This window comes from Coregonus lavaretus, assembly GCF_964263955.1.
Source record: "Coregonus lavaretus genome assembly, chromosome: 5".
NCBI classification, from domain to species: Eukaryota; Metazoa; Chordata; class Actinopteri; order Salmoniformes; family Salmonidae; genus Coregonus; species Coregonus lavaretus.
In genome coordinates, this window is record NC_139992.1 from 9,455,950 (window position 1) to 9,600,128 (window position 144,179).

At 44.5% G+C, this 144,179-nt stretch overlaps 1 protein-coding gene across 5 annotated transcripts; it reads right to left on the reverse strand.

The window, feature by feature from the left end:
* Positions 1-7,756: 7,756 nt before the first annotated feature.
* On the reverse strand, positions 7,757-85,112 carry LOC311129993 (R3H domain-containing protein 1-like). Of its 5 annotated transcripts, XM_084162571.1 has the most exons (23): positions 85,001-85,112; positions 84,169-84,235; positions 53,072-53,337; positions 51,942-52,148; positions 46,642-46,783; positions 46,190-46,268; positions 45,883-45,942; positions 45,332-45,472; positions 44,713-44,821; positions 43,415-43,510; positions 43,219-43,301; positions 42,850-43,067; positions 35,735-35,916; positions 32,090-32,335; positions 31,592-31,715; positions 28,651-28,940; positions 28,297-28,442; positions 27,048-27,157; positions 21,700-21,869; positions 11,179-11,332; positions 10,836-10,933; positions 10,433-10,526; positions 7,757-9,277 (listed from the first exon to the last, which is right to left on the reverse strand). In XM_084162571.1, the coding sequence occupies exons 3-23, from the start codon at positions 53,261-53,263 to the stop codon at positions 9,174-9,176; spliced, it is 3,045 nt and encodes a 1,014-aa protein (XP_084018697.1). In that variant the 5' UTR covers positions 53,264-53,337; positions 84,169-84,235; positions 85,001-85,112; the 3' UTR covers positions 7,757-9,173. The 5 variants fall into 5 exon arrangements, with proteins under 5 accessions (XP_084018697.1, XP_084018699.1, XP_084018696.1 ...); XM_084162573.1 differs by lacking the exon at positions 84,169-84,235 and having other exon boundaries at positions 10,446-10,526; XM_084162570.1 differs by lacking the exon at positions 84,169-84,235.
* Between the last annotated feature and the right edge of the window lie 59,067 nt (positions 85,113-144,179).

Below are 144,179 nucleotides of genomic sequence, written 5' to 3' on the forward strand. Positions count from 1 at the left end.
TCTCAATTGATTGGACAAGATTTATAAAGGCACACACCTGTCTATATAATAATAATAATATGCCATTTAGCAGACGCTTTTATCCAAAGCGACTTACAGTCGTGCGTGCATACATTTTTGTGTATGGGTGGTCCCGGGAATCGAACCCACTACCTTGGCGTTACAAGCGCCGTGCTCTACCAGCTGAGCTACAGAGGTCCCACAGTTGACAGTGCATGTCAGAGCAAAAACCAAGCCATGAGGTCAAATTAATTGTCTGTAGAGCTCCGAGACAGGATTGTATCTAGGCACAGATCTGGGGAAGGGTACCAAAACATTTCTGCAGCATTGAAGGTCGCCAAGAGCACAGTGGCCTCCATCATTCTTAAATAGAAATAGTTTGGAACCACCAAGACTCTTTCTAGAGCTGGCTGCCCGGCCAAACTGAGCAATCGGGGGAGAAGGGCCTTGGACAGGGAGGTGACCAAGAACATGATGGTCACTCAGAGAGCTCCAGCGTTCCTCTGTGGAGATGGGAGAACCTTCCAGAAGGACAACCATCTCTGCAGCACTCCACCAATCAGTCCTTTAAGGTAGAGTGGTCAGACGGAAGCCACTCCTCAGTAAAAGGCAGGACAGCCCGCTTGGAGTTTGCCAAAAGGCACCTAAAGGACTCACAGACCATGAGAAACAAGATTCTCTGGTCTGATGAAACCTAGATTGAACTCTTTGGACTAGTACTGGACTTAACCATCTAGAGCAGGGGTTACTAAACTTTTTCACTCAGGGCCCTCCTCCCCTCCTCTCCTCTCCTCCCCTCCTCCCCTCCCACTGTTCATGACACAAACTGTTCACACCCCTCTTATTGGTGGAGAGAATTGTGCAGGTTTAAAGCTTATTTCCTGCAATTCTATAGATTTTGTCATGGGGTGCAAAGAACATTTTGCAGTTTTAAAGCAAATGTTCTTGCAATTCTATACATTTTGCCATGTTTAAAGTGTATTAATGTGATATTTGAGTGACAAAAAAATTACAACAATATCTATGGGCCAAAAAACCTAAATATGCATTCTATTATTACAACTTTCAAGAGTAAGTTTAAAGCCGGACTGAGGTCCTTTAAAAAGACCCCCACGCCCCCCTTAGGGAGCGTGCCCCACAGTTTGGGAACCAACCGGTGTGCCACGGCAGACAGATTTTGATGGGGATTATCTATTATGCTAATTAGATTCCATGCTTTGCCAGAAGAATGAGTTCCCTAATAATCCTGTTTACATGGACACATCTGAAATCAGGCTACCTGATGGGACTATGATAAATGCAGAAAATCGCCAATCAAAATAAACGTTCTACCACAGCAACCATTTAATTTTTGGGAAGCTTATTTGCTCAGCTGGTGCTAGCACATGCGCAGATCAAATACACAGCTGGAATGCCGATTGAGGCATTTATATGTCCTAATAATTCTAAAGATTGCTCAGAAAACCGTGTTTTAATCAATAAACAGAGTAAGGTGTTTACATGACTATTGCGTAATCTGCCTACTGCCATAACACTGGCGACCCGTCATTCAGGGCAGGTGGGGCAGAGCACTACCTGTTTTGAGCCCTACATTTTTAGCAAAAAAATTATAATAATATACTCTGCAGCAGAGGTAACTCTGGGTCTTTTTTTCCTGTGGCAGTCCCCATGAGAGCCAGTTTCATCATAGCGCTTGATGGTTTTTGCGACTGCACTTGAAGAAACTTTCTTGATTGACTGACGTTCATGTCTTAAAGTAATGACAAGTTCATTAGAGTTACCAGCCTCAGAAATTGCAGCCCAAATAAATGCTTCACAGAGTTCAAGTAACAGACACATCTCAACATCAACTGTTCAGAGGAGACTGTGTGAATCAGGCCTTCATGGTCAAATTGCTGCAAAGAAACCACTACTAAAGGACACCAATAATAAGAAGAGACTTGCTTGGGCCAAGAAACATGAGCAACGGACATTAGACCGGTGGAAATGTGTCCTTTGGTCTGGAGCCCAAATTGGAGATTTTTGGTTCCATTTATTTAGAATTCAAGGCACACTTAACCAGCATGGCTACCACAGCATTCTGCAGCGATATTCCATCATCTGGTTTGCACTTTTGTGGGACTATCATTTGTTTTTCAACAAGACAATGACCCAAAACACACCTCCAGGCTGTGTAAGGGATATTTGACCAAGGAGAGTGATGGAGTGCTGCATCAGATGACCTGGCCTCCACAATCACCCAACCTCAACCCAATTGAGATGGTTTGGGATGAGTTGGACTGCAGAGTGAAGGAAAAGCAGCCAACAAGTGCTCAACATATGTGGGAACTCCTTCAAGACTGTTGGAAAAGCATTCCAGGTGAAGCTGATTGAGAGAATGCCAAGAGTGTGCAAAGCTGTCATAAAGGCAAAGGGTGGCTATTTGAAGAATCTCAAATATATTTTGATTTGTTTACCACTTTTTTGGTTGCTACATGATTCCATGTGTTATTTCATTGTTTTGATGTCTTCACTATTATTCTGAAATGTAGAAAATAGTACAAATAAAGAAAAACCCTGGAATTAGTAGGTGTCCAAACTTTTGACTGGTACTGTATATAAGCATATATCCTTATAAGTAATTTACAGTGCCTTCAGAAAGTATTCACACCGATTTACTTCTTACACATTTTGTTGTGTTACAGCCTGAATTTATAATAGATTAAATTGAGATTTTATGTCACTGGCCTACACACAATACCCCATAATGACAAAGTGGAATTATGTTTTTAGAAAGTTTTACAAATTCATAAAAAATGGAAAGCTGAAATGTCTTGAGTCAGTAAGTATTCAACCCGTTTGTTATGGCAAGCCTAAATAAGTTACCCCAAAAGACTCACAGCTGTAATCGCCGTCAAAGGTGCTTCTACAAAGTATTGACTCAGGGGTGTGAATACTTATGTAAATGAGATATTACTGTATTTCAATTTCAATACATTCACAAACATTTCTAAAAACATGTTTTCACTTTGTCATTATTGTGTGTAGATGGGTGAGCTAAAAAAATATATTTAATCCATTTTAAAGTCAGGCTGTACCACAAAATGGGTGTACGAATACTTCCTGAAGGCTCTGTACATACACTGCCATATACTTATTTTCTGTATGGGTCTCCCTTGTGTGGCAGCTTTCGTTCCATGATTTATGCATTTCTAGGATTATAGTGGGGGTGATAGTGAGTGCAACTTTGTTTATTCAATTGGTTTAGTACTTACCATCAAACCTCCATGGTCTTCGGTGTCGATAAATTATAGAGCAAGATTCATTAAAAATATTACATTTGCTGCTTAAAACCTGACAACGCATAAATATGCTTAATACCACCCCTTGTGCGAAAACAGCTATTTAGACATTTTTGCAAATGTATTAAAAATAAAAAACACATAAGTACTTTACATAAGTAATCAGACCCTTTGCTATGAGACTTGAAATTAAGCTCACCTGCATCCTGTTTCCATTGATCAGCCTTGAGATGTTTTTACAACTTGATTGGAGTCCACCTGTGGTAATCTCAATTGATTGGACAAGATTTATAAAGGCACACACCTGTCTATATAAGGTCCCACAGTTGACAGTGCATGTCAGAGCAAAAACCAAGCCATGAGGTCAAATTAATTGTCTGTAGAGCTCCGAGACAGGATTGTATCTAGGCACAGATCTGGGGAAGGGTACCAAAACATTTCTGCAGCATTGAAGGTCGCCAAGAGCACAGTGGCCTCCATCATTCTTAAATAGAAATAGTTTGGAACCACCAAGACTCTTTCTAGAGCTGGCTGCCCGGCCAAACTGAGCAATCGGGGGAGAAGGGCCATGGTCAGGGAGGTGACCAAGAACACAATGGTCACTCAGAGAGCTCCAGCGTTCCTCTGTGGAGATGGGAGAACCTTCCAGAAGGACAACCATCTCTGCAGCACTCCACCAATCAGTCCTTTATGGTAGAGTGGCCAGATGGACGCCACTCCTCAGTAAAAGGCACATGACAGCCCGCTTGGAGTTTGCCAAAAGGCACCTAAAGGACTCAGACCATGAGAAACAAGATTCTCTGGTCTGATGAAACCTAGATTGAACTCTTTGGACTTAACCATCTAGAGCAGGGGTTACTAAACTTTTTCACTCAGGGCCCTCCTCCCCTCCTCTCCTCTCCTCCCCTCCTCCCCTCCCACTGTTCATGACACAAACTGTTCACACCCCTCTTATTGGTGGAGAGAATTGTGCAGGTTTAAAGCTTATTTCCTGCAATTCTACACATTTTGTCATGGGGTGCAAAGAACATTTTTGCAGTTTTAAAGCAAATGTTCTTGCAATTCTATACATTTTGCCATGTTTAAAGTGTATTAATGTGATATTTGAGTGACAAAAAAATTACAACAATATCTATGGGCCAAAAAACCTAAATATGCATTCTATTATTACAACTTTCAAGAGTAAGTTTAAAGCCGGACTGAGGTCCTTTAAAAAGACCCCCACGCCCCCCTTAGGGAGCGTGCCCCACAGTTTGGGAACCAACCGGTGTGCCACGGCAGACGGATTTTGATGGGGATTATCTATTATGCTAATTAGATTCCATGCTTTGCCAGAAGAATGAGTTCCCTAATAATCCTGTTTACATGGACACATCTGAAATCAGGCTACCTGATGGGACTATGATAAATGCAGAAAATCGCCAATCAAAATAAACGTTCTACCACAGCAACCATTTAATTTTTGGGAAGCTTATTTGCTCAGCTGGTGCTAGCACATGCGCAGATCAAATACACAGCTGGAATGCCGATTGAGGCATTTATATGTCCTAATAATTCTAAAGATTGCTCAGAAAACCGTGTTTTAATCGGCATATGCTTACTTCGATTTTGACATTATGCTGATTAAGATAAACAGAGTAAGGTGTTTACATGACTATTGCGTAATCTGCCTACTGCCATAACACTGGCGACCCGTCATTCAGGGCAGGTGGGGCAGAGCACTACCTGTTTTGAGCCCTACATTTTTAGCTAAAAAATTATAATAATATACTCTGCAGCAGAGGTAACTCTGGGTCTTTTTTTCCTGTGGCAGTCCCCATGAGAGCCAGTTTCATCATAGCGCTTGATGGTTTTTGCGACTGCACTTGAAGAAACTTTCTTGATTGACTGACGTTCATGTCTTAAAGTAATGACAAGTTCATTAGAGTTACCAGCCTCAGAAATTGCAGCCCAAATAAATGCTTCACAGAGTTCATGTAACAGACACATCTCAACATCAACTGTTCAGAGGAGACTGTGTGAATCAGGCCTTCATGGTCAAATTGCTGCAAAGAAACCACTACTAAAGGACACCAATAATAAGAAGAGACTTGCTTGGGCCAAGAAACATGAGCAACGGACATTAGACCGGTGGAAATGTGTCCTTTGGTCTGGAGCCCAAATTGGAGATTTTTGGTTCCATTTATTTAGAATTCAAGGCACACTTAACCAGCATGGCTACCACAGCATTCTGCAGCGATATTCCATCATCTGGTTTGCACTTTTGTGGGACTATCATTTGTTTTTCAACAAGACAATGACCCAAAACACACCTCCAGGCTGTGTAAGGGATATTTGACCAAGGAGAGTGATGGAGTGCTGCATCAGATGACCTGGCCTCCACAATCACCCAACCTCAACCCAATTGAGATGGTTTGGGATGAGTTGGACTGCAGAGTGAAGGAAAAGCAGCCAACAAGTGTTCAGCATATGTGGGAACTCCTTCAAGACTGTTGGAAAAGCATTCCAGGTGAAGCTGGTTGAGAGAATGCCAAGAGTGTGCAAAGCTGTCATAAAGGCAAAGGGTGGCTATTTGAAGAATCTCAAATATATTTTGATTTGTTTACCACTTTTTTGGTTGCTACATGATTCCATGTGTTATTTCATTGTTTTGATGTCTTCACTATTATTCTGAAATGTAGAAAATAGTACAAATAAAGAAAAACCCTGGAATTAGTAGGTGTCCAAACTTTTGACTGGTACTGTATATAAGCATATATCCTTATAAGTAATTTACAGTGCCTTCAGAAAGTATTCACACCGATTTACTTCTTACACATTTTGTTGTGTTACAGCCTGAATTTATAATAGATTAAATTGAGATTTTATGTCACTGGCCTACACACAATACCCCATAATGACAAAGTGGAATTATGTTTTTAGAAAGTTTTACAAATTCATAAAAAATGGAAAGCTGAAATGTCTTGAGTCAGTAAGTATTCAACCCGTTTGTTATGGCAAGCCTAAATAAGTTACCCAAAAAGACTCACAGCTGTAATCGCCGTCAAAGGTGCTTCTACAAAGTATTGACTCAGGGGTGTGAATACTTATGTAAATGAGATATTACTGTATTTCAATTTCAATACATTCACAAACATTTCTAAAAACATGTTTTCACTTTGTCATTATTGTGTGTAGATGGGTGAGCTAAAAAAATATATTTAATCCATTTTAAAGTCAGGCTGTACCACAAAATGGGTGTACGAATACTTCCTGAAGGCTCTGTACATACACTGCCATATACTTATTTTCTGTATGGGTCTCCCTTGTGTGGCAGCTTTCGTTCCATGATTTATGCATTTCTAGGATTATAGTGGGGGTGATAGTGAGTGCAACTTTGTTTATTCAATTGGTTTAGTACTTACCATCAAACCTCCATGGTCTTCGGTGTCGATAAATTATAGAGCAAGATTCATTAAAAATATTACATTTGCTGCTTAAAACCTGACAACGCATAAATATGCTTAATACCACCCCCTTGTGCTAGACAGGGCCCATGGGGGGGGGGGGGGGGATATAACAAGACTAAAAAAAACATTGCAAATGATAATCATAACAAAACAACCCAAGGGTAATTTATTGCTGAGAGAGAATTTCCTCAATTACTTAAGCGCCATTTCATCAACCTTGACTGCAACACAGAGCTAGGTACTCTATATGTTAGTTTAATTATCAGTTAATAATCTCAAAATCAGAATGGAGATCCTTAATGACGCGACCGTGGACACCAAACTGACTTCTTCACTTGACGGATAAGACAGTGATGAATGGTGTGTTCAAGACAACTGGGAACTCGAAAAAATACGAGGTCAAATCCTGATGTCAGTGATCTTCAGGTCAGAAAGTTGGAGCTCTGGAAAGAGTCCCGAGTTCCTGAATTTCCGAGTTGGATGACCGGTTCAAAAAGTTCTATCAGAATTTTTCCTAGTTCCCAGTTGTCTTGAACGCGGCAGAAGCCGTCCATTTTAAACTGTTTCTGGCAACACTAACTCCCCCAGGCTAGATGAGACGTGGGGCAGGTTCGATTTTTCTTGCAGTAAATTGCTTTGATGTTATTAGAAAGAAAGTCAAATATGACAGTGGAAGAGATGTGAGGCATTGGAAGATATGAGGTTGGTGGGGAGGTTAATGTAGCAGACAAATTACCCTATAAAACCTGGATTGAGATGAATAGCACCAACCAAAAAACTAATTAGATAAGACCAACTATAAAACCCACATCCCCACCTTCCGCCCATTGCAAAACAAACCACTCTCTATGCTTACACTGACATCTGAGGTAGGACTATACTTAGTGTTGATAAAAAAATACATGTTAATCGTCAGTTTAAACATCATGAGAGGACATCCAAAGCTGTTTGGTGATGGACAGAGATAGAAAGAAACCCAGAGTACTCATCCATGTCAAAGAACTTCCTGTGATCTGAAAAAGCACATATTTTGGTGTAAACATTTATTGGTTTCAAAATGAAATAAAAATGACTTGCACCAGCATTGAACAGCCTTTCAGAATCCACACGTTTGCTTATCTTTAATTTCTCTCAAAGAAAAAAAAAAAATGATATATATATATTCAGTTGTATAAATGTGCAAACTGTTTTTTCTTCCAGTGACCCAGGAAGTATATAATTTAAAAAAGACCTAATGAAAGATTTGACACTGTAGGCCTTGTAGAAGGAGGAGAGGAAGGACAGTGTGGTGGAGAGAGAGATGAGGCCATCCAAGCAGATGATTGCTAAAATATGCCGGTGTCATTTTAATCTTTTTAAATGAAGTTAAAAACCAGGGGTGTCAAACAAAAGCCTTTCGTCGCTGCTCTCATCTGTGCCTGCCTGTGACCAACACACATACAGAACGTTCACTGTGAATAGAGAACTGATTGAATTATTTAGCTACTATATAAATTATTTACAAGGTGCAGGTCTTTTCATTTAACAACAGAATCTGACTGGGGTCTTTATTTTGTGTTTCTTGGTGAATAAAGTGGTAGACGTGAGAGAAAGGCACAACTAGAGACCCATTGTTGTATCCGAGGGCAACTTCATCATGTACTGGCCACAATATGGGGCAAGTGGTTGGTGGCAGGCTGGCCGATAGTCAGCTACCCTGGGGATGTGGGGAGGCCAGGCCAGACACTGCAACTGGGCTGGGGGAGTAATAATGAGAGAGCTGAGCTTTGGGTCTGACTCCAGATTTCAACTATAAAACAAATGAACAAATAAAACAAAACAAAAATACAGGCTTTTGATATGTTCCGGCATGTTCTCAAAACAGAGAGCAGACAGGTTATTAATATTTGGAACTTCAATAATCGTGGTTTTTGGATATTCGTTCACGTCAGTTCAGTGTTACGTTTTGTTATTTTTCGTCAAACCACTAGTAAGAACATTACAAAGTACAACACATTCCCCCCAACCAAGTCTCTACAAATCAAGTGGAAAACAACCCTTTACATCAAGACAACTTAGTGAGTGAGGAGGGAGGGGGGAAGGAGGGGCTGGGGGGAGTGATGGCAACAGGAAGTGACTGGCGGTGCTGGTGAGGGGTCAGGGGTGAAAGGTCAAGCCAGGGGTCCACAGCGCCCTCTACTGGGAGCTGGCCCTCTCAGGGGATGTCTGTGGCCGTCACCTCGGCCGTAGCACCTGCCCGTGGCACGTCTGATGGAGCCTCGGGGGGCCGTTGTGGCGGAGGAGGGTGCCCTGCACAGAATATCTGGAGGGGAACGTGGCCAGGATGGTTTAGGTGGAGGCTGTGTTGGCAGGGGCTTGACTGTGGGTGTGGGTGGGGGGTTTTGCATGGTGGTGGTCACCATTAGCCCTGCCAGTCCCGGTGGCAGTGGTGCTCTGGGAGACATCAGACCATGGCCCCGGCTCTGGAGAGCTCACCCAGCAGAGAGTCCGCCTCGGTCCGGCTGATCCCCTCCGGCAGCTCAGTCACCTCCAGGACCCGCCCACTCACTGCCTCCGAGAGAGGAGAGAGAAAACTGTCAGACCCCAACTTGGAGACACCCTTAGGCCTATGACCTAATTAGTTAAAGTAGTACGGACTAACCCTATGCTTCCTTTGCCATAAGACTACTACTAAATAATTATTATTAACCAAATAGCTACCCAGACTATCTGCATTGACCCTCTTTGCACAAACTCTTGACTCATCACATACGCTGCTGCTACTGTTTATTATCTATCCTGTTGCCTAGTCACTTTATGCATTCGGAAAGTATTCTTCCCTTTTTCCATATTTTGTTACGTTACAGCCTTATTCTAAAATGTATACAATTACATGACAAAGCGAAAACAAATCTGGAAACCAGAAAATAGTTGTGCAGCGACGCTCCCCATCCAACCTGACAGAGCTTGAGAGGATCTGCAGAGCAGAATGGGAGAAACTCCCCAAATACAGGTGAGCCAACCTTGTAGCGTCATACCCAAGAACACTCAAGGCTGTAATTGCTGCCAAAGGTGCTTCAACAAAGTACTGAGTAAAGGGTCTGAATTCTTATGTAAATGTTATATTTCAGTTTTTTTACTTTTAATACATTTGCAAAAATATTTTAAAAAACTGTTTTTGCTTTGTCTTTATGGGGTATTGTGTGTAGATTGAGAAAATAAACTAACAATTTAATCAATTTTAGAATAAGGCTGTAATCTAACAAAATGTGAAAAAAGTCAAGGGGTCTGAATACTTTCCGAAGGCACTGTATCTATCTCAATTACCTCGTACCCCTGCACATCGACTCGGTACTAGTACTTCATAGCCAAGTTATCGTTACTCATTGTGGATTTATTCATCATGTTATAATTGTTTCTATATTGTTCTCTCTGCATTGTTGGGAAGGGCCGTAAGTAAGCATTTCACTGTTGTTTACGAAGCATGTTACAACTAACATTAGATTTGATTTTCCTTTGTGATCAGTTCTGTTCTATGTACAAATCTGTGCGAATTGAAATCAAATACATTAATAAAAACTAAATATATAATCAATACATGTTATATTTAAGATATATCTAAGAGTGAGATATGGATTTTTTTTTTTTTTAATGTATTTATTTGTTGATTGGAGGTTCACATCTCTGTCCTCTTAACAGACAAGAGGTGTTCCCTACCATTACCTGGTTCACCTACACGGAGATCTGTAGACAGAGCTTTCCTCGGCTGCTTCCTCCCTCTGCCGCCTCCACCGCTGTGACGCATCCCCATGTGTACCTGGGAGCAGACAGAAGGTCAAGAGCATGTTCAGACTACCAGCTCGTGGTCTGCTGTTACTTTGTGTGGACTCCAGCTCAAGGTATCCAAATGCTTGATATTGATTACATTGGAAGAGAAAGTAGGAACAAAAGAACCAGAGATCAGTGTTTGACTTGATCTTTTGTTTTATTTGCACAGTCCTAAAAGAGAAGATGTTGCTGCCAAGCATTTCAAAAATGGTACATAGATATCCCCCCCACAGATATTTCCTCCTGTAACGATAGGTGGTGTCGACTGAAGTGGATGATGTGTCTTGTGTAGACTCACCTGATGGTTGGGGGCCATGTGGGGAACGTGGAGGAGAGGAGGACGGATCTGGGGGTTGTACTGGAGGGGTTGCCCTAGCAATGGGTACCGAGCATCTCCTGGGAAACACAGATGACGACACACTAAATTGGTCTCCATTTCTTTAGGGTTACCATTTGCCATTCCTCAGGGACCCTCAGCGTTCCACATATTTGTTGAATTTAGTATTAGCACACCTTATTCAACTAATCAGCAAGCCATTGGAATATCATATTCCTATATAATTGGAATAGATTAAATATGTGAAATGGCTGGTTGAAGTTCCCCTAGGACTGGGTAAAGAAACGCTGGGTGTCTCCCTCACCTTGCCCCGGCACGAAGGGTCTGGAGAACTGCGGCATCATGGGTACGGGGGCGATGCCTGGATGGATGCTCTTCACATTGGTCAGGTGGTGTGGTAGGGAGGGGGTTGGCGACTGGGCGGGGGAGGTGGAAGGACTGCCCAGCTGGGGACTGCTCTGTATGGCCAGATAGAGGACAGGGGAGGGTTAGTGTTAGATAGAGGACAGGGGAGGGTTAGTGTTAGAGAGAGGAGGGTTAGTGTTAGATAGAGGACAGGGGAGGGTTAGTGTTAGATAGAGGACAGGGGAGGGTTAGTGTTAGAGAGAGGAGGGTTAGTGTTAGATAGAGGACAGGGGAGGGTTAGTGTTAGATAGAGGACAGGGGAGGGTTAGTGTTAGATAGAGGACAGGGGAGGGTTAGTGTTAGATAGAGGAGGGTTAGTATTAGATAGAGGACAGGGGAGGGTTAGTGTTAGATAGAGGACAGGGGAGGGTTAGTGTTAGATAGAGGACAGGGGAGGGTTAGTGTTAGATAGAGGACAGGGGAGGGTTAGTGTTAGATAGAGGAGGGTTAGTATTAGATAGAGGACAGGGGAGGGTTAGTGTTAGATAGAGGACAGGGGAGGGTTAGTGTTAGATAGAGGACAGGGGAGGGTTAGTGTTAGATAGAGGAGGGTTAGTATTAGATAGAGGACAGGGGAGGGTTAGTGTTAGATAGAGGACAGGGGAGGGTTAGTGTTAGATAGAGGACAGGGGAGGGTTAGTGTTAGATAGAGGACAGGGGAGGGTTAGTGTTAGAGAGAGGAGGGTTAGTATTAGAGAGAGGACAGGGGAGGGTTAGTGTTAGATAGAGGACATGGGAGGGTTAGTGTTAGATAGAGGAGGGTTAGTATTACATAGAGGACAGGGGAGGGTTAGTGTTAGATAGAGGAGGGTTAGTGTTAGATAGAGGACATGGGAGGGTTAGTGTTAGATAGGGGAGGGTTAGTGTTAGATAGGGGAGGGTTAGTGTTAGATAGAGGACATGGGAGGGTTAGTGTTAGATAGGGGAGGGTTAGTGTTAGATAGGGGACATGGGAGGGTTAGTGTTAGAGAGAGGAGGGTTAGTGTTAGATAGGGGAGGGTTAGTGTTAGATAGAGGACATGGGAGGGTTAGTGTTAGATAGGGGAGGGTTAGTGTTAGATAGGGGACATGGGAGGGTTAGTGTTAGAGAGAGGAGGGTTAGTGTTAGAGAGAGGACAGGGGAGGGTTAGTGTTAGATAGAGGAGGGTTAGTGTTAGAGAGAGGAGGGTTAGTGTTAGAGAGAGGACAGGGGAGGGTTAGTTTTAGATAGAGGAGGGTTAGTGTTAGAGAGAGGAGGACAGGGGAGGGTTAGTGTTAGATAGAGGACAGGGGAGGGTTAGTGTTAGATAGAGAAGCGTTAGTGTTAGAGGACAGGGGAGGGTTAGTGTTAGATAGAGGACATGGGAGGGTTAGTGTTAGAGAGAGGAGGGTTAGTATTAGAGAGAGGACAGGGGAGGGTTAGTGTTAGATAGAGGACATGGGAGGGTTAGTGTTAGAGAGAGGAGGGTTAGTATTACATAGAGGACAGGGGAGGGTTAGTGTTAGATAGAGGAGGGTTAGTGTTAGATAGAGGACATGGGAGGGTTAGTGTTAGATAGGGGAGGGTTAGTGTTAGATAGGGGAGGGTTAGTGTTAGATAGAGGACATGGGAGGGTTAGTGTTAGATAGGGGAGGGTTAGTGTTAGATAGGGGAGGGTTAGTGTTAGATAGAGGACATGGGAGGGTTAGTGTTAGATAGGGGAGGGTTAGTGTTAGATAGGGGACATGGGAGGGTTAGTGTTAGAGAGAGGAGGGTTAGTGTTAGAGAGAGGAGGGTTAGTGTTAGATAGAGGAGGGTTAGTGTTAGATAGAGGAGGGTTAGTGTTAGAGAGAGGAGGGTTAGTGTTTGATAGAGGAGGACAGGGGAGGGTTAGTGTTAGATAGAGGACAGGGGAGGGTTAGTGTTAGATAGAGAAGCGTTAGTGTTAGAGGACAGGGGAGGGTTAGTGTTAGATAGAGGAGGGTTAGTGTTAGATAGAGGAGGGTTAGTGTTAGATAGAGGAGGGTTAGTGTTAGATAGAGGAGGGTTAGTGTTAGATAGAGGAGGGTTAATGTTAGATAGAGGAGGGTTAGTGTTAGATAGAGGAGGGTTAGTGTTAGATAGAGGAGGGTTAGTGTTAGAGAGAGGAGGGTTAGTGTTAGATAGGGGAGGGTTAGTGTTAGATAGAGGACATGGGAGGGTTAGTGTTAGATAGGGGAGGGTTAGTGTTAGATAGGGGACATGGGAGGGTTAGTGTTAGAGAGAGGAGGGTTAGTGTTAGAGAGAGGACAGGGGAGGGTTAGTGTTAGATAGAGGAGGGTTAGTGTTAGATAGAGGAGGGTTAGTGTTAGATAGAGGAGGGTTAGTGTTAGAGAGAGGAGGACAGGGGAGGGTTAGTGTTAGAGGACAGGGGAGGGTTAGATAGAGGACAGAGGAGGGTTAGTGTTAGATAGAGGAGGGTTAGTGTTAGAGAGAGGAGGGTTAGTGTTAGATAGAGGAGGGTTAGTGTTAGATAGAGGAGGGTTAGTGTTAGATAGGGGAGGGTTAGTGTTAGATAGAGAAGGGTTAGTGTTAGATAGAGAAGGGTTAGTGTTAGAGAGAGGAGGGTTAGTGTTAGAGAGAGGAGGGTTAGTGTTAGATAGAGGACAGAGGAGGGTTAGTGTTAGAGAGAGGAGGGTTAGTGTTAGATAGAGGACATGGGAGGGTTAGTGTTAGATAGAGGACATGGGAGGGTTAGTGTTAGATAGAGGGGGGTTAGTGTTAGACAGAGGGGGGTTAGTGTTAGATAGAGGAGGGTTAGTGTTAGATAGAGGAGGGTTAGTGTTAGATAGAGGAGGGTTAGTGTTAGATAGAGGAGGGTTAGTGTTAGATAGAGGAGGGTTAGTGTTAGATAGAGGAGGGTTAGTGTTAGATAGAGGAGGGTTAGTGTTAGATAGAGGAGGGTTAGTGTTAGATAGGGGAGGGTTAGTGTTAGATAGAGGAGGGTTAGTGTTAGATAGAGGACAGGGGAGGATTAGTGTTAGATAGGGGACAGGGGAGGGTTAGTGTTAGATAGAGGACATGGGAGGGTTAGTGTTAGATAGAGGGGGGTTAGTGTTAGACAGAGGGGGGTTAGTGTTAGATAGAGGAGGGTTAGTGTTAGATAGAGGAGGGTTAGTGTTAGATAGAGGAGGGTTAGTGTTAGATAGAGGAGGGTTAGTGTTAGATAGAGGAGGGTTAGTGTTAGAGAGAGGAGGGTTAGTGTTAGATAGAGGAGGGTTAGTGTTAGATAGAGGAGGGTTAGTGTTAGATAGAGGACAGGGGAGGGTTAGTGTTAGATAGAGGACAGGGGAGGGTTAGTGTTAGATAGAGGACATGGGAGGGTTAGTGTTAGATAGAGGACATGGAAGGGTTAGTGTTAGATAGAGGACATGGAAGGGTTAGTGTTAGATAGGGGACATGGGAGGGTTAGTGTTAGATAGAGGACATGGGAGGGTTAGTGTTAGATAGAGGACATGGGAGGGTTAGTGTTAGATAGAGGACATGGGAGGGTTAGTGTTAGATAGGGGACATGGGAGGGTTAGTGTTAGATAGAGGACAGGGGAGGGTTAGTGTTAGATAGAGGACATGGGAGGGTTAGTGTTAGATAGGGGACATGGGAGGGTTAGTGTTAGATAGAGGAGGGTTAGTGTTAGATAGGGGACAGGGGAGGGTTAGTGTTAGATAGAGGACATGGGAGGGTTAGTGTTAGAGGAGGGTTAGTGTTAGAGAGAGGAGGGTTAGTGTTAGATAGAGGAGGGTTAGTGTTAGATAGAGGAGGGTTAGTGTTAGATAGGGGAGGGTTAGTGTTAGAGAGAAGAGGGTTAATGTTAGATAGAGGACAGGGGAGGGTTAGTGTTAGATAGAGGACAGGGGAGGGTTAGTGTTAGATAAAGGAGGGTTAGTGTTTGATAGAGGAGGGTTAGTGTTAGATAGAGGAGGGTTAGTGTTAGATAGAGGAGGGTTAGTGTTAGATAGAGGAGGGTTAGTGTTAGATAGAGGAGGGTTAGTGTTAGATAGAGGAGGGTTAGTGTTTGATAGAGGAGGGTTAGTGTTAGATAGAGGAGGGTTAGTGTTTGATAGAGGAGGGTTAGTGTTTGATAGAGGAGGGTTAGTGTTTGATAGAGGAGGGTTAGTGTTTGATAGAGGAGGGTTAGTGTTAGAGAGAGGAGGGTTAGTGTTTGATAGAGGAGGGTTAGTGTTTGATAGAGGAGGGTTAGTGTTAGAGAGAGGAGGGTTAGTGTTAGAGGACAGGGGAGGGTTAGTGTTAGATAGGGGACAGGGGAGGGTTAGTGTTAGATAGAGGGGGGTTAGTGTTAGACAGAGGGGGGTTAGTGTTAGATAGAGGAGGGTTAGTGTTAGATAGAGGAGGGTTAGTGTTAGAGAGAGGACAGGGGAGGGTTAGTGTTAGATAGAGGACAGGGGAGGGTTAGTGTTAGATAGAGGACATGGGAGGGTTAGTGTTAGATAGAGGACATGGGAGGGTTAGTGTTAGATAGAGGACATGGGAGGGTTAGTGTTAGATAGAGGACATGGGAGGGTTAGTGTTAGATAGGGGACATGGGAGGGTTAGTGTTAGAAAGAGGACATGGGAGGGTTAGTGTTAGATAGAGGACAGGGGAGGGTTAGTGTTAGATAGAGGACATGGGAGGGTTAGTGTTAGATAGAGGACATGGGAGGGTTAGTGTTAGATAGAGGACATGGGAGGGTTAGTGTTAGATAGAGGACATGGGAGGGTTAGTGTTAGATAGAGGACATGGGAGGGTTAGTGTTAGATAGAGGACAGGACAGGGTTAGTGTTAGATAGAGGACAGGGGAGGGTTAGTGTTAGATAGAGGACATGGGAGGGTTAGTGTTAGATAGAGGACATGGGAGGGTTAGTGTTAGATAGAGGACATGGGAGGGTTAGTGTTAGATAGAGGACATGGGAGGGTTAGTGTTAGAAAGAGGACATGGGAGGGTTAGTGTTAGATAGAGGACAGGGGAGGGTTAGTGTTAGATAGAGGACATGGGAGGGTTAGTGTTAGATAGAGGACATGGGAGGGTTAGTGTTAGATAGAGGACATGGGAGGGTTAGTGTTAGATAGAGGACAGGGGAGGGTTAGTGTTAGATAGGGGACATTGGAGGGTTAGTGTTAGATAGAGGACAGGGGAGGGTTAGTGTTAGATAGAGGACATGGGAGGGTTAGTGTTAGATAGAGGACAGGGGAGGGTTAGTGCTAGATAGAGGACAGGGGAGGGTTAGTGTTAGATAGAGGACAGGGGAGGGTTAATGTTAGAGGAGGGTTAGTGTTAGATAGGGGAGGGTTAGTGTTAGATAGAGGAGGGTTAGTGTTAGATAGGGGAGGGTTAGTGTTAGAGAGAAGAGGGTTAATGTTAGATAGAGGACAGGGGAGGGTTAATGTTAGATAGAGGACAGGGGAGGGTTAGTGTTAGATAGAGGACAGGGGAGGGTTAGTGTTAGATAGAGGAGGGTTAGTGTTTGATAGAGGAGGGTTAGTGTTTGATAGAGGAGGGTTAGTGTTAGATAGAGGAGGGTTAGTGTTTGATAGAGGAGGGTTAGTGTTAGATAGAGGAGGGTTAGTGTTAGATAGAGGGTTAGTGTTTGATAGAGGAGGGTTAGTGTTAGATAGAGGAGGGTTAGTGTTAGATAGAGGAGGGTTAGTGTTAGTTAGTGTTAGATAGAGGAGGGTTAGTGTTAGATAGAGGAGGGTTAGTGTTAGATAGAGGAGGGTTAGTGTTAGATAGAGGAGGGTTAGTGTTTGATAGAGGAGGGTTAGTGTTAGATAGAGGAGGGTTAGTGTTAGATAGAGGAGGGTTAGTGTTTGATAGAGGAGGGTTAGTGTTAGATAGAGGACATGGGAGGGTTAGTGTTAGATAGAGGAGGGTTAGTGTTAGATAGAGGAGGGTTAGTGTTTGATAGAGGAGGGTTAGTGTTAGATAGAGGAGGGTTAGTGTTTGATAGAGGAGGGTTAGTGTTAGATAGAGGAGGGTTAGTGTTTGATAGAGGAGGGTTAGTGTTAGATAGAGGACAGGGGAGGGTTAGTGTTAGATAGAGGACAGGGGAGGGTTAGTGTTAGATAGAGGAGGGTTAGTGTTAGATAGAGGAGGGTTAGAGTTAGATAGAGGAGGGTTAGTGTTAGATAGAGGAGGGTTAGTGTTAGATAGAGGAGGGTTAGTGTTAGAGAGAGGAGGGTTAGTGTTAGATAGAGGAGGGTTAGTGTTAGATAGAGGAGGGTTAGTGTTAGATAGAGGAGGGTTAGTGTTAGATAGAGGACAGGGGAGGGTTAGTGTTAGATAGAGGAGGGTTAGTGTTAGAGAGAGGAGGGTTAGTGTTAGATAGAGGAGGGTTAGTGTTAGATAGAGGAGGGTTAGTGTTAGATAGAGGAGGGTTAGTGTTAGATAGAGGACAGGGGAGGGTTAGTGTTAGATAGAGGAGGGTTAGTGTTAGAGAGAGGAGGGTTAGTGTTTGATAGAGGAGGGTTAGTGTTAGATAGAGGAGGGTTAGTGTTTGATAGAGGAGGGTTAGTGTTAGAGAGAGGAGGGTTAGTGTTAGATAGAGGACAGGGGAGGGTTAGTGTTTGATAGAGGAGGGTTAGTGTTTGATAGAGGAGGGTTAGTGTTTGATAGAGGAGGGTTAGTGTTAGAGAGAGGAGGGTTAGTGTTAGATAGAGGACAGGGGAGGGTTAGTGTTTGATAGAGGAGGGTTAGTGTTTGATAGAGGAGGGTTAGTGTTTGATAGAGGAGGGTTAGTGTTTGATAGAGGAGGGTTAGTGTTTGATAGAGGAGGGTTAGTGTTTGATAGAGGAGGGTTAGTGTTAGAGAGAGGAGGGTTAGTGTTAGATAGAGGACAGGGGAGGGTTAGTGTTAGAGAGAGGAGGGTTAGTGTTAGATAGAGGACAGGGGAGGGTTAGTGTTAGATAGAGGAGGGTTAGTGTTAGAGAGAGGAGGGTTCGTGTTAGAGAGAGGAGGGTTCGTGTTAGAGAGAGGAGGGTTCGTGTTAGAGAGAGGAGGGTTCGTGTTAGAGAGAGGAGGGTTAGTGTTAGATAGAGGAGGGTTAGTGTTAGAGAGAGGAGGGTTAGTGTTAGAGAGAGGAGGGTTAGTGTTAGATAGAGAAGGGTTAGTGTTAGATAGAGGAGGGTTAGTGTTTGATAGGGGAGGGTTAGTGTTAGATAGAGGAGGGTTAGTGTTAGATAGGGGAGGGTTAGTGTTAGAGAGAAGAGGGTTAATGTTAGATAGAGGACAGGGGAGGGTTAATGTTAGATAGAGGACAGGGGAGGGTTAGTGTTAGATAGAGGACAGGGGAGGGTTAGTGTTAGATAGAGGAGGGTTAGTGTTTGATAGAGGAGGGTTAGTGTTTGATAGAGGAGGGTTAGTGTTAGATAGGGGAGGGTTAGTGTTAGAGAGAAGAGGGTTAATGTTAGATAGAGGACAGGGGAGGGTTAATGTTAGATAGAGGACAGGGGAGGGTTAGTGTTAGATAGAGGACAGGGGAGGGTTAGTGTTAGATAGAGGAGGGTTAGTGTTTGATAGAGGAGGGTTAGTGTTTGATAGAGGAGGGTTAGTGTTTGATAGAGGAGGGTTAGTGTTAGATAGAGGAGGGTTAGTGTTAGATAGAGGAGGGTTAGTGTTAGATAGAGGACAGGGGAGGGTTAGTGTTAGATAGAGGAGGGTTAGTGTTAGAGAGAGGAGGGTTAGTGTTAGATAGAGGAGGGTTAGTGTTAGATAGAGGAGGGTTAGTGTTAGATAGAGGAGGGTTAGTGTTAGATAGAGGACAGGGGAGGGTTAGTGTTAGATAGAGGAGGGTTAGTGTTAGAGAGAGGAGGGTTAGTGTTTGATAGAGGAGGGTTAGTGTTAGATAGAGGAGGGTTAGTGTTTGATAGAGGAGGGTTAGTGTTAGAGAGAGGAGGGTTAGTGTTAGATAGAGGACAGGGGAGGGTTAGTGTTTGATAGAGGAGGGTTAGTGTTTGATAGAGGAGGGTTAGTGTTTGATAGAGGAGGGTTAGTGTTAGAGAGAGGAGGGTTAGTGTTAGATAGAGGACAGGGGAGGGTTAGTGTTTGATAGAGGAGGGTTAGTGTTTGATAGAGGAGGGTTAGTGTTTGATAGAGGAGGGTTAGTGTTTGATAGAGGAGGGTTAGTGTTTGATAGAGGAGGGTTAGTGTTTGATAGAGGAGGGTTAGTGTTAGAGAGAGGAGGGTTAGTGTTAGATAGAGGACAGGGGAGGGTTAGTGTTAGAGAGAGGAGGGTTAGTGTTAGATAGAGGACAGGGGAGGGTTAGTGTTAGATAGAGGAGGGTTAGTGTTAGAGAGAGGAGGGTTCGTGTTAGAGAGAGGAGGGTTCGTGTTAGAGAGAGGAGGGTTCGTGTTAGAGAGAGGAGGGTTCGTGTTAGAGAGAGGAGGGTTAGTGTTAGATAGAGGAGGGTTAGTGTTAGAGAGAGGAGGGTTAGTGTTAGAGAGAGGAGGGTTAGTGTTAGATAGAGAAGGGTTAGTGTTAGATAGAGGAGGGTTAGTGTTTGATAGAGGAGGGTTAGTGTTAGATAGAGGAGGGTTAGTGTTAGATAGGGGAGGGTTAGTGTTAGAGAGAAGAGGGTTAATGTTAGATAGAGGACAGGGGAGGGTTAATGTTAGATAGAGGACAGGGGAGGGTTAGTGTTAGATAGAGGACAGGGGAGGGTTAGTGTTAGATAGAGGAGGGTTAGTGTTTGATAGAGGAGGGTTAGTGTTTGATAGAGGAGGGTTAGTGTTAGATAGGGGAGGGTTAGTGTTAGAGAGAAGAGGGTTAATGTTAGATAGAGGACAGGGGAGGGTTAATGTTAGATAGAGGACAGGGGAGGGTTAGTGTTAGATAGAGGACAGGGGAGGGTTAGTGTTAGATAGAGGAGGGTTAGTGTTTGATAGAGGAGGGTTAGTGTTTGATAGAGGAGGGTTAGTGTTTGATAGAGGAGGGTTAGTGTTAGATAGAGGAGGGTTAGTGTTAGATAGAGGAGGGTTAGTGTTAGATAGAGGAGGGTTAGTGTTAGATAGAGGGTTAGTGTTTGATAGAGGAGGGTTAGTGTTAGATAGAGGAGGGTTAGTGTTAGATAGAGGAGGGTTAGTGTTAGTTAGTGTTAGATAGAGGAGGGTTAGTGTTAGATAGAGGAGGGTTAGTGTTAGATAGAGGAGGGTTAGTGTTAGATAGAGGAGGGTTAGTGTTTGATAGAGGAGGGTTAGTGTTTGATAGAGGAGGGTTAGTGTTAGATAGAGGAGGGTTAGTGTTAGATAGAGGAGGGTTAGTGTTAGATAGAGGAGGGTTAGTGTTAGATAGAGGAGGGTTAGTGTTAGATAGAGGAGGGTTAGTGTTAGATAGAGGAGGGTTAGTGTTAGATAGAGGAGGGTTAGTGTTAGATAGAGGAGGGTTAGTGTTTGATAGAGGAGGGTTAGTGTTAGAGAGAGGAGGGTTAGTGTTTGATAGAGGAGGGTTAGTGTTAGATAGAGGACAGGGGAGGGTTAGTGTTAGATAGAGGACAGGGGAGGGTTAGTGTTAGATAGAGGAGGGTTAGTGTTAGAGAGAGGAGGGTTAGTGTTTGATAGAGGAGGGTTAGTGTTTGATAGAGGAGGGTTAGTGTTAGAGAGAGGAGGGTTAGATAGAGGACAGGGGAGGGTTAGTGTTAGAGAGAGGAGGGTTAGTGTTAGATAGAGGACAGGGGAGGGTTAGTGTTAGATAGAGGAGGGTTAGTGTTAGAGAGAGGAGGGTTCGTGTTAGAGAGAGGAGGGTTCGTGTTAGAGGAGGGTTCGTGTTAGAGAGAGGAGGGTTCGTGTTAGAGAGAGGAGGGTTAGTGTTAGATAGAGGAGGGTTAGTGTTAGATAGAGGAGGGTTAGTGTTAGATAGAGGAGGGTTAGTGTTAGAGAGAGAAGGGTTAGTGTTAGATAGAGGAGGGTTAGTGTTAGAGAGAGGAGGGTTAGTGTTAGATAGAGGAGGGTTAGTGTTAGATAGAGGAGGGTTAGTGTTAGAGAGAGGAGGGTTAGTGTTAGATAGAGGAGGGTTAGTGTTAGATAGAGGAGGGTTAGTGTTAGATAGAGGAGGGTTAGTGTTAGAGAGAGGACAGGGGAGGGTTAGAAAGAAGACAGGGGAGGGTTAGAAAGCGGACAGGGGAGGGTTAGAAAGCGGACAGGGGAGGGTTAGAGAGAGGACAGGGGAGGGTTAGTGGGTGAACACAGACATCATGACAACCACTGGTTCAGATAAAAATGTTTTATTTTCAAGGCTACTCTCTTACAACATTACAGACCATTGCGACAATTGTCCACAACACCAAACCAAATTACTATATTTACACTGTGATACTGATGAAATAACTGCAATCTTTTTTTCTTCATCAAATTTGCATTTTTCTTCATCAAATTTGCAGGATGTCTTTAGGCTCAGCAGAGTCCCTGTATGGGGCAGCAGAGCATGGGACTCACCTGTGAGGTGTCTATGGCGGAGAGCTCTGTGGACTTGGGTCCTCTGGTGTGATCCAGACTGTAGAACTTGCTGTGTTTCCACTGCGGGGGCGAGTGAGGCCGCGGCTGCTGGCCGGGGTGCAACATCAGCTGCATCATCACCATCCCACCACCTGTGGGAGGGGGAACGCCTGGAGTAGGGGGCACAGAGGCACCAAGGACGGACATTAGAATATTACATCAAATTCAATAAAAGTTTATCTCCTCAGGGGCAATTAAAGATGTATTTACGTGTAAAGATTATCTTAAACTAAGCCTTGGCCACCTGTTTCACTTGAGAACCACAGTATGTTCATTTTGTGTGTGTGTGTGTGTGTGAGACATTTGCCTTTTAAAAATATATTTATTAAGTTTAATAGAAGTCAGTTTGACTGTATTTCATTAGTGTATTATGTCGAAAAACTAAATAATGTGCATGTTCGCTGACTCGCCGTTAAAATCCTTTGTCATATAATTACATGTGATGTTACCCTCTACTTATTTGATATGTAATATGTTATTAGTAATTTATTTCATGTTTGAACAATGTTTGTTGACATGCATATTATTCTAGTTTAGTTGGGACCTTCTTTCCAAGACAGCTCAGACCATTAATACTTCATTGTATCATCTCCAACTTTTCGCCATCAAGCATCCAATTAAATGTGTTTGCCCAACAATGAAGGGTTAGAGAACTTATTGGACCTGCACTTGACCTTATTAAAAGAAGAGTTCTGACTGCACTTAGCCTGTCTGTAATTATTTTTGGTGTGGGATAAAAAATAAACCACGTCTATAATGCTCTTATCCTGACAGGGTGGAAAGTATGTGGCTAACTCAAGGATGAAAACCATTGAAAACAGCCATTTATATTTTGTTTTCCATCTATTTTATTCTGACAATAAAAGGGAGGTCTACAAACAAAAGACACTGGACTCTATAGTACTACCAACCTTGGATTGAATTAATCAGTAATATGCAGCAGTTTATTTGTATTTCATTGTGAATGAAAAGAGGCCACACAGAAAGGAAGTTGACCATAGAACAGCATAATGACCAAAACACATTTCCACATTCAAAACAAATGTCACAAAATACATATTTTAATTTGTTTGCATTTATCACAAACAAGGTTTAAATGAAGGGAAATTATTTTTCACTTGGTAATCCTTGCATGAAAGAAAAAAAAATTAAACCACCTCAGTTCTGAAGAGAGATATCAAATTTCAGGATTTGAAATAACATTTCCTTTTCCTCTTTAGTGTGTTAGGAGAAAAGAAAAGGAGGGAGAGAGAGCGCGATGGGGCGAGAGAGAGCGAGACGGGGAGAGAGCGAGAGCGAGACGGGGAGAGAGCGAGAGCGAGACGGGGAGAGAGCGAGAGCGAGACGGGGAGAGAGCGAGAGCGAGACGGGGAGAGAGCGAGAGCGAGACGGGGAGAGAGCGAGAGCGAGACGGGGAGAGAACGAGAGCGAGACGGGGAGAGAGCGAGAGCGAGACGGGGAGAGAGCGAGAGCGAGACGGGGAGAGAGCGAGAGCGAGCGAGACGGGGAGAGAGCGAGCGAGACGGGGAGAGAGCGAGCGAGACGGGGAGGGAGAGAGCGAGACGGGGAGGGAGAGAGCGAGACGGGGAGGGAGAGAGCGAGACGGGGAGGGAGAGAGCGAGACGGGGAGAGAGAGAGACGGGGAGAGAGAGAGACGGGGCGAGAGAGAGACGGGGCGAGAGAGAGACGGGGCGAGAGAGAGACGGGGCGAGAGAGAGACGGGGAGAGAGAGAGACGGGGAGAGAGAGAGACGGGGAGAGAGAGCGAGAGAGACGGGGAGAGAGAGCGAGAGAGACGGGGAGAGAGCGAGAGAGACGGGGAGAGAGCGAGAGAGACGGGGAGAGAGCGAGAGAGAGGGGCAGAGAGCGAGAGAGAGGGGCAGAGAGAGAGAGAGAGACGGGGACAGAGAGCGAGAGACGGGGAGAGAGCGAGAGAGACGGGGAGAGAGCGAGAGAGACGGGGAGAGAGCGAGAGAGACGGGGAGAGAGCGAGAGAGACGGGGAGAGAGCGAGAGAGACGGGGAGAGAGAGAGAGAGGGGCAGAGAGCGAGAGATGGGGACGAGAGAGAGAGAGATGGGGGCAGAGAGAGAGAGATGGGGACGAGAGAGAGAGAGATGGGGACGAGAGAGAGAGATGGGGACGAGAGCGAGAGAGAGGGGCAGAGAGAGAGAGATGGGGAGGGAGAGAGAGAGAGAGATGGGGAGGGAGAGAGAGAGATGGGGGAGAGAGAGATGGGGAGAGAGAGATGGGGGAGAGAGAGAGTGAGAGAGAGAGATGGGGAGGGAGAGAGAGAGAGATGGGGGGAGAGAGAGAGATGGGGGAGAGAGAGATGGGGGGGAGTGAGAGAGAGATGGGGACAGTGAGAGAGAGATGGGGACGGAGAGAGAGAGATGGGGACGGAGAGAGAGAGATGGGGACGGAGAGAGAGAGAGATGGGGACGGAGAGAGAGAGAGATGGGGACGGAGAGAGAGAGAGATGGGGACGGAGAGAGAGAGAGATGGGGACGGAGAGAGAGAGATGGGGACGGAGAGAGAGAGAGATGGGGACGGAGAGAGAGAGAGATGGGGACGGAGAGAGAGAGAGATGGGGACGGAGAGAGAGAGATGGGGACGGAGAGAGAGAGATGGGGACGGAGAGAGAGAGACGGGGAGGGAGAGAGCGAGACGGGGAGGGAGAGAGCGAGACGGGGAGGGAGAGAGCGAGACGGGGAGGGAGAGAGCGAGACGGGGAGAGAGAGAGACGGGGCGAGAGAGAGACGGGGCGAGAGAGAGACGGGGCGAGAGAGAGACGGGGCGAGAGAGAGACGGGGCGAGAGAGAGACGGGGCGAGAGAGAGACGGGGCGAGAGAGAGACGGGGCGAGAGAGAGACGGGGAGAGAGAGAGACGGGGCGAGAGAGAGACGGGGAGAGAGAGAGACGGGGAGAGAGAGCGAGAGAGACGGGGAGAGAGAGCGAGAGAGACGGGGAGAGAGCGAGAGAGACGGGGAGAGAGCGAGAGAGACGGGGAGAGAGCGAGAGAGAGGGGCAGAGAGCGAGAGAGAGGGGCAGAGAGAGAGAGAGAGAGAGAGAGAGAGAGAGACGGGGACAGAGCGAGAGACGGGGAGAGAGCGAGAGAGACGGGGAGAGAGCGAGAGAGACGGGGAGAGAGCGAGAGAGACGGGGAGAGAGCGAGAGAGACGGGGAGAGAGCGAGAGAGACGGGGAGAGAGCGAGAGAGACGGGGAGAGAGAGAGAGAGGGGCAGAGAGCGAGAGATGGGGACGAGAGAGAGAGAGATGGGGGCAGAGAGAGAGATGGGGACGAGAGAGAGAGAGATGGGGACGAGAGAGAGAGATGGGGACGAGAGCGAGAGAGATGGGGACGAGAGAGATGGGGAGGGAGAGAGAGAGATGGGGAGGGAGAGAGAGATGGGGAGGGAGAGAGAGATGGGGAGGGAGAGATAGAGATGGGGAGGGAGAGAGAGAGATGGGGAGGGAGAGAGAGAGAGAGATGGGGAGGGAGAGAGAGAGATGGGGGAGAGAGAGATGGGGAGAGAGAGATGGGGGAGAGAGAGAGTGAGAGAGAGAGATGGGGAGGGAGAGAGAGAGAGATGGGGGGAGAGAGAGAGATGGGGGAGAGAGAGATGGGGGGGAGTGAGAGAGAGATGGGGACAGTGAGAGAGAGATGGGGACGGAGAGAGAGAGATGGGGACGGAGAGAGAGAGAGATGGGGACGGAGAGAGAGATGGGGACGGAGAGAGAGAGAGATGGGGACGGAGAGAGAGAGAGATGGGGACGGAGAGAGAGAGATGGGGACGGAGAGAGAGAGATGGGGACGGAGAGAGAGAGATGGGGACGGAGAGAGAGAGATGGGGACGGAGAGAGAGAGATGGGGACGGAGAGAGAGATGGGGACGGAGAGAGAGAGAGATGGGGACGGAGAGAGAGAGAGATAGGGACGGAGAGAGAGAGAGATGGGGACGGAGAGAGAGAGAGATGGGGACGGAGAGAGAGAGAGAGATGGGGACGGAGAGAGAGAGAGAGATGGGGACGGAGAGAGAGAGAGAGATGGGGACGGAGAGAGAGAGAGAGATGGGGACGGAGAGAGAGAGAGAGATGGGGACGGAGAGAGAGAGAGATGGGGACGGAGAGAGAGAGAGATGGGGACGGAGAGAGAGAGAGATGGGGACGGAGAGAGAGAGAGATGGGGACGGAGAGAGAGAGAGATGGGGATGGAGAGAGAGAGATGGGGACGGAGAGAGAGAGATGGGGAGAGAGAGATGGGGAGACCGATGTTGGCTATCCTGATCAAAGGAGCTTCTCCACAGAGGAAATTCACATTAACTAAAGCCACATAAAACAGTTCAAATTAGAATTAGATGGCCCATAAAGGCCCATTTTTAATAAGATGGCCATAACTGGGAACAAAGCAGCAGAGGAATTACTTTTTAATTACCAGTCCATATCTGTTCAATAATTAGATCGTTAAGACTTGGGAGTGTAATTTCAATTAGCACCTTAAAGCCTCACAGCTAACTGAATAGAGGAGGAGGGGATGGAGGGATTGGGGTGTTGGGAGGAAGGGCTGGAAGGATGTTAAAGTATCTACATGACTACATTTCTTTTGTTGTTGCCACGTTGTATTATTATAGCTTTGGACCTGAGAGATTGGGAGATGAGAATGCTGCCTGCCTGTGCCCCCTCACCAAGAAGACCCTTTAGAATTGATTCATTCCATTTTGATTTGCCGGAGAATTCTGTTGGAAGTCATTTCTCCTGATGACACCTTTGTTTAGTAGGTCTCTAATTCCAGGGTTTGGCGAAAGGTTCTTAGGGTTCTCCCACTCCAGTGTTCAGAACAGGGGGGATTGGGCTACGGCTCCATTGTGATGGTTGGATTGGAGACAGTATTAAAGAACAAAAAAGGTAGAGGTAGGAGAAAGGTTTAAAAGGGGGCGCAAAGAAAAAGTGGTACAGCGAAGCTAATGTCTGTGGATTTTGTTCCAGAGAGACGACCCATACAGCAGCGCATTTGAAGACATAACTCATTAGCAGTTACATTTTATATTTCCCATTTATACAGTTGAAAAGAGAAAGTGTGGTCTTGCTCTATCAGCTATCCAACAGAAAGTGATAAAAGCTGCCTTGTAGCCAGCTTTGATAACCAGCTGCTTCCAGGTTACTTTATTGATAAAGATAGATTTTCACTTCCTAGTTGAGACCTGGTTGTAATGCATACTGTGGCTCAGACTGGCTCACTGCTGTGTACCTGAGTACTGCAGTGTGTGTGTGTGTATGTATGTATGTATGTACCTGAGCACTGATGTGTCTGATGGAGGGGTTGCTGGGAGTTGCAGGGGGAGGACGGCCGAGGGAACTGCATCTGCTCTGATCCGGGAGGAGGCAGGAACCCTACAGAGGAGCTGCAGAGAGAGAAACACCACACACACGCTTTAAAGCCGAGTAGCAGAGGCAAAGCACTGGCACGGATTAATTCATGTAATCAGAATTCGGCTCATCGGTTTAAATGGGCTAAATTACCGAAGTGGAACACTGTGTACACAGGGGATCAATAACCCTGTATTGCAGTAGAACTACCATAAATATCCTCAAATCGGAAACCGGTGAGGGCTGGGAATCGGCTACGGGCCTAATTTTCTACCAAATCAAAGCAAATCAAGGGGAAACCGCATATATCACTGCGTCTCCGTTACTGAATTGCGGTTGCGGTGTGCCACTTTGGGTTTTCTGTTTCCAGGCTCGTCTTTCGCTCGTCTCGATTCTGATTTAATAAGGATATAAGCAAAGCGCAGGCAGGCAGGGTGACGCATCAGCTCCAAAGCACAGAGGCAGGCAGCTGGAGATATTCGGCTCTCCGTGCCACTCGGCACCCTGAGGAATAATGTGCGTCTGCACAGCGGACCAAAGTGCTGGCATGAAGGATGGTGTAGAGAGAGCTGCTCACCACACTGGACCAGCGCTGTTATATTAAGACTCAGTAGATATCTGGCCTTATAAATCATCTTGAACATGGCCTATTAAAGAAGAGGACCCAGGAGGAGGACGAGTTCCCACAGCACAGTGTGAAGCATCACAGAGCAGGGCTAGTTATCTGTTCAAACTAAAAAGTGCTTACTGTAAAACTGGGAATAATATACAGTATTAATGTCCTGTAGTAATGTTATTTGTCTATAATCAGAGCATGTACAGGTTAAAACAGTGTGACTTCCTACCACATGGTGTTTTGTTTTACTGGGAATGCATTTATTATCTGTATTCAACAATTTACTGGTTTTATAATGGGTGAACAATAAGTCTAATGGGTGAACAATAAGTATAATCGGTCTACAATAAGTATAATCGGTCTACAATAAGTATAATGCGTCTATAATAAGTATAATCGGTCTACAATAAGTATAATGCGTCTATAATAAGTATAATGCGTCTATAATAAGTATAATCGGTCTATAATAAGTATAATGCGTCTATAATAAGTATAATCGGTCTATAATAAGTATAGGTATTTCCATGTTAAAACAGTGTGGTGATGATGATGTCCTACCTCTGTTGATTGGGTGTGATAACACTGTAGAAGACCTGGACACCAGAGCCAGGCATGGGCCCCTGGTTGGACTGGTTGGGGATGATGATAGGCTGTTGATATGTCTGCTGTGGCACACCCTGGGAGCCTTGGGGCTGCATGGATACCTGCCAAGACAGACCCATGGGATGCCAAAAAATATACAAGGTTACATAGGTCTTTATGGTAAAAGAGAATGGTTCTTAACGACTTAGCTAAATAAAAGTTTAAAGAAATATGCTTTACATTTCTTAATATTTATAATCGTTAATTGTGTGTTTTTACATTATAAACTGACATTGAGTTATTAGAGATGCTGAAATGCTGAGTACCCACCTGATAAGATGGCATGGAGGGATACTGGACCATCATGCCTTGCATCTGATGTCCCATATTGCTATGCTGGCCACTGACCATGTTCTGCTGGCCACTGACCATGTTCTGCTGGCCACTGACCATGTTCTGCTGGCCACTGACCATGTTCTGCTGGCCACTGACCATGTTCTGCTGGCCACTGACCATGTTCTGCTGGCCACTGACCATGTTCTGCCTCTGTGGCTGTGGCTGTTGCACTACTATCATACTCTGATAGCTCTGTGGATGATTGGGCATCACAGTTTGGTAACCTGGAGAAATAGAGAGAAATGAGGGAGGAGCGAGAGACAGACAGAGAGAGAGACAGACGGAAAGACAGAGAGCGAGAGACAGGAGAGAGATGGGGAGAGATTATGGGAGATGAGACAAAAAATTTATACTTTTCAGAGGATATTAGAGGAAAATGATCCTAAAAAAACAACAAAAAAACTGTTTATTTCACTGGGTAAAATACATCAGTATCAAGGTTACCAGAGAGTGCTTATAGCGGAGAATGCTACTAAAAGCCCCAAGGTTACCAGAGAGTGCTTATAGCGGAGAATGCTACTAAAAGCCCCTAGGTTACCAGAGAGTGCTTATAGCGGAGAATGCTACTAAAAGCCCCTAGGTTACCAGAGAGTGCTTATAGCGGAGAATGCTACTAAAAGCCCCTCCAAAGCAGGCGCCCTGATGAGGGGGAGAAAACTGCAGGAGGTAAAAAAGGAGGGAGGGAGTTAAGGGAGGAGAGGGCTGCCTGGGCAATTTTTCAATTTCTCCTGGATTTTGGCCAAAGCGACAGCAATCACTTTAGCCCAGATGAGAAGAGCAGCGTGTCAAAAGGAATGGATGGTCCCCGGCGGGGAGCAAAGGGAAGGAGAGGAGAGGCAGGCAACAAGAGAGGCTAGTCACTATTTTTACTGCCATTCTTTCACCTCCACTTACAAACTGAGCATGAAGCAAATATAATATGAAACACTCTGTGCTTCAGCTGACAGAGCAGAGGACGGAAGCCAGAAAAGATAGGAGAGGACAAGGGAGATGCTTTGCTCCGTGGTACCACACAGACCCTGGGACCTCGGGACTCAAAAGGCTTGAACTGCTTTGCCTTGCAGCTGGCAGACAGTCTTGCCTGCCTGGTTAAAAGGAGCCACTGACTGTCATGCGGCTTTAGGAGATCAGATGAAACAGGCACGCCACCCTTCTCCTTATTACAGCAGATATACTGGGGCTTCGGCTGCCTTTGTCACATTCAAAAGCTTAATCTATTTTTACAAGAATAAAGGAATAGGACTAGGCTTTCTCAGACGCCTGGGGAAAGGAGGAGCTTTCAGTTCGTACTGGTGTCCTTCAACTCAGATCTACCACATTTCTCATCCTCCATCTTCTCATAAAAAACAGCGTTTCCTTAGGCTTTATTTGACCATATCTGGAGAAGTACAGGACATTTCAACAGAAAATTAATAAAAGTTGGACATTTGATAGCAGAGAATTCTGCTGATATTTGATGATTACGATAATTGCACACATTATGAATCTATAATCAAATCTTTCTTCAGACTGACATGAATTGCTGTTGAGACTCTTGCACAAGACATTTCTAGTTATCGCTAATAATAAGCAGTATAATATAATACCTCATTCAGAATGTCGCCAGAATATATGAATTGTATTAAATAATTGTGGAGCAAATTGACGTCTGATGTAAAAACCAAAATGAAGGCGCTTTTTTGGCAGGAACATCAAGTATAAAAACTAAAAATACAGAGCCTTCACAAACATTAATGGTGAGATAAATGAAATGTCTCAGTCAAGTCAGATAGGCCTTCTGATTTGACGGTCAATCCCTCAAGCACGCCCAGTAGACAGAAGTAAGGCTTTAAAATGGCTGTGTTTTAAAGCAGTTTGTTCGAGTGCTCAGCTGTAGTGGGTTGTTGGCTAACAGTTCTGTCTGAAGAGGTGAGAGTGAGGGGCTGGAAAAGAGACCGGTTCACTGTGAGAATCATAGGCCTCTCAGACAGCGCCCCGGCCCCGTATCCAGGACCTTTGGTTCTTCTGTGGAGTGTCAATGTCCACCCGTATCCAGGATAGGCCCTTAAGTTCTTACCCCCACCTGGAGGGCTGATATCCAGGTAAGAAACCCCTCTAAACAACTGACTTAGGACCCACAGGCATATAAACATTGATATATTGTTACATTCTGACATTTCGCTGCTGGAACTCCATCATTTCCCCATCCTGTTCTCCACTGCCAACCTGCATGACCCGATGCATGTACAAAGGCTGCCAGGTAATTAAAACAAAATCCCCCATTCCCTTTTAGAGATCCAATTGGCTTTTGGATTTCAGTGGCGCAGCAGAGCATCTGTTTCTCTAGACAGGCCAGTGAACGATGCTTCAGCGATACTCAGCGGGGAGGAGGGAGACAATGCTAAATGGTGTATTTGATTGGAAATTGTTATTTGTAACGGGCTAAAAAGGGCAAGGCAACACAACTGCCAACCCTGCAGAGAAAAGCGTTCTAACACAGTAGTTAGCTTTTCACTCTGCTCCTCTGCCTCAGGGGCACCGTCTACTCTCCCCTCTGTAGGGGAAAGTTAACTGAGATGAGCATATAAGAGCCGATAACCGGAGACAACAAAGTGCTTTGAACAACAGAAAATAAGAGTGTGAAGAGGAAAGGAGGAGAGCGGTAACAACCAGTAAGATATAAAATGTATTTAAAAAATAAACATACCACACACAGGGACAACAGTGAGAGGAAAGACATGTATTTTACCCCCCATGTAAATAAATGTAATGCAAACCACTCCACTGATGCTATTACAACAACAACAAAAACAACGTAACACCTGTTTTTAACAGAGTAACTAGGCAGCTGAGATGGATGGTTGAGTTACTGGTTCAGCCTGTGTTGGATACTTACCTGTCTGTTGTGTGGGCGGGGGCATTGGCTGGCTCTGCTGGGCGCTGTACTGCACTGTACCCACAGGCCTGTACTGCTGGTTGGACAGGGCGTACTGGCCTGGCGCACAGTAACACGATGGCATCTGTAGGCAGAGATGAACAGGCCAAAATGACGTATCATTAATACCACTACTGCAACGCAGCGCTCGGAGGTGTCTGAACACACAGTACAGTCCCTCAGCTGCTGTGGCATAGTTACCATAGTTAACAAGTGCAATTTAAATGCTATTTTAAGTAGAGAGAAAGTGTCTATGAACAAAATGTACTGTACATGTCTCTCTCAGATAGTAATGGTGAAACATTATAACCATGTAGACGAGGTAACAAAGAGACTGGCCAAGCATTGATCAAGATAGTCAGTTAGATGGAAATAACGTATAATAGTACTAATATAACGGAGTATATTGTATAACCTAATAGGAGTAAACCAGGTTAGGGTCGTTGTACCGTAACCTACCTGCTGCATGTAACCTTGTTGCTGCATGAGCGGCTGGTTGACAGGTGGAGGGGCGGGGGTGTTGTAGGCCTGGGAGGCAGGGACAGGCTGGCCTGGGGGGGGTACCATGTAACCCTGTTGCTGCGGGGGGGCCTGGAGCACCACGGAAGAGGGGTACATGGCAGCGTGGGCGTCCCGGCCTGGGCCCTCCCCAGAGGCCTGCTGGGCCAGACTCATGTGGCTGAACTGGGCTCCCAGGTTGTCTGGCTGCAGGATGGAGCACACAGAAACGTGTTTATTGGCATAGATTATATATTTATTATTAACATGGGAGTTGTGTCTCTAGTTGAACTACTACAGGACCTTGTATATAATAAATACCACATAGTACTTTTATATAGCACTTTTCTGAAACCCAAAATACTTTTATAGAACACTACAGGGTAGTACTACAGAAATACTACTGCTGGCTCCTAGTGTAGTCACTGTGGTAACTAAACTTTGAACTACTGTACTAGCCTACAGCAAAGCAACTGGATACAGACACCCATGCAGAGCACAAACCTGAAGGCCCTAAAACCATCAACTTAATTCCTCCTGACTTGCTTAAGTGTGGTTTGGTTTACTTTACTGGGCCGCAAGTGGTTGAGTAGTTAGGGACTTTCAGCATTGCTATTCATAGAATATCAAATTCAGATTCGACATCGGCGGTGAAATTAATTATTCCACAAATGTAAAAATGTAATTAGTCATTAAGGGATGTTTATTGGTAGAGGGACGTCAGGAATGTGGTCAGTGGAACATGATTTGCATCAATGGAGGGAGTGGGGTAGCAAAACAACAAGAAAATTAAGCTGATTCGATTAATCATTAATTGGCATATTAATTAAGTCTTATTTAAGTGCTGACCAAACCGCCTCCGCGCGTCGGTCCACCAACTGTGAACCAACTATATTAATTTGGGGACAGGTCGAAACACACATGAAACATTCATGGACATTTAGCTGGCTTGCTGTTGCTAGCTAATTTGTCCTGGAAAATAAACATTGGATTGTTATTTTACCTGAAATGCATATGGTCCTTTTTCTGTTGTTGCTGGAATTCAGCATTCCTCTGTGGACTTTATATGGCGGTTGGCAACAAAGTTGAAGGCGCTTTACTGCCACCAACTGGACTGTGGACCTCGTTTATCTTTCAATAACCCACGTGGGTTAGTATGCTCCTAGCCTGGCTCGACTGACGCCCGTTGACGCGTGCGAGAAGTTTGGATGAAATGACTGAATAACGTGACCATTTATTTTGCAACGCTCTCACACGCAACACAGGTCAACAAAACAAGGGGTGAAAAACATTATTGACTAGCCTCGAGAAGTAACGCTAAGCAATGCCTGAGACTAGTGAATACAAGTTAATGAAGGAACTTTTGCTAAATTCCATCCTTGTTTATTATTTTATAAGCATTTGCCTACATGTACACTCAAATCTTAATGTTACATTATGTAGTCAGAGCGCCAATGGGCATATAGCAAGAATAGAACATTTGCTCCATTAATTTTGCTGGAGAAAATCTCAATATTTTATTAATCACAGTAATCTATCATATAGCCTGTAAACTACCTCATAATATTCCCATTTAGATATCTCAGGCACCTACGGTATCAAAAACTAATTTAGCTCTCTACTAAAGTTCACTACACATTTACAAAAGTTTTATCCACAGCTTTTTTTTTTTACCCTGCCCGAAGAGGGAAGGTGGGATAGAATGATGCAAAGACTGGGGGCAAAGGAAGGAAGGAAGGAAGGAAGGAAGGAAGGAAGGAAGGAAGGAAGAGGTGAAAAGAAGAGTGAAGAGAAGAGAGTAAAGTACCACAGTGTATAGTTGGTCAGAGGAGACGGAGAGGAGCTGAGGTGGGTAAGAGACAGATGAGTACTGGACAGGCTGAGCAGAGGGCTGGAGGGGCCAGACCGGCTGAGGAAGGGACAGAACAGACAGAGGCGAGGAGGCGAAGAAAAGCAGTAGAGGAGAAGAAGAGGTAAAGAAGGAGAGAAGAGGTAAAGGAGGAGAGAAGAGGTAAAGGAGGAGAGAAGAGGTAGAGAAGAGGTAAAGGAGGAGAGAAGAGGTAAAGGAGGAGAGAAGAGGTAGAGAAGAGGTAAAGGAGGAGAGAAGAGGTAAAGGAGGAGAGAAGAGGTAGAGAAGAGGTAAAGGAGGAGAGAAGAGGTAGAGAAGAGGTAAAGGAGGAGAGAAGAGGTAAAGAAGGAGAGAAGAGGTAAAGGAGGAGAGAATAGGTAGAGAAGAGGTAAAGGAGGAGAGAAGATGTAAAGAAGGAGAGAAGAGGTAAAGGAGGAGAGAATAGGTAGAGAAGAGGTAAAGGAGGAGAGAAGAGGTAGAGAAGAGGTAAAGGAGGAGAGAAGAGGTAAAGGAGGAGAGAAGAGGTAAAGGAGGAGAGAAGAGGTAGAGAAGAGAAGAGGTAGATGAGAGAAGTAGAGGTAGAGAGGAGGAGAGGTAGAAGGCATTGGGTTTAGTCAAAGACATTAGGCAGAGATTGCAATCATCACAAGAGAAGAAAGTGTCAACTCAAACAATAGAGGAACAGTATATTAGTTAATGGAGTGAAACGGTGCTAACTCAGGGGGGAATCCAACTAAACATGGGGGATACCAACTACACATGGGGGAATCCAACTACACATGGGGGATACCAACTACACATGGGGGAATCCAACTAAACATGGGGGATACCAACTACACATGGGGGATACCAACTACACATGGGGGAATCCAACTACACATGGGGGATACCAACTACACATGGGGGATACCAACTACACATGGGGGAATCCCAACTAAACAGTAATTCAGTTAATTAAGTTCAGTCAATAGATGACCACAGATATGCATCAATGTATATGAAAGCCATGGGAGAGCTCTTAGTTCAAAATAAATATTTTCTCATCAGCCCCCCCCCCCCCCACTGTAATTATGTTTTTATTAGGAAGGGCCGTTGCTGCTTCACCATCGGGAGGGGAGGGGAGGAGAGGTATCCTTGTCCAACCACTGGGTAGTGCACCCACACTATCAGAGGTCAACTCAATTTCCTGCCCTTCTATTTTCACTAATGAAGTTCAACCCCTCTGGCTCTGTTTTTTTTTTTAAGGGGCTCTTCATGACAGGTTGTGTTGATGAGGATCTTGCTATTAGAGATTGCTATTCCTACCACTCAGGGCCTATATGAAAGCTAATGACTACCATTTGGGCTGTGTGCTGCACCAGTGGTCACAGTGTTTAGCTGACACTGAACTCAATTCATTTACTCTGACAGGCAGGGGTGGCGACTAAGGAGAAAGGCCGGTTGCAAAGTTTCCTCAACAATTACACCGTACAAATGGCAACCACCACCATGAGCTGTCATGGTAATGTTTTGAAATGGGGGGGCCATGTCAATCACCAGGGTGGTTTAGGATGACTGTGGAAGAATTGAGCATGTGCATTAATTATCCTCCTACTTTCCCCTGCCCAATCGGATTGTACAAGCTCTTTGTAATGTGTATGTGGTGTGTAGTAGATGTTATGAGTAAGCCTGTGTGACATCTACATTTCCTCCTAAGGGGTTCAACTGAATTTAACTCAAAATTCAATTCAGTGCCCTGCTGAAGGGTGTTAGCGGACCTGTGCGAGGACGTGGTTGTGATTGGTGGGCTGGTGCTGGCCAGGCGGTTGTGGAGGAGGGGGCATGGGTTGTTGGGTCCTGCCCTGCTGATTATGATGCTGATGATGTTGATGCTGAGGAGCCATGCTGTGGTTAGGGTTGTACACCACAGCACTGCCATCCGGGTTCACAAATGGCTGTCCTGCAGGGAGAGAGAAGGGCAGGGTTGAAACACACTGGAACACCACCAAAACTAGCATCTCTATAAACACATACATAAACATAATTTTCAGCATTATCGTCAACATTGTCAAGCAACACTATCCATCTCTATAATCACATCAATAATAATGAATATTTTCAACATTATCAACATCACTATCGACACTGGCCCCATTATCAACATTAAATAGATAACTTCAACGCTTTGATACAGTTTGACAAATTGCCAAGTATTCAGAAATGTAACGGCTATCATTATCCTTACAGCAGCTGTAGACTGCAGAGTATCCAGAGGGCTTCATTTACATAGCCTATTTATGAATTCACACAGCCGAGTAAATATTTATAATAAATGTTCCCCTTTGCACGAGCAGGAAAAATACTGTGTGTGGAGGAGGCACTTTATGAGGAGAGAATGGCTTTTTTACCCCCAAGGGCTTATATACATGCATTAACGCATGTATGCATTTCTCAGTGGTTCACTGAAATAGGCTGGCTCTGAATGCCGAATATCCTTTTAAGAAGGTATTTTTCGTGCAGAAAAGAGGTTAGTGCCACGGAGCAATCCAGAGACACTCAGCTTGTGTATTGCTTTATCCATCATATTACAACATAGGCTGGTGTTTCTTTACATTTCTCTTCTACACACGTCTGCTGAAGTGCCTGTTGGTGATAAAACGTTATGATAGGGACCAGGGTTCACACTTCAGAGACAGAGGCGTTACACATACAGTGCTGTGAAAAATAATTTGCCCCCTTTGAGATTCTCTATTTTTGCATTTTTTTTTTGTACTAAATGTTATCAGATCTTCAACCAAAACCTAATATTAGATAAAGGGAACCTGAGTTTACAAATAACACATTTTATTCAACACCCAATTCCCCTGAGTGAAAAATTAATTGCCCCCTTACACTCAATAACTGGTTGTGCCACTTTTAGCTGCAATGACTGCCACCAAATGCTTCCTGTAGTTGTTGATCAGCCTCTAACATCACTGTGGAGGAATTTGGCCCACTATTGTATGCAGAACTGCTTTAACTCAGCGACATTTGTGGGTTTTCAAGCATGAACTGCTCGTTTCAAATCCTGCCACAACATCTCAATTGGGATTAGGTCTGGACTTTGACTAGGCCATTATTTTTAACCATTTTCATGTAGACTTGATTGTGTGTTTTGGATCGTCTTGCTGCATGACTCAGCTGTGCTTCAGCTTCAGCTCACAGACAGATGGCCTGACATTCTCCTGTAGAATTCTCTGATGATACAGAGCAGAATTCATGGTTGCTTTTATTAAGGCAAGTTATCCAGGTCCTGAGGCAGCAAAGCATCCAAAACCATCACACTACCACCACCACCATGCTTGACCGTTGGTATGAGGTTTTTACTATGGAATGCAGTGTTTGGTTTTCACCAGACATAATGGGACCCATGTTGTCATGGAAGCACCTGGATGATCATCAAGACTCTTGGAATAATGTTTTAGGGACAGATGAGTCAAAAGTCTACCTTTTTGGACAACATGGGTCCCATTATGCCTTGCGAAAACCAAACACTGCATTCCACAGTAAGAACCTCATACCATCGGTCAAGCATGATGGTGGTAGTGTGATGGTTTGGGGATGCTTCGCTGCCTCAGGACCTGGATGACTTGCGGAGATAGAGGGTGGGTTTTCTAGATTATTTTCACGTTCAACGCCCAAACGACCATCCGATGACCCTGACAATAACTCCTCTAGAGTTTTTAACTATCAGGTGGCGAAATGTATTCTCTGGGTGCTACACAAGACTTCCCCATTTTCCAACTCCTTAGGAAAGGTCAATAAGCAATTACACACCCCTGGCTGGCTCTCGAAAAACATATTAGTACCAGCGCCATATACCCAGGCTTATCAGCCAGGTCCATGCATATTTAAGAACCAACATTCTCTAGGACGGCCATTGAACCAGCAGAGTGAAGAGGAATACATTATACATCAAAGAGCCGGCTCGCAGACTATCCAATAACACCGTACAGTGTGGCTTCATTATCCCGTGTCTCAGCAACACTTTGGGGAATTTGTTTTGACCAACGTCAGGGTATATTGATCTTGCGAGACAGCCATCGTTTTTCAAAGCGCTTCTGTTCCGTCCTCATGTGGGAGGCAGAGAAACGGATCCTCATTTGCATGCAAGCCGCATCATTAGACAGTGACTCCTGTGTCAATTCGGAATAATTTGAGGAAAAGCATTACGCAATCTGTCGGTTGGGTTTACTTTTTAAAGGACAATCAAAGCAACTTCTAATTATCACCTCCCCCAAAAGACTCAGCAGCATCACAACTCAAATACATCAGAAATAATGAATGAAAGATGCCTGGTGTTCTGTGTTCTACTGTGGCGTTCCAACACTTTGCTGCTTCCAGGGAGACAACACTCTCCACCATCAGAAGCTACAGTTCCCTCTCTCCCCCTCCCTCCCTCCCTCCCTCCCTCAACACCACAAGAAGAAAGCAGTGGGGGAATAAGCAGCAAGTTGTACGAGTCTGTGAATCGTGTTAGTTTGAAAGAGAAGATATCAGTTTGTGAAAGAAACCCAATGACAGGATACAAACACAATACACATTTTGCATCCCCCATGACAAGCCCCTGTACTTTAACTAACTCCTAACCAACCTGGTAGGTAGATTTAGGTTACCAACCTGTGTGTGGGTTGACCAGGACACTCCCTGGCGGTATCCCTGTGGCTTCCAGTGGAAGCAAATAGTAGCTAGTGTTAGCCGTGTTCGCAGGCGGTGCCGCACTCCTACCTCCCACCTCATAGAACACAGTACTACTAGCGCAGACAGCTGGGTAGGCCGCTGGGCAGGGAAGCGCGGCGTGGTTGTGGGGGTGGCCAGCCTTGGTTAGAGCCGGGATGGGGTGGGTTGGCAGGGAGCGAGAGAGCGAACCTGTGGAGGACCCTACACTACCAGAAGACTCAGAACCTAGGGAAGGAAGGAGGGAGCGAGAACAAAAGCCGTAACCTACAGACACAGCAGAGTTAAGACACCACGCTTAGATTCGTTATGTGGGGATGGATGGGGAGAGTGATAAGATGCATACCAAGGCTCACAGTAACAAGGCAGTAAGGCCACGTTACTGATGGTATCTACTGGAGGAGCCGCGGCTTCAATTCATTGGGCATTTCATGCATCAATGGTTGAGGCCATAAATACCTTGGTATTTCTACTTACGTCAACTAATGATTTTTTATTAAGGAATGAACTACTTCGAAAGGTCAGGTTTGAAATTCCAAACCTACATAGCCAATTAACTATTCTAATTACCTGTGGGAGTGATGCTGTCATAAAATAGAAAGAGGATAATGATATCAACAGCTCTAAATATGAAAATGTATGCACTCACTAACTGTAAGTCGCTCTGGATAAGAGCGTCTGTTAAATGACTAAAATGTAAAAGACCAGTTAATTAATTTCTTGATTAATGTCTTCATTTAGCTATTCACTTTGTTTTGCTATTCACTTGCGTGTCCAAGCACCAACACCATGTCCATGGTGAGCAGAACAGAACACTTTAAGAAACTAATAGATTCTAGAACAGATAGATAATTAGATCATTAAGACGTGAAACAAAATAAAACATAATTTACTAAGATGTTCCATTACAATTCTAAAAAGAACGCCAATGTATAACTGCTTAAGTCATGCTTTGTTGAAATGGCTAGCTACTTCACCTATCAAACTGACCATTGCATGTTTGAGATGGGGCTCTGAATGTAATAACCAATGAATTCACACTCGCGATACCAAATGGTTTCTAATACAATGAGAGGAGGAGTGGCCAATCTAATTGGAGGGGAAAGCATGCTGAAAAGGCAAGCATTAGAAAGCACACTATGTAAAAAATAGACAGTGTCTTGGGAACATGCGAGTGGTATGTTTAGTGCGAGCAAGGCGTGAAAATGCACTAAGAAAGACCTACATCAATCTCGTGTTGTCAAATAGCAAAGAAAAGTGCTCCGTCAATGTCTGATCTAATAAAATGAACCTTATAAATAAACATCCCATCAATGCAGGCAGACAGGAGGAGATTAAGAATAGATGGTTTGGTGTTCCTCGTCTGTCGCCATCTGTTTGAGAATACAACCACACAGTGAAGCACCCATTTCACCTGGCAGGAGTAGTCATAGGGAATGTGTCTGTTCAAAGACTTTGGCAGAATAATGGGCGTCATTCTAGAATCTGCCTTTGTCATGTCAAACGGCTCCTGATTGGACGCTCCTCTAATGGACAGGGCGTTGTGACCATAGAATTAGAAATTAGATTACTAGAATGAACTTCTTATTATGAGATAAAGGTCAGCCATTTGTCAGGGAGTTGGTCAATCATGGTTTGCCAGTGCTGTGATCATTGTCTCATGTCAGATATCAGTGCAGACGGGCGTCGAGATAACTAGCAAACACGTATCGGATGGTTAAAAGGAAGTTTGGCTACAATATGCTGTCCTAACATTCGAAAATGTTACCAAGGTGACATCGTTCACTGAACCCCCTTTCATCCTCAAAAGAGTCAGAGTTAATCTTACCAAATAATGACAAATAATGACAATATTTTTTTCATGAGGAAGTCTGCACAACCTAATTCTACATCTAGCGAAGGTGTTTTGTGGTGGTAGAATCAGTATTTATGAAATTCAAAACGTGCACGAAAATGTGCTAACTAACGCGTTAGCTAGCTAGTGTCTGCTTGCTGGCTGAACCAGTCTCAAATCAATCCATATGAAATGAAAGGAAGGGATGTTAACAACACCAGTTCACACACTCAATGCTGAATACTCCCTCTAGCTAACTAGTGTAGTGAAGTTCTAGCTAATGCACAAATGAGTTTTCATGATATCTGTTCTGCTGTGATTACTGCGCCGAGTTCTATAGCACAACTGACTGCCCTCTGCGATGTCATCGCATTGGCCAAATGTTACAAACTAGCGAGGCAGAGTGCCAGCTGTCAGTGTCAGATACATGCCGATTTCTGAGAACGGTCCCATAACTTTAGTGCCGTTCAACTTCATCAGCAAGCTGGCAAACTAGCTACCCTATGGCCATCCAAACAAGCTTGCACTAGGCTGCTAGCTGGAGCAAGTTTGCTCAGCTGATCGAGCATGGTTTGCCGTAGTAACCAGTTCTTCATTGCTACCGAGAGCCAAGTGATTTTCTGAATTAGGAACTAGCGTTAGGCAGATGAGCTGTAATCATTATTTTTTTAGATTAGTTTCTCGTCCTACAAGACAGATCGGTTGAGGGACGAGTGAGACGTAGGAGTGAGACCATCTGACGTGAGACAATGGTGCTGTGATAAGATAGTGTAAAATAATGAATTTGAAGAATGTATCTGCACTGCATGGTTTGTTAGCTAGCTAGACTGACCGTTTTAATGGAATGATTGCATAAATTGTTCAAATTAACTGCCAATATGCCAACATTCCAATCCACAGCAATACACTGGCTGAAATCAGTTGAGTATAGGACTTAGACAAGTTGTAAATGCAACAAGTACTGACATTGTATCATAAAATAGCACATTTTAGAGGATATTTATACAGAAAATTAATATAAAACCTGTATAAACTATTTATAATTATATGACAATATTTTTGGTTGACAATTCTACTACACAATTTCTGATATATCACATTTTACAGGATTATGCCTCCACTGCCATTCATTCCAATTAGACTGGTTTGGAATTCTCCCTGGCTGCCATTTTTACCCAATTCTGGAACTTTGAGGGTTTATGACATAGCCCCTCTAGTAATTTAATAGGATCTCCATGGTTGTGACCATAGAGATCCTATTAAGGGTGAGTTCGTAAATTGCCTTGTCAGAGTGAGTTCTGGGGTGTTCGTAAATTCAGAGCGTTGTCAGATTATCCTCAGAGCGTTTCGCTCTCGGAGCGTTCAGAGTGCACACTGGACGCTCTGGCCGAGAAGTAGGGTTGATCCGAGCGTTCTGACCTCACAACAGCAGCCCAAGCTAGCTGGCTAAAGTTGGCTAGCTTACTAGCTACTTCCAGACACAAATGAGAGAACACCTCACTCTGACCATTTTACTCGCCCTATCAGTTCTGGTTAGACTGTTTTCATGTTATCTAGAGCGTTAGTGACTGTAACTGTGCTGTTAGCAACAATTTAATTCAGTTTTTTTGCCGAACTTTACTGATACCTGTCATATTCAACAAGTGTTGCGCGTTCGTAAATTCATCAGTTGTTCTGCACTCTGGCACAATCAAACGAGAGTGCTCTGAAATCGGAGTAGATAGCTAAAAATAATTTAGGAACGCACCCTAAATAACTAATTCCTAATTCTATGGTTGTGACCATAGAAATAGAATGAATAGAACAGGCTTGGAAGCTCTAACCCTGGCAATTTGACTGGTAAACTCGCAATGTCTGCCTGGTATTGTGATGCAATAATTGCCATGGTATTTTGGAATGTTCTATCAACTGATGCTGGATTGCCATGGTAATGTAGAATGTTCATTCAAATGATGCTACCTGATGTGGCTCATGCAATGGAATGTATTTTTTGTAATGTCAGTTAAGTTGACTCAACAAATCTCACAGATTTAAGGATACACTTCCTGATTTTACTTCCTGGCATTGGTACACTCAAAATAGCTGCCAGTCCACCCATTATGCCATCATTGACTTGAATAGAGACAACCATTCTATTTTTATGGCTGTGACAGGTGCTGCACTGCTGACTGTCAGAGTCCCAATATATGGGTGGAGACTTGAACTGTGGTGAAGTGAACTGTAGTTGGTGGTTGATGGTTAGCTTGGTTAAAGCAGACTGAACACTGCTATCCCCATGGAGCGTGGCATTCAGTCTGGTTTAACCAGGCTAGTTGATGGTGGATGTGGTGGTTATTTATGTACCAGTCTTAGAGAGGCGACCCATGCTCTTGCTGCTGCCTGAGCTGTCTCCCCTGATAAGGACAGAGATGCCGCTGAAGCTGCTGGCTTTGGTCATGGCTGGCCTCAGGTTACGGTTGGAGCTGTCTGAGTCGGTGCTGCTCCACGGCCGGGGGTCAGAGTTCTTGGGCTCGTTCTCAGAGCTGCTCTGGCGACTGTTGGCCGAGCGGCCATCTTTTAACCTGAGGAAGGATCCATTTTAAACCATTATGGGATTATACATGTATTAGCTATTATAAGAAATAGGAACATTTTATGCTATTAAGGACCACCTTAGCAGAGAGTACGAGATGGGGAAAGTGTCATGGCTATGTTATGGTGAGAGATAATTACCTAAAGATTTGCCGCCTTTGCTGTGTGCTGTTACAAGCATCATCCTCCTGTATCCTTTTTTCAAGAGCAAAGCCATCTGGACCCTGTAATAAAATAAGTTATGTTAGCTACTTGTATTTATTGAGTCAAACTCTCACAATCTGCATTTAAAAGCGATTAAATTAATTTTAAGGGAATTCAATGGGGGGGTTCTTACATCTTGAGCGAATATCCTGTCTCTGGCCCTCTGGTAATCCTCCTCTCGTTCCTCTATAGACTTACTCCTTCTGTCTTCCTTCAGCCGCATCCGCATCTAGACACATCAACACTATGATTTAGCACTAACATCTAGACACATCAACACTATGATTTAGCACTAACATCTAGACACATCAACACAGTGATTTAGCACTAACATCTAGACACATCAACACTATGATTTAGCACTAACATCTAGACACATCAACACAGTGATTTAGCACTAACATCTAGACACATCAACACAGTGATTTAGCACTAACATCTAGACACATCAACACAGTGATTTAGCACTAACATCTAGACACATCAACACAGTGATTTAGCACTAACATCTAGACACATCAACACAGTGATTTAGCACTAACATCTAGACACATCAACACAGTGATTTAGCACTAACATCTAGACACATCAACACAGTGATTTAGCACTAACATCTAGACACATCAACACAGTGATTTAGCACTAACATCTAGACACATCAACACAGTGATTTAGCACTAACATCTAGACACATCACTAACATCTAGACACATCAACACAGTGATTTAGCACTAACATCTAGACACATCAACACAGTGATTTAGCACTAACATCTAGACACATCAACACAGTGATTTAGCACTAACATCTAGACACATCAACACAGTGATTTAGCACTAACATCTAGACACATCAACACAGTGATTTAGCACTAACATCTAGACACATCAACACAGTGATTTAGCACTAACATCTAGACACATCAACACAGTGATTTAGCACTAACATCTAGACACATCAACACAGTGATTTAGCACTAACATCTAGACACATCAACACAGTGATTTAGCACTAACATCTAGACACATCAACACTATGATTTAGCACTAACATCTAGACACATCAACACAGTGATTTAGCACTAACATCTAGACACATCAACACAGTGATTTAGCACTAACATCTAGACACATCAACACTGAGTCAGCACTATGGTTTGTTAACAGCAACAAAGGGCTTAGGGAATTCACTCTAGGAAACCCTGAACTAAACACCATCAATACCATTTGGCCATTGAATAGTGCTTTGTGCAGAGGAAAAACACTTTAATGGGTTTGTGTCTTTTTGGAACTTGACTGGCTTTGGCTTTCATGGTGAAGAGCTAATTATTTATTTTCAAATTGTAACTTTTTTCTTGGAAGCTCATTGTTCATTGATCATAACGAGGCCTAGTATAGATCTGGAGCAGCTCACATTAAACAACTCTCTTACCATACTGTCATCTTTGTCTGAGCCAGAGTTGTCCCTTTTGAGAATGTACCGCTTTTGGAAGTCGTCAGTTTTGTCATCTTTGATGTGTTCTGAAAACTTCTGATCAGGTCTACACCGAGAGAGGTAGAGAGAGAGAAAGGAGGGGGGAGATATATAGAGGGGGAGGAGAGAGAAAGGAGGGGGGAGATATATAGAGTGGGAGGAGAGAGAAAGGAGGGGGGAGATATATAGAGGGGGAGGAGAGAGAAATAGAGAGGGGGGGAGAAAGAGAGAGGGGGGGGAGAGAGAGAAGGGGGGGGGGGGGAGAGCAGAGAAAATAAAAACGGGAGTTGTGGTAGGGCTTCTTTCCAAGAAACCTGAGATGTTTACACCATCTCCCTTCCGCCTCAAACAACATTGCTCTCCTCCTCCTCCCTACCTTCCTCGCCGCAATATTGAAAACGCAGATAATTAAGTTTCCCAAAAAACTCATTTCAGGGGACGCAAAGAAAAATCTGTTTTGCCTCGGAAGAAGATACGGAGACAGTAATTTCTGCAGCCTAAGCCGTTTGAAATAGAGTAAGGCTGAGAAATTGAATTCTTGGTTGTGGCAGAGAGGGAGAAGAGAGAGATTACTCACATTCTTGTATTGCTAGTTTTGTTGATGATTACAGATTTCCCGGTTTGGTCGACGTTGTGGTCGAGGCCGAAGTAGGCTGCGACGCGGTGCAGCAGCATTCTGTGGTAGGAGGTCATCGGAGGGAACTTTCTCTTCTGGCTTCTGGGGGGGAGGAGTGGGAGAAGACAGTGGAGGTTGTAGGAGGGGGGAGGGAGAGGGGGAGAGGAGATGGGGAGGAGAGTGGGAGAGGACAGGGGAGGTGGGAAAGGATGGGTGGAGAGTGGGAGAGGACAGGGGACCAAATCAATAATTCAAAGAGAGACTACAGGACAATTAGGAAGATTCGTTCTGGGCAAAACGGTCCAACATAGCCCGGAGTCAAATCTCATTAGCTCTCCCGATGCAGAAAGCGACATTACACTAAATTATGCATGGGCTTAATAAATGACCAGAAACAGATTACTCTGTTGAAATTAAACCCCCCAACAAATCAAGACACGAGAGACTCAACTCACTCGTAAATTCAGTTGAAATGCCCCCCATAAATCAAGAGACTCAGCTGAACTACTCACTCATTATTACTGATAAAGTCAAGAATGTCCTGTTCCAACTTCAGCAGCATCATTCTGTCCCTGTGAATATAATGGATTGAACATGGAGAGAATTAGTTTGACGTCTGTTCAGTCATTTCAGCACTCATCTCATTACCTCAGGGTATGACAGAAACTGCAATTAGTAATCGACTGATGAAGATGCCAAGTGTTCAAAAGGTAACCTTTAAGAGAATGAGTGTTTGCTTAATCACCAGTGAAAGAAAAACAACAGCTGGGCTTGTGGATGCAGACAAAAGGTTTTTAAATGACTGGCATGGCTACCCACCTGGGGTTGTTTTTCAGTGTGTTTACTAAGAACTCATGGAGATCGATCCCGGTAGAGTCTGTATATTCCTGACTGGAATCTAGCGGGAGTGAAAAAAAGCATTAATGACAAACTTTTCTATTGTCTCCTCATTTCGCAGAAACTTTGCACAAGTTAATCGAGTACTTAATGAGCAAGAAACATTTATGGAAAAAATGTAGGTTAAGCTTGCAGGACATAGACCATCGATTGCTTTTTCAGTGAATTTTACAGAAACGTTGAAGGTTTATTGAGTCCTTGTTTTCTTAATTTTTAAGAAACTTTACAACCTCTGAGAAACCTCTGGTTCCTGACCATAGTAGGTGCCTAGTGCCTACACACACACACAATGGCTGTGTCCCAAAGGGAAACCTATTCTGTATATAGTGCACTTGTTTTGACCAGGGCACATAGGGGAGGCAGACGATGCCTACCTCTGGACAGCATCTTCCTGTGCATCCTCTCAGTCTTCTCCAGCAGCTTCTCCACTCCTTTATCTTGGTCCTCCTCATTCTTGATGGGCGATGCCTCCTCCTCTTTGTCAAACGACTGGGAGAGCTGGATCTCAATTTCATCCTGGGAAATAAAGACAAGAGACTGTTGTCGTCACCTTTTATAATGCAATAAACGGGATCAGGCGTTTTCTCTTTTCTCAGTAGCTAGCCATCCATCAGGACAATGATGAGGACCCCCACCAGAAAGAAATGCTTCCCTTTCAGAGTCAATACTAAAGTAGAACAAGCGCACAACATGACGCCCAGGGACCACAAGTGTTTTTTCCTTTAATGGGGGAGGAAAGGAAAGCTGCAATGTTTAAAATGGAAGAATGGTGAATTTTTTGCTCCGCCCCTGTGAAAAGTACTAGCCTGGGAGAGATTCAGTTTGCTAACAGAGCTTTGGTGCGGCACATACTGAGTGAAAGCGAGGGATTGTAAATAGAGTGATAGAAGAAGATAAAAATCCCAGGAAAGGAAATCTCTAGCGCTCAACAGTTCAAGAGTATAAATATGACTGAAGGAGTCTTAAGGAGTTCACTTGCTTCCAAGCCAAAACAGTTTGGAAGAGTTTGTGCATATACTATGACAACATTTTGGGAAGTTTCTGTTCAATTTGGACTTTGGTGAGGGCACACAACTTTTTTTCCTTGAGGCAAGCCGAAGTTCGGAGCCGAAGTCTACGCCCCTTCGTCGGTGATTGGTCAACAGTAGGGATTCTTCTATTTCTTTGTTGTCATTCAACGAGAGATTACTTGTTTTCATGCACATTTTTTCATTGAGAAATACTGTAAAATTGCATGACTAAGATCTTGGCAAAACCTTCAAAATTAATGACAGGTTTCTTAAGTTCTTAGATTCATTCTGACTATTTTGAGGAAGTGTATACTGGCTACAGCGTCTCAAAATGGACAAACAGTACTATTGCCGCTTTTTTCTCATTTTTCAAGCGAAGGTCTTTTAAGGGAGTATGCAAGCACACTCGTTCGGTTCGCTAGCCGCCAGCCGAACTTGAAGCATACTGACGCCTTTAGTGTGACACCCTGCCAAGTATCTGACTGATGGAGTCTTCGTGTGACATCCTGCCAAGTATCTGACTGATGGAGTCTTCGTGTGACATCCTGTCAAGTATCTGACTGATGGAGTCTTCGTGTGACACCATGCCAAGTATCTGACTGATGGAGTCTTCGTGTGACACCATGCCAAGTATCTGACTGATGGAGTCTTCGTGTGACATCCTGCCATGTGTATTATTTCATGAGGTGGGAGATATTTTTACTTGCGTTTGTTTCATTCACTCACACAGTTGAAGAGTTTCCATGATACTCCTGATTAAAGCTTTTTCTTCAGTAAACCATCTGAACAAAAGTATTTACTTCTTTGGAATGAGTGGAATGAAAGTCGGCCTAACACTTAATAAAGGTGTTCTACAGAAGCCTGGCTTCAACCAATTTGACAGATTTTCTCCTTCCGTCTGATTAAAATGACATTTTAATAGGCTAATCCTAGCGTCAGTTTTTGTGACAAAATGTCTGAATTCGTGTTAAACAAACAAACCATTTTTTTAAATCTAGACCTCAGCTGAGACTAAACAAAAATATGAATCATGAGGTAGTGGCCTGAATCTAGGTAGGGACTTCAATAGTCACAAATCCTTTCAAGCAAAAAAAAAGTAATGTTATTAAAAAACATTATTTTCTGAGGTGTTTGTAGGAACACTACTGTTCTGGAGGCTGAAGATGACTAAAGAGGGGAACGGTTGGTGGAGAGTGGCAACTAACCAGAGGAATTTCTTATGAACCTCTTTCTTGATATTTCGCTATTAGAAGAGATGCACTTGAGGGGTATACATATGCAATGAAATGATGGTTAGACACCAGCTGATGGTTCGGGGAGGAGGGGGGCTTGAGAATTGTCATGGGAGGGTGGTGGCAGTGGGTTTACCTGATGTTCTCGAGGCAGATCAGTGGTTATAGAAGGAGGAGGAGAGGACTCTTCGCAAACAGCCAGGCTCCGAACTAACTTTAACTTTGAGTTAGACTGGGGATTAGAGAGTGGTGAGGGGTAAGAAGAGAGTCAGGATGGGACAAAGAGACTGTGCAGGTAGAGTTTAAAAACACACCACAAACCAAAACGCGTCGAGGGAGGGGGGTATTAGAATGAAAACGAAAAGAAACCCAGAACTCCCGTGCAAGCACAGCACACACTGGCATAGCAACCCACTTATTGGTAGGGTTTTCTAAGCTCAAGAAGACACCATGCACACTGTCACCTAGGTTACATTAACTGGTCACTGGTTAGATCACTTGTCCTGATTCTGATGCATTCAAATTTTAAATTTTGCACTTGAATAACTGAAAAACACAAAAAACCACAAGCAACGAAAATATTATTCACACACAAAAACGCATTCCTTTCAAAATAACAAAAACACTCAACTGACATGTAAAAAAAATGCAGGCAGTTTGTAAATTAAAGGGAAACAACAATTGTCAACTACTGGATGATGGGGTTCATCAAGCAAAGTGTTACAGACATGCCTCTTGTACCTTGGGCCTTTTTCCTGTCTGTTCCGATGTCTGCTGCTGCACGGTAGGCAATGAGACAAAATGGATCACATGAGACAAGCGTCTCATTGTCTGTAAGCCCTGGGATGATTCCCCTTTACAACAAACTGACTGAGGAGGACTGAGTGACATGACAGACTAAAGAATACTGGGATCTGCTATTAAAACAATTTATTCCATCCCTACAAAAACGGATTATTTGTTAAAATGTTTTTGTATTTATTTTGTATTATATTTTTTGTGAGTTGCAAACTTCTCGTTTACCTAAATGTCCAACAGATTCCACCTTGTTTATTAATGGTTGATGCAGAATAAGATGTGTTAGCCCTCTAATGCATCAGGCTACATTATACCCAAGGCTAAATAAGTCGCTGCAGTAGAGGATTTGGAAAGAGTGTGCGCCTTGGCCTTCATGCTACTGTGAATTCTAGACTCGGAGGGATGGTCGCGGGGAACGGTAACATAACAGTCTTCTCCTGCACACACACATCTAAACCAGCACCGTGTGTGCAGTGAGGCGCCTCGATCTGCAAAGTGGAGGTGACAGATGGCGACAAAGACATTCGTTCTGCCTCCCCTCCCTATCCTTCTAGGGGTGACACAGGAGACATTTGTGGATAAGCTGGGATTTGAGCTTGAGATTATCTGCTTTTCCCCATCTTGCCTGGCTCTCCTCAGCAGACTGACTGCAGGGCTTCTGGCCTTTCCATTTCTTTACAGCTCTCCTCGCTCTGATTGCCTTTAGTACTGTCCAGGGGGGGCCAGCCAGGCTAAGAGACGACTGAAATGGCACCCTATTCCCTATAAAGTGCACTACTTTTGACCAGAGCCCTATGTGGCACTATTTCAGATGCAGCCTGCCGTGACACAGCTCTCCTCTGACTGCTGCACCGCGATACAGCTCTCCTCTGACTGCTGCACCGCGATACAGCTCCTCCTCTGACTGCTGCACCGCGATACAGCTCCTCCTCTGACTGCTGCACCGCGATACAGCTCTCCTCTGACTGCTGCACCGCGATACAGCTCTCCTCTGACTGCTGCACCGCGATACAGCTCCTCCTCTGACTGCTGCACCGCGATACAGCTCTCCTCTGACTGCTGCACCGCGATACAGCTCCTCCTCTGACTGCTGCACCGCGATACAGCTCTCCTCTGACTCCTGCACCGCGATACAGCTCTCCTCTGACTGCTGCACCGCGATACAGCTCCTCCTCTGACTGCTGCACCGCGATACAGCTCCTCCTCTGACTGCTGCACCGCGATACAGCTCCTCCTCTGACTGCTGCACCGCGATACAGCTCCTCCTCTGACTGCTGCACCGCGATACAGCTCTCCTCTGACTGCTGCACCGCGATACAGCTCCTCTGACTGCTGCACCGCGATACAGCTCCTCCTCTGACTGCTGCACCGCGATACAGCTCCTCCTCTGACTGCTGCACCGCGATACAGCTCTCCTCTGACTGCTGCACCGCGATACAGCTCCTCCTCTGACTGCTGCACCGCGATACAGCTCTCCTCTGACTGCTGCACCGCGATACAGCTCTCCTCTGACTGCTGCACCGCGATACAGCTCTCCTCTGACTGCTGCACCGCGATACAGCTCCTCCTCTGACTGCTGCACCGCGATACAGCTCCTCCTCTGACTGCTGCACCGCGATACAGCTCCTCCTCTGACTGCTGCACCGCGATACAGCTCTCCTCTGACTGCTGCACCGCGATACAGCTCCTCCTCTGACTGCTGCACCGCGATACAGCTCCTCCTCTGACTGCTGCACCGCGATACAGCTCTCCTCTGACTGCTGCACCGCGATACAGCTCTCCTCTGACTGCTGCACCGCGATACAGCTCTCCTCTGACTGCTGCACCGCGATACAGCTCCTCCTCTGACTGCTGCACCGCGATACAGCTCTCCTCTGACTGCTGCACCGCGATACAGCTCTCCTCTGACTGCTGCACCGCGATACAGCTCTCCTCTGACTGCTGCACCGCGATACAGCTCCTCCTCTGACTGCTGCAATACTATATAACCACCTTTCCAAATGGAGCCAGGTCGACAGTAGACTAGTGCTGCTGACTGAGATATGAAAAGGGAAACTATCTGACATCAGCAGGGTCAAGGCTCTTCAGAAAGGGGGAAAGCATGAGGGAAATGTCACAGCATCAAGGGAGACTAGCCTAGCTGTTCACTCGTTCACGCGCTACCTGTCAGAGGGAGAAAAAAATGACCCGCCCGCCATACAGAAACCTCCACAACCTTAACCTTCAAGTGTATAATAACTGAGTAGTGATTTTGAGGTACACCGCTTCTGCAGATTCTCATAACTCAATTATCTGACAATTGATTGGTTGTGCTTTGCCGGAGACTCCCCAGGGCCCCTGAGCCTGTGCTGTATCGGAAAGCAATTATTTCTCCCCGCTCTGCCCACCGATACACCAACCCCCGCCTGTCTCACTAGCCCCGTAATGTTTCTAGCTGCATATACTTTCAGTGTGGTGTAGTCCCCAGGTACATAACCCAACCCCTTCAACTAACATACCATGATACGGAAATTGTGTTGGTGGAATGGTTGATTAGGGGGGTAAGGGTTGAAAGCAGTGGGAAAAGGCTGACTGGTGGGGATGGTGTGGGGCCCAGGGAGGAGATACAAACCTGCTCTGTAATGAGAGGTTTACCTGAGTTTCCTTTGTGTCTTGGCAGCAGCTCTCATCTGTTCTCTGTGGTTGGAACTGGGTCTGAGGTTGGGCCTGTGGCTGGGTCTCTGCCTGCTCCCTGCAATCTGTCTTGGTCGGGCTTGGCTCTTCTCCCCCTGCTGGCATCCATGTGGCACTGGCATGGTTCCTCTCCTCCGTCTCCAGACCTCTCATAGTGGTGCTAGTCTCCTTTACAGTGACAGTATCAGACATCCTCATTAGAGAAAGCTACTTGGAGCTTTGTCTAAAAGAGCTCGAGACCTAGAGAGCAGAGAGAGAGAGATGGACAACACACGACACGGTTCCTTTGGTCAGCCTCAGCATATCCTCCCCGAAGGCTACCGTTTCAGCAGCAGCTATTTGTATTAAACAGATCAATGTTTCCTCAATGACAAATCACCCAATACATCCAGTTGTGTAATAATGCATCACAGTAAACCCTTAACCTCTCCCCCACCCTACATCCCCCACTTGTTCTAAATTGATGAAAACTGCGTCCCTGAGAGTGTGAGCAGCACCTGGCCCTTCCACCAAGCTCTACCATTAACACATCAGTGGCTTCTAAAACTATTCCATTAACACATCAGTGGGTGAGATATGCTCTACTCCTGTGTGTGTGTGTGTGTGTGTGTGTGAGAGAGAGAGACACTCCTTTCCAGGCACACCCTGGGACTGCCTGACGGTGTGTGTCTGGTTCCACGGCAGACGTCAGCGTGGCCAGATGGTGCAGCGAGCTGTAAGTGTTCTGTCTGCCAGGCTGCCTGCCTCAGAGCGGAGAGAGAGAGACGGTGGTTGTGACACTCCCATGTGTGACGTTGCAGCACCGAGGCCTCCAGGGACTCATCTCCTCCTTATCGTGAAAACGGGAGAAGCAATCTCCCAGTGTTATCTCCAATCTGGCAACCTGTCACCACACTGCCATCCTATTCTCTGTTCTCTCCCACCCAGTCTCTGACCGGTCTGCCCTGCCCTTCCAGTCTGCCATCTCTAGCCTGGACTGGACTGCCTTTTTAATGTTCTGTCCTGAGACATTAGCTGTGACAATCTATGACTGCATAGGCTGTAACGTCGTGACGTGAGCGACATCATGTATGTGTGTGCGTGATGCGTACCGGTTGCGGTGCTGGGTGCTGGGCCTGCAGGGGCGTGGTGGCGCCGAAGAGTAGGGTGAGGCCCTCTGAGGCAGGGTCACTCCGGGTGCTGCTGCCACCACGGGTGTCTGGGTGGTGCTGGACCAGCTGGTGGCTGAGGCTCTGGCTTGTGTTGAGCTGGGTTGTGCTGGAAGCCCTGAAGAAGAAGCCCATGTCCCCGTCACAGGCACTGGGTCCGGCAAGCAACGGCACTGGCCTCGGACAAGGCTCTCATGCCCCTCCGTGACCTGGAGAGAGAGGGGGAGAGAGGAAAAGAGAGAATGGTTTGTTAGTATATGTGTTCACTTAAATCCATAATGACCAATGTAAACTGCTCTTCAACACTTTGTAGAACAGGGTGTTGAAGTTGTCAAGTCCACACACGGAGTAGGAGTCCTACTAGAACAACCATTTTGTTGATTTTGAATCTGCTCTACTTGGCTGACCAAATGGCAACCATCTTGCTGAGAAGAAGTGAACAGACGCTTTCTTGGGTTCTCTCTGATTCTTTTATCTCCTGTGGTTGGTGGCCAACCTCTGGGGCTGTCACAGAGAGCTAACGTTTCCATCTCCATGCTCCCTCACACTCTCACTCCGCTAAGCTCTGCTATCTTCTGTGTGTGTGTGTGTCAGCCCTGCCTCAGGGAGGTCAGCCAGGTCAAGTGGATTTCCAGCTCGCTCCGTAATCCGGTTAACAACGGCTCCACCTCACCTCTCGGCCCTACGGAGCCCTGGGTAAACGGGCATTGTGTCACCTCACAGACATTGCCATTGGTACCAAGAAGCATGGCAGCTAGTTCAGAACAGTTGTCTGATCAGTTCTACACTGGCCAGGATAACTCATGATCACACACACAACAGACAAGTTTTGCCTCTGCCAAATTCCTATTATCGAAACCAATTTGTTAGCGCTTCTCAATTGTAGCAGAATTTAGTGGTGTAAACACTATATATCAGTCCAGACAGTCGTTAAAAACAAGCCAGGCCTTGCCTTTGCTGGAGGCCTGAGATCATCGGGACGTGTTGAGAATCACAGTTAAGCAAACATTTGCCGGGTTCCTGACTCTGACAATGTAGCGCGTTTATCGTTTATCAGGCTAATGGAGGCAGCGCGGTGCTGAAGCAGGGGCTGCTTGCATTATTTATGCTTCCGATGACCTCGCCTGATTGAGATTCATGAGATCTGGAGCCCGGGGCTGGTGGGGGCCGTCAGTGGAGAGGACAAGTGTGTGTGTCTGGGTGGCTCTTAAGTCACTCACACACAAACTCAGTCACGCACTAACGGACACACAAACTCTCCTTGCGCTTAAACACACACAAATTGCCCACACACACACAGAGCCGTCTGTCGGTTTGCTGCAGCCTCCTGTCAGTCAACAGGGCGTGTGGTATCTGTCAGAGTCCCTCTGCTCGGACTCTTGAGGCCTCCGGCCGTCTGGGCTGCCTGCCTGCCTTGTGCTGTGTGGGATGTGGGAGTGAGCCTGCCAAAAGCCCTCCACATCCCTCACACTATGTGGATCACAGGGACCAGCCGTCGGCAAGGGGCTGAACAAGACGCTCAGCATATTTTTCTGCCTCTTCCCTAAACGCACCTACTCAAAGACAATTATGCTTTAAAGCGAGCGGAGAAGAGCAGTTATAGAATTCATGAGCTCAGTAGTTCACCAACCCCCGCCACCAATACCACCCCTCCTCCCATATTTATTTTCCGCGGCACAGCCACCGCCAGGCGAGCGAGGATGCCCACGCATGGCCGGCCTTTTACCCCTCCCGCCTCCGCTCTGGAGCGGCCACAGATGGAGGCTCTCCAGGGGGTAGAGGAGGAGAGCAGGGTTGGGTGGCGGTGGGGGTGGTAGAGAGGAGAGCAGGGCTGGGTGGTGGTACAGAGGAGAGTCTCTTCTAGTGAGAGGATCAGTGCTGCCTGACTGAGGCCCCATGAGGATCAACCTCCACAGGGTCGCGTTGCGATGAACATCTCGCAGCAGCAGGAGGCCACATGACTCTTCAGGGACATCTTGTTTCAGCTAGAGCACCGATTGGACGTTCAGTCCAAATGTCTGTACATATGCTTGTTTGTGTTTTCTGATGAAATCATGAGTGCATCCTCGTTCTCCTCACAAGGTGACACAAATGCAGACTGAAGATTTTACAGAGGCAAAGAGAAGGGCATTTTTCATTTTGAGACAGAAAAACAGAAGAAGCCTCCGTTCATCTCTCTCTCAAAAAATATATATATATATAAAAAGGCAGAGCTGCGGTTTCTTTTTGGCTGGAGCCTGAGCAACTGCAGGCAGTGCTGAACAGAACAGGCGAGGAGGATCCGAGAACACATTCACCACTAATTGGCCAGTGTGTTTTAGTCGAGCGGCTAGCCAGAGCCAGATAGAGACCGCACCGGCAGTCTCCTCTCGTCACAGTTGACTTGGGGAATTGTTAGGTAATTACAACTGTGGCCGACCGAAACAGAGTAAAAATAAGGGTGGAAGTGCCGAGTTTGTGAGTGACCCAGGTGAATGTAATGGACTGTGTGCGTGCCTCTCTCTCTCTCTCTCCCCCCTATCGGTCATCCAGTCGGCAAATGGATCTAGAGAGATACAAATGACATGTGTGTTGGTGTCAACGAGTGACCGCTTAGCGTGAAGGTGGTACTGATTTTGTCAGGCTGGATAAATAAACTGCTGGCTGCTTCCTCTTTCTGCCATGTTGTGTGTAAAACGGAGAGGCAGGGCGCATCCCAAATGGCCCCCTACGGGCCCTGGTCAAGAAGCAGTGCAGTATATAGGGAATAGGGTGCCACTTGGGACACATTCAGGGAGGAGTCTCAAATACATAAACAGTGAGGGAGCATGGCACTAACCTGCGGAGGAGAGGAGAGCCAGCTACTGTGTCTGCAAGTTGACGCCGAAATAAACCAGAGACAAATAGACTGATCTGTCCGTGACAGTCCAATCATGTGTTAACTAACAATGAACATATACTATTATATTTTCCAGAATATAAACTGGGTAAACAGTATTTCCTTCAAATGCAATTACAGTATGTGACTCACAAAAAATAAATGATATATTTTTATCCGTAGGGAATGCATTTATTCTGGAGGCAGACTTAAAAAATTGTGCAACGAGTCACATTTTTCTATCCAGAATAAAAGAAAGTGCATTTCATTCCGCAATATTAGAATCCTTTGAACTGAGGGAGATGACAACTTTAATTAAATTCCTTCCTATCAAACTTTATCTTAAGCACATTTCTATTGTTTACCACACACACACTTGAATTTTTTGCATTTTAGTCATTTAGCAGACACTTTTATCCAGAGCAATTTACAGTAGAGAGTACATACATTTTGTGTTTTTTTTGTACTGGTCCCCCGTGGGAATCGAACCCACAACCCTGGCGTTGCAAGCGCCATGCTCTATCAACTGAGCCACACGGGACCAAACACACATACCAAAAAAAAAACACAGGGAGGCAAACCCCATAACTGCCCCTTTTTGCACCCACCATGCCCCCTTCCCCTTCATCTGAAATATGCCATTCCCTGGCTTCAGTTTGGATGTGCGCCAAGACCACACACACACTAAGATTCTGCTGCATTCGACACTCTGAAGGCTTGAGAGAGAGAGAGAGAGAGAGAGAGAGACACACAGAGAGAGAGAGAGAGAGAGACACACACAGAGAGAGAGACATTCCACCTCTAGCCCCGGGGTGCTTTCTCTAATGACACTCTCTGAATTAGGAGGTGAGAGGTTCAACTCCCAGACCCCGCTGGTGCTGTCCATTTCCATCTGCTTAAACACAAAGCCGTGATCAAAAGCAAAAAAAGTACTGTCGGCGGCCAAGCGTTTATATTAAATGCAGGAATACATTAGTCTATCAGTACATCGAGCCACACTAAGGACTTCATATCCACATAACCCATCATAATATTCAGCAGAAAGAGGAGACATTTAGAGAAGAGTGAGAGAGATTCACTAACGGAGAAGGGCCATTTGACCTCAGGGCTGCTGCCAGAGACGAGGCTACCTCTAGCTTCCTTTCAATTATCAACGGGGGGAGAAAGAGGAGAACGAATGAATGAAACCTAGAAGATAAGGGAAGTGGATAAGGATCAAAAGCCTGGTGCAGTTTTTTCCTTTGCTGGACGGCAGCAGCCGCCAGTCAGCACACAAAGGAGCACTAGGTTCTGCTAATGAGGACTTCCTGAGGTTAGAGCACAGCGCACCGGGCTCCACTCCCGTCACGGCTAAATCAATATAGCAATTACACCACTTAATTGCCTTTTTGAGCCATATATTCCCGTGCCTTTCTGCTTAATGTTAATGTAATTACGCCGGGGTTCCTGGGTAATGTTAAATGCTATCTCTGGAGTGCATCTCTGGGGCATTGTGGCTTGCAGTAGCACTGGGTCCCGTTATGTCATTCATTTTAAACCCCCTCTTAGGAGCGAGGTTGGAGGAGACTGAACTGAATCATTAACCAGACTCTGCGAAAATGTCCCTTGTCGCCTCCCTCTCCGCTCCAGCCGTCTGGGATTGTGATGGGAGCCAACGCTCACTGACGGCAAGTGACATTTGGGCTAGACATCAAATTAGAATGATTCATTTGGCCCCCTTCATTAAATGTACGATTAATAAATAGACATCTAAGGATATGAGAGGAGGATTGTGGGGGATTTGATGAGAACGGCTGATGGCCAATAGATGCAGAGTAGCCGTTAGGTGTGCGGTACCAGCGGCATTCTGACAGACTCCATTCCCATCGTAACCTTGTCCCACTTTACCAGGACTTCGATTGCCCCATTTAACAGAAATGAGCTGCACAGTACTCAGGGCAACTAAATACAAGCGGCACGCTCTACCAATTACAACACAGTTCGCGCGGACTTAGCATAGAAATGATTTGCCAATGGTCCCCCAAGTTATCATACGGGGAAATCGAATAGGCGCAATTACCACTGAACTAACTATTAGCAAATAATGCGAAGCTAGTAACGCTACAGAAGGATCTATGACAGGGATAATAAGCAATTCATCACCCAGAGGACGACTGAGCAAACAAATGTACCTGGAAACAGAAATGAGCATGAAAATGTTGACAGAGGCACCAGAGCAAAACAGCAAACTACATCATTTCTAAAAGGCTTTTGAGCAGATTGGGCACTTACTAGGTGAATTGCAACAATTACAGATGAATAAGAAGAAGCTTACTCCTACCAGACAATGTAATAATATTCAGAGTTGAAAAGATCTGCAGATTCCGCACCCCATTAGACACAACAACCTTTCCGGTGCGAAAAAAGCCACCATGTCACAAATTGACAATGCCAGCCTGATATGCCTGCGAACGATGGTGCACAATTTAAATAGACATTGAAGGAGAGAGACGGAACCTGTCTTACTGTTGCATGCATTTCACTCCTGGTCCAAGCATGGCACAGCAGGTAAGGATTCAGCACAAGGGACTGAGCAGCTTGGTCCAAGCACTGTGGCGCTATTCAGGACACATCAAAAGATCTGAGCAGTGGATCAACACACCACAGCGCTTTCTTCCCCCTGCCTGCCTCCCTCCCTCTCTCTCTCTCTCTCTCTCTCTAACCTAGGGAAATACGCCCTTTGGCAAAGAAACAACATCGCAGCAGAACAAATAACAATATTTTCAAATGGGAAGTTAAATGGGACTACGGCCAAAGGCAACCTTGGCGCCGAAAATGACAAAGATCCAGGCTGCTAATCATATCCCTCCTTTGCAAATGCTAAGCTAAGCTTGTGAACTTCTAGAAAAGCTGCAGCATATCTAGGGCAAACTTTGCTCTCGAACCGCAAAATCGCTGAATACTACAGCCACGCTCACAAACAGTCTCGCGTTTACTTCTCCAAGTACAAGACAAGCGAAACTGAGACAAAACCCACTTACACAGAGCGTGCTCATTCATTGGACATTTTTTCTGGAAGGTCCTTGCACCCCTGGATCGGAGCGAGCAGAGCACATAAACACTCACCTGCCACGTCGTAGCCTTCATTATTTCCATTGGTCAGGGGTTTAGTTTCCATAGCACCAGAGGCTGCATTGGCTGTGAATGTTGCCGGTCGGAGAAAGGTCCCCGAGGCAGCCCCTTCTCTCTTCTTCCTTCCCGCTCTTTCTTCTCTCTCTGGCTCTCACAAACTGGCTCTCTCGCTCCGCAGAGCTCGCTGTCTGTCTGTCTGTGTCTGCCTCGATCTCTGCTCTGCAGCGCTCACGCTCTCCGTCTGCGCCAGGCTGCCTAAGTGCCAGAACCCATGGTTGGATTGAGGCTCTCGCTCCGATGGCCTCGGAGACAGCGCCAAATCAACGGCTGGGCTGTGTGATGTCAGAGCCGGGCTTAGCCACTCAGGTGGCTTGGCTGGGCTCGCGGCACATCACTGGCTATATTGTGCTCTTCATTAGCTATACAGCCGGATGCCGCAGCGTCAAGCGGGGCCGTGGGAGGTTTACGTACCTCACCCATCCCTCCCCCCATCAATAACCAACACTCTCCCCACAAAATCACACCCCACCCCGAGTGTGTGTGTGGGAGTTTAGGTAGCGGTTAGTGTGGGAAAGTTGGGGATATGTTGGGCCACAGCATATGCCTTACAGGCGAACACTGTAGAGGTAGAGAGAGGTAAAGAAAGCCATCTAGGCGTATTTGATTGATTGACTGTAGTAGTCAATAAATTAAGCAGGCGCAACAGAACATCTCATTTGAAAAGGTTTTGGCCCTGGTCTCTTCCTTTCTCAGAGTCTCTTAGTGAACAAAAAAAAAAATTTATACAGAGATTGTTACAGCAAGACAAAGAAAATAGTTGATTATTCATCAATGAATGCTTGGCCTAATCAACCCTATAGGACAAGATACAGATGCTCAGTGATCTGAATATGTAAACAACATAAGGTCTGAGCACTGCTTAGGCACACCATTCCTCATATATATTTCATGGTATGAAAACCAACAATGTCATAATCTTACTACTGTACTCCACCGCTACACCTTCACTAACAGGCTTCTTAGAGTGAGAAAAACATAACCCAACGATATGAAAAATAGCTTCTCCTTCCTAAACAGCTCATTAAAATATGGGTGGTATTAAAATAAACAACAGCATTCCTCTCAAGGATAGGGAACATGAAACAGAAAGCAAAATCCTTCTCTTCCCCTGTGCCATTGATCTTTGTGGGGTCCTCACAAGACCCTCGGGCAAACGCAAACACCTAAAAAAAAATAACATCCCACAGACAATTACTGCAGACGTGTGTGGCACCCTGCCTCTGCTGTAAACCAAATGTGATTCTCACACCTTGAGAATTACACAGTTTTAACAGGGAATGAATGCTTCCTTCCTCCATCCTCTCGCAATGATATATAACAGATCCCTGACAAGCAACCATCAGGAGTCGGTATGTTCATTACATTTCTTTACCTTATTTTGCAACGACATGGGGAGTTGAGCGCAAAGAGATGGTGTTTGGCAATAACACGGGCTTTGAATGCCTCAGTAATAACCAGATGATGAGAAAGCTGGACACAATTGGAGGGAGAGGGGGAAGGAGGGAGAGACGGAAAAAAGTAAGTAAAAAAATATAACCAAGCGTTTGTTTTTGCAAGCTTTTCCCTGAAACCTTATTGTTGCATTAGCCCTGGCAGGCTCGAGTCTTAGATTAAAACCTATCCCTGGGCGTCCCTGACAATATTAACAGTTGATGATAGCTCCTTACAATATTTAAATTGCAAGAGCACAAACCTGCTCTAAGCTGCAGGAAATAAAAGTATTTGGCTATGGCTTAAACGATCATCCTGAAAGTTAAGAAGAGGCTACTACTATATATCATTAGACTCCATAATTGAAGAAAACTGCACGCATGAAACCTGTACGGACAAGCCCTAAATTCTTTGAGAGAAATAATGACATAAGGTCTCTCTCATTGAATTGGTCATAGAGCCTGTTTTTCGGAGCATCACACCATTGAGGTGCAAAGTCTCACTGTCACCTCTGAGTTGTGGAGGTGTGATGGAGGTGATGGGAGGCGGGGCTGGAGATGGTCTCGTCACTCCTGAGTGGTCGGTCTGGTGGGGCGAACTATGGCACACAGGGCTACACACACACAAACAGCATGGTGCCTTGGTGAAGCAAACACCTAGGCATTCCACACCGGACTAGATCTGTCATCAAAATACCTCTGAAATATATCTGGAAGATTAAACCCACCCGGTGCACTACACACCCCTGGCGAATAAGGCTTTTGGTGTTGCCGTCGTAACTGGGGAATATTCACTCATACTAATTAATTTTATGCATTGCACAGCAAGCAAGGGGAGGAAAAGGATTCAGATTAGCACTGATTTAGTTCAAACTCCCAAGCGTAGTAGAGGAGACGGTGCATTTTCAAGGAGCAACAAACCCATGCGTGCCTAATGCTAGTAGTGCAACACATCCTGCTTTCACTTTAACAGGAGGAACGTACGTGTATATGAGCCAAATACGGCCTTCACTTGTGGTGTCTGACAACGTTACTAGAAGTCAAATCTTCGCTTTCAACTTTTTTTGTTACCTCAATTCCTCTCAAACCTCCTTGTGGGAGGGAAACAAGGATTGAGGAAGCAAGGATCTGACGCCAGGCGGCTAGTAACAGTTTTCAGATAGCCCTGGAGTTGACCGGAGAGAAATCAACAAGGCATCACGCTGATGGTGACAGTAAGTGGAGGAGAAGACAAACGCCATAATCCCAACCCACCGTCTAATTGCCCTGGACTGTGTCAGTCCCCAAAGAAAATGATCCCCCTCTCGGTTATTAAATTAGAACGAACATATGTCACGGAGACTCTGTGTTGGCAAATTATAACCCTATATAGACCATGAATCATAAAAGTAGTGTCACTGCCCTGCTAATTACAGACATTCCTGAGGTTCGGAGAGACGACCGCAACGTGCCACCGTACGTCAAAATAATGAATGATGGACACTACACCCATTCAAAACATCAACATTCTAGAATCACAAGGAACTAACGGTCTGGAAAATTGTGAGCAGTTTGACAGGGGGTCGCTGATAATGGCCATTAGTAACACAATCACGATGCTTCCTGCAGCCGAACTGTCAACTCAATTCCCCAAGATGTCTACAGTGACAGCTGGGTGTTTTGGGGGGCCAACTTTGACCTAGTTGAATACAAAATAAATCTGATAAATATTCAGGCACAATTAAATGATTGGACTCCTCTAACAGCTTGAAGCATCAACCACTTCAAAGGGTTATTGACTCACAGAGGGAGATACAAGTTTTTTCTTTAATGGTTGTTCCGAGACAAAATAGCTTGCATTGCTTTGCAGTGATTTACAATGTTAAGAGGAGCATGCCTTTCGCCAGCCAGACAAGAGTCAGATGCCAATGGCAGGGTTTTATACAATGGGTGGGTCTTATCCTGAATGCTGATTGGTTAAAACCAATCTATTAGATTACATTGCGCCCCACATAGAGATGTTGTCCATTATTCTGTACACATTAACAGTGAAAAGACCAATCAAAAACAGCAGAAGGATCCCATTGGAGAGACTAGATCACAATCTAAATCACATAGGGGGGTGGGTGTAAAGGGGAGTGGGTCTTCAACATGAAGCCATATGAAGTATGAGTTTTGGAATGAGGAGATTCTTCTAAGCAATAAATACACTGTGCCTTGGCAAGGCTAAATGCACTGGCTCAGTTTGGGAAAGAGAGAGAAACTGTCTCCTTTTTTCAGAGATTTTGAGATTGCGCCATTAACAGATGGTATAATTCTCAATACAAAGCGGTGAAATGAAACAGTTTATCATTTGACTCCATCCAAAAACATTTAAATGAGGACAGACTACCAGCTGACTATATCCCTGCGTGCCTTTGTAATTTTATAGGCAGTTCTCAGGTTAATTCTGCCCACGCAATCAAACCAAATTCTATTTGTCACATGCTTCGTAAACAACAGGTGTAGACTAAAAGTGAAATGCTTACCTACAGGCCAGTCCCAACAATGCAGAGGATTTTTATTTTTTTTTATAATAGAAAAATAATAACACAAGGAATAAATATACAATGAGTAACGATAACTTGGCTAAATACACAGCGTGCCAGTACCGAGTTGATGTGCAGGGGTATGAGGTAATTCAGGTAGACATGTATATACACTACCGTTCAAAAGTTTGGGGTCACTTAGACATTTCCATTTTTTTTCTCCATTAAAATAACATCAAATTGATCAGAAATACAGCGCAGACATTGTTAATGTTATAAACGGCTGATTTTTTGTACAGAGGCCCATTATCAGCAACCATCAGTCCTGTGTTCCAATGGCACGTTGTGTTTGCTAATCCAAGTTTATCATTTTAAAAGGCTAATTGATCATTAGAAAACACTTTTGCAATTATGTTAGCACAGCTGAAAACTGTTGTGCTGATTAAAGAAGCAATAAAACTGGCCTTCTTTAGACTAGTTGTGTATCTGGAGCATCAGCAATTGTGGGTTTGATTACAGGCTCAAAATGTCCAGAAACAAATAACTTTCTTCTGAAACTCGTCAGCCTATTCTTGTTCTGAGAAATGAAGGCTATTCCATGCGAGAAATTGCCAAGAAACTGAAGATCTCGTACAACGCTGTGTACTACTCCCTTCACAGAACAGCGCAAACCGGCTCTAACCAGAATAGAAAGAGAAGTGGGAGGCCCCGGTGCAAAACTGAGCAAGAGGACAAATACATTTGTGCGTCTAGTTTGCGAAACAGACGCCTCACAGGTCCTCAACTGGCAGCTTCATTAAATAGTACCCGCAAAACACCAGTCTCAACATCAACAGTGAAGAGGCGAACAATGATCTAAGATAAGGCGGGGATTTGCCTGGAAGTGATTTTTAGACGACCTGGAGCCAGTGGGTTTGGCGACGAATATGTAGTGAGGGCCAGCCAACGAGAGCGTACAGGTCACAATGGTGGGTAGTATATGGGGCTTTGGTGACAAAACGGATGGCACTGTGATAGACTACATCCAATTTGCTGAGTAGAGTGTTGGAGGCTATTTTGTTAATGACATCGCCGAAGTCAAGGATCAGTAGGATACTCAGTTTTACGAGGGCATGTTTAGAAACGAGTGAAGGAGGCTTTGTTGCGAAATAGGAAGCCGATTATAGATTTAACTTTGGATTGGAGATGCTTAATGTGAGTCTGGAAGGAGAGTTTACGGTCTAACCTGACACCTATGTATTTGTAGTTGTCCACATATTCTAAGTCAGACCCGCCGAGAGTAGTGATTCTAGTCGGGCGGGCGGGTGCAAGCAGCGTTCAATTGAAGAGCATGCATTTAGTTTTACTAGCGTTTAAGAGCAGTTGGAGGCTACGGAAGGAGTGTTGTATGGCATTGAAGCTCGTTTGGAGGTTTGTTAACACCCATTGCGCTATTTACAAACAAACACTTGACTGGCTCAACTGTTCTGGGGAACTATGGTAAGCTTCATTATGTAAAATAATGTGACAGGTGAAATGAAAGTGTGATCTACTTTATCTTCTAACGTATTGCACAAGTTGACTGCAGGTACAGTGAGGGGAAAAAAGTATTTGATCCCCTGCTGATTTTGTACGTTTGCCCACTGACAAAGAAATGATCGGTCTATAATTTTAATGGTAAAACTGCAAAACATGACTTAGTACTTGGTGGCAAAACCCTTGTTGGTAATCACAGAGGTCAGACATTTCTTGTAGTTGGCCACCAGGTTTGCACACATCTCAGGAGGGATTTTGTTCCACTCCTCTTTGCAGATCTTCTCCAAGACATTAAGGTTTCGAGGCTGACGGTTCGCAACTCGAACCTTCAGCTCCCTCCACAGATTTTCTATGGGATTAAGGTCTGGAGACTGGCTAGGCCACTCCAGGACCTTAATGTGCTTCTTCTGGAGCCACTCCTTTGTTGCCTTGGCCGTGTGTTTTGGGTCATTGTCATGCTGGAATACCCATTCACGACCCATTTTCAATGCCCTGGCTGAGGGAAGGAGGTTCTCACCTAAGATTTGACAGTACATGGCCCTGTCCATCGTCCCTTTGATGCGGTGAAGTTGTCCTGTCCCCTTAGCAGAAAAACACCCCCAAAGCATAATGTTTCCATCTCCATGTTTGACGGTGGGGATGGTGTTCTTGGGGTCATAGGCAGCATTCCTCCTCCTCCAAACATGGCGAGTTGAGTTGATGCCAAAGAGCTCGATTTTGGTCTCATCTGACCACAACACTTTCACCCAGTTCTCCTCTGAATCATTCTGATGTTCATTGGCAAACTTCAGACGGCCCTGTATATGTGCTTTCTTGAGCAGGGGGACCTTGCGGGCGCTGCAGGATTTCAGTCCTTCACGGCGTAGTGTGTTACCAATTGTTTTCTTGGGGACTATGGTCCCAGCTGCCTTGAGATCATTGACAAGATCCTCCCATGTAGTTCTGGGCTGATTCCTCACCGTTCTCATGATCATTGCAACTCCACGAGATGAGAACTTGCATGGAGCCCCAGGCCGAGGGAGATTGACAGGTCTTTTGTGTTTCTTCCATTTGCGAATAGTCGCACCAACTGTTGTCACCTTCTCACCAAGTTGCTTGGTGATGGTCTTCTAGCCCATTCCAGCCTTGTGTAGGTCTACAATCTTGTCCCTGACATCCTTGGAGAGCTCTTTGGTCTTGGCCATGGTGGAGAGTTTGGAATCTGATTGATTGATTGCTTCTGTGGACAGGTGTCTTTTTATACAGGTAACAAGCTGAGATTAGGAGCACTCCCTTTAAGAGTGTGCTCCTAATCTCAGCTCGTTACCTGTATAAAAGACACCTGGGAGCCAGAAATCTTTCTGATTGAGAGTGGGTCAAATACTTATTTCCCTCATTAAAATGCAAATCAATTTATAACAATTTTGACATGCGTTTTTCTGGATTTTTTTGTTGTTATTCTGTCTCTCACTGTTCAAATAAACCTACCATTACAATTATAGACTGATCATTTCTTTGTCAGTGGGCAAACGTACAAAATCAGCAGGGGATCAAATACTTTTTTCCCTCACTGTATATCTAGCTGTCCAATAACACATTCTGATGGAATGGCTTGTCCTGCACTTTGTAAAAACCCAGAGTGCATTGATTGAATGTTGGAAAAAGATCTTGGTTCCTTTCTAAACATAGCAATGTAAATGCAAAGAGGACTCGGACCACAAAATAGGTGAAGTGAACTGGCGAAACAGTTGAGTCCTCATTCAAAGGCAAGGGCAGTGTGAATACAAAGAGAACTGAGTTATTTAGCTTATTTCTTTTTCCAGAGTTCACTTTAAAGAGGACTGAGGTCAGTTCTTTTAAAGAGGGCTATATGTGAAAACACCCTAAACCTGTTTTGAAAAGCGTGAGTAAGTGGTAATACAGGTACAGCGAGGCAAGCAGGCTTTGTGGTGATGAATGGAATAGTTAACCTGCGACACATAGGGTACACTGGAAAGCTGCTAGTGTAGTTATGTGCTTGGTGGCTGGTCTTTGGGTCCCTATGGTGCTGTCTGTAAGTCACAAGGGTGCTGCAGGTCAATTAGAATTCATAATGTGATGAGAATGGAGCACTGAGGTAACTACAAATATAAAACAATATTGAAAAACTTCAAAAGAAATAGTTTCACTGGTATTGACGGTATTGAAAAACCATCCCGTGGCCATTTCCAAATACCCCCGTATACGGTATACCGCCCAAGCCTAGTGTGGACCATTATAATTCCTTAGTGATGTGGACAAGGAGGAACTTGAAGCTCTCAACCCGCTCCACTATGTGGATGGGGGCCCTCCGTTTCCTGTAGTCCACGATCAGCTCCTTTGTCTTTGACGTTGAGGAAAAGGTTGTTGTCCTGGCACCACACTGCCAGGTCACTGACCTCCTCCCTATAGGCTGTCTCATCATCGTAGGTGATAAGGCCAACCACCGTCGTGTGGTCAGCTATTTTAATGTTGGTGTTAAGAGTTGTGGCGGCCACGCAATCGTGGGTGAACAGGGAGTACAGGAGGGGATTAAGCACGCACCCCTGAGGGCACCTCATGTTGAGGGTCAGCGTGGTTGCCTACCCTCACCACCTGGGGGCGGTCTGTCAGGAAGTCCAGAATCCATTTGCAGAGGGAGGTGTTCAGTCCCAGGGTCATTAGCTTAGTGATGAGCTTGGAGGGCACTATGGTGTTGAACGCGGAGCTATAGTCAATGAACAGCATTCTCACATAAAGTTGTCCTCTTGTCCAGGTGGGAGAGGGCTGTGTGGAGTGCAATAAAGATTACGCAATCTGTGGATCTGATTGGGGGTATGCGAATTGAAGTGGGTCCAGCGTGTCTGGGATGGGATGATGGTGTTGATGTGAGCCATGACCAGCCTTTCAAAGCATTTCATGGCTACAGATGTGAGTGCTATGTGGCAATTTAGACAGGTTAACTTCGCATTATTTGGCACAGTGACTATGGTGGTCTGCTTGAAACATGTAGGTATTTCAGACTGGGTAAGGGAGAGGTTGAAAATATCATTGTAGACACTTGCCATGGTCAGCGCTAGGGACGTGACAAATTTTCTTAGCGCTTAAACTGCCATTTTTTATTGGTTTTCTGTTAAAACGATAACCAAATGTAGTAAAATTTCACATCAAATCCTTTTGCGTGGTATGACCACTAGCGGGCAATGAACTTCTACTGCAGTCATACAGTAGGCACCTGGAATCTGCTTTAGGCAGGTGACATTTTGTCCGGAAGACAACCGTTAATTCACGTTGACTTCAAGTGTCCCTTCCATTTGTTGTGTGACTCACAACAAAACATTTACTTAGCCAAGTGATCACAGTTCTCCCTACACATTCACTCATGCTGCGCACCCAAGCTCCCATTAGGCCTAAATGGCCTGATTGCCTATAAAAACGTATCTAACTGATGGGATAAACAAACAATTCTGTTGCGGAGTTACGTTCCTTGCCAAATCACAACAACTTTATAACGAATTCAAAATGGACTGGTTGATTAAAGTAGGGAAATGCGTGTTCCTCCTACAAGCTGCAGTTTTTTTATAATAAATGCGTCTCGTCTATTTTAGGCTTTTTTGCTAACTTCTATAGTGTGCCATTTAAAATAGGTTACAACCCCCCTAAACCTAGGCAGGTTCCAGAATGAAATATGCAACAAACAAAAAAAAATTATGAAGGCTAATTGCGTATTCATTAGTCTCTGGGCCTGCTTTGTTTCATGTATAACAAAAGCCTGCCCACCAAGTTTAAGCTCACAAATCAAACACAGGGCAAATGAAAGCATCTACTGGTTAAAAGGGACAAATTTTAGCTTTCTAATGCTGTTAACTGTATGTCTCAACTCCCGCTGTAAAGGGAATAACACCCTGTTGAAATAGGAGTAAACGGAGAACAGTGATATTGATGAAAAAGACGCATCTGTTTCAGTATCGCGAATCATGGCTCAAAATGGCACATGCAATCCTTCATTTAGCAAATTACCTTGCAACTCAAGTAGGCCATTGACAATCAATGGCTGCATATCAACTACAAATAATCTGTAACCAGCGGCGACGATGATGTGCGAAGCGCTTTATATCTGTGGCAAATCATTTGAAAGATTTATCTCCCCTCTTACTAACATTACAACATTGTTGCGTTAGGTAGGCCTATTTGTCAACAAAAGAAATCCCTTTATGATGATGATCGGGACCTGTTAGTGGTAGTTTTGTGATAACTGCAATGATTTTATTTTGTGGAGACCAAAAAATATATATTAGGTTAGGGATTTTTTCTTAACGTTAAGGATTCAATTTCGTTTAAACATTCACACCCCTAGTCAGCGCATGCTCTGAGTACGCGTCCTGGTAATCCATCTGGCCTTGTGAATGTTAACCTATTTAAAAAAATGTCTTACTCACATCGGCTATGGAGAGCGAGATCACACAGTCGTCCAGAACAGCTGGTGCTCTCATGTATGGTTCAGTGTTGCTTGCCCCGATCCTCCCTCAGATGTGGAGGTGGGTGGCCTGGTGGTGGAGGTTTGTGGGTTTATGAAAATGAGGCCAAGAACTGGTGAAGGGGTCAGGGAGCCCTAATCTTCCTATAAAAAGAAATCATGACCCCAGAATCTGAAGACGGGACAACTTATCGACTAATAACACCGGCAGGCTTTTCAGCGCCACGGTTGTCAGGCACACCGCACTCAGGATATTTGAGTATCAATTTCCACATTTGGCAAAGACTGTTTCCCAGGAAAAAGAGAGAGCGCGAGATCAGGAATAACTGGCAGTCAGTCCCCGATTCGCACTCAACAGCCACCACATTCTGTAAATCACTACACACTCCCCCTCCCACAAAGCCGTAACAAAGGCTATCAAAGAGGCACCGTCGCTCATGTCATTCCAGCACTATAGCTGGGAAATGAGAGAAAATAAAAATGTCAAATAATTATAGCTTGTCCTACGATTTCACTCTGCAGTTGTCTTTTTGTTCTTTCACATGCAAAAAAAAAAAAAGTACAAAAGAACGGCCCCGGTATTCAGCTTGGAAACACCTGGCACAGGGTTTGTGAGACAACACTTCCAAATTGCTCGACCAATGCACTTGCATAATTTTAAAAAAGCGTAATGGCAGCACTTACTAATTAAGCCTCGAATTGCAATTTGAGAGAGAGAGAGAGAGAGAGAGAGAGAGAGAGAGAGAGCGAGAGAGAGACAAATGCATTTATTTACATTTTTCCCCAAGGACATACTGATTCATGCACATTCAAGGAAGGCAATAAAAGTCCTAATGAGGTCCCTTGGGGTGTAGGGAGAGCCTTCTCCTCTCTTTTCTCCGTTGGGGAACATGTTCCATCCTCATTAGAGCAGAGGCAGGAAACGGGGCTGCACAGACACTCTGGGTTCGGCATGTGTCACTGAGACAGGAGGACAGGTGGGGTTGTTAACGTTAGCTAGCGCTGGTCGGCTGTACCTGTGCCAAAACTCAGGTATTTAAATCATCCTATAGCTAGTTCTCAATCTTCTTTTTAAAATGTTTTAAAATGGTGAGCCAACATGTTAACTCCAAAACTCATTTTCTCATGGCTTTCTCTTGTCCCTCTGCAGCAGACATGGTGAGCAATATGTTTGGAACATCAAATCGCAATATCGACTCACAATACATATACACTGAACAAAAATATAAAACACAACATGCAACAATTTTAAAGATTTTACTGAGTTACAGTTCATAACGAAATCAGTCAGTTTAAATAAATGAATTAGGCCTTAATCTATGGATTTCACATGACTGGGAATACAGATATGCATCTGTTGGTCACAGATACCTTTAAAAAATAAAATAAAAGTAGGGGCGTGGATCAGAAACCAGTCAGTATCTGGTGTGCCTCTTGCAGCGTGACAGATCTCTTTCACATAGAGTTGATCAGGCTGTTGACTGTGGCCTGTGGAAAGGTTGTCCCACATCTCTTCAATGTAGTGGGAAGTGCAAAGTTGCTGGATATTGGCGGGAACTGGAACACGCCGTCTTACACGTCGATCCAGAGCATCCCAAACATGCTCAATGGGTGACATGTCTGGTGAATACGCAGGCCATGAAAGAACTTGGCCATTTTCAGCTTCCAGGAATTGTGTACAGATCCTTGCGACATGGGGCCGTGCATTATCATGCTGAAACATGAGGTGATGATGGCGGATGAATGGCCTCAAGATCTCATCACAGTATCTCTGTGCATTCAAATTGCCATCAATAACATACCATTGTGTTCGTTGTCTGTAGCTTATGAGTAGCTTATGCCATAACCCCACTGCCACCATGGAGCACTCGGTTCCCAACATTGACATCAGCAAACCGCTCGCCGGCACGACGCCATACACGCCGTTTGCCCGGGAACAGTTGAAACCGGGATTCATCCGTGAAGAGCACACTTCTCCAGCGTGCCAGTGGCCATCGAAGGTGAGCATTTGCCCACTGAAGTCGGATACGACGCCAAACGGCCGTCAGGTCAAGATCCTGGTGTGGTCGACGAGCATGCAGATGAGCTTCCCTGTGATGGTTTCTGACAGCATAAATTTTTCAGTTGTGCAAACCCACAGTTTTACAGCTGTCTGGTTGGCTGGTCTCAGACGATCCCGCAGGTGAAGAAGCCGGATGTGGAGGTCCTGGGCTGGCATGGTTACACGTAGTCTGCGGTTGTGAGGACGGTTGGAAGTACTGCCAAATTCTCTAAAACGACATTGGAGGTAGCTTATGAGATAGAGAAATTAACATTCAATTATCTGGCAACAGCTCTGGTGGACATTCCTGCAGTCATCACGCAAATTGCACGCTCCCTCAAAACTTGAGACATCTATGGCATTGAGTTGTGTGACAAAACTGCACATTTGAGTGGCCTTTTAATGTGCCCAGCACAAGGTGCACCTGTGTAATCATGCTGTTTAAATCAGCTTCTTGATATGCCACACCCATCAGGTGGATGGATTATCTTGGCAAAGGAGAAATGCTCACTAACAGGGATGTAAACAAATGTGTGAACAAAATGAGAGAAATACGTTTTTTGTGCATATGGAACATTTCTGTGATCATATATTTCAGCTCATGAAACATGGGACCAACACTTTACATGTTGCATTTATATTTTTGTTGAGTATAGAATTGTGATACATATAGAATCTCAACACAATATCGTATTGGCACCTAAGTAAAAGCTTCTGCTAAATGGCATTATTATTATTATAAGTATCGTGATAATGTCATATTATGAGGTCACTGGCAATTCTTAGCCCTATCAACAACGGCAACTGCAAAGTTGTAGATTGCATTAAACAATGATAATTATGTGTTTGCAGAACATAGATCTGTGACAATAAACCCTGAACCTCAAATGATGACCTCTGGTACACTATATCTATTGATCTGAAGATCACCGTTTCCCCTGGGCTTTTTATAGGACACCGTGTTTCTTAGCAACCGTTAACGTTACATCGTCTGTGTTTTTTTTTTCTTCCCCCAAGCCGGAGGAGCAAAACCCTAAAATGAATATGCGACTCCAGACAGTTTCCCCAGCCCAGACTTCATAAACAAACACGGCATATTAATGCTGGAAGTGACAGGTCACTGCTCACATTTATTGATTCCCAGAGCGGCAGGCAGGCCTACGATGCAGCACACACCCAGACTGGCATCTTCACACACATGCCCCACCATGTGGAGCAGAACGTCGTGATAGTCTTAAGGTGATAGTCTCCGTGCAAATCCCCCCCAAGTGATTGACCTTTTCTATTGCACAGGTATATGCAGAGCAGCTTAGTATCCACTACAGTGAAAGGGCAACTGTGTTTGTAGAGCAATATTAAACCCCCATAGGGACCAGACAGAGAGCGTTTCTCTCGCTCTCCCTCTATCCGCAATCTGCAAATCTCTACAAGAAAAATTGCTAGGGGAGAAGAAACTAATTAGAAGCACATGGGAGAGATCGGTAGCAATTAGAGAGGAGCTCGTCAGCTGTGAACCTCTACTTGCAAGAGTGGCTCTGCGCTACACAGGAACACAGATGACAGGGTGAGCTTTCTGCACAACTGCCGCTCTGCCTGCCCCCCCCCCCCCCCCTCCCCTCTATCCCCCTCTCTCTGGTGGCGTGAAAAATATGCAGGAGATAGGGGCTGCCGCTGAACATTTCTGTGGGGGGCCCAGGAGAGAGAGAGAGAGAGAGCAGATAGCGGGGTTTCGCCAGGCATATATTCTAATTAGGTCAACCCTTATCCTACTGGTCGACCTCTACCTTATATTTGACAGAATCTGGTGCTGGTGGACCCACCACTTGGATGGCAGACAGCGGGGGAGGGAAAGGTATCATTGAAGCCCAGGCGAAGGACAGAGCAGACGACAAAACAAAAAAAGCCATTACAGTCTGGCGAGAGAGAGTTTACGACAACGGGTTCCTCGGGTTTCCACCTATGGGTTGCACTTGCGATCTTTCTGGGAACTGAACGCATTAGAAATACCTAACATTGTCCGAGAGACGCCCTCATGCTGTAAAGAATGATATACGCCCCCAGCCAGCCACCGGAGGTTATTCCTTAATATTGTGGCAATTTAATTGGCTCTGTGACCCTTTTCTGATGACGGATGACTCAGGATTAGGAGAGCATTCATACGAAGTAAAAGACTGATGGGGGTGAGGGTGTAATGGTTGTAAAGCCAGCACTAGGGTCACTGCATAGGCGGATAGATACAACTGCTGTCTGCCTGCCTCAAAGGAAAAAAACTCCAACAAATCTTGAGTGTCAGGTATTTCACATTGGGGATGGGTAAAGCCGTTGCCAGAGGAGAGAGAGAGCGACATTTGCGCAGCAGGTAAAATAATGATATACAACAGACTAACTAGCCAATTCAAAACGTATTGTGTAGTTTGGCTGGTTCTCTCGCTAGTTAACTAGTTAGCTGCTCAACAGGACCTTGATAAGCTGACTGGTGTGTTTGAGCAGGGTTGGATCAAAAGCCTGCACACCTAGTAGCTCTCCAGACGGAGGGTTGACGGACCACGTGTAGCCTATCAGTGCAGTATTTTATTTTGTGGGGCGTTGAGTGCCTTACTCAAGGCCACAACGGCAGGAGATACTGTATAACACTTGGGATCAGAGTCCAGCAGCCTTCCATTGTCAATACCAGTGATAATAAATATTATTGTGTGAAGTGGTTCCTTGAACGATGACAAGGGACTTGAGCTTTTGGACAAGTCAATTTGATAGATAAGATTAGATAGATTAGATAGATAAGATAGATAAGATAGATAGATACACACACAAAATCAGTCCTACTTGTGGCTACAAGTGGCTAAAGAAGTTAATGTCAAGCCCTGCCTGTAGAGGGAGATAGCAGGGAGGCTGTAAGATTCTCAGGTAGCAGACATTTGTTTCATCAGACAATTTTCTTAGACATTTCAGTAACAGTTTCTCCATTCATACTTCTTTTGGCATTATTACATGTTCGTTCTCTTTTCCTATAACACATTGATATGGCATTCATTGCATGTATTCTGGCAATCAGATTTGTTCCAAAACTCATTTAAATTTGAATGTTGAAAGTAGATTCATCATTAAAAACATGATTTTTTCAATTAATATAATTCTTCTTCCTATGTACCTCTTACATTTCTGATCAAAATTCCCTCTCCTCTGGGTATACAGCTCTCTGAAATGCACCAGTTCCCCTAGGATCAAACAACTAGGAAGAGAAGCAATGCCAAACATTTTTACATTTTAGCAGATGCTCTTATCCAGAGGGACTTACAGTTAGTGCATTCATCTTAAGATAGCAGGTGGGATCACCATATATTACAGGCACAGAAAGTAATAAAATAGCTCAATAACGTAGTAGAGTCAGAGCTGGGGGGGGGGGGGGGGGGGGGGGTCAAGTGCTGGTTAAGTGGGGGTCGAGGTGAGGAGGAGGATTATTTAAGATACTGTTTGAAAAGGTAGGGTTTCAGATGTTTTCGAAAGATGGGCATGGACTCTGCTGTCCTAGCTTCAGGGAGAAGTTGGTTTCACCATTGGGGTGCCAGGACAGAGAAGAGCTTGGACTGGGCTGAGCGGGAGCATGGACTGGGCTGAGCGGGAGCATGGACTGGGCTGAGCGGGAGCATGGACTGGGCTGAGCGGGAGCATGCCAACATTTTAGAGCTGTACCATTTCCATAAACCATATCAATTCCGCAAAGGGACACAAATTAAATAAACTATTCCATTTGGGTGATTAACGAACGAGTACAATTTACCAAATATGAATAAATTAGCCAGTCAATCACACAATGATGATAGGCTACACTAGAGCTCAACGGCAAGAAAGACCCCTATTCATCAGTCCCTCCCTGTCCTACAGTCTTCACAAAGGACTGATGTCATCCTAGAACCTGGACCCGTTACCTCAGTGCTCCATTCTCATCACATTATGAATTCTAATTGACCTGCAGCACCCTTGTGACTTACAGACAGCACCATAGGGACCCAAAGACCAGCCACCAAGCACATAACTACACTAGCAGCTTTCCAGTGTACCCTATGTGTCGCAGGTTAACTATTCCATTCATCACCACAAAGCCTGCTTGCCTTGCTGTACCTGTATTACCACTTACTCACGCTTTTCAAAACAGGTTTAGGGTGTTTTCACATATAGCCCTCTTTAAAAGAACTGACCTCAGTCCTCTTTAAAGTGAACTCTGGAAAAAGAAATAAGCTAAATAACTCAGTTCTCTTTGTATTCACACTGCCCTTGCCTTTGAATGAGGACTCAACTGTTTCGCCAGTTCACTTCACCTATTTTGTGGTCCGAGTCCTCTTTGCATTTACATTGCTATGTTTAGAAAGGAACCAAGATCTTTTTCCAACATTCAATCAATTTTTTTTACAAAGTGGGTTTTTACAAAGTGCAGGACAAGCCATTCCATCAGAATGTGTTATTGGACAGCTAGATATACAGTGAGGGAAAAAAGTATTTGATCCCCTGCTGATTTTGTACGTTTGCCCACTGATCAGTCTATAATTGTAATGGTAGGTTTATTTGAACAGTGAGAGACAGAATAACAACAACAAAATCCAGAAAAACGCATGTCAAAATTGTTATAAATTGATTTGCATTTTAATGAGGGAAATAAGTATTTGACCCACTCTCAATCAGAAAGATTTCTGGCTCCCAGGTGTCTTTTATACAGGTAACGAGCTGAGATTAGGAGCACACTCTTAAAGGGAGTGCTCCTAATCTCAGCTTGTTACCTGTATAAAAAGACACCTGTCCACAGAAGCAATCAATCAGATTCCAAACTCTCCACCATGGCCAAGACCAAAGAGCTCTCCAAGGATGTCAGGGACAAGATTGTAGACCTACACAAGGCTGGAATGTGCTACGAGACCATCGCCAAGCAGCTTGGTGAGAAGGTGACAACAGTTGGTGCGATTATTCGCAAATGGAAGAAACACAAAAGAACTGTCAATCTCCCTCGACCTGGGGCTCCATGCAAGATCTCACCTCGTGCAGTTGCAATGATCATGAGAACGGTGAGGAATCAGCCCAGAACTACACGGGAGGATCTTGTCAATGATCTCAAGGCAGTTGGGACCATAGTCACCAAGAAAACAATTGTAACACACTACGCCGTGAAGGACTGAAATCCTGCAGCGCCCGCAAGGTCCCCCTGCTCAAGAAAGCACATATACAGGGCCGTCTGAAGTTTGCCAATGAACATCTGAATGATTCAGAGGAGAACTGGGTGAAAGTGTTGTGGTCAGATGAGACCAAAATTGAGCTCTTTGGCATCAACTCAACTCGCCGTGTTTGGAGGAGGAGGAATGCTGCCTATGACCCCAAGAACACCATCCCCACCGTCAAACATGGAGGTGGAAACATTATGCTTTGGGGGTGTTTTTCTGCTAAGGGGACAGGACAACTTCATCTCATCAAAGGGACGATGGACGGGGTCATGTACCATCAAATCTTGGGTGAGAACCTCCTTCCCTCAGCCAGGGCATTGAAAATGGGTCGTGGATGGGTATTCCAGAATGACAATGACCAAAAACACACGACCAAGGCAACAAAGGAGTGGCTCAAGAAGAAGCACATTAAGATCCTGGAGTGGCCTAGCCAGTCTCCAGACCTTAATCCCATAGAAAATCTGTGGAGTGAGCTGAAGGTTTGAGTTGCCAAACATCAGCCTCGAAACCTTAATGACTTGGAGAAGATCTGGAAAGAGGAGTGGGACAAAATCCCTCCTGAGATGTGTGCAAACCTGGTGGCCAACTACAAGAAACGTTTGACCTCTGATTGCCAACAAGGGTTTTGCCACCAAGCACTAAATCATGTTTTGCAGAGGGGTCAAATACTTATTTCCCTCATTAAAATGCAAATCAATTCATACAATTTTTGACATGCGTTTTTCTGGATTTTTTTGTTGTTATTCTGTCTCACTGTTCAAATAAACCTACCATTAAAATTATAGACTGATCATTTCTTTGTCAGTGGGCAAACATACAAAATCAGCAGGGGATAAAATACTTTTTTTCCCCCCTCACTGTACCTACTTACATTCTGGAAGCTAATAGATTGCATTTAGTTAACATTTGACAATAATTGTTATCAGAAGATACTATTCACATGTAAATATTATTGGTAACAGAATAAATAGTAGAAGAATAACTGCAGATTAAATAAATGCTGTACTTGAAAGTTGTACAACCAATGTAGGCTACTGCCCCTTTAAGAGCTAGAATTTATGATTTTGTACCCTGTTGTGATGTCTTCTCATACTATTCAAATCCTAGGGCTGGGCAGTACACCGTATTTTACTATACCGGTATTGATGCACGCACCGGTTTGAGTTTTTACTTAACCTTCTATAACGGTACTTCAATGTTTGGTTTGTTAAATGTGATACGCAACTCCGGCGCTTATAATGTCAGCTTTTATAGTTTACCCGTTTGCTTCTTGAGTCATCTCTCTCCCTTTCCTGCTGCTGCATGCCGCCAACCACACCAAGCCCTGCCCCCTGTCACTCAAGGAGAGAGTAGCTGCTCGACCATGGTTGTCACGAGCAATATCTTGCCGTTCACTCCACATGGTCAGATGGATGCAACAATGTTGGTGACATGCTGCTTACCACAAGCGTTCTATAATTACACGTTGTTTGTTCATCTTACTGTGTGCAAACTACTGTTTGCTAGTTTGTATTTTCTTAGCAAGTTGTTGCTAAAATAATTTATGTTAGCCGCTAATGCTAATCGCTAGTTAGCTGGCTAGCTAGCTAGCTAGCTAGCTAGCTTCCTAAATGTACTAAGAGTCAGAGCAAATGTAGCTAGTTCGCGAATGCTACCTGGTACCAGTGCTGGTGTAGGCCTCGGTAAGCATGTTTGTGCAACGGTATCTTATCAGAGAGGAATAGGAGAAGCATGAATATGTTGACTAGCTAGCTACATTAAATATGAAAACATATAATGTAAAATCTAATTAGGGTCACCTGGAAACACTGACAAAACTTTGGTTCTTATCCTGTCAATTCCTCGCTGGCTTATTCATTTGTTGTCATGTCAAACAATGTATTCAAGGTGCTGCCCACTAGATTTCTATAGAATTAGAATAATCCTTATATTTCCACGATTCCAACAGTTCAATTAACTAGGCCTAGATTTGTTTTGCCCATATCATGCTGTGTGGCACAGTGTGGAAATGATAATAAATGTGCAGGAAATGCAGAAATTGATTAAAATAATTTGTTTGGAGTTGGATTGAACAGTATAAATGGAGAAAGCCCCATTGAAATTACTTAATGTATGTGTTGCCACCCTAGAGTCATGAACTACTCAAAGCATATTTAGAACTTGTATTATTCAAAAACATGAAATACCATCATACCGTAAAATATATTGTGATATATTGTCCATATCCCCCAGCCCTATCAAACCCTACAATTGAATAAACAGCTCATAAATCGCTCTTAGACTATTGATCACATATTGCAAACAAATAACTTGAACTAAAAACTCAACGTTTTGGAATTTCTGTGCATCCTTGACAATCGCTAATCAACAGGCCTAAGCAAAAATAGCACACGTTTTTTTCTGCAAACCTGCACATCATCTTCGCTCTATTGTGGCACCCAAAGTGAGAGGGTTTACGGCAGGGGAAACGGTGTTGCAGTATTCTGTGTGACAAGCGAACCTGGGAGCTGTGTGTTCACAGTCCTAAAAAAAGGCAACAGGGATGTGGAATTCAAGCGAAACGAACTCAGACCACCTCTCGTTCGGTTCGCTTTGGGGGCTCCGATTTTTTATTTTTTTATTATTTTTAAAATCGGCCTAAGTTCACAAAAACTGTCTGAAAGGGACCAAGTGTGAAAACACCCTAAAGAAGAACAGGAAATTGAATGGTGGTTAAAAAAAGAACAATCCAATACTACATCAAATGTGTGTGGGGAGAGTGAAATTAGATTACGGTCATTCACATGCTCAATAAAAATGCAGGTTGTATTAAATAAAAAATTCAGGATACAGTATCCATCGCGATACTCGCTAGTATCACGGCAAGGAAACAAAACACAAAGTGGATTTAACTTCTTTAGGAAAATAGCTCTGTTGGAAACAAACATGTCATCCAGAGTCACATTTATATTTTCCACGCTATCGTACACAACGTGTACATACAGCAGGTTTTTAAAGGACCAAAGAGTTGTCTGCTTCCTGTTTTCATTTTTGCCATGGAACAAATATGGTATATACCCTGGTATCATCACAGCTATACTAAACATCCTGTGTGTGTGTGTGTGTGTGTGTGTGTGTGTGTGTGTGTGTGTATTTTAAGTGGGCCAACAATACATTATTGCTGTGTTTGCAAACGCGAGCTGTGCAAAGCCCAGCAGTTACTCAGGTGAGAGCCTCCTGGGGCCTAATGAAGACCAACGTTTGTTTCGGTTTCTCCTTTCCCCAGGAGCCCATATATATATATGGCACTATTCCTTATGGCACTCTATTCCCTATGTAGTGCACTACATTAGTAATTTACTAAATAGGGAATAGGGTGACATTTGGGAAGCATGCAAGCCATGCATCACATCAGCTCCATTAATATCCCCCAGACAGATACAGGCCAGGGCAAAAGAAACCATAGCCAAACAATACTGAGGCTGAGATTAGCTGTAATACGATTAGACAGTCTGACAAACCTGGACTTGAGAACATTACAGTCGGGGACGTAGCCTATCTGGAGGGAGAAACTAAAGGCGAGACCGAGGCATGATACTAGACGGGTGGTGTTTATTTCTTTTTTACCCTGACAGATAGTCATGTCTCTCTAGGAGCTATACGGCAAGGCAAAGTCCGGACCTCATGGCACACGACAAAGTGGCTGCTCAGTGCCGCTAAGTCACTTCAGTTGCCACCATAGGACCGACTGACGATCGCACTTGTTTGAACACTTTGTCTCAGCAGAGTACCTTGCAAATTGGCTTAATGTCCTTGGGTAAATGGGTGTCCTGATGGATTAGTGTGTGTGTGTGTCTCCTAACCCTGAGACACAGGCAGAAACAGTTCAGGACAATTCAACAGCAACAGAGAGTGACAGTCAGATCTTTCACTTTCAAATGTATGTAAAACACAAACCAATGATTGCAAAGTTAAACAAACCATACAACTATCCACAAGGACTACTTAACAATTTCCACAGAAAATGTTACAAAAACATTTACTTCAAGAACAGTGCAGATTAGGGTGTGAACATTTAACTATGTAATTCGCATCACAGGCTTGCGTTTTCCGTTTCCCCTGAAAACTGGAACATCCGGTTGTTAGGGACTCGGATCCCGTATGAGCTTATGTGTCGAATACATTACGTTGGTACAGGTGTCAAGTTTATGGGCATGTGGCAGCAGTGTGTAGGAGGTAGGTTCCTAGGTGTGAGAAGTGTGCAGAAGGGCATGGGACAAAGTAATGTGTAGCATTGGGGAAATAAGCGGTATGTGTTCATTGTAGCGGTGCCCATCAGTAACGGTGTCACGGTTGACAACTCCGCTGTGTCCTCCTCCCAGAGTGCGAAGAGCCTAGGCGTGACCCTGGACAACACCCTGTCGTTCTCCGCCAACATCAAGGCGGTGACCCGCTCCTGCAGGTTCATGCTCTACAACATTCGGAGAGTACGACCCTGCCTTACACAGGAAGCGGCACAGGTCCTAATCCAGGCACTTGTCATCTCCCGTCTGGACTACTGCAACTCGCTGTTGGCTGGCCTCCCTGCCTGTGCCATTAAACCCCTACAACTCATCCAGAATGCCGCAGCCCGTCTGGTGTTCAACCTTCCCAAGTTCTCTCACGTCACCCCCCTCCTCCGCACACTCCACTGGCTTCCAGTTGAAGCTCGCATCCGCTACAAGACCATGGTGCTTGCCTATGGAGCAGTGAGGGGAACGGCACCTCTGTACCTTCAGGCTCTGATCAGTCCCTACACCCAAACGAGGGCATTGCGTTCATCCACCTCTGGCCTGCTGGCTCCCCTTCCTCTGTGGAAGCATAGCTCCCGCTCAGCCCAGTCAAAACTGTTCGCTGCTCTGGCACCCCAATGGTGGAACAAGCTCCCTCACGACGCCAGGACAGCGGAGTCACTCACCACCTTCCGGAGACATTTGAAACCCCACCTCTTTAAGGAATACCTGGGATAGGATAAAGTAATCCTTCTAACCCCCCCCCCAAATTGTAAAGTGGTTATCCCACTGGCTATAGGGTGAACGCACCAATTTGTGAGTCGCTCTGGCTAAGAGCGTCTGCTAAATGACGTTAATGTGCCCTTGAGCAAGGCACTTAACCCTAATTGCTCCTGTAAGTCGCTCTGGATAAGAGCATCTGCTAAATGACTAAAATGTAAATGTAAATGTTAACCGACACAGGGATCGTTAACGTTTAGAAAAAAATCCCTGACCGAATATTTTTTTATTTTCTTCCAAATTAAAATCACAGTGCAGTTATCACAAATCAAAGGCCCCAATGATTATTATCAAAAATATTGTGATATGATATTGTCCATTTCGCCCAGCCCTATCAAACTCTACAATCAAATAAACAGCTTATGAATCTCTCTTACCCTATAGATCACATATTGCAAACAAATAACTTGAACTAAAAACGCAACACGTTTTGGGATTTCTGGGCATCCTTGGCAATTGCTAATCAACAGGCCTAAGCAAAAATAGCACACATTTTTTTCTGCAAACCTGCACATCATCTTCTCTCTATTGTGGCACCCAAAGTGAGAGGGTTTACGGCAGGGGAAACAGTGTTGCAGTATTCTGTGTGACAAGCGAACCTGGGAGCTGTGTGTTCATATTGTCCTAAAAAAGGCAACCGGACCTTGGAATTCAAGCAAACCGAACTCAGACCACCACTCGTTCTGTTCGCGTCGGGTGCTCTTTTGAGGGGTCTGAATTCCTTTGGTGTTCACAATGCACAAAACATTTGCCGAACCACACTGAGTTCACAAAAACTGTCTGAAAGGGACCAAGTGTGATTATTATAAAGGGATTTTAGTTTTATTTATTACAAATACTTAATGCAACAATGCTGTAACGTTACGAGGAGATATGCATCTTCCTGATTATTTACCGCGGATATAAAGCACTCCGCATGTCATCGTCATTAACAGTTGGAAAAATGTCCAGAGTCAGACAGGGAAGTGAGAGCAGCGAAGTCCTGTATGGCAATACTTTGAGGAGTCAAATGAGAAGGTGATGAAATGCAAACTGTGCGACGTGGAATTGAGCTAGTGGCAAGAGTGCAATGGGTTGGAGTGAGAAAATCACTGTGCTGATTACAAAAAATGATCGCAGTTGATATGCAGCAATTGTCAATGGTAGAGGATGTCGGCGTCAATAGCCTAATGGCATATCTAAAACCAGACTACAAGATGCCATGTTGGCCCTGATGAAGCAATTGTACAATGATTGCTCTGCAAGTGCAAAGTGCGAGCTCTCAAACACCACACGTAGCGTCAACAGATTGTTGGACATCTATGAACACGTTGTCATTGGTCTTAATTTAAGGTTAGGCATAAGGTTAGCAATATGGTTAAGGTTAGGATTAAGGACAAGGTATGGTTTAAAATCACATTTAAGAGAAATTGTAGAAATAGGCAGGCTTTATGACATTGTGGCTGTGGTACCTAGTGACGACCAGTATGTAGATAGCCAGGACTGCGGTAGATTGAACTGCATTGACCCCTAGCGGCCATATACAGAACCACATCTGAATTGTGAATTCATGTCATTTTATAATTATTATTTTTAAAAATGTAACGATAAAAATGCCTGTTTAAACGTTAGAAATTGTACATTTGTCACATCCCTAGTGCAGATGGAAAGTTTGGTAAAATAATGAAGATTTTTGTGCTGTTTGTGCCGTCATTCGGTTACCAAACTTTGCATCGGCACTGTTCAAGTAAATGTGTTTTTGTCATTCACTCGGTTACAGTGGAATTGCCCTTCAGCAGTTTGACATGACTGAAACGCCACATGTAGCCATTATGAACCACTCAAAGGCAGACAGGTGTCTTAACATTGAGGTGCCACTGGGCAACCCTAAAGAAAACTAGCCGATAATGTGGTTTTGAAATTTGTAGTAGTTCAGGGCTGGGAGGAGAGGAACTTCTTCCCCCAGGTGATGAACTATTTATTGCTTTGGAGGATGTGCTGTGTGGGATATCAGTCAGTGTGGCACAATAGAGAAACCCTTTTCTTTGCCATTACACCTCTCCTCTTCCTTCACCATGTGCATTTCCACCACAATCTTTAAATAAAAGATGAAACCACATACAATATTGTGTGTGTAGGCCTGTGTCACAGGAAATAACCTGTCTTGCTGTCAATCTTTGAGCAACTTCTGTTCATGGCAGGCTTATAAGACATCCATAACACTAACATTCGATAAATACCATGGATTTGACCCAAATATAGATAATGACGTGCAACCCATTGTGCAGATAGTCAAACTAATGTCAATGTTTGGACATAGGATACCCTACATTTTCAGTTCCAAGAGGGGAAATGCCACAACTGCAAAAGTACGTAAAATTACTCAGCGGCGCATCATACCTTTGGCAAACAATCCTATAAAATCACAAGTTTGCCCGTCACTGGCATATGTCCAGGCAAATATCATAAACTAGGAAGAGGTCAATGATTATCAATGTGTGTGATTATGAACTCCTCTCTTGCCAAGGTATGAATAGGCCATATTTATGTTTCTCCATTGTAGAATTACCAGGTACCCTACATTGACCAATCACCTACAATTAAAAATTCATGAAATTTTTTTTTTTGATATATTCTTGATTGTTTTGAAACAGGTGTTTAGTGGCCCCGTTTAGCTCAGTTGGTAGAGCATGACACTTGCAACGCCAGGGTTGTGGGTTCGTTTCCCACGGGGTGCCAGTATGAAAATGTACGCTCTCAGTAACTGTAAGTCGCTCTGGATAAGTGCGTCTGCTAAATGACTAAAATGTCAATGTAGTGTTATGCTGGTACAAAATCCTGCATGCTCACCAGTAGCTATTTGCCGGGTACGTTTCAGGCTGCGAGTCAGCAAGATGTAGGCCTAAATATCTTCATTCTATTCCCAAAGTTGGAGGAACACCACAGAAGTTAAACTTCATTTTCACTTTGCTGTAGTGACAAAGATGTAGCTAACTACTGCACATCCATACTACAGCCAGACAGCTAGTTAATGTTACATGCGCCTTAGTTCGGCAAGCGCTGCAAGCTCTCCACCAAACATGAAAGTTGACTTTCATCGCATTACAAAATCGAACCTCACCCGGTACGTAGCTAGCTAGCTAGCTAGTTTAAAAGCGCAAGAACTTGTTCCAAATGAACTAATGTCAGTTACCTGTTAGGAACTCGAATAGGCCACATAACTACCTCGACTGTCTTACTCATAGAGCGTAACGTTATATTATTACACGTAGTTAACTCGTAGTTAGGACTTTGTGCATTGCCACTAGCTACGAACGAAGTAATGGCAGGCCTCACATGGACATTAACATATGCTAGCTAACTAGCTACTTCTGTAAAAAAATGTTAGTTACCAGTTTAAGGTCAACTTCAAAAAGACCGACTAACTAGTTAGCTAGTTCTGTCAGCACGACACGTGCTTACAAAAAGCTTGTCAGGAAGAATCCCTTGTTTTTAATTCGTCTGGTTAGCTAGCTAGCTACTTTCAGCTAGGCCAAAGCTTCGTCAACATTGCCTTTCTCGCCATTGGACTCAGTTTAGTTAGCTAACAGTTAGCTGCTAACTTAGCTGCGCAAATTATGTTTACACAATATTCTCAAGAAAATAACAGGTTACATTTATAAACCATTAAAATTGTCCTTACCGGCTGCGATAGCTTTAATTGAGTTATTGTTCAGCGGTGTGTATATTTATTTTTCTATTTCCAATCAGAATCGGCAACATGTGAGCTTAGCGAGGGGGAGACAGCGCGTCTGTAACTGTCTGACAGATAGGTAGAAGGCAGAGTGGAGCCAATCAGTGACATCGACGGGTGCGTTCGTACATTCACTCTGCCCATCTACTTCGATTTCAGATCACTTTCGTGTGTGCCAAAGCGCAGAATAACTGAGGAATTTACGAACGCACAACACCAGTTGAATAAGACCTGTGTCAGTAAACGTCGGATAAATGTTTGTATTTAAAGTGTTTGCCAGCAGCACATTTACATGGCTATCTACTTCGATTTCAGAGCACTCTCGTGAGTGCAAAAGCACAGAATAACTGATGAATTTACGATGCGCAACAGCCGTTGAATATGACCTATGACCGGTGTCAGTAAATATCGGCTAAAATTAAAGTTATAAAATTGTTGCCAGCAGCACAGTTAGTTACTAACGCTCAAGAAACATAAAAACAGCCTAACTAGCTCTGCTAGGGCGAGTAAAATGGTCAGAGTGAGGTGTTCTTGTGTCTGGAAGTAGCTAGCCAACTTTAGCTTGGGTGCTTGACTGCCGATGTGAGGTCCGAACGCCATGATCAATCCTACTCCTCGGCCAGAGCTTCCAGTGTGCGCTCTGAATTTACGAACAGAATCTGACAAAGCTTTGAATTTACTAACGACCCAGAACGCACTCTGACACATTTGAGGCAATTCACAAACGCACCCCAAGTCCTGTCCAATCACTTACCTACTAGCTGTGAGAAGTGAATTATTTGACACTTTTTTTTAAAAGTAGCTAGTCAGTTGCTCTCTCTGAGTGAGACAGGTGCAATTGCGGCCCGCAATTCGGGGCATTCTTGCATCTGCAGGAACCCCTCTTTATACATACCCATAAAACCGAGCTGTCAAACACGGAAATGGTTCCTATCGTTTTTCCACCATTCATTTTCCCCATACAGGATTTTAGAAACAAGTAAAATAAGGGCTGGGTTTCGTGTAGGCTTACCCTGGCGTGACGTATTGATAACCGTGTAAATCTCTCTAGGACAAGGTGACTTTTATCAATATATTCGCCTGTATTTACCCCCCCAAAAATGAAATGCTAATGTGGCTATCATAAAGAACTACAAATGCCATGATGATCTGGACGAGACTGCCGAATTGAGGCAAAAGTAAGAATCTCTGGATTAATTATCTAATCTTAGCTAAATGTAGTAATGAATAAATTGCCAACATTTCTTTAAATGGACAATTATGTGAACTGTCTTGTGCATTTATTTTTTTGGACACAATACCTTTTAGCAAAGGTGTCATCTAGAGATGATGTAGTCTTGCATGATGTCTACTTTGGAGGGGAGGGGAGGGGGTCAGATAGTCAAGAACAGGCAGAGGAGAAGATGCCAAGAATCAAAACCACCCAGGTAAAAATATATATATATAGTATGAAAAATGTATGCACTCACTAACTGTAAGTCGCTCTGGATAAGAGCGTCTGCTAAATGACTAAAATGTAAATGTAAATATATGTAACTTTTTGGGCGACCCGACCAAATTCACATAGAAATGTGAGTTATAGATCTCATTCTCATCGAAAGCAAGTCTAAAAAGCAGTAGATCTGTTTGATGTGCACTATTTCTATGCTTCCCATTATTAAATTTCGTTAATGCGTCTTTTACTTTCGTTTTTTTACACCAGCTTCAAACAGCTAAAAATACAATATTTTGGGTTATGGGAAATATATTTCACAGTGGTTTAGATGGTACAATGATTCTCTACACTATACTTTCTTGTTTTGTCACATACAGTGGGGGTAAAAAGTATTTAGTCAGCCACCAATTGTGCAAGTTCTCCCACTTAAAAAGATGAGAGAGGCCTGCAATTTTCATCATAGGTACACGTCAACTATGACAGACAAAATGAGATAGTTTTTCTCCAGAAAATCACATTGTAGGATTTTTAATGAATTTATTTGCAAATTATGGTGGAAAATAAGTATTTGGTCAATAACAAAAGTTTCTCAATACTTTGTTATATACCCTTTGTTGGCAATGACACAGGTCAAACGTTTTCTGTAAGTCTTCACAAGGTTTTCACACACTGTTGCTGGTATTTTGGCCCATTCCTCCATGCAGATCTCCTCTAGAGCAGTGATGTTTTGGGGCTGTCGCTGGGCAACACGGACTTTCAACTCCCTCCAAAGATTTTCTATGGGGTTGAGATCTGGAGACTGGCTAGGCCACTCCAGGACCTTGAAATGTTTCTTACGAAGCCACTCCTTCATTGCCCGGGCGGTGTGTTTGGGATCATTGTCATGCTGAAAGACCCAGCCACGTTTCATCTTCAATGCCCTTGCTGGTGGAAGGAGGTTTTCACTCAAAATCTCACGATACATGGCCCCATTCATTCTTTCCTTTACACGGATCAGTCGTCCTGGTCCCTTTGCAGAAAAACAGCCCCAAAGCATGATGTTTCCACCCCCATGCTTCACAGTAGGTATGGTGTTCTTTGGATGCAACTCAGCATTCTTTGTCCTCCAAACACGACGAGTTGAGTTTTTACCAAAAAGTTCTATTTTGGTTTCATCTGACCATATGACATTCTCCCAATCCTCTTCTGGATCATCCAAATGCACTCTAGCAAACTTCAGACGGGCCTGGACATGTACTGGCTTAAGCAGGGGGACACGTCTGGCACTGCAGGATTTGAGTCCCTGGCGGCGTAGTGTGTTACTGATGGTAGGCTTTGTTACTTTGGTCCCAGCTCTCTGCAGGTCATTCACTAGGTCCCCCCGTGTGGTTCTGGGATTTTTGCTCACCATTCTTGTGATCATTTTGACCCCACAGGGTGAGATCTTGCGTGGAGCCCCAGATCGAGGGAGATTATCAGTGGTCTTGTATGTCTTCCATTTCCTAATAATTGCTCCCACAGTTGATTTCTTCAAACCAAGCTGCTTACCTATTGCAGATTCAGTCTTCCCAGCCTAGTGCAGGTCTACAATTTTGTTTCTGGTGTCCTTTGACAGCTCTTTGGTCTTGGCCATAGTGGAGTTTGGAGTGTGACTGTTTGAGGTTGTGGACAGGTGTCTTTTATACTGATAACAAGTTCAAACAGGTGCCATTAATACAGGTAACGAGTGTAGGACAGAGGAACCTCTTAAAGAAGAAGTTACAGGTCTGTGAGAGCCAGAAATCTTGCTTTTATGTAGGTGACCAAATACTTATTTCCCACCATAATTTGCAAATAAATTCATAAAAAATCCTACAATGTGATTTTCTGGAAAAAAAAATCTCAATTTGTCTGTCATAGTTGACGTGTACCTATGATGAAAATTACAGGCCTCTCTCATCTTTTTAAGTGGGAGAACTTGCACAATTGGTGGCTGACTAAATACAGGAAAAAAGTATGTTTTGCTAGCTCTCAAACTCTAGGCGGCATTCTGCCTTCTCCCCACAGTTCTCAGCCATTAGCTTCGCCCACGACTGCCTCGTGAACCATGATCCCGATGCTGTGTTTTAACGTTTAGAAACGTCAATAATCATCGCTTGCGACATGGCTTTTGAAACATATGGCCCTTATCTTTCATCAGTGAGAAATAATCCTTCAACTAAAAAATATACACTTACTGTAGCAGTTACAGATCCATACAGCTATGGGTGCCTCCATCCAACGAAACTACACTTCCACTAAACTTCCTGAGTTACACTTACACACAGGTGTTCGGAGCATGCTAGATAGGTAATTAGCACAGGTGGTCGCCTCTTGTCTTCCGTCTGTTTTCAGTAAACAAGGCTGAAACATGGAGATATGGCAGTGTGGGAACACTAACACTAACCCTATCAAGGTGTTTTATCACCATCCTCATTTTTCTTCGTGAAAACATCTGGATATGGTGCCACTTCGAATTTGACAACTTTTGAAAAACTTTCTACGATGTTCTAGCCAGGGCTGTCTTCAGGGCTACAGATGAGACATGTTTCTTCAAAATTAGCCATGGCTGATTCTGATTCCTCTGGAGTTGAAGGCCATGAGGGAAGTCTGCCCAGGGACGCAGTATGCTATGGGGGGGGGGGGGGGGGGTATAATAAGGATCCTCAAGAATCATAAGGTCCTCTCTCCTCTGTGACCCGGAAACCGATAAGAGAATGTGTCAATTCGTTAGTAGGCAAACAGAAGAGTGTCCTCCCTCCTCGATTGCCACCTTTCATCAAGGATACTCATGTGTGTCCTACCGCGGAAGAGTTTTGAAATCTGCCACACCCCTATTGAATCAGCTTTTGTTTTGTCAGAGAAGAAAACCATGCACACGTTTAAAAACAATATGCTACTTATTGTTTTATCTATAAAATGTATTTCACAACTAATGTAATTATTTTAAAATCAATCAAATAAAATTGCATTTGTCACATGCTTCGTAAACAGGTGAAACAGTGAAATGCTTACTTACAGGCCCTTCCCAACAATGCAGAGAGAAAGAAAATAGAAAAGTAATAATAAATACACAATGAGTAACGATAACTTGACTATATACACAGGGTACCAGTACCGAGATGATGTGCAGGGGTATGAGGTAATTGAGGTAGATACAGTTGAAGTCGGAAGTTTACATACACCTTAGCCAAATACATTTTAACTCAGTTTTTCACAGTTCCTGACATTTAATCCTAGTAAAAATGCCCTGTCTTAGGTCAGTTAGGTTCACCACTTTATTTTAAGAATGTGAAATGTCAGAATAATAGTAGAGAGAATTATGTATTTCAGCTTTTATTTCTTTCATCACATTCCCAGTGGGTTAGAAGTTTACATACACTCAATTAGTATTTGGTAGCATTGCCTTTATATTGTTTAACTTGGGTCAACGTTTCGGGTAGTCTTCCACAAGCTTCCCACAAAAGTTGGGTACATTTTGGCCCATTCCTCCTGACAGAGCTGGTGTAACTGAGTCAGGTTTGTAGGCCTCCTTGCTCACACACGCTTTTTCAGTTCTTCCCACACATTTTCTATAGGATTGAGGTCAGGGCTTTGTGATGGCCACTCCAATACCTTGACTTTGTTGTCCTTAAACCATTTTGCCACAACTTTGGAAGTATGCTTGGGGTCATTGTCCATTTGGAAGACCCATTTGCAACCAAACTTTAACTTCCTGACTGATGTCTTGAGATGTTGCTTCAATATATCCACATAATTTTCCTTCCTCATGATGCCATCTAGTTTGTGAAGTGCACCAGTCCCTCCTGCAGCAAAGCACCCCCACAGCATGATGCTGCCACCCCTGTGCTTCATGGTTGGGATGGTGTTCTTCGGCTTGCAAGCCCCCCCTTTTTCCTCCAAACATAACCATGGTCATTATGGCCAAACAGTTCTATTTTTGTTTCATCAGACCAGAGGACATTTCTCCAAAAAGTACGATCTTTGTCCCCATGTGCAGTTGCAAACCGTAGTCTGTCTTTTTTATGGCGGTTTTGGAGCAGTGGCTTCTTCCTTGCTGAGCAGCCTTTCAGGTTATGTCGATATAGGACTCGTTTTACTGTGGATATAGATAGTTTTGTACCTGTTTCCTCCAGCATCTTCACAAGGTCCTTTGCTGTTGTTCTGGGATTGATTTGCACTTTTCGCACCAAAGTATGTTCATCTCTAGGAGACAGAACGCATCTCCTTCCTGAGCGGTATGATGGCTGCGTGGTCCCATGGTGTTTATACTTGCGTACTATTGTTTGTACAGATGAACGTGGAACCTTCAGGCATTTGGAAATTGCTCCCAAGGATGAAACAGACTTGTGGAGGTCTACAATATTTTTTCTGAGGTCTTGGCTGATTTCTTTTGAGTTTCCCATGATGTCAAGCAAAGAGGCACTGAGTTTGAAGGTAGGCTTTGAAATACATCCACAGGTACACCTCCAATTGACTCAAATGATGTCAATTAGCCTATCAGAAGCTTCTAAAGCCATGACATCATTTTCTGGAATTTTCCAAGCTGTTTAAAGGCACAGTAAACTTCTGACCTGCTGGAATTGTGATACAGTGAATTATAAGTGAAATAATCTGTCTGTAAACAATTGTTGGAAAAATTACTTGTGTCATGCACAAAGTAGATGTCCTAACCGACTTGCCAACACTATAGTTTGTTAACAAGAAAATTGTGGAGTGGTTGAAAAACGAGTTTTAATGACTCCAACCTAAGTGTATGTAAACTTCCGACTTCAACTGTATGTTCATATTACTAGGAATAAAGTGACTAGGCAACAGGATAGATAATAAACAGTAGCAGCAGCGTATGTGATGAGTCAAAAAAAGTTTGTGCAAAAAGTGTCAATGCAGATAGTCCGGGTAACTATTTGGTTAACTATTTAACAGACTATTTAGCAGTATTATGGCTTGGGAGTAAAAGCTGTTCAGGGTCCTGTTGGTTCCAGATTTGGTGCGTCAGTACTGCTTGTCATGTGGTAGCAGAGAAAACGGTCTATGACTTGGGTGGCTGGAGTCTTTGACCTTTTTTAGGGCCTTCCTCTGACACCACCTGGTATAAAGGTCCTGGATGGCAGGGAGCTCGGCCCCAGTGATTTACTGGGCCGTATGCACTACCCTTTGTAGCGCCTTGCGGTCGGACCCCAAGCAATTGCCATGCCAAGCGGTGATGCAGCCAGTCAAGATGCTCTCAAAAGGTGCAGGTGAATAACATTTTGAGGAGCTGAGGGCCCATGCCAAATCTTTCCAGCCTCCTGAGGGGGAAGAGGCATTGTCATTCCCTCTTTACGACTGTGTTGGTGTGTATGGACCATGATAGGTCTTTGTGATGTGGACACCGACGAACTTCAAGCTCTCGACCCACTCCACTCCACTGCGGCCCCGTCGATGTGGATGGGGGCGTGTTCGGCCCTCCGTTTCCTGTAGTCCACGATCAGCTCCTTTTCTTGCTGACGTTGAGGGAGAGGTTGTTGTCCTGGCAACACTCTGCCAGGTCTCTGATCAGGCCTACCCCAGGAAGAGTAGCTGCAGCTTTCACAACAGCTAATGGGGATCCTAATAAAATAGCAAGTTAATGATGGTGTTGGAGTCGTGTGCGGCCACGCAGTCGTGGGTGAACAGGAGGTACAGGAGGGGACTAAGCACGAATCCTTGAGGGGCCCCAGCGTTGAGGGTCAGCGTGGCAGATGTTGTTGCCTACCCTCACTACCTGGGGGCGGCCCGTCAGTAAGTTCAGGATCCAGTTGCACAGGGAGGTTTTCAGTTCCAGGGTCCTTAGCTTATTGATGGGCTTGGAGGGAACTATGGTGTTGAACACTGAGCTGTAGTCAATGAACAGCATTCTCACATAGGTGTTCCTCTTGTCCAGGTGGGAGAGGGCAGTGTGGAGTGCAATATAGATTTTCATCATCTGTGGAACTGTTGGGGCAGTGTGAAAATTGGAGTGGGTCTGGGATGATGGTGTTGATGTGAACCATGACCAGACTTTCAAAGCATTTCATGGCTACAGATGTGAGTGCTATGGGGCGATAGTCATTTAGACAAACTCTCTTGGTAAATAGTATGGTCTACATCTTATCGTGAGGTTTTCAAACTTAGGCTAGCAGAACCTCAAGACTTCCTTAACAAAGAGACACACACCTCCCTCTTGAGCTTACCTGAAGCTGCCGTTCTGTCCTGCCGATGCCAGCTAAATGCATATTATCCATGTCCTTGTTCAGCCACGACTCCGAGAAACACAGGATATTACAGTTCTTCAGGTCCGGTTGATAGGATAGTCTCGAATGGAGCTCGTCCAGTTTGTTCTCCAGTGATTGTATGTTCCCCAGTAGAACTGAGGGTAGAGGCGGTTTATATACTCGCTGACGTAGTTACGTCAGGGTACCCGCACGTCGGCCTCTTCTGCACCATCTCTTTCTTTTCAGAGTCTCAGGGATTAGGGCCTGGTCCGGGGTGAGCAGTATGTGCTGCACCCCTGTAAACTTAATTTGCCTAATGACGCACGCATTTCCATCCATGTTCACTCTCCTCGCCGGCGGAGAGGACACTGGTCCCTGGGCAAAACGCACTATAAAGACAATTGGTGGAGTGAAATCAATTCCCTAGGATGTAATAGTCACTGCTCAGGTCAGGTTAGTCAGACAATTAAAGGGAGCTACATAGGACACGAGTCTGGGTTCCAATGGTGTTCTTCTTTGTTCCCTGTGTGCTTCTCTGTGTGTTATTAAAAGATCAGGTTAGCGAAAGCCTGGCGAAGGGTATCAATGTGAGCACTCAGACATAGCCCAGCTTCTAGACATAGATTGTATTCTCCGTCTAACACTTAGTTACCGACCTGTGTCTGTGCCTGTTTGGCAACGCTTTTCCCACGTCAGAGGTAGATGGTTCTGATTGGGAAATCGATGTTTGCATTGCCGAACAGTGAACAAGAAACCATTTAAACCAGATTTTACATGCTACCCCCCCAACCACAAATCAAAATCGAATATGAATGCCAATGTTTTATTCTGGCTTTGTGCACACACATTTGCTCTGCTTGCACTGTGGCCTATTGCAAGGCTGATAGAGTTACGTTTCACAATATTATTTTGGATGATATTATATCGATACTTTGACTCCAAGTATCGATTTGTAAATGCGATTTGTAACACTAGGTAGCGTTAGCTAGCGCTAGTCGGCTGTACCTGTGCAAAAACGTCATCCTATAGCTTGATCTCCATCTTCTTTGTAAAGAGTGAGCCAACATATTTTCAACACTTTTATTTCCATGACTGATCAAAACTCATTTTCTCATGCTCTCTCTTTTCCCTCTGCAGCAGATATATAGTGAGCAATATGTCCAGAACATCAAATGTCAATAAAATCACTGTATCGAATCGCAATACGTATAGAATCGTGAGAATCGCAATACATATTGTATTGCCACCTAAGTATCGTGATAATATTGATTGTGAGGTCACTGGCAATTCCCAGCCCTACAATCTATTCTCTCCGACTTTACCTTCTGAGCCAATGAAATAGTCCACAGTTTTTTTGAGTGCCTGGATACTAGTGATCTTCAAATGTACAGTATATTCATGATCAACAAGAGCAAATACATAAATTACCCAGCTTTAGAGCACTACTCATTTCTCTTGCCCGTGACCCTTTTCAACCTAAAATGTTCCTCTTCAGACAACGGCAAAAGCTCTTCAAAACATAGAAATGGAGGAAGAGGGTTTGCCTTACTCTATTTCAAACCTCAACATCCCCCAACACAAAGCAATACACAAACAAGTGAACTTTAAAACAACTTATGTGCTCAGTATGCTATATTAAATCCACCAGTTTTTCCACCTCTCTCTCTCTCTCTCTCTCTCTCTCTCTTTCTCTCTCCATATATCTTTCTCTGCCTGCATAATATCTCTCTTTCTGTCGCTGTCTGATTCATTTATGTGGGGAATTGCTTGTAAACCTCAATAGCGTCAATGCAGCAGAGAGAATAGCCAGGTTCAGGTAAAGACAACCCTCTCCCCGTGGCCCCAGACTGATTGATACTTTAGAGAAGCGAGTTACTGACGTGCATGGTGCATACTCCTGTGAAGAGATGGGTGATCTGATGCCCTGTTATCTTTACATAACGTCTGAGTGGGAGGACAGGCAGCATCGATCAAGAGGAGGGCCAGTGCCACAGCTCTGCATATGAAGCTGAAAGAGGAGAGCTCTGTTTGGAGCTGTCGAGATGTGTAGGCAGGCGCCCTCAAACTGGAATCTGGTTCACTGAGGGGAGAACTAAAAAATGAAATTATGCAAAACACTCCAATAAATTCATACGGCAAACCGGAAATGGAAATGTACTCTATGGCTTTGAATAAACAAAGTGGGTTTTGATTTGCAGTCAAAGAGGATATTAAAGAGTAGTTATGCATTTTGAATTCCTGCTGTATGGTTGAATTAGACTGAGAACATTTATGAATTAAAATAATGAATGAAATAAACAGGCTCAGCCTATAAAGATAAAACTGTTTAATATCAGTGAATGACAATTCATATTTTCCCTTTGAAATGGAAGGACAAGATCAGAATTACAATTAAGGTATTGTTGCCTCAATGCAAGATAGCTGAAGATTGTATTCTACATCGGCCATTCAGTGAGAAATCCCTTTTGTGGCCAGAACAATACAGTCATCAACAGAACATTACATATTTTGGCTTATCTCCCTGGCCCATGTTGATGGTTGTGCTGGCTGGCTTGACAGCAGCAGACCAATAGACTAACACCCCGGGTGCATGCAGTGATTATTTCCCCCTGATCCTCCACTGACAGTGCAAATCCACAGATATGTCCCAAATGGCACCCCATTCTCTATACAGTGCACTACTTTTGACTAGATCCCTATGGGCCCTGGTGAAAAGTAATGCACTGCATAGGGAATAGGGTGCCGTTTGGAACGCAATCCACGTAGAGGCAGCTGGCAGTGTCCCTCGGATCCCACAGCAAAACCAGACAGAGCGGATTTCAGATGCTGCATCTCCTTTAATATGGCTTCTCCCTGGGGGTTTGTGTGTCAAATTTCACAGGGTTTTTACCGTGGACAGAGTGTAACCCTCCTCACACCACTCTCCGCCCTGGTTATTTATCTGTAAATTGATCGAAAGCCCGCTTTCCCTGGGAGGTGTCTGACGCTGACTCCCTGGTTGAAATTGGGAGAATGGGCTCTAGCCCTGCTTTAGCCTGGTATAATGGAGCAATCTGCTCCCCTCTGTATATCCACCACCAACCCCCAGATGGGCTCTTGCCGTAGTATTTATTGCTGTGTTTACCTATAGCGTAATGGCACCCTGAGACTACACTTTACTGGCCAGTTGACCCGCCTCATTGATATTCATCCCAGTGTTGATGGGCTCCTAAATCATCCTGTATTGCCTGAGGGGTTTCCATTATATCTTTCTGCAGGGCAGATAGACCTGAACTTAAATGTTTGTTTTTCCGAATTAAGGAAAATAAGGTGTTTCATTGAAGTCTTGAGATTGCATTTATGCTGCGGTTGATGATCCATTTAGTCTGAATGATGCCTGTACAGTTGCGTGGGTTTGCTGAGGTTTTGTTGCTCATGCTAATCGGCATCACTCCCGCACATTTTAATCATCATTATTGGAACTAGTTGTATGACTGGTTGTATCTTAGAACACACAGTGGCATTGATGGCAAACCGTGTTAAAAGGATTTGCTAGAAAATACATCAGATGACGACGCCAAGCTGTGTCGGTCCTTGGGCAAAGTCAAATCTGAACAATGCGTTAAGAAGAGAAAAAAAAAATGGTAATAATTTTTGTTATAATTTTAAGAATCTTTTTTTTCAAGACCCCCCTTGGGCCATTGCATCAGGGCTAAGAAGAGTTTGAGGAAGAAGAGTGAGGTGGCTTGTTTTTGGGGTGAGTGAGTGGGAGTGAGGAAGTCGAGCAGTGGTGTGCGTGAATACGCTTTAAGTCTTCAAGCCCCGCTCTGACTCACCACAGTGGGCGAGGGCCAGGAGAACATCAGGACACCCACGCCCTCAGCCCACAACTCTTCATAGCTCAGCTCTACTGTTACTGCCCTGGAGGCTGAACAATACAGAGGGACGGGGAGGACAGAGATGAAGAAAATAAGAAATATATCCTTTTAAACTATTAATAGTCCACAGTCATCAAAGTTATGTATGTTTTCCTCCGGATGCTGTAGGGAACATGGGTATGTGGGTACAGTACTGGACCTAAACTGCAGATGATTACTAGACACTGAGTGAAAGGACCAGTCTTTGAAATAGATATCAGTGTCTGAAATAGACAAGGGTGTCCTGGCCATGAAAGAGCTTTAGCTGATGATGGAGGTCTTTCTTCCTGTTGTATCATCACACACCTGAAGACAAAAGACAAACGTAGGCCTACAGGAAACATTCTAAGACAGGTTCATCATGGCTTGCTTGTGACCTCCACCTCCTACTCCAATCGCTTGCCAGTGCTTGTGCAAATAGTCTGAGGCACAACAGTCACACAGATGAGATCCACTTTTGGTGATTTGCAATCTGTGTTTTAAAACTTGCTGGCTGTCACCAGACTAACCACCCTATCCTTCCATTCTCCTCCAGTCACAGACGGATTACAATCTCAGCCCCAACTGGATGCGATTCAGCTGTGCTGGAGAAGCTGTTCCGGGGAATTGGATATGACATTTTCAGCAATACTGCCTTAGTGCCTTTCTTCAGCTCCCCTTTCAACCTACCAGCACACCAGGAACATAAGTGGACGGCTTTCTTGTGGTATTGATTTTTATTTTCCAGAGATGTAGCAACCAGCTTCCCAGGGGGTCTGTATTGGATTGCCATTATAGGAGGAAGAAAAGTCCCCAATACTGTGTAATTTGGCCTTTTACCCTTCTGTGGGCTACCTGAATGAGACTATAGCTTCTCGTCCAAGGCACAGAGGTACAGAGGTGGTGGTGCACACCAGTGGTGGTCGGTGCCGTTTATGACGAGGGAGGACGATCATTTTTTCATGAGCATGGCCTTATTTCTATTACAGCATATTGGATGACTCTCATTCATATTCCATTCACCCAGTTCAATGTAACAGCGATAGGTTCAGGCTACTGCATGAAACTCAAATTTTCTGTATACCCATCGTGAGGTTGCTACAACTTAGCCTATGAATGAAAGTTTACAACGTAGGTGCACACAGGTCAAGAGACAAATTTGAGGTGACAGACAGTTGCACACGCTTTCCTGCATCTAGCTGATATATGGTGTAATCATTAGTCCAACAGTTGCAAACGAGAGTTTCTATTAGACAAATTCAGGTATGTTTGTCCCCGTTTTGTACCGTTTGCTTCCGTTTAAGAAATGTTTTTCAACAGAATCGGCGGAATGAATACACCCCTGATCGCGCGTAAACAGAGTTCACTCTCATAACAGCTACGTTGTATTCCTTCTCTTCCCTTCGCTTGTGGACTTCAATGCACAACAAATCAGCTGTATGTGACCAGGTGAAAAAACCTCTACAAACAGCCTACATCATTGTCACCATATTAGCTAAAGTAACGTCATAGTCAGCATAGCTAATAGAACTAACCCACTACAATCATGCAGTAATGTTAGTGTACAGTCAGTAAGCAGTTACACCGGCGGGCCCCGGTGGCAATACATTAGTAATACCAAAAGCTTACCTTGACTTGGAAGAGTTCCAGTGTTGTGTTGGAAAGTCATAGCCAGCTAGCTAACATAGCATCCCTCTGTTTGAGTAGGGTGTTTCAGTAGGCTAAACTAGCTAGCTGCATTTGCTAGCTAAGTAAGTGAAACTGAAAGTGAAAAAAAAAGACAATCTCTCTCTCTATTTCTCTCTTGCTTCTCCTTCATTTTGGAAGAAATTAATTTGTTCAAAACTGTTCAAATATTGTCTTTCTCTCTCTCTGAGTCAACTACTAACCACATTTTATACACTGCAGTGCTAGCTAGCTGTAGCTCATGCTTTCAATACTAGATTAATTCTCTGATCCTTTGATTGGGTGGACAACATGTCAGTGCATGCTGCAAGGGCTCTGATAGGCTGGAGGACGTCCTCCGGAAGTTGTCATAATTACTGTGTAAGTCTATGGAAGGGGGTGAGAACCATGAGCCTCCTAGGTTTTGTATTGAAGTCAATGTACCCAGAGGAGTACGGAAGCTAGCTGTCCTCCGGGTAGACCATGGTGCTACCCTACAGAGTGCTGTTGAAGCTACTATAGACCTTCTTTGCAAATTTGTGTGTTTTAATCAGTTATTTGGTGACGTGATTATATTTAGTATAGTTTTATCTAAAAAAGATAACTTTTCAAATGTTTTACAATTAAAAAGTTTATGAAATTCGTCTGAGGAGCCTCCACTGGTGCACACTTGTTTCTGTGTATACAACTCCCAACAAACAATACAGAAGCTACACGTTTCTGACCTTATTGGCTTTTAACCCTACCTGTATAAGGCTACCTTATTGTCCCAGGAACAAAGGCAAAGAGGCACACACTTGTTTCTACCTAGTGCCTCCAACAGTAGCTACGGAGTAGTCTCCGACACCTTGCTCGACTCCGACATAGACTAACCAGCACAAAGAACGTTGGTGATAAGACCTCTGTAATAAGCGTGATATGAGACGTCATTGAACCTGAAAGGTACAGGGAAGGGGAGGTAAAGCACAGCTGTGTTCACAGTAAAGATAAAATTGCCTTTGTGGAGACTAAGCCAAGTGGAAACGGAGCCGCAGCGGCGCCACAATTATGAAGGAGCTGTCTAGCTGCTGCTCATCACACCACAAAGTGATGAAATACACAGCGAATGCAAATTGGCGTGGTTAGTATGGTAATGCACGTGGATCACGTACCCGGTAGAGGGGTGCGAAGGGAGGGAGGGTCAGTGACAATTAAGGCAGATAATTAGCCCAAGTCGTGAGCTGGAGTTACCGTGGCATTGATGGCTATCTTTGTTATGAGAGCTAATGGACTGTAATGTTTTGCGTTAAGACATCACGACGGCCCCTCGTCATACATCAGACAGGAAAATGTGTGCGTGTTGAATTGTCTGTCAGGCCTGTCACCGTGGTGCACCTGATCCTGTGTAAAAGGCTAGGAAAGAAGCCAAGACTGGCACCAGGGGCGGACCAACAGTTGATGCTAGTGCCACTTTTCATTTAGCATCATTACTAGGCTGTCAACTACTAAAGCACTCTGTCTCTTACAGAACTCTGTCTTAGAATGAATAAGGGATACAGTTGAACATCATAAATACTCCACTGGAATTCATCATGTATCTTCTCTTCTTCAAGAGGGCATGAATCATGATCAAGACAAACTGAACCGAGAGCCTATATAGCAACTGATGTGTTACGTCTGACCAAGGAATACTGCAGAAGAAAATATATAATATGAAATATGAAATTTTGGACCTGAAAAGAAGCTGGGAAATTAATTATTAGACCCCTTTTAATACATTCTCAATTCAGAGGAGGCGCAATGATCTTGTATAGTTCAATTATGTTGTTATCACCAGATGGGACCCTCCGTGGTCCTTTCGGGGCTGCTTCTATTCCCATGTCTCCAGGCCCTTGTGGGTTTGGAAGATAACCTTTAGGAGTTCTGCATGTTGTTGTCAGGCAACCATGACCCAGGATGCCATGCTGTTTGGAGCGTGAGCCGCCGTGCGCCCCTCAGTAGACAGGGATGATGAATGCTCGGCGAGGCACCAGGTCCTGACTGAGTCTCGTCCATTGTGTATGGAGGCAGGCCTACAGGGAGAATGGAGTCCCATCAATTAAAAAGGGACACCACTGGCTACAATGGCATTACTCAAATAGCTTCAACTAGGGACCAGCAGGAATATAAATCTCAGCGTCCTCGATAGATAGATATTTCTTATTCACCAAATCAGCACTAATGTTGGTTGTTTCTGGGACTTTTAGAAGCACACCTGGTGGAAGAGGGGAAAGCATAACATCTGCAAGAGGAGAATAAAACAGGCCGTGGTTATAACCTAGGCAACGGAAGCCAACAACACCATCAGCGTTTATTTGTACAGCTCTGCCAGACTCATAATTGAAGAGCTGTAAGGGGGGAAAAACTGGGTTAAAGGGAAATAATGATGAAAATTGTAATAATTTTTGCACATAGATTTTCCTGAATTGCAAAGGCTCAAGTGTTGATACCCCCCCGGCCTCAACCTGTTGGAGCCAAGCATCACATTATACATCCATCCGCACATCAGAGACGGTTCTTTGATAAGCAGTCAGGTCAGATATTTCAATTGATGCACGTATCTCGTGGTGTGTTCAAAGCAATGAAGAGGAGGAATGCAGGTGTTTGAAAGAACATTATATTTACAGTGCCTTCAGAAAGTATTCACACACCTCGACTTTTTCCACATTTTGTTGTGTTATAAAGTAGGATTGAAATGGATGTAATTGTCATTTTTTTTGGTCAATGACCTACACAAAATACTCTAATGTCAAAGTGGAAGAACAATTCAAACATTTGTAAAACATGTATGAAAAATAAAACTGTAATAATACTGTAACGTGATTAGATAAGTATTCAATCCCCTGATTCAATACATGTTAGAATCACCTTTGGCAGTGATTACAGCTGTGAGTCTTTCTGGGTAAGTCTCTAAGAGCTTTGCACACCTGGATTTCACTATATTTGCACATTATTCTTTTAGAAATTCTTCAAGCTCTATCAAGTTGGTTGTTGATCATTCCTAGACAGCCATTTTCCAGTCTTGCAATAGATTTTCAAGCCGATTTAAGTCAACACTGTAACTAGGCCACTCAGGGACATTCAATGTTGTCTTGGTAAGCAACTCCAGTGTATATTTGGCCTGGTGTTTTAGGTTATTGTCCTGCTGAGAGGTGAATTTGTCTCCCAGTGTCTTTTGGAAAGCAGACTGAACCAGGTTATCCTCTAGGATTTTTCTTGTGCTTACCTCTATTCCATTTATTTTTATATTTTAAAAAACTCCCTAGTCCTTGCAGATGACAAGCATACCGATAACATGATGCAGCCACCACCATGCTTGAAAATATCAAGAGTGGTACTCAGTGATGTGTTGTGTTGGATTTGCCCCAAACATAACACTTAGTATTCAGGACAAAAAATTGCCACATGTTTTGCAGTATTACTTTAGTGCCTTGTTGCAAACAGGATGCATGTTTTGGATGATTTGTATTCTGTACAGGCTTCCTTCTTTTCACTCTGTCATTTATGTTAGTATTGTGGAGTAAATACTATTTTATTGATCAGTCCTCAGTTTTCTCCTATCACAGCCATTAAACTCTGTAACTGTTTTAAAGTCACCATTGGCTTCATGGTGAAATCCCTGAGCGGTTTCCCTCCTTTCCGGCAACTGAGTTAGGAAAGACGCCTGTATCTTTGTAGTGACTGGGTGTATTGATACACCATCCAAAGTGTAATAACTTCACGATGCTCAAAGAGATATTCAATGTCTGCTTTTTTTATTTTGACCCATCTACCAATAGGTGCCCTTCTTTGCGAGGCATCGGAAAACCTCCCTGGTCTTTCAAATCAAATAAAACTTTATTTGTCACATGCGCCGAATACAACAGGTGTAGATCTTACCTTGAAATGCTTACTGACAAGCCCTTAACCAACAATGCAGTTCAAGAAAGAATTATGAAAATATTTACCAAATAAAATAAAATAAAATATAATAAAAAATAACACAATAAAATGACAATAACGAGGCTATATACAGGGAGTACCGGTACCGAGTCAATGCGCGGGGGTACAGGTTAGTCGAGGTAATTTGTACATGTAGGTAGGGGTAAAGTGACTATACATAGATAATAGACAGTGGGTAGCAGCAGAGTAAAAACAAATGGTGGGGGGGGGGAGGTCAATGTAAATAGTCTGAGTGGCCATTTTATTAATTGTTCAGCACTTATGGCTTGGGGGTAGAAGCTGTTAAGGAGCCTTTTGGTCCTAGACTTGACGCTCCGGTACCGCTTGCCATGCGATAGCAGAGAGAACATCTATGACTTGGGTGACTGAATGGCAGGAAGCTTGGCCCCAGTGATATACTGGGCCGTATGCACTACCCTCTGTAGCACCTTACGGTCAGATGCCGAGCAGTTGCCATACCAGGCGGTGATGCAACCGGTCAGGATGCTCTTGATGGTGCAGTTGTAGAACTTTTTGAGGATCTGGGGACCCATGCCAAATCTTTTCAGTCTCCTGAGGTGGAATAGGCTTTGTCGTGCTCTCTTCACGACTGTCTTGGTGTGTTTGGACCATGTTCGTTTGTTGGTGATGTGGACACCAAGGAACTTGAAGCTCTCAACCTGCTCCACTACAGCCCCGTCAATGTTAACAGGGGCGTGTTCGGCCCACCTTTTCCTGTAGTCCACGATCAGCTCCTTTGTCTTGCTCACATTGAGGGAGAGGTTGTTGTCCTGGCACCACACTGCCAGGTCTCTGACCTCCTCCCTATAGGCTGTCTCATCGTTGTCGGTGATCAGGCCTACCACTGTTGTGTCGTCAGCAAACTTTATAATGGTGTTGGAGTAGTGTTTGGCCATGCAGTCGTAGATGAACAGGGAGTACAGGAGGGGACTAAGCATGCACCCCTGAGGGGCCCCAGTGTTGAGGATCAGCATGGCAGACGTGTTGTTGCCTACCCTTACCACCTGGGTGCGGCCCGTCAGAAAGTCCAGGATCCAGTTGCAGAGGGAGTTGTTTAGTCCCAGGGTCCTTAGCTTAGTGATGAGCTTTGTGGGCACTATGATGTTGAACGCTGAGCTGTAGTCAATGAACAGCATTCTCACATCGGTGTTCCTTTTGTCCAGGTGGGAAAGGGCAGTGTGGAGTGCGATTGAAATTGCGTCATCTGTGGATCTGTTGGAGCGGTATGCAAATTGGAATTGGTCTAGGGATGATGCTGTTTATGTGAGCCATGACCAGCCTTTCAAAGCACTTCATGGCTACCGACATGAGTGCTACGGGGCAGTAATCATTTAGGCAGATTACCTTCGCTTCCTTGGTCACAGAGACTATGGTGGTCTGCTTGAAACATGTAGGCATGTTGGTCCGCGCATGCTTTGAGTACACATCCTGGTAATCGGTCTGGCCCCGCGGCTTAGTGAATGTTGACCTCTTTAAAGGTCTTGCTCACATCGGCTACCAAGAGCGTTATCACACAATCGTCCAGAACAGAGCGTACTCTCATGCATGCTTCAGTGTTGCTTGCCTCGAAGCGAGCATAAAAGGCATTTAGCTCGTCTGGTAGGCTCGCGTCACTGGGCAGCTCGTGGCTGGGTTTCCCTTTGTAATATAGATGAGAACTCTCTTGCTAGATAGTGTGGTCTACCACTTATCATAAGGTACTCTACCTCAGGCTAGCAATACCTCGAGACTTCTTTAATATTAGTTATTGACAAATAGACACACATCTGTGTCCTCTGTAGCTCAGCTGGTAGAGCACAGCGCTTGTATCGCCAGGGTAGTGGGTTCGATCCCCGGGACCACCCATACGTACAAATGTATGCACGCATGACTGTAAGTCGCTTTGGATAAAAGCGTCTGCTAAATGGCATATTATTATTATTATTATTTATTATTTATCCCCGCCCCCCGTCTTACCAGACGTAGCTTCTCTGTCCTGCCGATGCATGGAAAATCCCTCCAGCTCTATATTATCCGTGTCGTCGTTCAGCCACAACTCGATGAAACATTAGATATTACAGTTTTTATTGTCCCGTTGGTAGGATATTCTTGATCGTAGATCATCCATTTTGTTTTCCAGTGATTGCACTTTGGCCAATAGAATGGATGGTAGTGGAGGTTTACTTACTCGCTTACGAATTCTCAGAAGACCTTCGCCCCCTTTTTCTCCGTATTTTCTTCACGCAAATGACAGGGATTTGGGCCCGTTCCCGAGAAAGCAGAATATCCTTCGCGTCGGACTTGTTAAAGAAAAATCTTTGTCCAGTTAGAGGTGAGTAATCGCTGTTCTGATGTCCAGAAGTTATTTTCGGTCATAAGAGACGGTAGCAGCAACATTATGTACACAATAAGTAAAAAAATAAGTTACAAACAACGCAAGAAAACTAACAAAATAGTTGGTTAGGAGCCTGTAAAACAGCAGCCATCCCCTCCGGCGCCATTACTTTGTGGTTGAATCTGTGTTTAAATTCACTGCTCAACTGAGGGACCTTACAGATAATTGTATGTGTGGGGTACAGAGATGAGGTAGTCATTCAAAAATCATGCTAAACACTATTTCTGTACCCAAGAAAGCAAAGGTAACTGAACTAAATGACTATCGCCCCGTAGCACTCACCTCTGTCATCATGAAGTGCTTTGAGAGACTTGTCATTGATCATATCACCTCTACCTTACCTGTCACCCTAGACCCACTTCAGTTTGCTTACCGCCCCAATAGATCCACAGACGATGCAATCGCCATCACACTGCACTATCCCATCTGGACAAGAGGAATACCTATGTAAGAATGTTGTTCATTGACTATAACTCAGCATTCAACACCATAGCTCATCATTAAGCTTGAGGGCCTGGGTCTGAACCCCGCCCTGTGCAACTGGGTCCTGGACTTCCAGACAGGCCGCCCCCCAGGTGGTGAAGGTAGGAAACAACATCTCCTGAGGCCAAGTACGTATCCAACTCAATCATCAAGTTTGCATTACAGTCATTTAGCAGACGATCTTATCCAGAGCGACTTACAGTTAGTGAGTGCATACATTTTCATACTGGTCTCCTGCGGGAATCGAACCCACAACCCTGGCATTGCAAGCGCCATGCTCTACCAACTGCGCTATACGGGACCACAGACAACACAACAGTAGTAGGCTTGATTACCAACAATGACGAGACAGCCTTCAGGGAGGAGGTGAGGGCTCTGGGAGTGTGGTGCCAGGAAAATAACCTCTCACTCAACGTCAACAAAACAAAGGACATGATCATGGACTTCAGGAAACAGCAGAGGGAGCACGTCCTATCCACATCGACAGGACTGCAATGGAGAAGGTGGAAAGCTTCAAGTTCCTTGGCGTACACATCACTGACAAACTGAAATGGTCCACCCACGCAGACAGTGTGGTGAAGAAGGCGCAACAGAGCCTCTTCAACCTCAGGAGGCTGAAGAAACTTGGCTTGGCACCTAAAACCCTCACAAACTTTTACAGATGCACAATTGAGAGCATCCTGTCGGGCTGTATCACCGCCTGGTACGGCAACTGCACCGCCCGCAACCGCAGGGCTCTCCAGAGGGTGGTGCGGTCTGCCGAACACATTACCGGGGGCAAACTATCCACCCTCCAGGACACCTACAGCACCCGATGTCACAGGAAGGCCAAAAAGATCATCAAGGACATCAACCACCCGAGCTACGGCCTGTTCACCCCGCTATCATCCAGAAGGCGTGGTCAGTACAGGTGCATCAAAGCTGGGACCGAGAGAATGAAAAACAGCTTCTATCTCAAGGCCATCAGACTGTTAAATAGCCATCACCAGCACATTAGAGGCTGCTGCTGCCTATTGAAATCACTGGCCACTTTAAGAAATGGAACACTAGTCACTTTTATAATGTTTACATATCTTGCATCACTCATCTCATATGTATATACTGTATTCTATAATATTCTACTGTATCTTAGTCCATGCCGCTCTGTCATTGCTTGTCCATATATGTATATGTTCTTAAATTCCATTCCTTACTTAGATTTGTGTGTCACGCCCTGGCTCTGGGACTCTGTTATGTTGAGCCAGGGTGTGTTGTTTCTATGTGTTTTGTGTTCTAGGTTTATTATCTAGCTCTTGTGTTTCTGTGTTGGCCGGGGTGGTTCTCAATCAGAGGCAACGAGTATCAGCTGTTGCTTGTTGTCTCTGATTGGGAACCATACTTAGGCAGCCTGTTTGCCACAGTGTTTGGTGGGATCTTGTTCCGTGTATGGTTAGTGTCTGTTACCAAGGACGTCACGTATCGTTTTGTTGTTTTGTTCGTGTGGTGAATCAAATTAAAAGTATGTTCACTCATCACGCTGCGCATTGGTCCACTTCCTCCAACGATCGTGACAGAAGATCCCACCAAAACTGGACCAAGCAGCGTGTCCAGGAGCCAACGCCAGAGGTAACTCTAGCGGATATCCACCTCGACTGGGTCAAGCCGCGTGAGGAGGAGAGAGGTTGGACTTGGGAGCAGAGGATGGAGAGTCTGGCGAGAGCCATGGAGGCCATATCCACGGGGGAGAGACAAACCCAAAAAAATGTTAGGGGGGGGGGGGCTCACACCGTGGACGACGGGGCTGCTGGAGGCAGATAAGGGGCGAGTTAGTGGACGAGGAGAGAAGGCCACCGGGTTACGGGAGCCATTGGCGAGTAGAGGGAAGGAAAATGTAGAGGCACGGCGAGAGGTACTGAGGTGTGTTGCCAGTCCGGTCCGGCCCGATCCCCGGGTAAGGCCAGTGGTGTGTGTTCCCAGTGCGGTCCGGCCTGTTCCTGTCCCTCGCACCAAGCCTATGGTGCGCGTCGCCAGCCCGGCCCGGCCTGTTCCTGCTCCCCGCACCAAGCCAATGGTGCGCGTCGCCAGCCCGGCCCGGCCTGTTCCTGCTCCCCGCACCAAGCCAATGGTGCGCGTCGCCAGCCCGGCCCGGCCTGTTCCTGCTCCCCGCACCAAGCCAATGGTGCGCGTCGCCAGCCCGGCCCGGCCTGTTCCTGCTCCCCGCACCAAGCCAATGGTGCGCGTCGCCAGCCCGACCCGACCTGTTCCTGCTCCATGCACCAAGCCAATGGTGCGCGTCGCCAGCCCGACCCGGCTTGTTCCTGCTCCCCGCACCAAGCCTGTGGTGCGCATCGTCAGCCCGGTCTGGCCCTTTCCTGCTCCCCGCACCAAGCCAGGGGTGCGCGTCGTCAGCCTGGTCCGGCCCGTTCCTGCTCCCCGCACCAAGCCTGTGGTGCGCTTCGTCAGCCCGGTTCGGCCCGTCCCTGCTCCCCGCACCAAGCCTGTGGTGCGCGTCGTCAGCCCGGTCCGGTTCGTTCCTGCTCCCCGCACCAAGCCTGTGGTGCGCGTCGTCAGTCCGGTCCGGCTCGTTCCTGCTCCCCGCACCAAGCCTGTGGTGCGCGTTGTCAGTCCGGCACAGCCCGTGCCTGGGTCACCGGTGCCTGGTCAGGTACCGGTCAGCTGCTCCACATCGGAGCCTAAGCATTCCGCTCCACCGATGTCCAGTCCAGCTCCAGCCAGCGGGGCCAGACCGGACCAGGGGCGCTACGGAGGGTGGGGGTCAAGCCCGGAGCCGGAACCGCCTCCGAGGAGGAATGCCCACCCGGCCCTTCCCTGTTCGGTTTATGTTTCGCGCGGTCGCAGTCCGCGCCTTTGGGGGGGGGGGGGGGTACTGTCACGCCCTGGCTCTGGGACTCTGTTATGTTGAGCCAGGGTGTGTTGTTTCTATGTGTTTTGTGTTCTAGGTTTATTATCTAGCTCTTGTGTTTCTGTGTTGGCCGGGGTGGTTCTCAATCATAGGTAACGAGTATCAGCTGTTGCTTGTTGTCTCTGATTGAGAAACATACTTAGGCAGCCTGTTTGCCAAAGTGTTTGGTGGGATCTTGTTCTGTGTATGGTTAGTGTCTGTTACCAAGGACGTCACGTATCGTTTTGTTGTTTTGTTCGTGTGGTGAATCAAATTAAAAGTATGTTCACTCATCACGCTGCGCATTGGTCCACTTCCTCCAACGATCGTGACATTGTGTGTATTGGGTGTATGTTCTGAAATTGTTAGATATTACTTGTTAGATATTACTGCACTGTCGGAGCTAGAAGCACAAGCATTTTGCTACACCCGCAATAACATCTGCTAAACACGCGTATGTGACAAATAAAATTTGATTTGATTTATTATTGCACATAGAGTCCATGCAACTTATTATGTGACTTGTTAAGCACATTTTTACTCCTGAACTTATTTAGGCTTGCCATAACAAATGGGTTGAATACTAACTGACTCAAGACATTTCAGCTTTTCATTTTTAATGCATTTGTAAAACTTTCTAAAAACATAATTCCACTTTGTCATTATGGGGTGTTGTGTGTAGGCCAGTGACAAAATCTCAATTTAATCTATTCTAAATTCAGGCTGTAAGACAACGATATGTGGAAAAAGTCAAGGGATGTGAATACTTTCTGAAGACACTGTATATCATCAATAATTTATTTGGAGATGAGTTAAGAGCATAGCTAGCAGTTCACTGTTGTGTCTGTCTCTAGTCTCTGACTGCTGTTTTGGAGTTTGTGTTTGGTGTAGGGTAGAGGCATTGATCCAACCTCTGCTGTGCAGTTCCAGACAGATTGCACCACCTAATCCCATCTAATTGTCGTAAATTGGGTTTTGCCGGAATCCTGCTGGCATTTCACTTATGGCACCATGTTGCGTGACTTTTGCCTTGGGAGCAAAGGTGGAAATATACCCTGCATTCATTAGATACACAGTAGTTTATCATGCTGGAGTTGCTAAGAAACTTGTCATTCTGTCATTAGGTTAATCTGCAGGTAGATTTACTTTTCATTATTGTCGAATTGCATTATCGTCATACAGGCCTGTCTTTCTGCAGTATAATTTAGTTCTTACTTTCCACGCTGTTTCCCTGACCTAACATGTTTCTATTGTTATCTTTTGACAATTATAATAATTTCCAAATTAGACTTGGTGAAGACACCTACTCAGCAGTCAACTTTATTAGCGGGTCAATTTATATTCATTTCTGCAGTCTTTAATGATGAGCCAGTGGCATTGGAGTTAGCTATCATATGTTAATAATCCTTCCTTCACAGGCCCACATTCTGTCGTTGTCCTGCTGTTGTTTACGGTTGATTAATTGTGGAGGCATCGCTCGCCTCTGAGGAAAACACAGAAGCAACGCATACAAAAATACTGTTTGTTAACACAACCCAGGCCTAATCTGTTCTCAATCCAAACTGATGAATCCTCGTTTTACAGGTTGCCGTATTCTCTGTAATAAAGTAAAATCATTCATTAATATTCTCTCACCATCACAGTGTGAGTCCCGTGGATGTGTTCAGCTGTCAGCGTTGTCTTCTTCCATTAGCTCATAAAGATCACTGAAAAGTACAGCGCCATGGAAGTTTATCAACAATGAAGTGCGGTGGAAATACTGCGTCGACAGTATAGCTCCTGCTCCTCCTAGCTTTCACTTTCTTCTTCTTGCAATTTATTGCTTTCATTTGTACCTCAAAACATGTACGATTTTGTTCTGACGTTTGGCTTAAAGCACTGCCTCAAGACAAGGGGTTCTCTTTCTTGCCTCTTCATCGTGTACCGTGTCAACTTTGAAATAAAAGAGGACAAACCATTTGAGATGACATTTTGACTTTGTTCTCATACACTGACTGTATCAATATTGTTCAATATACATCTGAACGTTGGGGGTGGGAGGACCCAGCTCTTGGAGAATTGTCCTGGGGTTTCTGTGAGGAACGGGAAACCCAACATGCTTGAACTTCTCCTTTGCCGAAAGAACGATCTTTACAGAAAATAAAGAGTACTGTATCGAATTCTGCAGCTGCCGGAAAGCATAAAGAATCAGAAAGCACCAGCTTCCAAAGGGACGGAATAAAACTTTTGATGTTTGTTTGAAATCAAGATCAAGAACAATTGATTCTCATTAATGAGTATCTGAAATGTCAGGGGATAGGCAGAGGGTACACGAGCAAGGTGGCATTTATTCTCTCCTGTTTAAGAGCAGAACCATCCTTGACTCCCATCTCCTTCTCTCTGTAATTTAATTAACCTTTGCGCAGATTAAAATGTTATCCGGTGTTATCTGAAAGCAGAGGGTGCAAAGAACGGCTTCTCGCTGCGTTTTAAGGTTGTATGAAGTGAGACGTTCGGTTCTCCGCTATCCCCAGCACTTTAGGGATACCGGTATAGTGTGTGCTTTGATATTTGGAGGAATTATCGTTGACTATGAAAGAGAAAGCGAACAAGTTGGCTGGTCTGTCTCTCCAGAAGCCTGCATGCTGCTTGGCATGGAAGCTCTGTGACAAATCACTGGGGCTAGATTAAAAATCTCAGCTGCTGTTGGTGAGACCACAGCCTGTTGTTTCTGTCCTGCCTCCATTGCGTGGTCTATGGATGCAACACTCTAGCACATCTAAATGGGCCAGTTTGTCATCATTATAAACACAGAGAGGATGTGTGGCGTGAAGACTATTAAGGGGAGAAAGTCCCACAGGATGAGGTAGAAAATCAATACAACAATGCTTGGCTGTCATGCTGTGAACTACACAGACAAATCCTAAACTGATGAATTAAAAGTAATAAACTAATGTCCTCATATGCATGTAGAGGATGTTCTGATGAAAATTACTATTGCTTCTTAAAGACCTCATGCCGGCATTTTCTTATTTTGCCTTAATGAAGAAATGTAGTCAAAGCAGTTAGGTGCTATCAGACCTGAACTGTATTACGTTTAATCAGTCTGGAATTCATACTGTTTACATAAAATGCCATGTTAATTCTCCAAATTAACTAATCTACCAGTAAACCCTTCATTACTATGTCATATAACACATTTGTTACACAAGTGTAATGCAATACTCTATATTGGCTTGAGTGGTTTGAGGAGTTTCGATACTGAAGGGTGAAACAAACCCTTTTCATTACAACAATTCATTTTTCTACCATGTTTACCACACGTGCAGGAGACGGTAGAAGCTGCAGTTGAGATGAAGAGGCTCCAGGATTCGCAGGGCTATAAAGTGGGTTTATTGTGATTTGTGTAGCTCCACATCTCCTGATAGGATGATTGCCAGGATGTGTCTGGGAATGAGCAGACCAGACGCTTCTAAAGGTGGATGTGTCAAACGATTTGTGCTAGTGAAACCATACAGCTAACTGCTTCCATTGTACTAACCGGAATTGGCAATAAGGTGAGGGCTGATACTGCACCGTCTCTTGTACCTTATCATTGTCCTTTCCCTCCCTGCGACTGATGGCTATACGCTTGGGTTGTCAGGGAGCAAAACCAGAATCGTCTCTGAAACCGCTGACACTCAGGTTTATAAAAGATTGATGTGATGCATCCCAGCCTTACACACTTTCTGTGTTGTCGGTTGTCTAGGAAACAAGCAGGTATAATTCCCATGTGCTATCTGGCATGCTGAATGTTTTATGACTCCGGAGTGCATCGGAACAGAGGTGCTGCAACGTTTGGCTACTTCAGGAAATTGTGTTGTGTGGCGCCATGGGACAAAAAGAGAAGCAATCCTGCAAGAAAAAAGATGAGACAGAATCCAATTCTGCTCTTCTTCTGTCTCACAATGTCTGTGGCACAAACGCTTGCCTGCTTCAAAGCACAGCAAACTACAGTAGCCTACTGACTAGACTTATTCATTTTTATATGGCAACAATTGGGCCTCTGCTAACAATGACTGATTTGATAAATATAACAAATATTTCTATACATTGATGTAACCCATTCAACGTACATGATGCATATAACTGGAATAATTGTACATGTGTTTCATTCAACAGTGGAAAATGCATTTGGAAAGTTATTTTGAAAAGTTTTGGTGGACTGTCTGTTGTGAAAAAGCAAAGAACAGTAAATATGTGACAATGTTCTTTGATCAAGAGAGGATGAATTGGTTAGAGACATTCATGTTGCTAAAGAAAGATTCTTACAAATTAATGAGTTCTTGTTGTTCTGGCAGTAAACCCCATGGAATTAGTAATTTAATAGGATCTCTATGGTAAACCCCTCCCTGAAATCCAGCACCAGGCAGGCTAGGTTGTCTGTTGCTGCCATGGTAACATTTAGAATAAATCTCTGATATTGCCTGCCAGGCAGTATGCATGCATGTTATTTATAACGTACTGTACATCTCCATACCTTATGTTAACCTGTTAACCACTTCCAAGAACAGGATGTTTTTCTCCTTCAAGAGAAAATAAAAAACGTTAAACCTTTCAATTACGCACAATTAGGTTATAAATACCCCCACTGTGCATCCCACACCTATGTGCAAAGAAATTGTCTTAATCATTTGAAGTAAATTAGATATTTGCTTGACTCAATTTAGTTGATATGTACAGAAATATGTCTATCTGTTTGGTTAAGTGATCTGAAGACCATGTCTTTACATATTTCATGTTGTGTATAAAGCGATCTTTATTTGTTCCATGTTTTCTTGCCATGAAAATTTGTATAATCTTTGATTATTTAAAATAGTCACATGCTCCCCTTGTTAGTTAGTGTCCGTCCCAGGGTATATTGTGCATCCAAGATTGTCATTATAGTGTTCCTTTTGATCATTAACTCTAGCTCATCATCTGTATAATACAGTAATACACATTTTATAGTCATTTGATGTTAGAGTTGACTTCCACTGTCACTTTTTGAAACTACAGTAGCATTCAAAACTCATAACAAGCAAGAGTCTATCTGTCAGAGACACCATGCACAGTGTTTTTTTTTTTTTTCTCCACATTTATTATTCATGCTTCTTGAGCGGGGATGGAAATTAAGCTAGCCCCCTAGCCCGAGGCAAGTATTTTTCAGGCTGGGCTAGTAGAAAATGTTGTCTTTTCAAATATCTCACGGCACATATTTTGGACCCAGGCTATTAAAAATGGTGGTCTACTAGCCCGGCTGGGCAGTGGTTTTCTAGCCCGGGTGGCCAGTGGTTTTCTAGCCCGGCTGGCCAGTGGTTTTCTAGCCCGGCTGGCCAGTGGTTTTCTAGCCCGGCTGGCCAGTGGTTTTCTAGCCCGGGTGGCCAGTGGTTTTCTAGCCCGGGTGGCCAGTGGTTTTCTAGCCCGGCTGGCCAGTGGTTTTCTAGCCCAGCTGGCCAGTGGTTTTCTAGCCGGCTGGCCAGTGGTTTTCTAGCCCGGCTGGCCAGTGGTTTTCTAGCCCGGGTGGCCAGTGGTTTTCTAGCCCGGGTGGCCAGTGGTTTTCTAGCCCGGGTGGCCAGTGGTTTTCTAGCCCGGGTGGCCAGTGGTTTTCTAGCCCGGGTGGCCAGTGGTTTTCTAGCCCGGGTGGCCAGTGCCCAAAAACCTTAAGTTCCATCCTTGTTCTTTTTTTTTTTTTTTTTTTTTCATCCTTGTTCTTGCCACACACTTTATTTTCAAATTAACAGCGCATATGTGATGGCTTTAATTTCATTAATTAGAACGACAAAATCTGCACGTACACAACAACAAATTATAAAGTATAATGACATTTGATTTCCATAAGCAGTGCTATGGTGTATGGGATAGTTCTCATGTGGAAAGTTCATGATCAAATTATCATGTACAAATTAAAACAATCTCACCCCTTAAAAAGTGTTCAGACTGTTTAAATTAACTCCTACACTGAGCTGAAGTGAGAAGAACAGCTCTGAAAATAGCTCTGGCTTTGTCGGATTGCCTTATGTTCGCCTTTCTTTCCAACAAACGTTAATATTTTATGAGCACATATTAATTTAACCTTTCCCCTCCTACTGCATGTCACAATCTACAAAGGAGGTCAGGGACTTACAGTATGGTAAAAATAAATACAAATAATGATACGAGCATTGGACCTGCATATCATTTTCCAAATCATTTAAACATTTTGCGTGGTAGGATCCTATAGGACCAAAACAAGCAATTCTGATTCTGTATTGGCGTTTGGCTGATTGGATCAAAAGACCTGAACCCCATCAGATCCAATGCTATTCCTCGACTACTTTCACCATAGAGAGAATGACTACAGATCACCCCCTCATACAGATGTTGGAGTTTCTTGTAGAGATGTAATATTAGTGACAGGCAGTGGGTATGTTTCTAGTAGAGATGTAATATTAGTGACAGGCAGCGGGGGTATGTTTCTAGTAGAGATGTAATATTAGTGACAGGCAGCGGGTATGTTTCTAGTAGAGATGTAATATTAGTGACAGGCAGTGGGTATGTTTCTAGTAGAGCTGTAATATTAGTGACAGGCAGCGGGTATGTTTCTAGTAGAGCTGTAATATTAGTGACAGGCAGCGGGTATGTTTCTAGTAGAGATGTAATATTAGTTACAGGCAGCGGGTATGTTTCTAGTAGAGATGTAATATTAGTGACAGGCAGTTTCTAGTAGAGATGTAATATTAGTGACAGGCAGCGGGTATGTTTCTAGTAGAGATGTAATATTAGTGACAGGCAGCGGGTATGTTTCTAGTAGAGATGTAATATTAGTGACAGGCAGTGGGTATGTTTCTAGTAGAGCTGTAATATTAGTGACAGGCAGCGGGTATGTTTCTAGTAGAGCTGTAATATTAGTGACAGGCAGCGGGTATGTTTCTAGTAGAGATGTAATATTAGTGACAGGCATCGGGCATATTTCTAGTAGAGATGTAATATTAGTGACAGGCAGCGGGTATGTTTCTAGTAGAGATGTAATATTAGTGACAGACAGCGGGTATGTTTCTAGTAGAGATGTAATATTAGTTACAGGCAGCGGGTATGTTTCTAGTAGAGATGTAATATTAGTGACAGGCAGTTTCTAGTAGAGATGTAATATTAGTGACAGGCAGCGGGTATGTTTCTAGTAGAGATGTAATATTAGTTACAGGCAGCGGGTATGTTTCTAGTAGAGATGTAATATTAGTGACAGGCAGTTTCTAGTAGAGATGTAATATTAGTGACAGGCATCGGGCATATTTCTAGTAGAGATGTAATATTAGTGACAGGCAGCGGGTATGTTTCTAGTAGAGATGTAATATTAGTGACAGGCAGTGGGTATGTTTCTAGTAGAGATGTAATATTAGTGACAGGCATCGGGCATATTTCTAGTAGAGATGTAATATTAGTGACAGGCAGCGGGTATGTTTCTAGTAGAGATGTAATATTAGTGACAGACAGCGGGTATGTTTCTAGTAGAGATGTAATATTAGTTACAGGCAGTGGGTATGTTTCTAGTAGAGATGTAATATTAGTGACAGGCAGTGGGTATGTTTCTAGTAGAGCTGTAATATTAGTGACAGGCAGTTTCTAGTAGAGATGTAATATTAGTGACAGGCAGCGGGTATGTTTCTAGTAGAGATGTAATATTAGTGACAGGCAGTTGGTATGTTTCTAGTAGAGATGTAATATTAGTGACAGGCAGCGGGTATGTTTCTAGTAGAGATGTAATATTAGTGACAGGCAGTTCCTAGTAGAGATGTAATATTACTGACAGGCAGTTTCTAGTAGAGATGTAATATTAGTGACAGGCAGTGGGTATGTGTGGTGTGATGCTGTGATGAGTGCAATCAGGTCCCTCTGTTTTGCACGTGGGCAGCACAAAAGCAGCGTCTCAGTAATTGCTAGTTATTAAAGATGATAATCAGCCCCGGTGTGCAATGAAGTATAAGGAACATTGCTGATGGACCTATCTCTGAGGATATGAAAAGGCCTCATACATATGTACAGTATGGGGGTGAATACATAGGGAGTGCGGTCGTGTGAGAATTAAACTTCAAACCGTTTCCCAGAACAACTGTCATTTGCTCGAGAAGTGGGGCTTCAGCGGGGTCTTCAGAGATGGAGTACTGCATTAGGAAAATTACCCACGTTCCTCTGGTATTCCAAATTATATTCCATATAGCAATTATATTGCCATAAGACATACATGTAGACACCCACATACAGATCAAGCTGAACATTTCTGTCTCTACGAATGGCGTGTTTTATTCCTCTCAGAAAGGAGAGAGAAATAACCACCAGTCTGAAGTATATATACAGTGGGGTCCGAAACTTCTACATTAATGATGCTACCATGATTATGGATAATCCTGAATGACTCGTGAATAATGATGAGTGAGAAAGTTAGAGAGGGTCAAAGATCATACCCGCAAGACATGATAACCTCCCTTGTTATGGTACTGGTGAGAGGTTAGCATGTCTTGGGGGTGTGGTCTTGACCATCTAACTTTGTCACTCATCATTATTCACGATTAATTTAAGATTATCCGTATTCATGGTAGCATCCACATTAATGTAGAAGTGTATATTCTTATTTACAATAAAAGTGACTCCAAAATGACACAATACATCATTTACCATTCATTTCTATTGGACACAAAATAATCTGAAACACAACCAAAACAAACAGCAAATGCATCCAACAAGTTTGTAGAGTCACAAGCTTGATGTAGTCATTGCGTTCTAGGAATATGGGACCAAATACTAAACTTTTGACTTTTATTTATAAGAATCTTTAGGGGTGTCATTAATTTTGACCCCTACCTTTTTGAAAAAATTACTTGTTAAACAAAATCTATTTCTCTGAACAATTGTATTTGTGTAAAATAGTATAATTTCCAAAAAAAATTAAACATACAATATAGCTCAGTATATTAATTATTTATTTTATACAATCATTGCTAATCTTTATCAAGGATGTCAATAATTCCGGACCCCACTGTATGGATCAATCACAATTGAATGAGTGAATGAATAAATTATACCTGGAAAGGTAAAGAACTTGAAAGAAATGTTGCTGCATGTGGAAGCTATTTGAAAGTTCCTCTGTGGTTGCTGAAATAGTTGTAATCGGAGGCTACTGAAATAGTTGGAATGGTTTTAGGCAAGTGCGGAGTATTATGCTACACTTCAAATGAAAACATGGCAATGCTGCCAGTGTTAACATGAAAACAATCCATATTCATTCTGTATTATTTGAATAGTATGGACATTACATTCAGCTTGAAAGTTGTACATTGTATGCTTTCACATGTAATAAGGGATTGAGACGATCTCACCAGGGGATGTCAGTACACTCCTAGAAAAAGGGTTCCAAAAGGGTTCTTCGGCTGTCCCCATAGGAGAACCCTTTTTGGTTCCAGGTAGAACTCTTTTTAGTTCCAGGTAGAACCATTTTGGGTTCCATTTAGAACCCTCTGTGTAAAGGGTTGCACATGGAACCCAAAAAGGTTCTACTTGGAACCAAAAAGGATCTACGTGGAACCAACAAGGGTTCTTCAAAGGGTTATCCTATGGGGACAGCCGAAGAACCCTTTTAGGTTCATTTTGTTCTAAGAGTGTAAACAATCAGAAGAACATTGAAACTTCACTCACCAAAACAGGTATTATTCTCTTGCAGTGCGTAACATTGTAGAGAACCTTGTCCATCACTGCAGAATATTTCTATTTGCAAAATTTCTGGACATTTTCTGCAACATTCCCTCTAATACACAATCTATGTGTTTCTTGTTATATAATACTGTTACGTTACAGCTTAATCTCTTGTGGACAGACTACGCAATCTGAACAAATTACGCAAGATTTTTGTTCTGGTTTAACAAAGATTACAGCACAGCTTAAAATGCTTTAATTCAATTGCATTTATTTGATTTTCTAATGGCCATACAACATCACACACTGATGTTTTTCCATTCGTTATTGATTAATAATTCATTCTAAAATAATTACACATTTCCATTTCATATTCCAGCTAGGATAATTGATTTAGTACTGTTGGCTGTATGAAGTGTTTAATTGATAGATCACGTTATTTGCTGTGGTTGGGTCTCTCCTTTTTATATTAATGATTAAAGAGAAAGTAATGTAATCAATCTCAGAGCCCTGTAATAGATTTGCATACAGTCTTTCCATGTGACTAACCAAGTGGAGTGAGTGACTGCATTCCAAATGGTGCACTATGGGTCCTGGTCAAAAGTAGTGAACTAAATTGGGAATAGGGTGCCATTTGGAAGGAAGGCAGCGTCTAATCGCCTCCCTCCCTGTTTCAGATGACCCAATTGACATATCAAACTCGGCACCTCACGGTATTAATGATCGTGATTCGTCATCTGTGATTCAATTGGACACTTTATGTTTCATCAGCATATTTTTTTGTGGCGAATTGGAGTCCCTCTGAGGGGATGGACCATTTTAATTGCAGGTGTGTGCAAGGCGCCACAGAAAAGAGAACGCGGGGGACTGCCTGCTGCCCATACAAATTCACCTGTGCATCAGCATTTTCACCATGCTGCACAGAAAACCTGCTAGCAAAGGCGATAATGCTGTAGCAAAAAACTATTATTTTCAACATTGCCATCACAGCACTTCAATATCAGCATATTTTTTTACCCACGTACAATATGTTGGCTTTCTTCTTCAGAGCAGTTGTTGAGTGTGGATGCATGGAGAGAGACTGAGGAGAGCCAATCGGTTTTGTTCTTCTAAGTGCTTTAATGGCTCTTAAACAAGCACACATGCTTCCTAATTCAATCTCTATAGAAATGGATAACTACATGTTAATTTATGTTATACTCATCGGCCTTGCTAACATGAACAACAATTTATGTAAGTCAGCCCTTTCTATTGAGGCAAAATTAAGAAATCATAATCCTCAGCCGCAAAGCATGTTTTTCTAATAAACCGTTGTGGATTACACGTTAGTAACATGTTAGTGTAATTTAGAAAGCTTTTTATATTTCTCTACATATTTACTGAACTCCGCTACGATGAATGCTGCGGACAACAGGGTTTTGTCGAAATATAGCAGTTGCTTTGTGAAGGAACAAAATGTTCAGAGTCCATACAAATTATTTTTATGTGAAAATATGGCTTTGGAGTAAAACATAAAAATGAGGCGTGGGTTCCCCTTTAGAATGAGATCTGAGGCAGCATCCCTGTCACGTTCTCTCTCACACACACACACACACACACGCACACACACACACACACACACGCACACACACACACACACACACACACACACGCACACACACACACACACACACGCACACACACACACACACACACACACACGCACACGCGCGCGCACACACACACACCACAGTTGTAATGTAGTTTACGAATGTTCAATCAGGAAGGCTGATCTGAATGTTCCATCAGGAAGGCTGTTCTGAATGTTCCATCAGGAAGGCTGATCTGAATGTTCCATTAGGAAGGCTGATCTGAATGTGCCATTAGGAAGGCTGATCTGAATGCTTGTTTAACTTCATCAAGCAGCATAACCTAATTCACTCTGTTTCCTATTCTACAGTCATAGTCGGAATGAATACAAGCGTATCATCATCAGCATAGCATCTTGGTCTTCTCCTCGTCCTGTTAGCCATCTGCAGAATGTCATTCACCTATTTACTTTTAGCCTATAAGCACGGCACAATAAAGCACATTTGCTTTTTAACCTATGGGCTCACTCTTGCAATTATCACTTTCCTCTCTCAACCAATGGGTATAAATCTTGGGACGTATTTCTATGTCATTCAGCAACAGTTTGACAACCATCCACCTCCCCACAACCACCAGTTATAATAACGGTTGGGGGGCTGAGGGTGGGGGCGGAGGAAATCTGAGGGTGGGGGCTGAGAGTAGGGGTGGAGGAGATCTGAGGGTGGGGCTGAGGGTGGGGGTGGAGGAGATCTGAGGGTGGGGGTGGAGGAGTTCTGAGGGTGGGGGCGGAGGAGATCTGAGGGTGGGGGCGGAGGAGATCTGAGGGTGGGGGCGGAGGAGATCTGAGGGTGTGGGCGGAGGAGATCTGAGGGTGGGGGCGGAGGAGATCTGAGGGTGGGGGCGGAGGAGATCTGAGGGTGGGGCGGAGGAGATCTGAGGGTGGGGCGGAGGAGATCTGAGGGTGGGGGCGGAGGAGATCTGAAGGTGGGGGCGGAGGAGATCTGAAGGTGGGGGCGGAGGAGATCTGAGGGGGGGGGGGGGGGCGGAGGAGATCTAAGGGTGGGGTGGATGAGATCTGAGGGTGGGGGCGGAGGAGATCTGAGGGGGGGGGGGGGCGGAGGAGATCTAAGGGTGGGGTGGAGGAGATCTGAGGGTGGGGGCGGAGGAGATCTGAGGGTGGGGGCGGAGGAGATCTGAGGGTGGGGGCGGAGGAGATCTGAGCGTGGGGGCGGAGGAGATCTGAGGGTGGGGGCAGAGGAGATCTGAGGGTGGGGGCAGAGGAGATCTGAGGGTGGGGGCAGAGGAGATCTGAGGGTGGGGGCGGAGGAGATCTGAGGGTGGGGGCGGAGGAGATCTGAGGGTGTGGGCGGTGGAGATCTGAGGGTGGGGGCAGAGGAGATCTGAGGGTGGGGGCGGAGGAGATCTGAGGGTGGGGGTGGAGGAGATCTGAGGGTGGGGGCGGAGGAGATCTGAGGGTGGGGGCGGAGGAGATCTGAGGGTGGGGGCGGAGGAGATCTGAAGGTGGGGGCGGAGGAGATCTGAAGGTGGGGGCGGAGGAGAATCTGAGGGTGGGGGCTGAGAGAGAGACTGAAGGTGGGGGCGGAGGGAGAGACTGAAGGTGGGGGCGGAGAGAGAGACTGAAGGTGGGGGCGAAGAGAGAGACTGAGGAGATATAAATAGAGCATCATTACTCCATCATTGCAGCCCAACCTCTGTTGCTAGGCAATGGTATCAGATTAACACTAATTATCATTTAATCACACTTTCCCCCTGTCGTTTTTCCTTCTCTTCACTCTATCTCTGTCTCTCTCTCTTTCTGCTGTAGAGTCGGAACTGTGATTTTGATTATTTGTGTTGAGGAGTTACTGTATCCATAGGCTGTATGAATTCACATTCAGAGGCATTTCATCTTCTGATATTATGAGAAAATACTTAATGAATAAGAGGGATCCAATATTGGTAAAGGGCCGATATAACGTCAGTCCCTTTCAGAAATACCAGTCATTTGGCACATCACATTAAAAAACACTGATATGTGCTGTTTGTGAAATGCAGGACGAGCAGAATTCAGAGTGAAATGAGATGGCCTTAATCTGTTCATCTGGAAAGCCTCATTTCAAGGAAAGCCATCAATGAGTTCCCAGAACCTACAGTAACGACTGAGCCAAGCTAATAGTGTACTCTGACTGCAGGCTTTTCTCTGAACCCCATCCAGAGGTGTGAAAAGAAGAACGTTTCTCCCTCCACACACTGTGAATTCCTCCCAATGATTTATATATCAAAGCCTCTAATTGGCCAATACATAGCATCAGCAATCCAGGGTTTATATACATCATTGGTTCCTCCTCTGCCCTTTGAAAATGAGTTTTCCTGCTAATGAACTAGAATGGGAGCTGTATGTAATGTGAGCTGTAGTTTCGTGTTAAATACGCCAGCAGAACAACAGCAGAGAGAGAGAAGCCTGCTGCTCCCCCCCGGCTGAGTCATAGTGATTCATTCCTGTGGATCTCTGGCACCCGTGTAGGCCACAGCTCGGGGGCACACAGCATTGTTCCGGACCGGCCCATTGTTTCTCTCGCTGGCAGTAATGAGAGCTTCCACAGGAACAGAGCTCATCTCTCCTGTCAGGGTGAAGAATGCGGGCAGTGTGCTGTGTGGAAAAAGCACACACAGATGTGCGCAAACACACACACACACACACACACACACACACACACACACACACACACACACACACACACACACACACTACAGGGAGGCAAACAAGAAACACATGCGTACACACACACACAAATACAGAAACATCACACACACCCTCCAGCAGTAGAGACAGTGTTCACACACCTCAACAGCCCATAAATCACACAGTGTCATTTTACACTACCCTCCTGCAGTTAGGGCAATTAGGAGCAGGAAAATGCACTTTTATTTATTCCTCATTTTAACATGCAGCAATATAATGAATATAACATTATGTATATGTAAGGTCTACATTCTCTGATATACACTTAGTGTACAAAACATTATGAACACCTGCTCTTTCCATGACATAGACTGACCAGGTGAATCCAGGTGATGTCACTTGTTAAATCCACTTCAATCAGTGTAGATGAAGGGAGGAGACAGGTTAAATAAATGATTTTTAAGCTTTGAGACAATTGAGACAAGGATTGTGTATGTGTGCCATTCAGAGGGTGAATGGGCAAGACAAAATATTGAATTGCCTTTGAATGGGGTATGGTAGTAGGTGCCAGCCGTCAAGAACTGCAACGCTGCTGGGTTTTTCACGTTCAACAGTTTCCCAACTTCACTCAACTGTGGGAAGCACTGGAGTCAACATGGGCCAGCATCCCTGTAGAACGCTTTCGACACCTTGTAGAGTCCATACCCCGACGAATTGAGGCTGTTCTGAGGGCAAAAGGGGGTGCAACTCAATATTAGGAAGGTGTTCCTAATGTTTTGTACACTCAGTGCATATTGTGACTATCTGTACATGTCTGGCTTGATTGAGAACAAGCTGGATTTGGGACAGAATGAGAGTATTGCTATTCCAATTAAGAAACATCATAATAATTTGTGGCACAAACTGGCGTTAGGATTGGTTCAGGACAAAATTATGGGAACTTACACAATCAATAGCAGCATGCAATTAATTCAAGTCAACCACAGCCTACTGTAAGTGTGATGTGCAATGATCGATAAACTGTCATCCAGTCACTGATTTTGGAGCTTCTCGTCTTGCCTCTCCAATGGTCACATATTCCATGATTCTCCCTCCGTAATGTAATTGTCTGACTTTCCAACTTCCACAAATGTGTCTGGCTCTTCACCTTAAGAGGAGCTCTCCGTCTATGATTTATTATGGTGGAGAGCTGAGTTTCCATCTTCGCCCCTGGGTTGTCACTGCTGTTCTATAATTGGGCGAACCGCGTGACTGACCTAGGCAGTGTTAACGCTTCAGCCGCGCGATAGCTAGCGCCAGCAACGCCGCTGTCTTTCTTTGGGAGGTTTCCTCCCTTTCTTCCTCCTTTTCACGTCTTCATTCTTTTTCACCACAAAGGCAAAGTACGACACCATTTGCGTCTCCTTCGTTAATTGCACTGCCCTTTCTAGCCCAACCGCAAAACAACACAAAAAGAGAGAAGCAACACAAAAAAAAGAACGGAAAGGAGAGACGAAAGCTCCTCCAACCGACCCCCCTCCACGGCGTTAAGGCAGCCATTGCTGGATCCAGCATTGAGGAATGGGTGAAATTAATGAGGCTGTTGGACCCAGGGAGTTGGAGGGAGGTAGAGGAAGCTCAGCTCGCCCTTTGAGAAAGTCATTATGATGGTGCTTCGTCTCCTTCACTTCTCCAAGTTCAAGGCGGGATGGAGCTACAGGCCCTAGGCTTGACCTGACCACTGTGACTGGCCTCAAAGTGTAATTTTCCCCTGTGACCCTGTTACGTTTCCTCCATCCTCTCTTCCCTCCACCCCCTCTTCCCTCCATTCCCTCTTCCCTCCACCCCCTCTTCATTACCTGGCTGAGAGGACCTCTGGGAAACCATCCATCTGTCCCACCTACCTCCCCCATCTGTCCCCCATCTCTCCCATCTATCTCCCCCATCTCTCCCACCTACCTCCCCCATCTGTCCCCCATCTCTCCCACCTACCTCCCCCATCTGTCCCCATCTCTCCCATCTACCTCTGAGAGAGGTAGAAGGGGGTAGAAGGATAAAGTAATCCTTCTACCCCCCCCCCCCACACACACAGCGGAGTCGCTCACCACCTTCCGGAGACATTTGAAACCCCACCTCTTTAAGGAATACCTGGGATAGGATAAAGTAATCCTTCTACCCCCCCCCCCCCCCCTCCCCCACACACAGCGGAGTCGCTCACCACCTTCCGGAGACATTTGAAACCCCACCTCTTTAAGGAATACCTGGGATAGGATAAAGTAATCCTTCTACCACCCCCCCCCCCCCCCCCCCCAAAAAAAAATTTGTAAAGTGGTTATCCCACTGGCTATAGGGTGAATGCATCAATTTGTGAGTCGCTCTGGACTAGAGCGTCTGCTAAATGACGTAAATGTGCCCTTGAGCAAGGCACTTAACCCTAATTGCTCCTGTAAGTCGCTCTGGATAAGAGCGTCTGCTAAATGACTAAAATGTAAATGTAAATACCTCCCCCATCTGTCCCCCATCTCTGCCACCTACCTCCCCCATCTGTCCCCCATCTCTCCCACCTACCTCCCCCATCTCTCCCACCTACCTCCCCCATCTGTCCCCCATCTCTCCCACCTACCTCCCCCATCTGTCCCCCATCTCTCCCATCTACCTCCCCCATCTGTCCCCCATCTACCTCCCCCATCTGTCCCCCATCTCTCCCACCTACCTCCCCCATCTCTCCCACCTACCTCCCCCATCTGTCCCCCATCTCTCCCACCTACCTCCCCCATCTCTCCCACCTACCTCCCCCATCTCTCCCATCTACCTCCCCCATCTGTCCCCCATCTCTCCCACCTACCTCCCCCATCTGTCCCCCATCTCTCCCACCTACCTCCCCCATCTCTCCCATCTACCTCCCCCATCTGTCTCCCATCTCTCCCCTAGCTAGCCGTGTGGCTCTCTCTCAGGGGAGTAGGTCTGCTTCCAGGCAGACAGGCCAGTTTGTTTCTCACCAACTCCATCCCTACTTTCCTTTCACTATAGGGTTGTTCCGCCTCAAAAAGCACAAGAAAGAGGATTTTAACACCCACCATCTCAGATTGTTCTGAAATTGTTTCTGTTGTTAGAAACAGATAAGATTAGTGTTCCTGCAACATTATTTTGTTGAAATATAATTTGATCTCTGAGAAATTAAGCTACTTGATTGTGCCCAAATTGGCACTTTTAATTTATATGATTCATATAATATGCAATAAATATAGTACATAACATCCAATTTGGACCAAACTTTTTTTTAACAACGAGTAAGACATGAGGAATCCCAAAAAATTGTAAAAAGCCACCCACGGACCCCCAAATGGCCCGATTTGGGTGCAAACAATTAGCTTAATTTCTCTGAGATCAAATTATAGTTCAACAAAATAATGTTTACGTAAAGCTTATCTTATCTCTTTCTAACTACAGAAACGATTTCAGAACAATCTGAGATGGTGGGTGTCATGGCTTGCTGAAATGACATGGAACGACCCCATAGAGAGTCAACACACACAGCCTACATAAAACAATGTTTACCTTTATAGGCTATGTCTGTGTTTTAGACACCAATTGTTAATGCATGGATCTCAATGGAAATGAAGAGGCATTATGGGTCATGGCTGAGTATCTCTGTCTCCCAGGGGAGGAACAGACCAATTTGCCAGGAAGAGAACAATGTATTTCTGCTAATTACTCGTGCTTCTTTTATGTCTGAACAAAGAGGATACACATTTAAACAGGAAAGAGGTGAGGGGCGGGGGTAGCTGAACAACACAACACTGGCACAGCAAAAGAGTTTAAACTCCCTGAATGCAGTGGGTTATAGAACTGGTTAAGGTGTTTTGAGAGAAGACTGTGTCCTTACAAGGATAAAAACGTTTTTATAGCAAGTTCAACAAGGAAAAAATTGACTTACCCGAACGCCCAGATGGCTTGCAATCCGCTGCCTGTGTCAGATGGATTTGGTGTCTCTCTGTCAATACTCTTCTCCACCATAGAGATTAAGACATCTTCCTGGTCTTCAGCTGCACCATTTCGATCAAAATCATGTTGCTACCTTGTGGTTACTTAGCTAACTACTACTACTAATAGAGTGTGTCTCCTATGTCTTGAAGTCAGAGCTGTCCTGGCCCTAGCTAGCTAGCAAGCTAGTTAAATCAAATATGGCGCACTGGAAAGTTCCCTATTTTTTTTTTTAGATGACGTTGTTTCTTTGTTTCACTCTCTTCTCAAGTGTCCATGTGGTCCATGCTCTCTGATTGTCTCAGAGCAGAAATGTCTCTAGACACCGCTAGAAAATATCGGCAGTCAGGTGCTATCGGCGGGTGGTCCCCCAAAACACCACCACACATTCAACTAGCGAACGAACGTCAGATGAACGCCAGATGATCGGCAGATCAACATTCGGTGTGGTGTGTAAGCCCCTTAGGACAAGGAACACTTTTGGGCCAATCTTCCTCTTTCCCCTAGTGGCCAGTATCTCTATGCTATGGTGTCAGTGTTTCACCTTTGAGGAATGTACTGCCCTTAACAGGAACAAAGGTTGATTAGCACCTCTTTGATTAGCTGTTTAAAGGTGTGTAGCCTGTAATAAAGGTGTGGACCAACCAGCAGTAAAGTTGTGGACAGGCTCTATTGACCCCATCCTATAAGCTCCACACCTCCCTTTTCTCAATTCCTCTTTGCTCCTCCCAGCTCCTCTCTGCTCCTGGTGCCGCCCTGGAGCCCGAGCCGCAGAAACCAACCTTCCTCGTCCAGCACTCCTCTCTCTGAAGCAATTGTTTCCATGACAACCTCGGGAGCTCAGCTGGCTGGAAAAGTTTGTTTTGTTCTTCACTTCTAGAAATAAGAAAAAGTTAAATAAGTGAAGTTGGTCAGGTGCTACGGGAGTCACAGAGGTGCTTTAACCACAGGTGACATGGAGAGGAGCGGAGAGGAGCGCTCAATATGCAGAAAAGCAATGCGGGGCAGGAGCGGCTTGGAGACAGATGGTATTATTATGTTCTGTTCATCAGCTCCTAACCCTTCTGTCTCTATGCCATGAGGAGTCATGAAGTTGTTGCTAATGAGAGGAAAGTGATAGGTGTCAGGCACTATAACATGCTCTATTTTGATAAGACACCCCCAAGAAGAGAGTGGCTGCCATGGCTCCTGACAGAAAGTGTGCTTTTTTAATCTGTCGTTTTCAGATTCAAAGTCACCAGGTGGTTGATGGGAATTTAACTGCAGTTTGCCTTATCCTCTTTAAGTCCTACTCTCCCCACTGTTGTTCACCAATGCAGATACCAACCGTGTTTCATTCCCTCTTTCTTAACATTAACCACACCACCGGTTAACCAGAGGGGTGAAATAGGGCATTGTGAGGAGCACATCTGCAATTCCCCTCCACACACACGCATGCACACATGCCTGCACGCACGCAAGCTCACACACACGCACACATTATTATATCTACTGTCTCTCTGCAATGGAGAGAACCCAGTGACAGTGTGAGGTAGCCAACATATTTTACTTGACTCAAAACACATCAATTTGCAGTAGCTGTTTTCACATGTTGAGCTTAAATTTCACATGTGAAACCATATTTTTACATGTATAAAATGTTGAGTTCACATGTTAACACCACCTTTTCACGTGTGAGAAGAAAAACATGTTTTCATCTCATGTGAAATTAGCAGTTTCACGTGTTAAAAACGTTCACAATAAAGTTTTTCACAAAAACTTTCACATGTGAAAATTGGATTGGCAGTTTCACATGTGAAAGTTTTTGTGAAAAACTTTATTGTGAAAATCTAACTTTCACATTTGCAGTTTCACATGTAAGAAAACTCCACGTGAAAATCTCACTTTCACATATGTAATTGCATTTTCACATGCAAAAAACAATCACATTTGCAGTTTCAAATATAAGAAAATTTCACTTTCACATGTGGAATTGGAAGTTACAATGTGGTGGTGAAATAGTGTTGTTCTCCTCATGTGAAAAGGTGGAGTTAACATGTTGCAGTAGTAATGTTTACACATATGGAAATTCCAATTATGTAATGCCATTCTGTAAAAAGGTAACTTAGCCTACCTGAGTATAATGATTCAAAATAATTATTTATTATTTCTGAGCAATCCATTTGGAGGAGTGTTAGTGCAGCAGGCGCCGAAACCCAGTGAAAAGAACAGAGAAGCTAGCGCTCCATGTCCTTATTTATCCTTTTAAAAACATGTTAAAATTAGCACTGTCAGAGGTAATCAGTTAACTTGAGATTTTGTGCATACTTTTTTTTATCGCATTGTCTGAAAGCGTTCAAAATACACTGAAAACATCAAAAATCCATCAAATCTATACAGCTAAAAACAACAATGAGATGTCAAAACAAGTTGACTTTTAGGTTAAAGAAAGTGTGTTTATCAATTTACCTGATTTTGCTAACCATTACCTTGGACAAAATCAAAACAGCGATATTCTTGTAATGCTTTTTGTATAAAAAAATCTTAAATGACAGTTCAGTGTAGCGGACAGGATTGGGTCATAGTTGCTCATTTTCACGTGATGAGGTAGCCCCCCTCCTGCGACTTGTTGGCCCTCTCTTCAAATGGTCAAGACATTGGCTTCTCCTGTGGGAGACCCAGATTCTAATCCCACCAGTTACAAAAGCACACGTGAAATTTATATCACATGTAATTTGTTCACATGAGAAAAATCACACATATCCAAAATGTTGTCCGAAAACCACATTCTTTTCAGATGTGATTTTTTCATGTGTTGTTTTCGTAAGGGCGTGGTTCTTTTCTACAAGGAAGACATTTTGCAAGGAACAGATTGGGAGCTCAACGTTCCAATTAAGAATCAGAGCAAAGACACAAGCAGGTGGTGGTGAGAGCTCCTGTGACTTCCAAGCCACCTGCGAGAGGAAGCCTGAGACTGATTTTGTGTGTGTGTGCCGACACTGCAGGTAGCTAGTGCATCAGCTTGTTACGAAGGGGATTTTAGATGTGTGCAGTGTGACACCTGGGGAATGTAATGTGCTCAAAAGGACTCACAATCACGGACGGACTCACACCATACTCCAGTTTTTCGTCTTCACCTGTCATCGCAGTACAGTTCAGGCGTTTGATGAGAGAGAGAGAGTTATTACATTGCACTCCCAAAAAATCTCTTCAAAAAAGTGTTGTTTTGTGGTGTTACTTTACTTTCAGCCTGGTTGTTATGAGCTTTGGCCTGCATGACTCTGTGTTGTCAGGGGACGGTGAAAATGATGGCAAGGCAAGTCTTAAAATAAGAAGAAAATTAGATGCTTTATTGCCGTTGTGTTGCGCCGTGCTCCTCTGAGACAGCTCTCCACAACTCAGGAAGCTAATCTTCTCCGTTAAAAGCACGCCAGGAAAAGGTGTGAGGAAAAAGGAGAAGACAACAACAGCAGGAAAGAAAATGTCTACCGCAAAGTACGCAATTTCACCTCCCCATGCGAACATTTTCACAAATTCAGATTCCTCACCTCCAATTAACAGGGAAAAGGAGGCTGAATTTAGAGCTCCCAGAACACTCTCAATCTGATTGCAACTCATGGTTGGTAAGAGACCCCAAGAGCGGTCTCACAAATGGCATCCTATTAGCTTATAGTACTATGGCCCCTGGTCAAAAGTAGTGTACTATGTAGGGAATAGGTTGCCATTTGGGACTCAAACCCTAAATTAACGGGATTGCAGTTGGCTGATGGAATGAAGCACCCGGTGAAAAGGCAGTGAAGTTAGTTAGCTGGATAGCTGGGTTGCTGGATGATGGGCGCCCTGTGGTGTGCCCAGCAGTGCCTTCCATCGATCTCATCAGCAGCTCATGGTGGGAGACAATCAAAAAGGGCTTTGGAGCACTTTGTGTTCTAGAATTGTAGAATGAAGGAAATTATTAACTATTGTGCTGTTGACAATCTGGCTCAGGGGGTGGCATGGGTTGAGGGCAATGTGTGGCTTTTGCCTGTCCGCCAAACAGTTGATGGTATTATGGTCCCTTTTCAATGAGGTTCTTTAGTGACGCCTGTTCCTAACGATGACAATGTATCACACTGTGAATGTAGTGCTTGAATACATGATAAGACAATAGTATCCCAGTAAGACATACGGATTCATCTGATCATAAAAGGAATGGTCTTCGAATTAGATATTTTTACTATTTCATCTATGTATTAGAGCATTTTATTACTTTGTTTTGTGTCTCATTTCAAATCCTTTCACAACCCCCATACAGAGATGTAGGTGTGTCATGTGCATAGTATAACCACAACAGAGCAAGACACATACCATATCTCCATCAGCAGGACAAACCATACCATATCTCTATCAGCAGGACAAACCATACCATATCTCTATCAGCAGGACAAACCATACCATATCTCCATCAGCAGGACAAACCATACCATATCTCTATCAGCAAGACAAACCATACCATATCTCTATCAGCAGGACAAACCATACCATATCTCTATCAGCAGGACAAACCATACCATATCTCTATCAGCAGGACAAACCATACCATATCTCTATCAGCAAGACAAACCATACCATATCTCCATCAGCAGGACAAATCATACCATATCTCTATCAGCAGGACAAACCAGTTAGACTAAATTGCTCACATCAGTGTCTGCATGCAGGCCTTCAGAGTAAAGGTCAACTTGAGAGTTAGTGAGCCATTTCATTGGACACTAGTCTCAGGATATGGATGGAGCAGCCTATGACATGCACTGCTAGCTAGCTACACCCCGCCCCTCCCCCCGGGTCGCTGATGTTGTCTATGGAACAGAGGTTAATCCATGAAGATGGAAGCGTCCTGTCCTGCCTCCACTGACCATGGCGTATCCACTGAGACAATCTGCTGCAGGGCTTATGACATCACCATTATGGGGGGCTAATGGGGCCAATGTTTCACAATGGCTGTAGTAATAAAGTCCTGAACCCACCCCACTACTGGTGGTCACATGTCAATTTAAAAACCCCATCCTCCAGGCTTATAATCCTAGCCCAATGAGCAAACTCATTTTCTTAACAGGTTACAAGAAGCGAAGTCCCAATCACAATCTTATATTGGTTGTCAGCTAAATCAGTTCTTCACCACTTCTCCCCCCCCCCAACTCTCTAATTTCTCCCTGTCCTTCCACTCTCTCCCACCCCCCTCATTTCTCCCTGTCCCTCCATCTCTCTCCCACCCCCCTCATTTCTCCCCTTTCCATCTCCCCCATTTCCCCAATCTCCCCCACTTCCCCCATCTCCCCCACCTCTCCCAGTTCCATCCCAACAGTGGGAGTGCGTCAGTAATTAAGAGGCGGGGCTCACGCCCGGAGGCTCCAGAGTGGAGGGGAAGGGGCTGCTGCAGCGCTCTCTCCACCCAACCATCAACTGGCCAATGACAAGAGAGGAGAGCCAGGAGGAGAGGACATCCTTCTTTCTCCTTCCCCCCCCCCCCCACCCCACCCCACTCAAGGTGACACATCCAGGTTGGCCCTCAGAGGGATAGGCATCACATGGAGATGGGGTAGGGGAATGGGGGGGTTGATTGCTCACAGAGAAATGAGGTTATATAGAGAATGGGAACAAGGGGTATTATGTATTCTATTGTTTGTAATAAAGGAGGTAAAAGTACCTTTTTGGGTTTGATTAGATGAGAAATGTCTTTGGACACAATGCTGCATTCTCATAGTGATGCAGTGCAACTATTATGGACGACATGCTGTTCCAAAACGGACAAGTCTTTCTTGTGTCAAAGTGCTAAATTTGACCTCATGTTGTGTGAAATCAAGTCACCTCAATGTGGTGCTTTCCAACGTGTTGGACGGTGTGCTGTATACAGTAATGCCACTGAGCTGTGTGTGTGTGTGTTTGCTGGTGTGTGTGTGTGTGTTTGCTGATGTGTGTGTACTATGTCGGAAGATGGCACACACACACACACAATTTGTCCTCGGCCACTGTCCCTCACCCCAGTGACCCTGCCAGTACCCCACCCGGGTGAGGCGGGCGAGGAGGCGGATGAGGTCAGTGTCCCCCCCCCCCGTGCCACCAGTGAGAGAACATCTGTCTGCCCTGCCAGTCTCTGGGCCTGGGATGCCTGCCAGTCACTCCACACACACACAAACACACACACACACACACACACACACACACACACACACACACACACACACACACACACACACGGCCCAGACAACACAGTCCACAACAGAGACTGCCATGCCACGCATGTGACAGAGCCCGGTGGGTGAGCTCTCAAATTAGAACAGATAGAATTAAAAACATGCAGGAGTTGTGTTGTAACAGAAATGTGTGTGAACTGAAGAGGGTTAGAAATTAATAAAAAAATGCATGGATTTCATAAGGTTTAGTAAGGATTTGTAACTGTGAGGAACGTTACAACCCATAGGGGAGAGTGGGGTAAGTTGAGTCATTTTTTAAATTCAGCATCACTCCGTCAAGGTAAATACAGTATTCTTTCTAACAAAGATATCTACATGTAGTTCAGGATGTTGTGTATCCCTGGAAATAATCAGAATTCATGTAAATATTACAGTTTTGAAAACATAACCAGGTATGGGGTATGTTGAGCAGTGGGACAGGGTAAGTTAAGCCGCCTACAGATTTCTGTACTGAATGAAATATTACCACTACCTTTTTAAAACCATGTCTATCTTTATTTCCCAAACACAATTAAATCAAATCACAATCACTTTTAACACAGGTTTAACACCTAACAAACACTTTGTACTTTTTAAAAACACTTTTAACGCTGTTGTTACCGCATATCCCTTGCATTATGCCTTGGAAGAAAACACTTCAAATTGCTCAACTTGCCATTGGCTCAACCATCGACTCAACTTACCCCATGGCCATTGGCTCAACTTACCCCAAGGCAAACATTTGGACTATATTAGCCCACACAGCTACAAGGATGAAGTTTCATGCTAGGTTTAGGACCTCATATTGAAGATTATAGAGACCTCAACTGATGTATAATAATAATAACCCCAGCTGATATACAGTATCTCACAAAAGTGAGTACACCCCTCACATTTTTGTAAATATTTGAGTATATCTTTTCATGTGACAACACTGAAGAAATGACACTTTGCTACAATGTAAAGTAGTGAGTGTACAGCTTGTATAACAGTGTAAATTTGCTGTCCCCTCAAAATAACACAACACACAGCCATTAATGTCTAAACCGCTGGCAACAAAAGTGAGTACACCCCTAAGTGAAAATGTCCAAATTGGGCCCAATTAGCCATTTTCTCTCCCCGGTGTCATGTGACTCGTTAGTGTTACAAGGTCTCAGGTGTGAATGGGGAGCAGGTGTGTTAAATTTGGTGTCATCGCTCTCACACTCCCTCATACTGGTCACTGGAAGTTCAACATGGCACCTCATGGCAAAGAACTCTCTGAGGATCTGAAAAAAAGAATTGTTGCACTACATAAAGATGGCTTGGGCTATAAGAAGATTGCCAAGACCCTGAAACTGAGCTGCAGCACGGTGGCCAAGACCATACAGCGGTTTAACAGGACAGGTTCCACTCAGAACAGGCCTCGCCATGGTCGACCAAAGAAGTTGAGTGCATGTGCTCAGCGTCATATCTAGAGGTTGTCTTTGGGAAATAGACGTATGAGTGCTGCCAGCACTCAAGTTGAAGGAGTGGGGGGTCAGCCTGTCAGTGCTCAGACCATGCGCCGCACACTGCATCAAATTGGTCTGCATGGCTGTCGTCCCAGAAGGAAGCCTCTTCTAAAGATGATGCACAAGAAAGCCCGCAAACAGTTTGCTGAAGACAAGCAGACCAAGGACATGGATTACTGGAACCATGTCCTGTGGTCTGATGAGACCAAGATAAACTTATTTGGTTCAGATGGTGTCAAGCGTGTGTGGCAGTAACCAGGTGAGGAATACAAAGACAAGTGTGTCTTGCCTACAGTCAAGCATGGTAGTGGGAGTGTCATTGTCTGGGGCTGCATGAGTGCTGCCGGCACTGGGGAGCTACAGTTCATTGAGGGAACCATGAATGCCAACATGTACTGTGACATACTGAAGCAGAGCATGATCCCCTCCCTTCGGAGACTGGGCCGCAGGGCAGTATTCCAACATGATAACGACCCCAAACACACCTACAAGACGACCACTGCCTTGCTAAAGATGCTGAGGGTAAAGGTGATGGACTGGCCAAGCATGTCTCCAGACCTAAAGCCTATTGAGCATCTGTGGGGCATCTTCAAACGGAAGGTGGAGGAGTGCAAGGTCTCTAACATCCACCAGCTCTGTGATGTCGTCATGGAGGAGTGGAAGAGGACTCCAGTGGCAACCTGTGAAGCTCTGGTGAACTCCATGCCCAAGAGGGTTAAGGCAGTGCCGGAAAATGATGGTGGCCACACAAAATATTGACACTTTGGGCCCAATTTGGACATTTTCACTTAAGGGTGTACTCAATTTTGTTGCCAGCGGTTTAGACATTAATGGCTGTGTGTTGTTATTTTGAGGGGACAGCAAATGTACACTGTTATACAAGCTGTACACTCACTACTTTACATTGTAGCAAAGTGTCATTTCTTCAGTGTTGTCACATGAAAAGATATACTCAAATATTTACAAAAATGTGAGGGGTGTACTCACTTTTGTGAGATACTGTGTTTGTATTTTGTATTTATTATGGATCCCCATTAGCTGCTGCCATGGTAGCAGCTACTCTTCCTGGGGTCCAGCAAAATTAAGGCAGTTATACATTTTAAAAACCTTACAATACATTCATAACAGATTTCACAACATATGAAGTGTATAATAATATTGTATAATAATAATCTTAAAATGATCTACTTTGGTTTAGATACAAGCTTCATGAAACCTCTAACACAAATCTGTTTTTTGGACCTAACTTGCTTACCACTTTTTCCATGTGATTTCTTCCTTCAAAGACCCATATGAAATGATGACCTCTTCCTAAAATATTTTGTCACATTTTTATTTGGTGTATGGTTTCCTTGAAACAAGGGTGGCTCAACTTACCCCACTCTCCCCTACCATCTGGCAAAACCTGATTTTAATCAAATGATTAAAAGCAAATTGATTATTTTTGTGCTTTCAGATTTATTGTTGGTTTCTTTCTACGTATGTTCTAAAGTTGTTATTTTTGACCCCAAGTCAGTCTTTAAGCAAATAATTGAAACCCTGACAAACAACAGACAACCAAAAGCTGCTGCCAGCCATACATTTCATCAATCACAGCATACCCACAAATCCTCTGGAACTGGAAACCTAGCAACAGCAGGAGCAAGGCTCCAAAGATTTAACGGTTCCATTCCATTTGTGTGTCTTTTCTTAATTGGCAGTGTTTCAGATACTGTATCTCTGTGTGTTATTTCAGAGTACAGGGTGCATTCTGCCAGATCTCACTTTATTGGTATCATGAAAACCATGCCGCTCTCATCAACCTTTTATCCCCTTATTTTTAGACAAACGGTATGGCTGTGGGGTGAAAGGATTCAACTTAGGTAGGAGTTATTTCATAGTGTAGGCAGAGAGCGATCATTAGGAGAGGAAGCCGATTTTTTTAACAATCAGATACCCCTCTGATTTCCCATTGGAGACAGTACACTGGCTATAGTGTCATAATAAAAATGCAGATTCTGACATTCTTTTTCATATCCTGCTTGAGATCTGAGTACACAGACGTTAATATCTCTCTCTCTCTCTCTCTCTCTCTCTCTCTCTCTCTCTCTCTCTCTCTCTCTCTCTCTCTCTCTCTCTCTCTCTCTCTCTCTCTCTCTCTCTCTCTCTCTCTCTCTCTCTCTCTCTCTCTCTCTCTCTCTCTCTCTCTCTCTCTCTCTCTCTCTCTCTCTCTCTCTGCAATTAACAAAAGCTAGGTGTCCTGTATTACCACCAATAAAAGGGCTATTAAGTTGAAGGTGTTTAGCTGTCTACCAAGTTATGTCCTATTCTTAGGCTTTACGTCTGTCTCTTTAGCATCTTTTTTTCCCCGGGGCTGAGTAAAAGTAAAATAAACACTTGAAAGTCAGACAAAAAAATTGTGCCAACCAGCCATCTGGTCGTCACTTATATCAGTGATTTTCATTAATCTCTACGTTCATATCAGTCTTGAATCACATTTAACATTTTCTGCATTATTATCCCATATTTTAACATAATCTCTTATCTCGGTATGAGAACGAACCAGACAGTGACAAAACCCTAACAGAAAGGCATCAAGCTATCGAAAGTGCGTACAGTAAATGAAAGGACATTCTTTATGAAAGGCTCCGTTAAAAGCCTCCAGTTTCTGCTTGGTGCATTGACCCTGCCAGTGCCATGACCCCAGATACAGAGAGAGAGTCTGTCAGTATTTATGGTCAGGCACCTCTTTGTACCCCCTCCCAGGAGAGGAGCACGGTGTGTCATCCACTCAGTTTGAAGATTAGATTAAACAGAGGAAAGGTCAGTTCCATCACTTTCCCCTCACATTAAGGACCTCCGTCACCTGTGCTGCTCAGAATAGTCCCTCCGCCATTGTATACATCTATCTATCTCTCCACCACCATATGGCGTGATGAATGTGGAGTGTAGACAGGAAAGAGGAGAGGGTGACTAAAACGCGTTAACTAACAGGAGGGAATTACATTAATTCAGCAGCAGAGCTGAGTAGCTGGAAAGATGTGTTGACCTCTCTACCCTTGTCTTAATGAATCCACTGACAGCCACACTGAAAACAAAGAGAAAATACACACAAGTGCTTTCTCTGGGTTTTTTTTTTTTTTTTCAGGAGTTGCAATTATGGTATTGTGACCAAACTGATGCAGCAGGCGTTGAGTTTCACAACTTACATAAAGGGAATACATTACTAAAAGAGGCCCATTAGTGGAGGTATTTGCACGGCTGGCTCTCCAAACTAGAAAGCATCTCTCAATGTGTAGTTTCCCATTGTTCCTCTTCTGAAAAATACACTGTATGCTGTTTGATTGGCTGAAACAGACTCATTGAAATATCCTACTTCCTGTTCGTGTTCAGTGAGACTGAATTGAGCTGCAGTACCATGATGATTCAAGACGACTTCCTGTTTGTTTTTGTTGTTAGAATCAGAAACGTTATACTTTCTACGTTTTAGCTAGGACATATCAGAATCATAAACTTTATACCATGTTAGAATGTTGAGAACTAGGTTTCAACATGTTGGAGTGCTGACATTTCATTGACATACTAATATATCAACCTAAGTGACATTTAACTACAATGGTTAAGCGCTCTACCTAGTCTTTATCGCTTTAGCGGGACTCTAACCTGGAAGCTTATAAGAAATCTTGCTATGCCCTACGACGAACCATCAAACAGGCAAAGCGTCAATACAGGACTAAGATCGAATCGTACTACACCGGCTCCGACGCTCGTCGGATGTGGCAGGGCTTGCAAACTATTACAGACTACAAAGGGAAGCACAGCCGCGAGCTGCCCAGTGACACGAGCCTACCAGACGAGCTAAATTACTTCTATGCTCGCTTCGAGGCAAGTAACACTGAAACATGCATGAGAGCATCAGCTGTTCCGGATGACTGTGTGATCACGCTCTCCGTAGCCGATGTGTGTAAGACCTTTAAACAGGTCAACATTCACAAGGCCGCAGGGCCAGACGGATTACCAGGACGTGTACTCCGAGCATGCGCTGACCAACTGGCAAGTGTCTTCACTGACATTTTCAACATGCTTGTTTGAGTCTGTAATAACAACATGTTTCAAGCAGACCACCATAGTCCCTGTTCCCAAGAACACTTAGGTAACCTGCCTAAATGACTACCGACCCGTAGCACTCACATCTGTAGCCATGAAGTGCTTTGAAAGGCTGGTCATGGCTCACATCAACACCATTATCCCAGAAACCCTAGACCCACTCCAATTTGCATATCGCCCCAACAGATCCACAGATGATGCAATCTCTATTGCGCTCCACACTGCCCTTTCACACCTGGACAAAAGGAACACCTATGTGAAAATGCTATTCATTGACTACAGCTCAGCGTTCAACACCATAGTGCCCTCCAAGCACCACAAAGCTCATCACTAAGCTAAGGACCCTGGGGCTAAACACGTCCCTCTGCAACTGGATCCTGGACTTCCTGACGGGCCGCCCCCAGGTGGTAAGGGTAGGTAACAACCCATCCGCCACGCTGATCCTCAACACGGGGGCCCCTCAGGGGTGCGTGCTCAGTCCCCTCCTGTACTCCCTGTTCACTCATGACTGCATGGCCAGGCACGACTCCAACACCATCATTAAGTTTGCCGATGACACAACAGTGGTAGGCCTGATCACCGACAACAATGAGACAGCCTATAGGGAGGAGCTCAGAGACCTGACCGTGTGGTGCCAGGACAACAACCTCTCCCTCAACGTGATCAAGACTAAGGAGATGATTGTGGACTACAGGAAAAAGAAGAGGACTGAGCACGCCCCCATTCTCATCGACGGGGCTGCAGTGGAGCAGGTTGAGAGCTTCAAGTTCCTTGGTGTCCACATCACCAACAAACTAACATGGTCCAAGCACACCAAGACAGTCGTGAAGAGGGCACGACAAAACCTATTCCCCCTAAGGAGACTGAAAAGATTTGGCATGGGTCCTCAGATCCTCAAAAGGTTCTACAGCTGCACCATCGAGAGCATCCTGACTGGTTGCATCACTGCCTGGTATGGCAACTGCTCGGCCTCCGACCGCAATGCACCACAGAGGGTAGTGCATGCGGCCCAGTAAATCACTGGGGCCAAGCTTCCTGCCATCCAGGACCTCTATACCAGGCGGTGTCAGAGGAAGGCCCTCAAAATTGTCAAAGACTCCAGCCACCCTAGTCATAGACTGTTCTCTCTGCTACTGCACGGCAAGCGGTACCGGAGCGCCAAGTCTAGGCCCAAGAGGCTTCTAAACAGCTTCTACCCCCAAGCCATAAGACTCCTGAACATTACATTTTACATTTACATTTTAGTCATTTAGCAGACGCTCTTATCCAGGGCGACTTACAATTAGTGAGTGCATACATTTTCATACTGGCTATATACAGGGGGTACCGGTACCGAGTCAATGTGTTAGTCAAGGTAATTGGGGTAATATGTACAGGTAGGTAGAGTTATTAAAGTGACTATGCATAGAGAATAAACATCTAATCAAATGGCTACCCCCCCCACACCTCTTTTACGCTGCTGCTACTCTCTGTTTATTATCTATGCATAGTCACTTTAATAACTATACCTACATGTACATATTAGCCCAATTACCTCGACTAACCTGTGCCCCCGCACATTGACTCGGTACCGGTACCCCCTGTATATAGCCTCGCTATTGTTATTTTTACTGCTGCTCTTTAATTATTTGTTACTTTTATTTAGTATTATTTTATATTGTATTTTTTGTGTGATTTTTTTGTGTATTCTTTCTTAAAACTGCATTGTTGGTTAAGGGCTTGTAAGTAAGCATTTCACTGTAAGGTCTACACCTGTTGTATTCGGCGCATGTGACAAATACAATTTGATTTGATTTGAAGTGTTACAGATTGCGTGATAGAAATGTAAAGGTAATTTCTGATTAAGCCAACATATGCAGTGTTTACCTCGCCTGGCTACCCAAAGTTCTTGCTCTGGCCAAACGCTACGCCACGCTCACAGACGTTAGTTTCTTCTCTGCAATTAGTCTGTTTCTGAGTACAGTGGCGGCTCCTGAAAAAATTCTCAGGAGGGGCAATTTTTCTGATGATTTAGGTGACCTACACACATTTTAAAAAAGATATGTCCAGCAACAACATGAAGACAGGGGCAGCATATAAGTCAATACCAGAAGCATTTATTGACTGATCTGGGGAGATGGATTCCAGTTTCTGTGACAGATTATAAATAATCTCTGATGCCTTTGTTATATTAGCTTTTGGTTGAATGTACTGTCGTAGTAAATATATAATGTTATAGCTTGGTCTGACTAAAATCTTGTGCATGACCCATTTTGTGTTGGGCGTTTGTTTTCAATCAATGCTGTTCCTATCCTATAACAATGGACAAAAGAGTCCTATCTTGTCAGCCTTGTCAGCAGGTGGCCAAGGACAACACCCACGCCATAGGTCTCTCAGTTCTTCCAACTCACGAGTTCTTGCTCTGAGGACACACACACACACACACACACACATCATCACTGATAACACACACACACACACACACACATCATCACTGTTAAACACACACACACACACACATCATCACTGTTAAACACACACACACACACACACAAAAATCCCCTCTCTTTAGGCTGAACATTTGAAGACAGAGAACCCGACTCAGAGCCAATGCAACAGTGGAGGGGACCTCGCCCAACTCATCAGGACCAATCAGAAGATCAGAACTACTAGATTCAACCTACATCATTTATTGTATAAAATGTCAGCACACAATGTTTTCGGGGCTCTCTTCAGATAGCTCCCTAAGAGTTTGACGAACGAGTCCGTGCACGCGATTCCAGATATCTTTACCTCTGAATAAACTGCCTTTATTATACCATATCCACCCTGTCCAAAGTCTCTACTTGGTCTCAGTTCTCCAGTAAACTTGTGATTATCAACAGTACACAACGGTAACAAACAATTGGGGGAACTCACGGGGCAGATAGTAAGGTCGCAGTGACACAGAAAGCAGTTCAATGTCGGGGCTCGGGGGTACAGAGTCGCTCTCTTACCAGGATCGATTTTCCCTGTGACTGTCAGATCGAGGTCTGCTCCGACCAGGGTGAAGCCGGCCGGCTCCACTTCTCTGTCCGGGACTCTGTCATCCAGCCAAGTCTCCCAGCTGTATTGGATTCCGCTGCCAGCAACGTTTTCATTATTTAGTCCGTTCGTAGCGGGTATGTACACGATCAACAAGATCAGTCCAAAACCCACCACTGGAAATCCATGGTTGGCAGAATGTTTGTAAACTAAGTGTACAAATTAAAAACATAAAATAACGCCACTAAGTGTACAAATTAAAAACATAAAATAACGCCACACTGCAGGTCGCAACAGAGACGCTGCTAGCCGCTATTTGCTTAGTTACGTTCATGGTTACGTCACGTATGACGAAAGCGCATAAGTGCAAGCCCACAGACACCCATAGAGAATGTATTGAAAGCTTTGAAATTTGAAAAAAATAGATTTTACATGGGAGTCTATGACAGACTTCTGGGCGATTTTCAACCTGACTGAAATCGCCCAAAAACGGGCGGGGCAATTTGAAGCACGACTTTAGCCTGATTTGACATTTAGTGGCAGTCAGATCAGATTACAACACTGATAACTACTGTTGCCGTGATATAATTGATTAGAAAAAAAATCCCTTCCTTTTCCCGTTTGGCAGTGCGTCGCCCATATCGCCCTATTGAACAGGCCGTCCCTGTCTGAGTACCTCTCTGACGTTTTCTAGAACGCAAACACATTCTAACCATTCTAATTGGTCCCAGAAACCGATGGATTGGGCCAGAGCCAGAACAAACGTGGGTAAAGCGGAGTTAGAAAATTATTCTCTGATTGGTTAGAGATGATCCAATCGCTGATTACCTTGTTTTTTACAACACCCCTCATTTTGACATCACCACAAACGACTTCAATGATGGCAGTCTCAGACTGAATTATGTAGCGAACGATAGAGCAGCGGAAGACTTCCGTTTGAGTCATCAGGCTAGTGTTGACAGTGAATGGAGTCTCCGCTAACGCGGGAACATTACCTTTAAATTTCTATCACGATGTAACTCTGAACTTCTGCAATACGGATTGAATAGAGCCCTAAATGCAGTGGTGTAAAGTACTTAAGTAAAAATACTTTAAAGTACTACTTAAGTAGTTTTTTGGGGTATCTGTACTTTACTTTATTTTTGACAACTTTTACTTTTAAATTTTTTTAAACACTTTTAGTAATTTAGCAGATGCTCTTATCCAGAGCGACTTACAGTTAGTGGGTGCATACATTTTCATACTGGTCCCCTGTGGGAATCGAACCCACAACCCTGGCGTTGCAAGCACAATGCTCTACCAACTGAGCTACACAGGACTATACTTTACAACATTCCTAAAGAAAATAATGTACTTTTTATTCCATACATTTTCCCTTATCAGGATAGGAAAATGGTCCAATTCACGCACTTCTCAAAATAACATCCCTGGTCATCCCTACTGTGTCTGATCTGATGGACTCACTAAACACAAATGCTTCGTTTGTAAATGATGTCTGAGTGTTGGAGTGTCCCTGGCAATCCTTTTAAAAAAAGAAAAAGAAAATGGTGCCGACTGCTTTGCTTAATATAAGGAATGTGAAATGATTTATACTTTTACATTTACTTTTGATACTTAAGTATATTTAAAACCAAATACTTTTAGACTTTTACTCAAGTAGTATTTTACTGGGTGACTTTCACTTTTACTTGAGCCATTTTCTATTAAGGTATGTTAACTTTTACTCAAGTATGACAATTGGGTATTTTTTCCACCACTACCTAAATGTCACTATTCTTTACATATCCTAATTAAACCATGTTGCAGAGTCGGGGAGACAAAGAGCATACTTTCTCCCTGAAGATATTCAGCATGCTGCCAAGTTAGAAAGTCAGGGAGTTTTTTTTATTTTCTTCATCTGTTCCTTAACAACCTGGCAGCTGAGAGACATCTGATTGGACAGTTCTTATCGCTGTGGTGATGCTGCAGCTGCGATATATTTTTAACCCAGCTACCTACACTGTGCTGAGACAACGAACGGAACCTACGTGTGTGTCAATCACAAAGTTTTCCCTGTAGGGGTGTGATGAGGTGCCCTCAGCCCTAGCTAATGCTACGTTGTCTGTCTCTCTGTCACACCAACAGCCCTGTCAAGACACACCCTAATGAGCCGAGCTGAGCCTTACTGTGAAAGCCCCTAATCCCTCATCTCACATATTGATGCAGAAGGGAGACTAACACTGAAAGTGTAATGTTTTTCAGAAAACCTCTAAGGCATCACTACACCTTGACACTTATAACATGACGGTGAGGCCCAAAGTTATACGTTTCAATTAAACTTCCTCTAAAAGACATCATTGTGTTGAACTATTCTCCCAGCTATAATAACCCAGGTTGGAAAGGCCCCAAGGCATGTTTGCCAATAGAAAAATCACAAGACGGATTTTGACACTCTATAAAGTGAGGGGTGATTCCGTACATGTCTCGCTCCCAGAAGATTACTCAAACAGCTATAGGAATAGAGATAAACCTGTACCCTAATGAAGAAATGTAAGTCACCTTGGCTTAGGTGAGTGAATAATGGAATGGAACATGGGCCTAGTTGGAACATTATCTGCAGGTGTGTCTGAAATAGCACCCTATTCCTTACATAGAGTTCCACTTTAGACCAGGACCCATAAAGTTCTGGTCAAAAGTAGTGCGCTATATACTAGAGTGCCATTTGGGCCGTAGACTGAACATGGGGAGGACATCTCCAGCTTACAGACAGACCTCCTGGGTGGTTTTGTCTGAAACAGGATCTCACACAGGGCTCGGCTCTCACATGAACGTGACCTTACATATCTTATTAACAGCCGATGAACACCTATCTGAGGTGTTAATACAAGTATTATTAATATCTGGATGTTATGATATCTGGGAAATAGTGTATGGCTTTCTTTCATAAGACTGTATAGACTGGGGAATGAAAGTTTTATGGAATGGAATAATACATACTTCCGGTTGCTGGTCCGCCTCTCTAACCTCAAGGCTACCTGCTGTCCATAAATAAAGTTTTATAAATATGTTACAACTGGTCTACAAACTAGTCACTTAATGGCAATGACAAACCCATTACAGAGGTTAAAGTCTCTGAATTCTAATGGAATGTTACACCCACAGGCCTGAACATAGAAAAAATTACAACTACGGGCAATATGTTATTCTTCTAATCAATAGAAAAATTAAATCATGAACGAGATTCTCCAGTACTTTTGGATATTTTTTTGCCAGTAATTCTGAAAGTAGCGCTCATGAGCCAAAAGTGGTCCCCGAAAATTAAAGATGGATTTTTAAGCCTTGAGACAATTGAGACATGGATTGTGTATGTGCGCCATTCAGAGGTTGAATGGGCAAAACAAAATGTTTAAGTGCCTTTGAACGGGGTATGGTAGTAGGTGCTAGTCGCACCTGTTTGTGTCAACAACTTCAACTCTGCTGTATTTTTCACGCTCAAAAGTTTCCCATGTGTATCAAGAATGGTCCATCACCCAAAGGACATCCAGTCAACTTGACACAACTGTGGGAAGCATTGGAGTCAACATGGGCCAGCATCCCTGTGGAACGCTTTCGA

Excerpts from the sequence above, each read along its gene's own strand:
- LOC311129993 (XM_084162570.1), bottom strand. The coding sequence starts at position 53,263 with ATGGGCTTCTTCTTCAGGGCTTCCAGCACAACCCAGCTCAACACAAGC. Across the intron at positions 31,716-32,089 it reads AACAAGGTTACATGCAGCAG|ATGCCATCGTGTTACTGTGC; the intron begins GTAGGTTACGGT and ends CTCTGCCTACAG. Across the intron at positions 10,527-10,835 it reads ACATGGCCCCCAACCATCAG|GTACACATGGGGATGCGTCA; the intron begins GTGAGTCTACAC and ends GTCTGCTCCCAG.